Source organism: Leguminivora glycinivorella, chromosome 15 (assembly GCF_023078275.1).
Source record: "Leguminivora glycinivorella isolate SPB_JAAS2020 chromosome 15, LegGlyc_1.1, whole genome shotgun sequence".
Taxonomy (NCBI): Eukaryota; Metazoa; Arthropoda; class Insecta; order Lepidoptera; family Tortricidae; genus Leguminivora; species Leguminivora glycinivorella.
In genome coordinates, this window is record NC_062985.1 from 7,779,707 (window position 1) to 7,915,747 (window position 136,041).

At 36.5% G+C, this 136,041-nt stretch overlaps 1 protein-coding gene across 1 annotated transcript; it reads right to left on the bottom strand.

The window, feature by feature from the left end:
- Positions 1–22,257: 22,257 nt before the first annotated feature.
- Positions 22,258–49,835, bottom strand: LOC125234259 (zinc finger protein basonuclin-2). The gene is given in 3 exon segments (XM_048140470.1): positions 22,258–24,391; positions 24,394–26,355; positions 49,717–49,835. Coding segments are annotated over 3 exon segments (3,150 nt in total). The 5' UTR covers positions 49,726–49,835; the 3' UTR covers positions 22,258–23,212.
- Between the last annotated feature and the right edge of the window lie 86,206 nt (positions 49,836–136,041).

Below are 136,041 nucleotides of genomic sequence, written 5' to 3' on the forward strand. Positions count from 1 at the left end.
GCGGTGTCGCACATGGTTAATCTAGTCTCCCAGCACTTAGATGCTAACAACCCCTGTCTTGGTGTATTTCTAGACTTGGCCAAGGCTTTTGACACCGTCTCCATTCCTATTCTTCTCAGGAAATTGGAACTCTGTGGTATTAGAGGAATTACATTGGAGTGGTTTAGATCCTACCTCTCAGATCGGACTCAACGCGTATCGGTCGATCAGCATATTAGTAGTCCCTTAACAATAACTTACGGCGTCCCCCAGGGTAGCATACTAGGTCCAGCTCTGTTCATCATTTATGTTAATGATTTAGCCAACGCCAACCTACAGAACGCTGATATTTTTTGTTATGCTGACGACACAGCCATTATATTCCATGGGAACACTTGGGAGCAGACCTTCCAGTATGCCGAAAGTGGACTAAAACTGGTCTCTAGATGGTTGCAGGACAATCTATTGACTCTTAATCTGACCAAAACAAAATACATTTGTTTTCATAAGACAAAAGCCTCGGCTCCGGCTCAGTGTCTTGGAATTAAAGTACACAGCTGCGTAAACCTAGATCCACGATCTATTTCATGTTCCTGTGTTAACATCAGCCGAACCCCCCATATCAAATACCTCGGAGTGGTCATAGACGAGAAACTTGATTTCAGAGAGCATGTCAACACAACAGCAAACCGGGTCCGAAAACTAATTTATGTTTTCAGAAATTTACGCAATGCTGCGGGGATAGATTTACTGCGATCAGTATATGTAAGCATATGCCAATCCCTGCTGACTTATTGTATTTCCACCTGGGGAGGGGCTTGTAAAACCAACATGATAACTCTCGAAAGAGCCCAAAGAGCAGTCTTGAAGACTATACTAAAGAAAGGTATCAGGTATCCAACTATTAATGTATACAGAGACATGAACGTCCTCAACGTGCGTGCATTATTCATTCTGCGTGCTACCCTAAAGACGCACACAGAGGTTCTGAGGTCTCCCATTTATACTACACTGCTTGAAAAGCGAATCTTTAAAGTCCCCTTGCCTCAGTCGGTATCCGTGTTTGCCAAAAGATTTAGCTCGCACCTACATCCGTTTATCTACAATAAAGTAAGCAGCAAGGTAAACATTAAAACCCTCACTGTCAAAGAACTGAAAACTACGCTTCATGAATGGCTAGGCAATTTAACGTACAACGAAACCGAAAGCCTTCTGAAAGGAAATTAGTCTGGTTCTAACGCTCTCACTCACATGCACAGACACACACACACACACACACACACTCACACACACACGCACATACACGCACACAGGCGCGCGCGCACGCGCACACACACACACACACACACACACACACACACACACACACACACACACACACACACACACACACACACACACACACACACACACACACACACACACACACACACACACACACACACACACACACACACACACACACACACACACACACACACACACACACACACACACACACACACACACACACACACACACACACACACACACACACACACACACACACACTCATAAACGCGAATTCACACCCACACTTGTCCTGTAATAAATACCTAAACTAAATAGTTAGTTTTTAGTTTTAACTTAGAACTTAGATATTATATAAGTCAATCTATTCTCTTTTTGTAGCAATTCGCGCCTGTAATGGTAACTCGGTTGTAATTTGATTTCCTACGGGACAGGCATTGCCTAGTGTAGGAATCACGCCAACTATTGGTAAGGCACAAAGGGTTTGCTTTTCAAATTCAAAGTTCTGTAATTAAAGTCTGTGTATATTGTATATGAATTTGTAAAGTTGAATAAATATGTTTTATGTTATGTTTTATGTTTTATTATGTTATTATTATATTATTATTCAGGAAATCTATTCATAAGGACAATTCAGTATATTTAATTCAGTAGTATATAAAAATGTGAGATCTATCAGGCTATTTATCTTAAATCAAAGTATATATATGATTAGAATTTACAAGATTTAGATTTAGGGTTACCATACATGTTTTACAGATAGAGCATAGAGCAACAATTCATTTTTATTATACTTATTTCTAGGGGACAAGTCATGCACTGTACCTACTTACTATTATTTAATTATTACTTAATTATTACAAGTCAGTATGTGTGTGTGTGTGTGTGTGTGTGTGTGTGTGTGTGTGTGTGTGTGTGTGTGTGTGTGTGTGTGTGTGTGTGTGTGTGTGTGTGTGTGTGTGTGTGTGTGTGTGTGTGTGTGTGTGTGTGTGTGTGTGTGTGTGTGTGTGTGTGTGTGTGTGTGTGTGTGTGTGTGTGTGTGTGTGTTTGTGTACTGTGTGAGCACAAACACAGCATGCATGGGTGCGTGCAGACATATGAGTGCGATTAAACTATGAAATAATCTGCAGGATGCTTTCAGCTTCTCTTTGTTCAATGTCGTGTAACCATTCTTTCAGCCTACTTTTTGCTTTCCTGACGTTTATATCTTTAATTTCGCACCTTTTTACGACCGCATTGTACAGAAAGGGATGAGCAAACTCCGCAAACCGTCGGGCAAAAGCAGTACGAACTTTGGCTACTGGGATTTTAAAGGTTCTTGCTTTCAGCATGTCGTTATACCCCTCAGACTGTCGGACTTCTTTATGCACTTTACATGTGGTTTCCAATATAAACAATTTGCGGACACTTAAAACTTCTGCTTCTTTGTACAAAAGGTTGGTTGAGAAGTGCCGAGGCTTCTTAAGCATAACTTTAAGTAGTGAACGCTGCGCTCTTTCAAGCTTTATGAGGACTGTTATACCGGCAGCTCCCCAGACGGTTATACAATAAGTAATTATGCTTTGGCATATGGCTGTGTAGATGGACCGAAGAAGTTTTGGATCAGCAACAACCCTAATAAAACATTTTTTTCCATTTTTTATTTTTGCACTTTGTTGGCGTGATTGATATACATATTGGTACCAAATTTCAGCTTTCTAGTGCTTACGGTTACTGAGATTATCCGCGGACGGACGGACGGACGGACGGACGGACAGACAGACATGGCGAAACTATAAGGGTTCCTAGTTGACTACGGAACCCTAATAAACAAACCGGAGCCGACAAATTTGACAGATCCATGTCCAGGGGATGTTTTTTTTAAGGCCAGAGTGAAGAACGAAATTATACGTGGCTACTAACTTTGAAGAGCTTTGAAATTCTATTTAACATTATTGCAACTCTGATAAGAGTTGACCCTTCATACCAATAGTTATTGAATTTTTACGCATTCGACTCTAACCTAGCTGTAGGTACATAACAATATTCAGCAGTTGTTCTGGCCGATCACTAATGGGCGAAAAGTTAGCCCAATTGAGACTGATTGCCAAAGTATGAGGACTAGGCTATTTGGAACCTTACTTTTACATCATAATGATGGAATACAAGTTAATGAATAATAGATATTGATTTTTTTTTGTTTTACGCTCAGTCTATTTTTTGAAGTGAAACTGCGACTTCCAACTGACAGCGTTAAACGTTTTTTTTTTTTACTCGTATTTCATGACCATAGATACAAGTCCTTCAGTCGCATTCTTAGAGTTAACAATCACGAAACAGATATAAACGTTAAACAGTTAAGCTCAGTGTTATCAATATGGCAATATTCGAAATTTGAAATACCCCTTCCTATTTTCATTTCCAAATTACGAAGTTTCACTTCTTCCGCGCGGAGGGACTCCACGCACTATTTTTTTTTGTTTCCTCTTCTTTATTTCTTGTAAAAAATATACTCTTTCCATGTGTTTTAACGTTCGTTTTATACTCAAACTTAACTACTCACATCTCCAAGGTATTTGACGTGAAGTTAAAGCAGACATCACAACCTAGCTCTTAGATCCGCATTAAATTGCCATTGCTCAGCGGGAGCCACGACTAAAAACAACTATGTACAACTCTTATCTCACTCAACTTTACCATTCTAGACAGAACTTTATACATCAAACCTAAGGATGAATTTCAATTGAGAGGGATGAATGGGATAGCAGTTTGAATGGGTTACCAATGTGTTCCATTACTGGGAACCGGATTAACCCTTTCAGCTAGCTAGTTGGATTAGTACTAGGCTATTCGAAACTTTAATTAACGGAATGGGTCTCTAGTGAAATGTAATCTGTGAGGGATGGCGCCAACTGCCCTGGATCGTTTCGTTTAGGAAGACGCGTGCGGTAGTACGTAGTGGCATAATAATAAAGGTTAGATTTCAATAACGCGGTTTCCAATTTTGTGCGAAGTCTTGATGGAACAGAGGCCAAAAAAATAATTGTGGATAGTGAATGCCAATACAAGTATTTATAATATTAATTGAAATAGATATCATACACGAAAGACAAAACGACAAGGGCCACTGGGAGACGAGGTGGCCTACGGCGGGCGGGTGGTCTAGTGGTGAAGACGTTAGCCGCGTAAGCTGAAGACCCGGGATCGATTCCCGGTTCGACCACCAGTGGGCCTTGTCGTTTTTTCTTTCGTGTATGATATCTATTTCAATTTATAATTCATATATAGTAGTGTGACTACTTGAAAAAAGAACAAATAAAAAAAATCATTTGATTTGTTCCCTAGTTGTACTTATAATATATTTAAGTCAGATTTCTGTATTAAAATATACGATTGCTGATAATCCTTAAACTCCATTCTTGGGAGACAACAACCTGGCAGTTATTTGGCGTTAATTTTTTTTTTAATTTTAAGGGTTTACCCAAACCTATCGAAGCGGTTTCGGCTCTAGCAAATCGTTTGTTAGTATAAAGACGCTTAGGTACGCGTCGGAAAGCTAAACGCATGCGTACGCGTGTTCATACTAACGAGCGATTTTTGGTCGGCATGGCACGCGGGCGTAGGCATTCATAGGTTTGGGGAGGCCCTAACTTCTAGACCGTTACCGTCCTGCAAACTGTTAGTCAGTGGGCTTTAGGTCGTTTTCACATTATCCGATCCGATATCGGATGTCGGAAGGATTTCAATAGAAAAAATCCAAGATGGCGCCTGTAATGTATGGGATATCAGTCCGACATCTGATATCGGATCGGATAATGTAAAAACGCACTTACGACCGGCCGCCACCATACCTACATACAAATAAAGCCCCAGGGTTAACCCTTACGTATCATTTTACGACGTTACCCTAAACCTCATCCACTCCATACCCTCACATTTGCATTCCATTTCATTTTCTCGGACACTTCACTTCCCTTTTACTGTCGTTTTATTTTCCCCAAGATTAGTTTGTTTTCGGGGTTTATTTTCACTTACTTAATGCACGGCCACAAAAAAGGACTCTTTGGTAGTTACTGTCTTTTACTTAAGTGTAGGGTTACCTCTCGAAGGGTAAAGGTACCTTAGTTTTATGAGTGGATCTCTGAAAGGGGTGAGTATGTTTATGGTGGCACTGACTTTTAGATTTTTAGATTAATGGTATGAAGGTGCCTTAATAGAATAAACTTGCTATTTTTTATAAACTGAGCTGAATATGTTATTCCCGAAGAATTACCTATGTTTTTGAATAGGTAAGTAGGTACTCGTACTTACATCCATACTATAATACTCGTATCATAAATGGGAAAGTGTGCGTGTCTGTTTGTTTTTCCGCCTTTCACGGCAAAACAGAGCGATAAATTGACGAGATTTTTTAAGTGGAGATAGTTGAAGGGATAGGCTACTTTTTGTCTCTTTCTAACGCGAGCGAAGCCGAGGGCAAAAACTGGTATTTTATATTTTGAATTTAAGTAACACTTATTAGTAAAAAAAAACTACTACACAATATCTGTTTATCTACTTTATTTACGACACCTACGCGACTAAATTGTTTCAAAAAATAAATTACATCACATCAATATAGTTAAATATAAATGCACCAAAAGTTTTAATGAATAAACTTTACTTACTCTTTCAGTATTAACCGTACCCCACAATACCATGCCATATTTTAGTTTCAACGACGCATTACCGACATACCCATAGACAATGCCAAATCTTTTTCATCCCATTTGTCACCTCGGTGTCCGGGCGTGAACCCCTCGTCTCAATCAATACTCCCGCGCAGCCGCGCTGGCTGCGACCTCTCGCAATTAAAAAAAAAACTCTAATGTCTCTAATGTTTGGAAAACAATTAGGTATGGGGTTTGTTTTGGAAATGAACTTGAAGGATTGAAGGTGCCAGGTTTAGAGATAGAAGTAGGTTAGTAATAGCAGCTATTAATAGGCATTTTATCTAAGATTTGTTAGTTTTTTGCGTCTAGTTATAGCACAGTAGGTACACCACTAGGTATCATAAAGTAGAAGAGATCATTAAAGTTTTACAGAACAAAGGTAAACCTAAATAATGCTATAAGAATACTATTGGAATTTATTATCCATATTTACACATATTTGTAACAGGGCCTTAACTTAAGTACACCTACCTAGTAGTGAAATACTATTCAACGCAAGGTTAAGTTCCTGCAATGCAAAAGTTAATTAATCTCTCATTTAGTTTTTTTTTTAAATTACGAGTAGGTAAATAAAGCGTCAAATTACCTAATAATAAAAATGAGACCTCGCAATAAACTTTTCAGCAGCAGGATCAATTAAAAGTTCGACGCTCAAAACTCTAGCACTCGCGTCCGCATTTTTAAAACTAAAAATAAATTCTCTATGAGTTTCAAAACAGCCAGTAGCAGCATTCCTAATTTGAATTTAGAGCACGCGCGGGCTGGGCGTGGCGCGGACCAATCGTGGATGTCACTGCATGCGACATGGTGACAGTTTCGGCCAATCACAGAAGAGAACGCGTAGGTGCGGTGACATATTTTCCGACCAATGGGCGGGAGTACGCCCACGACTATTATTCTGTTTGTGCCTAGAACTGAAACAATTGATACTTGGAGGCAGTTTTAAACTTTATACTTAGAAAGTCGGATTTAGAAAAGTTCATTTTAATATTTTCTATAGCGCGAGCGTTGAGTGCATTATTTTGTGGTTTAGGTTTGCCCCGCTTATCTTTGAAAATTTTGAAAAAGATAAGTGTTAATTAAAATACGGTGTAAAAAATCGACTGAATTTCCTCTTGGGTATTTTGTATTTTAGTCATAGCGTAAACAATGTTATAGTTTTTTTAGCAATCGTTTTTTTAAAACGTTTATCCAATATTTTTAGTAGATAGGTAGGTACTTTCAGGTTTAGGTTTGTCAAAAATTTAAAGTAATAATAATTTAAACACATTGAATATCCATCTTCCAAAGTGCGTATATTTTGCTTTATATTTTACTTTCAAGGATAAACCAAGTCACTCAACCAATGAAAAATATCGCTCACGTCATTGGTCGATGTCAATTAAAGTTGACAATTTGTGCCGCATGAAGCAAGACCGAGACATGAAATGGAACTAGGACAAAGCGAGACGGCACGAGTTACGTTAACTACGTTGTAGACGTAGATTTCAATTGTTCCTTCAATGGCGTTAGGTAAAGTTTGACTAGAAATATATGATTATTGTCAAGAGGGCGCTGTTATTCTTATTATGTAGGTATGTGGTGACGGTTCAGTGTAGTATGAAAAGAAATAGGTCTTATGAAATTCCTCAATATAGTAGGTAGGTATGGCTGGGGTAGGTATGTTTGATATTTATCTGTTGATTGACGTAAGAAAATGTTGCGGATTCAAAAGAATGAAACAGGTAATAAAATCGATTTCGAATCGTGATCAAAAGTGACCATTTATACAAAATTGGCGCTAACCCTTTGCGTGTATTCCCCACAGAAGCGTGCCCAACTCAAGCTTCTGGCGACCGATTCTTAATTCAAATAAATGGTTAACGAATTTCGATTCCAATTTTGAAATCGCTCCTGACGTTCGTGAGGGAATTCTGACATGTTTATTGGCAGTAATATTTTATTTTGTTTTTATTAATTTTATTTAATAGTATAATAAAGATGATGTCAGTTACAGAGCAGTTAAGCAGGTGCTCAATTGGACATGAAATGCATTTTGAATTTATGTTTGTTTCTTTTATAGATATGAAAAATGAAAATGAAAATGAAAAATATTTATTTTAGATAAGTAGGTATAAAACTAAACTTAAGTATGTATTACATTTGTACGGACTACAGTTTATGTTAATATCTACTTATCGTGTTACCTTTTCACCTAGGTATACCTAGGTATAATATTTATCCTATACATTTCAAATCGATCTCTGTCAAAATTTGGGATGTGTTTCGAGTTTCAATACTTTCCGTATAATAGTTGAATACCTAATTTTTGATGAATTCAGTATTTAGGTACCTAGGTAAGTACATATATTTTTCTTTCCTAATTCAATTCCGAATGAGTCACAATTTGGAACACTGGAATGCAACCAATTTAAATCAAAACTTTCCCACGTATTCCCAAAAAGAAACAGGAGTCGCAAGGTATTTCGATAATTCGAAAAATTTGAATAATCGCCAAATTCGAATTTGGAATTCAGAAACCGTCGATCACGCATTCTGTAACGAAAAGAAAGTTATTTAAATAAGATTAAAATGTAGTCACGAATGAAAGTTCTCACACTGTCAAAGGATAATTAGGAGTTTATTGTAATAATGTTATATTCATGAATCAAAATTTCTTGCATGATCTGAATTCTTTCAGCTTCTTCTAGCTACCTTTTGATTGTCCATAAATGGGAAGCTTAACCAAGGTATCCTTAGACAAAGATCTTCAGTTTGTATTTATTGCATGTCCACAGAAAATAAACCGGGTTCAAAACATTTAGGTGTCGACCGACGAAAAAACGACCTGACCCCTTACGTGCCACACGTCAACGAATCAGATGCTGGGTGAAAAACGAAAATGCTATATTGAAATACGAATTAGGTATATATTATATTGAAAATATAGTGATATCGATCACTCGTTTTGAAATCTAGGTATTAGCCTAGTGTTTGAGATAATTATTTGAAGGAAAAAAAAAACGCACGGTCTTTAAAAAAACACTCTGTATCTACATAATATCGACCTAGCGTGATCGGTGCAATATGAGATAATTTAGAACTTCTCAGAAGGTTAGTAGATTAGAGAACAGTACGCCATAGACAAAAACATTGCCAACATGCGCTTATGCTGACCTTGAACTACTTAACCTGTGTTACTGAGCGTCGGGTTCCGTAAAACCATGAAGTTAGAAGCTGCCTACCAGAAACTGTAAAGGATTTTCCTCCTACTTTTGTTGAGAGGTAAGTATTTTAATTGTCTTGAATTGACTTTTTCCTTAAGCCATTCCTGCTGTGTGCTACGCTAGAAACGCCAGACACAATTGCGAGACATCTATAGACCCCACGTAGGCCACGTGGTACTTAGGTACCTACCCACCTATAGTAGGTACCGTAAAGTTAAGTTAAGTAGGTAAGGTCCTTATTAATGAAGCCAATGAAGGTCTAACTAAAATGACGGTCGTTTGCAAAAAACGTATTACATAACGGAACTCTATCAGTTCCATAGATTGCTTACGTTGATCTAACGTTTCGGTTCATTTCTGCAAAGGAATGTTGTTTTTTAAAGTCCTTAGGTGTAAGGTGTAAATATAGAATATATGAGCAATGTTATACGAATTCCTTCTACTTATAAATAATATCACACAAATATTCCCACGAATCCCTAAAACCAATGGCCGTTACAGCGTATCGCGTGCGATATGGCGACCGGCGGCGGTGCTTCCAAATTCAAAATTCGAATTGTCCGTTTTCGATTGTCCCGAGGGCAGCTTGCAAACTTTTAGAAATGTCGTATGTGGCCTGAAATAGTATGGCATTTAAGACCTTTTGAAAGAATCGGAGACAATGATGGGCGTGTAGAAATACAGAGATAAATGCGACGTGCTTTATGGTCGACGGATCGGTCCGAATCGTGCGGATTCCACGTGTTTTTTTGATCGCACGCAATATTAAATATTTTGGGATTATAATATTTAGTATATTATGCGTTGTTGTGACTGTGCTATTAGACAAGTTTTCAGGAAAGTAGCCCGTAATGTCCTTACGATACCGTTTATTAGGGTTCCGTACCTCAAAGAGGAAAAACGGAACCCTTATAGGATCACTCGCGTGTCTGTCTGTCCCTCTGTCACAGCCGATTTCTCCGAAACTACTAGACCGATTTACTTGAAATTTGGCACACGTATGTAAACAAGTGGCCCAAAGACGGACATGTAATATAATTAAATGAAATTAAACGAAATTTAATCATAGGGGCCACTTTTGGGGGTAAAATTGAAAATTAAAAATCAAAGTTATTAGAACTATATTGTGCTACATATCAAATGAAAGAGCATTTTATAAGCATCTCAAATATATTTTTTTTATAGTTTTTATTTTGGTAATTTAGAAGTAATTTAAGAAAATAAGCAAAAAATGACCATTCCCCCCCTTATCTCCGAAACTACTTAGCGTAAAATTTTCAAAAAAATACACGAGATAGCTCTCTACCTGTAGATTACAGGAAAACCTATTGGAAATCTACAGTCAAGCGTAAGTCGGAGTTAAGAGAAAAAACTCAAATTGAGATTTTTCACTCACTGCCGCTGCAAGTACTTACTAAATGTTTTGAAATTTTGTGAGCGCCATGGACAGGTAGAAAGAAATTCATTTCTGTTTAGAAATTGTTAAAAATTTTAAGCATTTGCCAAAATGACTTAAGTTCCTACTAAAAAAGAGGCGCTTACGACTGTTTAGAACTGCACTGACCATAATATTGCCCTAATAGGTCCAAAAAATGGTGTATATATACGAAAACAAAAAAATTGTGCCACCGACAACCAAAATCTGAAGTCTATTTGCTCTATCTCTTATAGTTTCCAAAATATACGCAAAATCTTTAAAGTACAAATCACATGTCATCACATGTCGTCAGGCGCTCATGACCTTTTTGTATGGAAATGTTGAAATCCGACTCGCACTTTACCGATTTTCATAGAAAGTTGTGTTTTATTATAGTTTTGAAGGAGGTTTCTTGTTTTTAACCACCAACGCAAAAATATTATAATAATAATAGGTTTGACGCTTGACATGTCTGTCTGGCATCATAGCTCCCGAACGAATCAATCGATTTTGATTTAGTTTTTAATGTTTAAGGTGAATTCGTCGAGAGTTTTTTTTTTGTACCACGTAGGTGGCAAACATGCATACGGTCCGCCTGATGGAAAGCGGTGACTGTTACATATGGACGCCTGCCACTCAAGGAGTGGCACATGTGCGTTGCCGACTCGACTCATTAGAAACTTGTACAAACCTGTACTTAGAAGGGGCCTGGGTGCCGACGACTCAAAGGACCGAAGGAAGGAGGGGGAAGGAAAGGGAAGGAAAGAAGGAGTACCGCACCCTCGTTGAGCTCTGGCTGCCTTACTCACCGGCAGGAACACAACAATGAGTAAAGTCTAGTGCTACTTGATTGCGGTCTTTTGTAAAGCGGAGGTATTAGACTCTGCTCTACCTTAGAGTATATTCAATTTAGTATTAGAGTTATCAGTCAAGAAATTTAAATGCAGCGCCATCTATTATTAGTTTCGACAACTTTTCATGTGACTTTCCATGCCTAAAGGTTCGCACAAGTCTCAAGTCGCGTAAATTACTTAGTAAATACAATAATACTCATTAGAGTACCTATACTTCTAGTCAAAGACATATATAACTCCGTATAGACAGATAAAGTCTAAGAATAAAACGTACTTACCTCAGTACCACACAGAAGAAGGGCTCAGCTAGATGGCGCTAATATTATTAATTAACACGCTTTTATTAGGTCGTCGTGTATGTAACTAACTATGTAATGGAATCTACGGAGGCTAATTTAACCATCTTCCAAGGATCGTAGCGTAATGATAATTGGCAGCTGTATGTAGTTCTGATGACAGTACAATAATATGGTACTGTTGAACTGATCTGATGATGGAGCCGGAAGATATGAACTGGAACTACATGATGGAACATCGTATCATAACTGTTTTTGGGTTTCTTAGGAAAGTCTTGTAATGAACTTTGACTACGATTAGGTTTCAAGGTCTGATGATGGAGCCGGAAGATATGAACTGGAACTACATGATGGAACATCGCATCATAGCAGTTTTTGGGTTTCTTAGAAAAGTCTTGAAATGAACTTTGTCTACGATAAGGTTTCAAGGTCTGATGATGAAGCCGGAAGATATGAACTGGAACTACATGATGTAACATCGTATCATAGCTGTTTTTGCGTTTCTTAGAAAAGTCTTGTAATGAACTTTGACTACGATTAGGTTTCAAGGTCTGATGATGGAGCCGGAAGATATGAACTGGAACTACATGATGGAACATCGTATCATAGCAGTTTTTGGGTTTCTTAGAAAAGTCTTGAAATGAACTTTGTCTACGATAAGGTTTCAAGGTCTGATGATGAAGCCGGAAGATATGAACTGGAACTACATGATGTAACATTGTATCATAGCTGTTTTTGCGTTTCTTAGAAAAGTCTTGTAATGAACTTTGACTACGATTAGGTTTCAAGGTCTGATGATGGAGCCGGAAGATATGAACTGGAACTACTAAAAAGATCAACGTAGTATTTAAAATAAGTTGGGATAGGGTTTTCTTGAGACCCTTAAGAGCAAGTAAAGGGGGGCTCAGGGGCGATCGAAGCCCCCCACAAAAAAGACTGATCAACGTAGTATTTAAAATAAGTTGGGTTAAGGTTTTCTTGTGACCCTCCAGAGGAAATAAAGGGGGGCTCAGGGGGCGAAGCCCCCCGCAAAAAAGATAGATCAACGTAGTATTTTAAATAAGTTGGGTTAGGGTTTTCTTGTGACCGTTTAGAGTAAATAAAGGGGGGGGCTCGGGGGGCTAAGCCCCCCGCAAAAAAGAAAGATCAACGTAGTATTTAAAATAAGTTGGGATAGGGTTTTCTTGTGACCCTTAAGAGCAAGTAAAGAGGGGCTCGGGGGCGAAGCTCCCCACAAAAAAAAGATCAACATAGTATTTAAAATAAGTTGGGATAGGGTTTTCTTGAGACCCTTAAGAGGAAATAAAGGGGAGCTCGGGGGGCGAAGCCCTCCGCATAAAATAAACATCAACGTAGTATTTAAAGTAAGTTGGGATAGGGTTTTCTTGTGACCCTGAAGAGCATGAATAAGGGGGGCTCGAGGGCGAAGCCCCCCGCATAAAAGAAAGATCAACGTAGTATTTAAAATAAGTTGGGATAGGGTTTTCTTGAGACCCTCAAGAGCATATAAAGGAGGGCTCGGGGGGCGAAGCCCCCCGCATAAAAGAAAGATCAACATAGTAGAGAATGCCTTAAAGCATGAGTCCGCCTTTTGTACTGCAAGATTTTCTTTTATCACTGCTTCCAGTAGTTCCACAGGTGGTAAATGATCTTTATTACTAGATTCACCTACTTTTATCAATTTTAAAGCACTAGTGGATAAAATGCGTTTTTACCCGCTGGTATTAAAGGACAAAACACGTGTTTCCGAGCTAGGGAGGGGAAAAATTCAATGTTGGCTGCTCGCGTGCGGTCCGTTTGTTAATGTAGGTAAGAATTTAGAATAGCGTCATTTTGTGAACATCAAAGGAGTGAGCCTTCTGTACTTGTACTATTATACATAATTATATTCTGTGACAAAACTAAGAACATGTGTTCCAAGTACAACATTCGAAATGCCGGAAAGTTAGTAGGTATCGACCGTAAATTGGCGAAATCCAATTTACGGTCAAATTAACACATGTGATGGACCCTGCCGTCTATAATAAATTGCCGCAATATGTGGTTGAAGCGCCTAGTGTGTCGAACTTTAAGTACCTATCGCTTAAAAAATTGGCTGGTCAAGCACCCGTTCTACACTTATGACAATTTTTTTATTACCTAATTAGAAAAATATTTTTGTGCATTTTTTATGTGAATATTGCCTAACTTTTTGTAATTTAAATCTTCTGTCTATTTATTCTCTAAGTATTATTGTTGTATGAATATTATTTTTTTAAATCAAATCTTGACGTGTAAAATGGCGTTGAATGAATAAATGAATATGAGTATGAGTAGTATGGTTATTTTAACCATTGAAAGTTTGTACGGAACCCTCGGTGGGCGAGTCCGACTCGCACTTGGCCGGTTTTTCATCAATAGAGCACATGTCAAAATGACCAAATTGCAAAGCAAGTCTATACTATATAGTAGGAAACCAATTTATCGATTTAAAAACTATACTTACTCAGTAAAAACATGTATGTAATGTACCTTAGGTATAATACTTATATAAAAAACGCTTATTAATTAAACTAAGTACACATTTAATAATTATGAATCTGTTCTTAACGTTTTGCCAAACTAGACTGTCAGTTATTTACCTTCTTGTCGTTTTAAAATATTTTTCAACTTATTAAGTCTAAAAGTGTAACGTTCCATTTTAATCTAAAATTGTCAAAATGTTTACTTTTGTCGAATTGTCCAAGTGATCCAAGTCCATCGATGTCCAAATTGCACCCGAAGTTGGAAGATAAAATTGGCACCCCAACTAGGTTGCAACCGCACTAATAAGCTGGCTGGCTGGCTCCCTTAGAAGCCGCGGTCTAATGACGCCTGCAAAAAAAATCTAGAGAGCGCCATTTCGAACTTTTTAAATTCAAATTCGGAAGTTTATTAAGGTGTGTGCACATGTAGGTACTTAGGGCTCTGGATATTCGTTACTACCCGCCGATCCGTGCGCCCGGCCCCTTAGCCCCGGCGGTGCTAAGCGTCCGAACTACCCGAACCCGCCGAAGTCCGTTCCCGTGTAGTGCCGTTCGCGCGTGTAGTGCCGAATCGGCGTTCGGGGCCGGACGGCCGGACGCACGGACTTCGGCACCGTTCGGGTATTGAACACACGAGGCGGCCGGCGGACCGATCGACTTATTGCCGTGCCGGTTTGCATTTAAAAAATAAGTGAATTTTAAAATTTATGTTAATATAGCGAACGAATACGAATTGGTTTTATACATACTCGTTTTATTACAATCAATAACGTGTTAACTATATTTTTTGCACTTAGTTAAGAGTAGGTACTTACCAAAAAGATGTCTAGGAGAAGTACCATGAAATTCTCTACGATATTTCCATTTAAAGTATATTACTAACAGTCGATAGTGCTATCCCTACTCATCCCACTAGTAGTTAAACACAAATATTATGCGGGGGACTTAAGCATAACTACTAGTGGGATGAGTAGGGATAGCACTATCGACTGTTAGTAATATACTTTAAATGGAAATATCGTAGAGAATTTCATGGTACTTCTCCTAGACATCTTTTTGGTAAGTACCTACTCTTATTTAATAGTTTTCGTGAAAATTTAAAAACGCTAAAAATGGGAGATAATAGTGGGGGGAAGAGATTGACTCCTCGGCGTGTTTCTACTTCTATTTATTCTTATGAACGTCAAAGCTATGTGCATACCAAGTTTCATGCTTTCTGACATCATACTAATTTAGGCCACTGAAAACGCGTGGCCTATACAGAGTGGGGCCTGTAACAAAGGCGAATAATTGAACTCTAGGCTATTCTCCTTATACTGATCAACATTTGTTCGGCGACTTTTAAAAATAACTTGTATTTAGATTTTTATCACCCTTGAAAGTTTTTTCTAAGAGGTAATGTATTGCGAATTCTATTAAGTCTAAAGTGTGACAGACAACGTCAATGACAACAATAATGGCGTACATTGAAGCTAATATTTATTTTGTATGAAAAATTAAAAATTTAAAGACTTCATAATTTTTAAAAGTCACTGAACAAATGTTGATCAGTATAAGGAGAATAGCCTACAGTTTAATTCTTCGCCTTTGTTACAGGCCGCACTCTGTATAATAATGCATATAATGTAAAACATGGAAAAAATCGAGTAGTTAAAATTTGTCCCCCAGTCACAATTGCTCCGCTGTCCCTTCCTCATTTTAGTTATTAAGGTTTTATAATTTTTGGTTCTTTAAACTGATTTTCATATTCGCTTGAACCAAGAACGCGAACGATCATCAAGCATCACTATACGTCGAGAACGGATCGGACCCGCGGGTTTTTAGAGTCCGTCGATCCGGACACACGGACTACACGGGTACCCGGACCTTAATTACACGGTCCCTAATTACCCGTTCCAAACGGGCCAGAAATCCGGATTCGTGTAACACGGGAACGGATACCCGGCAACGGGTACACGAAACACGGACGCGACCGGGAGCCCTCTACTTAGGGGCACTTGTGAACTTGCGTTTTATCTTTACTATGTAATAGGTATTAAATTTGCATTGTGAGTTAAAATAATAATACTTAAATGTTAAACATCATTCGTTACGAAGTAAAATTTTAATAGTTTTTACTACCTATTTCGTGATAAAGTTTATTCTTTCACCCACTAGAGTCGAATTTTATATTTGGGATAGCAGATAAGTAAAACACTTTATGTAGAGGTATTAAGTATTAGGTTTTATTTATACCAATTTTGTATACTCGCTTTATGAAGTACCCATACACTCCATGAACACACCCTAACGCCGGTTGCGTGACGATACTTTTTAAACCTAGAACGCTCGTTCTTTTTGCGAATTAGAAATGTTCTCTCTTCAAAACAAATTGCTGACAAGCGGGACGTTTGAATTCTTATTTTGAATACTTGACCACGCTATCGCAGCCGCCGCTTATACGAAACGGTACCCTATTATGTTTGAAATAAGTATTATTGTAGGTGGTTAGTGATCTTGGTAGTAGTGTTGTGAATTTAATTCGTTGTGCGTTTTGGATGCAAATCTCGCTGATGAGAGTTGATTATGTAAATGAACGGAGAGACTTGTGCGTATTGTTGTGGCTGAAGGTAGCTGTTTTGTGTGCGTTTTTTATTGTCTGTGTTTATGCTCAGGTATGAATAACGCTTGTTCATCACACCCGCACTTTAAATGTGCTATTGCACGCAGGCGGAGTGTGAGTTATAGAAAAATCGTTCTCCCAAGGGAATAATGAAATTTCTTGTACCGTACTGAACTTTTTTACATCTGTTTACATATTTTTTACATTGCGAGTGTGATGAAAAACATTGTGTATAACAAGCCGTCGCGATTTAACTTACTCTCGTTAGTAATATTCAAGTTACTCCCCTTGTTGCACAATGTAGGTACTACGTAACGTGTTCAGTTTATTATTTCATACTACCTATTGGTAGCGATGTTTTAGAGTTTGGCAAGTAAAAATATAAAATGGCTCAAGATGTTGCTCTCTCACATTTGAGGGGGTTATTTCTAATATTTACAAACTATCAAGTTAACCATGGGTTTTTTAACTATGTCTAGTGGTATTAACTTGGCTAATAACTAGCAGGATTAAATAAAAAAGTATAACTTGAAGAAATAAGCAACTTTACGAGTTTTCTTGGCCTGATTGTCAAACTTTAGTGCTTCACTCAAACGTCCGTTCCGCATTTTCGCGAGTGCTCTGTAAATTTAGCAGAATGAGTTTAGACCAAAAAATGGTCCCAAAATTTTCTATTAATGCATTATTGCTGTACAAGTGCTTGAGACGCAACTATAGGTAAGAGTGAGTGGCAAATATCTACATCTCTTTCTTGCATATACTTCTGTCGCAAAAATTGCAGCAATAACTTGCACGTCTAAACTCAGCTTTACGCTGCTCCGAGTTTCTTAGAAGTTTTTACATCAACCCTTTTCAAAAATTACCCTATCGGCCCTATCCATTGCGCTGGACTAGTTTTAAGTAAATGTAATTTATCAACTAAATACCTAGCCTGATCATTGTTTTTATGTCCTAAGTCGCCAGGTGACTCACACAATTATCAACACCCTCCGAGTAAACAGAATCAATTTAAATCCAGCAATAATGTTCGATAATCGAATTTAAACATTAACGAAGCGCAGGCACGCGATGTCACACTACGTGACGTGGCGTGAGTGTCACGAAATGTCACGCGTCACGCGGCACTCGACTGATACCTAATAGATACTACCAAAGACCTATATAACTTCGTAAAGACCGATAAAGTCTAAGAAAAAAACGTACCCCAAAACCATACAGAAAAAGGTACGGTGAGCTAGATGGCGATACACCTTTGGGGTACGCTCGGCTAGATGGCGCTAATTTTAATATTTGAAATTTTAAAACATATCAAGCTTATATGGGCCAAATTGTCAAAACTGAGGTTCAAAAGTTTTAAGCTTGTGTCGAGAGATGGCAGTCTATGCACTGTGATTACACATTTTACTTTGACAGTCATTCTCTATAATACTCGATCCTCTTTGGTACTACATAGTACATGTAGTATAGGTAGGTATATATCTACGAGTACATGGAACAATCATTAACAAGAAGTTAATAGCATTTGGATTCATACTATGCACTGAACCGCCGGTGGCCTAGCGGTAAGAGCGTGCGACTTTCAATCCCTCTGGGTTCGATCCCCGGCTCGTATGAACTTATTCGTAACTTATGTGCGAAATGTCATTTGATATTTGCCACTCGCTTTTCGGTAAAGGAAAACATCGTGAGGAAACCGGACTAATCCCAATAAGGCCTTAGTTACCCTTCAGGTTGGAAGGTCAGATGGCAGTCTAGTGCCTACGCCAAATCTTGGGATTAGTTGTTAAAGCGGACCCCAGGCTCCCATGAGCCGTGGAAAATGCCGGGATAACGCAAGGAGGATGATGATGATTTGGATTCATACTATACTAGCATATTAGACATTTTTAGACATTTGATTATACCTATACTTTTTTGCACTAGGTTCTATGTATAACGGCAGAGCGGTGATCACGTGGTACTTTGCAGGCAGTGCGGCAGTAATGTAGTTCTGTATCTAATTTGAAAATCAATCGAGCTGCCCGATTTTTACGGACTAGATATAAGTTATTGATTTTGTTTTGCGTTATTGACAGATATTTACTCCTTCCGGTGTGGTGACGGGTTAAAATTTCACCACCCCCTTTCTCCCGTGGGTGTCGTAGAAGTCGACTGTGAGATATGGGTTAAATTGCGGCGTGGGCGAAAGGCTGGTAACCTGTCATTGCAATGTCATAATTTAGTTTTCTTTCAACCCCTTAATTGCCAAGAGTGGTTTCAACTTGAGTAGTTTCAACTTGAGTACCCCATTATGGGATACAGGTGTGATTGTATGTATGTACTTACTTCTTTGATTTCGATAACGAGTCCAAATATAAATTATTAAAGCGTTGAAAGCCTCGTGTTCCTTTTAAGATAAACACTATAGTCTAATATAATTTAGCCTATTGCAGGATATCGTTGCTATGATATAGTTGCTATATAAGGTTACTGCGACCAGTCTAACAGGTGTTAATTTGAACACGATACCAAATACGTGTATCCAGCAGATATCTACAGTATCATTAATGAAACTACCTATATTGTGTCTCTGGTATTTGATACCAGTTAGGTACTACGTCATAGACAAAGACGAAATTATCTACCTGTGTGGTAAGAACCAGAGTCGAACGAAGCTAACTCTGCAAGGCATTTGCAATTACAAAATATCTTCATGTCATCACTGTGTGTTGAAATTATATATTTTTTTAATCACAATTGTTTCGCTTAACTACAAACTCGGGTAAATCCATTCTGCTTTTATCATGTATAAATAAATAATCTAAAAAGAATGAACCTTATAGCAGAATGGATTTACACGAATTTGAAGTTAAGCGACACAATTTTAATTGTGATTTTATAAAAAATAAAATAAAATAAAAAAGTCATTTATTGTCGCAAATAATTTTATGGTACAATTACTTAAGTATTTATTTCTATCATGCAACTAAGAGTAAGCTACGCTATGATACAGTACAATCATGTCTATATTCTATATTAGCTATGATCACAACTTTGAGGACTAAAATAACTAAGTAACTACCAACAGTTAAATACTAGGTGCGACAATAGGCTCGAGACTCAGCTTGTGCCGCGAGTCTAGTGACTGCACAGCGCTGTTTTTCAGCCCGTACCTACTCGTATTTCTTTGAGTGTATGAAAAAAGAATTGCTAGCTATCAGGGGTAATGACTTCTAACCCGCGTTAACATTTGAATAGCTGCTCACAGGAGTTAAAATAACAATTTATAATAGGTACTAATAGCAATTTTATGCCATATCTGTTATTGATGTAGAAGAAATAACGATCGCTGCGGCATCGGGTCGATTCAGCCCGTTGCAGTGTTCTTACTTGAAATGTTAACTAAATGTTGCAGCGAAAGGGTTAATAATACTAATAATTAATCACAAAATTAAAATTTTAGGAAATAAGGACTTATCTTTATTTATTTATCTATTTTATTTGAGAAGTTTTTTTAACCCATTCATGGCCAAGGACTGTCGAGCGTACACATCACGCCGGGCCACCATACAAACCGTTTTTAGCTAAAACGCGTGACTCAGCTCATGGGCCTCTGGCCTGGCGCGAACGCAAAATAAATTGCCGCTTATGAGTCCGGCCAGTTGAACAATCTTATGCAACATTTTTACTAACCAACTGTTTTCTGTTCATATTTAAAATAAATATATTTACTAATTTGTTGCTATTTGTAAGAATGAACATTTTATAATCTGACCAGAAATATATGATTGTCGAGAGGATGCTGTTATTCTCATGTAATAAATTAATTATACGGTTCAGAAAAGTATTTAAAAAATACCTATTTATAATGAAATTCCGCAACTTAGCGCGTGATTATGTATATTTCTAGTCATCCATAGCCAAGGTCACAAAAATCACAAAATACGAAATCACTGAAGAGCACTGGGACGAGTATAAAGTCGCCAACGAATAAATCGTGACTAAATAGAATTTCCCATATTACTCTAAAATACATCCTAATAAAGGGGATGGGAAAAATAATTTCTTGAGTTTTTGACAAAAATACCACGTGAAGGATGAGACGACCGCTTAATCCGCCGCCGCTCAGGTGCATTCATTATTTATTGGCCAAGTGTCACCGATAATCTTACATGTGGCCTGTCATGATCTTTGCTTTGGTAAACGTCATTATAATAGAAACAATAGAGCACTTAAAAACTGTTATAAACACCACGCAAATGTTTAGAAAAAAACTTGTCTTGTAAATATTTGTCACACCCTTTTATGATAATACAATAATTACTATTTAGTTTGTGACTGTTTAAGCTGCCCTGTTTTTGTAATGAAACAAAAAAATATAGCATGGTAATAATTATGTTTGGCTCTTAGAAATGTTGCTTGCTGCCATCCAAAAAGTAATCCGTTGTAAAATGGTACAATTTGCAACGAATTTCGTCATGAAATGAGCTTTAAAACAATGCAATAATGTTTATTATTGCGTGCTATGAAAATATGTGTAGATTTTACAAGTAGCGCCAGGCCACGGTGACCCATACCTTGAGTCGGGTCTATAACTTCAGGCATATATGTATTATTTATATTTTTGAAATGTGGATTCATCCATTTGCTTGGAACACGTATGTATCTCGAATTTCATAATATTTACTATATTACACTTATAGTAAACCAAACTTGAATATTCTCGACCCCATTTCACTAAAAAAAAACATGTTTAGAATTTTTTTTCATTATTACCTTATGTTCAACTCACTTTCCTCACTTACGTACCTACTCCAATACCTCTCGTATACTTAGGAGGAACTAGCACATAAGATGAAACGACTCAACATCTTTTCAAGTTCATATCTTTGTTTTCGTATATTGTACCTACCTATTTTTATGCCTATAATTTTTCAAATAAATTAGGTATTGTAACAACTTTCATATCTCTCTATACAATTTATAACCTCAATACGAACCTATTTAGAGAGAATACGGTACGGTTGTCATAATACTCAAGTTATTTGAAATCCTATAATAAACTTAGAGCATTCAGACGGGAAACGACATCTGTCATTTTCTCTACGAAAAAGTCTATAAATTTTGTGGGTAACGTACAAAATACCACACCAGAAAATCCTCAGTCCATACAATAAGCGTGACCAATTGACCATTGGTAGATGTTTTGGTAGAGGGGTAAACTTAAGAGGGGTTAAGACTCCCGTCTGTATGTGTATACTTTAACCCTTAAATGCATAGTGATCTATATATGCATCATGCATTTTGCACTCTATTGACAGCATGCCAAAATTCAAATTTGAATGAATCTTTGTCAAGGTCATGCATTTAAGGGTTAAGGTGGTTAGGGGTAAGAGAGTAGGAAATAAAATTATAGTTATTTCAAAACATTTTATTGCATAGTATCGTTTGGCAAAAGGAAGTATAACATGCTTAGTACTAATATTTACATTTCTCGACCATCGGCTTTAATACTTTTTGGTTCTATACAAAAGTTAAACAATCTTACATTTTAATAATATATAATATTGAAGAAACTGCGAATAATTATGGATTTACAAAGCCAAAATGATAAATAAAAACTTTCCAGATGTTTGTGTAATTTTTCAATGATATTATAATTTTCCTTGACATGTAAGAAGTCATCGATTAAAATTAAGGTATTTTTCGGATTGACAAATAAATGCAGTATTTAATGCCAAAGGAGGTGTTAAAATCCGAATGTTACATTAACTTTAAATTAATGAGATAACAGAGATAAGTATTATTAACGGTAGTAAGTATATTCATTCACATGATCAGATAGGTTCCTACATTATACATTTTTGGATCTCAACGGTGGTTTAATAAACCAATGACTGAACATTGCAATCTAATATTAAGGGAGTATTATTTAGCACCATTAAAATATATATGATAAACCTGATATGGTGTACAAATAATAATGTAAGAATATCTGATAAAATCACGAAGTCTTATATTTGTACCTTATATTTTACAATTAATATTAAACTTACAAGTAACAGCCATAATTTTATACATTTATTACAATTATTTCAGCTATTTACATGAATTATTGCACAATTATTACTATGGAATGTTTAAATTTAAATTACCTCGAAACTTACTTATAGCTAATTATCATACTATTTATTTACGACTTTTGAGAGGGTAATGCAGGTAAGAGTGATAAAGCTTTACATTCGAAGAATGAGAATTAAAAGGTACTGGCATTCACCATCCTAACTACACAACTAAACTTAGACCATTACTTACTATTTGGTAATTCTATAAAAAATCACAAATGCACTGGAGAATCGACTCAAACAGTCGATAGAATCGATATCTATTCGCGTCACGATGGATTCACATGGATGCCTCGACCGTTCTGCACTCGCAGGTGGGACTCACTGTGGCAGTTCCTTTTAGTCCTTGAGAAGAAAGCAGCATTGCAGCCACTCACGGAACACCGATGCAGCGATTGCGCGTGGACGCTCTCACAATGAGCTTTCAAACTGGACAAGTCTTTGAACGACTCTCCGCAACCCCGACATGGATAGCATCCATCTTTGTTCGGTCGTGGCGCCTCATCTTCAACACAATAGTTCAACTTCCCCATTAAAGGGGGCGAGAAATTCTGTGGACCGAAGCCATTCAAGCTAGGAGGCAGGAACCCCAAAGGAATTGGAGGGAAATTTGGCAACATGCCAAATGGTGTGAAAAGGAATGGGTGTTGAGAAAACATGTCTCGATTGTTTAGATACGCTTCGGGCAATTGTAAAGGTGGGTATGGTGCGCCAAAAGGCATGTGATTAAAGTGGTTCTTTAACTTGTCCGATTCTTTAGCGTGGTAGTATTTGTGAGATTCGATGTATGGCACGCCGGGTTCCTCGTCTGAATATTTGGCTATGAGGTCAATTTGTTCTCTGGTTTTTTCTAACGTTCTTAAAGGCGATTCATCTCCGATCCTCAACGAGTCTGTACTTAATAATTTTCGGTGAAGTTGGACATTAGCGCTGTGACGATCTCTACTTCTTTTGGCCGGAAAACATGCTCTGCAACCTTCAACGCTGCATTTGTGCATAACTTTTAAATGAGAGTTCTGGTAGTGAGACTTAACAACATAGACATTTGGGAACAATTTGCCGCAGACGACGCATTTTCGTGGATTTTCTGGTTCTAGTGGGATGTCAGTTGAGCTTATGAAGAATCCTTTCTCAAAGTGCCCGAATATTTGTCCTTGAATATCTTCGGGCGTGCAATCGTAGCTGGATACTGACGATGAAGGTGAGCGGTCGGAGTAATCGACAGATTCATTCATTGACAAGTTGTATGGGCCATTCGAGCTATGATTATCATTTCGTTTAGCCAAGCTATGGAAATCACCTTTTGAAAGACTTTCTAACCTTTTAAGGGCATTTTCAGAGGAGAACTGGTCGCTTTCAGGAACCTTGTCAATCGTTTTTTCGTTCGCTACTTTATCACTAGATTCTTCTTTGACACGTAAATCTTGAGCATTAAAGTCATTTTCAGATGGTTCTTCTTTGCACAGGAGGGTTCTGATTTGATTCTAACTTCTTCTGATCGTTGCTTCTGATGATTTAGATCACTATTAGAGTTGTTTTCCGTTTTAACTCTCTTCAAATCAAGTACATCTTCTTGGGGATGATCGTCAGACGGCTGACTATTTTTATCTTCTGAAACTTCATTATGGAGTCGAGTAGGATTTAGGTTTTTCCTTTTTCTCTTAGATATTTCTGGGCTAGCGGTTTCTTTCGTCCTTTCATGACCATCATTGTTTTCTCCGACGCTTCTTTGATCATAATCAGTCTCTGAATCCTCAACAGAACCAGTAGATTTATTGATATTAGAATAGTAGTCACTGGTATCCATATGATCACCATCTTCGTCATCGTCATCACCTGCTACTACAACTATGCCATCATCCTCGTCAGATTCTCCTTGACCATCTTGATCTTTGTTTTCTGCTGAGTCATAATCTCTACGTAGTAGATTCCTTTGATCTAGGTGACCAAAGTTCATATTAGGATTGTTCTTATATTCCATAGGGAGATTAGCAAACTGTCTCATATTTGCGGGATGGTTAAGTATTGGGTAGGAGCCAAATGGATGCATCGGGTTCATAACAGATGGCAAACCAAGCCCTGCACTATGTGGTGATAGCAAAACTGGATGGACTTGTGAACTTCTACCATCATGTGGGGAAATTTTTCTTCTTAAATGGGGAGAGTGTAACTTCGGGTTGGGGTTTGCACTATGACGGTTCCTTGAACGTCGCGAACTGAACATCATACTGCAGCCTTCAACAGTGCATTTGTGCATTTCACGTAGATGGACTGCAGAAAAGTGGATCTTCAAAGCCCCTTTATCACAAAACGTTTTCAAGCAAACGTTACATTGGACACGCTTTTTGCCAGTTGTGGGGTTGATAAAATGTGTACCCAAATTCAAAGGAATCTGTGATGCACCCCATTGTCTTTTTGGTGGGCTTATGCATTTTCCTATCATCATATTTCTTGAATTTTGTGCTACCTCAGCGTATGAATCTTTACTTAGATTTAGTACATTTTCATCTTCTGATCTGGCTCCGTCTGGACTGCTTTTGCCTGCAGCATGATTTGATTCTTTTTCTGAAGGCTCGACCGGCTTAGCCGACATATGCGGAAGGAGAGCTTGTAAGGATGCCAAGCCCATAGGATTTTGACTAAGAGCGGCAACAACAGCGGCTGGATGGCTGAAACTTGACGGCATTGTCATAGGTGGCATAGGTAGATTGCCAGGCAGCTGGAAGTTGAAGAACTGATTTGTCATCATATCTACAGAAGACTTCTCGGCTGATCCCACATCGAATCTATGTTTTCTTGTATCTTCTTTATCATTAGCCTTTTGTTTTCGAAAGTCGAAAGGTTGCATGTTTTGTAAATGGCTTAAAGGAGAAGAATTTCTAGGACTAGGGTTAGAGAGAGGACTGGATGAGGTAGAAAGGTGGGCACTTTGATTCGGCGACATTTCAGCTGAAGATGCTCTTGGCAGCGGTGAGTGGTTTTGCGGGGTAGACCTACTCTCGCTAGGTGACAGTGTCTCTCTCTTGACTTCTAAATGTTTCTCTTCATACTTCCTTCTTTCTTTCTCATGAATATTCTTCAAATATTCGAATCGTTGTTTAGCTTCCATCATTTGCTGGAAGTACTTCAATGAGTCTTCGTCGTGTATACTCTTAGCGGAATGCTCCATCAGTTTTCTGAACTCAGCTTCTATTTTTACTTGTTCCATGGCTCTGGAGTCTGAGTAGTCTTTGTCTTTCATCTGTTCGTAGTCGTGGCTAGCTGGTGGCGATGGGAGGCCGTTCTTCTTGTAGATGGGGAGGAGGGAAGTCTTGTGGAGTGCGCGGGCCTCTTGCAGCTTGAGGATTTGTTGTAGAGCGATGTTGTGCTCGGGGCGGCCGCTCCATCGCTCCGCACTGCTCGACTGAGATTCCTGTAACAAGGAAAAAATATATTAATATCAAGATTTTACTGCTCGGGGTCTACAACAATCTGAAAGTCACTTTAGAAAAGGATGAAAAACAGTGCATTTTAAGTTATTCGTAACCACAAATTGACTTAAAAGACATCCTATATCTCCATATTTAAAAGCCTCTAATCAGACTCAAAAGCTCTTAGCATAATACCATATTCCATATAATAAGAAAACAAACGTTTAATTTGTACTTTACAAATGCAGCAGATTATCGTGGCGTATCCTAACCACGGGTTGTTGAAACTCTTCAAAATAACAATCAGTAAGGAAACCACACCTTGCGTTTTCAAAGGCTAATATCAAATTAATTCCAAGAACGGAGAGCAATTGAGTAAAATTGTGTAAAATGACGGTTTGGAGTCTCGGGAATAGAAAAGTGGCGGTGTCGCGTGTTGGGAACGATTTAATCCGAAACTAAATTACTATTCATTTGGTAAGCATTCGGGCCGGCGATGTCAAAGTTAACTTCAACTTAATTTGACGCTCTAAGTTTAGTTTAATGGATTGAGAATTGCTTTGAATGTTTTAATAACTAACATAATTTGTTACTATTTATTTTTAAATATTAAAAATTTTAAGAGTTTCTATTTAAATCGATTATTTGTTACCTAAATAACTTTATGTTTACCAATGTGACAAATAATAAATGTAACGTAAAGTCACCATTTTAAATATAATTTCACATCATGGGCTGATTAGGAGTCGATACCTAGAGATTTAGACTCAAAATTTTAAAAACACCAAAACATCTCATGTCACCCAGTTTAACTTTTTATTTGTTCAACTCAAAGCCAACACCAACAACATCATATAATATCACAAGCACATAATTTTATAATATGAGAGTAATAACGAAAATCGCCGTGGGACAGACAACTAAACACATGCTACGGAAATGAGCTTGCGACTACTTAATATTATTCTAACTGTAACATTAATGCCTTGGAGGTTTCAATATAGAACATCAGGGTTTACAGGAAGCGTTATGTGCACTTATGGTCCATTATGTCCAGCACAGGATACTTCGCTTAGTATCGTTTTTCATCTCTTTTTAATGATTAATAAAAGTACATGAAAAAATATTCCTATATTATAAAAACGCTTAATTTTTAATTTGGAATATGCATCTAAAAATAACAAACGAGGAAATTTAGGTTCGCTAATTTAAATTTTCGCAAAACCAACCCCCTCAATTAACCAGCGATCAAGTCTCGTGCCACCGGCCCCCGTTTCCGTGACTACTCGATTGTCGCCATCCAAAATCGTTTGTCACTCGATTATACCGTGTAAGCGACGGGGTTGCCATGTCATTACCCCGTTCTAGGGAAAAACACCCAGTACACATCAAACCTCACTTCACTCATCGTCGTACCATTCGATTTACAACCTTATTTTGTATAAAAGAGTAAACATTTTGAAATGACAGTCTTTTGTGAGATACGAGCTTGGCTTAATAAGTTGGAAATTAAACTGCCGTTTACCCTGAGGGGCAATTTCACCAAAACGGGGCAATTATACAAAAAAATATTCCGATTCAAATGCCAACAAAACGGATAAACACAAGATAATAAAGTGTCGTTTAGGAAAAACATAGTTCTAAGAATGAGATAAGCCGAGACAAATTATAGAGCGTTTTGAAAGCAATTTCGTTTTTGTAAGGAGAGATGTCTTTTTTGTTTTTTCTAATGCATGTGGCCAGTATTTTTGTCATTAGTCTGGTATTAGAATCTTTTTAAATTTATATTTATAATGTGAGACTAAACGACATAGATAATTTTAAAAGAATTCCAAGTAATGAATTATGGATAAGTAGAAATGCAGCTGTTTCTCAGAAAAAAGTTGTGTGTTATTTACGACGACACGACTATATTTTAAATAAATATTTCTTAGCCCTTTCAAAGTACCACCTTGTTGATAAGATGAATGAATGAATGAATAAAGCTTTATTATATTCCATACAGATAATTTTACATAATAATTTGAATTTTTTATTTTTATTTTTTAACTAACATGCTTTATTTTACATAACAAAAATTTCGTTAATAAAATTTATTGATAAGTATTAATTATTTTTTTTTTTTTTGAGAATGTAATTCGAATATAAATTAGTAACACATTTGAATGCAGCATGCAATATATGTTTTATATTATATGTGATATTTCAATTGGGTATGTATTTTGTTAAATATTAAAATTTTAATTTTAATTGTTCTTAGCCCTTTCAAAGTACCACCTTGTTGATAAGATACATATTTTTAAATATTAAAGACAATTTTAGAGATTTCTAAAATAAATACGGCTAAAAAAAAACAAAAGCCGCTTGTAGAATGCCGACTGCATTTTGTTGCAAATGTCAAAACTGATATTGCTGCTTATATCTTACATTTACGACAGCACTACAGCAGACAGCCCAAATGACAAACGTTACTACTGCCAAACTTTTGGTGTACCCTGTATCCGAATCTTAACATTTTCAAGAGCTAATATTAAACATGCATTTTACGCTAATAAAGATAAAGTACAAGATATCCACGTTTTTCCTCACTGCTAAACTCGGCCCATAAAATAAATGTCCTAAAATTAGCTAAAGCTAAAGCTTATATTATCTCAGCGGGCCATATTTTAGCGGAGCCGTGTCCTTATTAAAATGATGTGGCTATTTTATCGAGGTGTGTCATTAACCAATCACATTATTTTGATGCTTTAATTAAATCACATTTTATACGCTTTTGAACAATATTTTTTAAATAAATTTAGAACCTAAGTGGGTTTTAGCGGCGAACTGATTTTGAACTTTTTAAAATAAAATTAAAACATGGATGTACGTATAACATTAGCTTGTGTAGTCAATAACGGTTATTTAATTTAAGTTTTCAAGATGTTAGAATTCGAATACAGGACAATATTACTGGTGTCTGTATTTTGACAATATACCTCTAGGTAATACGTAATTGTTTATCTTGCCTCTCATATGAGTAAAATATAGCTCATAATAACCATGTAACTTGTGTCCCGAACCTAACAAAGAAACCGACCTCTTTACAAAGTCACACGAACTTAACCTGCACTGAAAACTGGACGTAACTTCCAAACTTAAATCAAAGTTCAATAACCCCGCTCAGACTAATACTACATTAACTCTTATATCTTTCACATACAGTTCAATATTCAAAGGATAAATTCGCGGAATATCTCAGTGCATCTGACCAACGCCTACCGGCAATGGACAAGCGGACATATATCACGACATTTTTTTCATCGCCGCGCTGTTCGAAATTCAACTGAGTTCCATCGGAGTACGCTTCGGAACGTGTTCGGAACCGCTCGGGTGTTTTTTTTTATTTTACCCGCTGTCGTGACATGCCATATTGTTCCAGCCATGATACATGGTGTAGGTAAACTGGTTCGCGTACAGTCCGCAACCATTTCGCTTCTGATTGATTTACACGCAATTTTGAAACGGGCTCATTAAGGTTGCGCCTCTAGTTTTTAACTACCTCAGTGGGACCTACATTGGTAAGTTTGAAGTCAAAAAATGGTTTAAAAAATCTGCGAAAAATGTACATATTTAAGAAAAAATAAATGAATTCATTATCTAATGTCCAAATCAGCAATTCCCGTCAACTTTGTACAAAAATTAAGGGAAAAGTTAAATTTGTTTTTATTAATTCCTATTTTGTTACCAAGATTTTGTTGATGAATTGAGATTTTATTAAGTTTTATTTCGTCATTAAGGTTCTCTAGTATTTATATTTTCTTAATAATAACAATTATTATATCTTTGAAAGTCGAAATTACTAAATGTTGTAACAAAATAGGATCATTATCTAATGAATTCTGAAATATGGAATATAATGTTGGAATAAATTTATATATAAAAAAATCTGGATTCAGATTTATGAAAATGCGAAAGTAGTGATACGTTCGCTTCGGCATCGGATCTATTCAACCCGATGAAGGTTGATTGCGTTGTTAACTAATTGCCGTAGCGAAAGTGTTAAGTAATGCAAAATCTTATTTATTTCAAATAATTTACCTATTCTATTTTTTTTAAATCGATCGGTCTCATGATTAATACTAGAAAATTCAAAAATGGATAGTTTCAAAATATATAAAAGTTTACTTGCTATCTGATTTTTTTATTGTTTCATCCATGAAAGCTCGCGCTTCGACTGTACACCCAGTTACCCTAGCTTCCCCTACCTAATAATTACACTCACATACAACTAGATAAACGCATCTATTTTTTCTCGCAGTTTATCACAAGATGGCGGGATGATCGCTGAACTTTAAACATGTTTACTTTCAAAAAGTCTTATCTTCCTTAAGAATCGTAGACTCTAGACCGTTTTCGAATAAAGTAATCTTTGTCACGCCTAGGTAATGATATAGGTAGGTTATGGTTTATGGCATATTATTTATATTATTAGTTCATAAGGACATCTGTCAATGTCGATAATGTTAAAGCGGACGAGATCATTTTGATGCGATTACTGATAATTTATTAATAAGTAGTATGTACGTTTTTTAGTCGCTGACTATGTAAGTTTTCGAGAAATAAATAAGACATTAAGTATCCAGGCGTAGCTTGGCAAAATACTTTTTAGTAAGTAATGTTGCGTTATTGAAAAAATAATAAAGAATCGAATAGCACAAGACGTATAATAAAAAAAAACTCAAAATCTCTAACATTACTAACTAATCCGCGAATAAAATGGAGGGTCCTATATAATATACTAGCTTTTTGCCCGCGGCGTCGCAAAAATACGGGATAATTCGTCGCTCCGTTTTGCCGTGAAAGACGGACAAACAAACAGACACACACACTTTCCCATTTAAAATATATGTTTGGATAATAGATTAGCAAATGCTCTAGATTTTGAAGAACATAGATTTCAGGAAAGTAACGCCTGATCACATCGATTATAAAAAAACTGTTGAAATTCTTATGAGTATTTTCGCAGAAGAATAGAACGGTGCTATTATGATGTAGATTTTTCATTTCGATCCGATTCGCCTCAGTCTGTTCTGTATATACATACATACATACAATCACGCCTGTATCCCATAAAGGGGTAGGCAGAACACATGAAACTACTAAAGCTTCAGTGCCACTCTTGGCAAATAAGGGGTTGAAAGAAAACGAAACTGTGGCATTGCAGTGACAGGTTGCCAGCCTCTCGCCTACGCCGCAACTTTAACCCATATCCCATAGTCGCCTTCTACGACACCCACGAGAAGAAATGGGGTGGTGAAATTCTTAACTCGTCACCACACAGGCCATGTTCTGTATATTTCTTACATTATTATCGTAATCCGAAAAAGAGTATATTAGTATATTAATCTACTGATAGACTAACATAACTTGTTTGCCAGCCTATAAACACGCAGTACAACCACTTAGCAATATTGCGACATAATTGGTAAATTTTACGACCAGTTTAAGAACATAACTGATGGTTATGTATTAAGACTCCATGTAGTATTAGCGTGGATATATTATAAGCAATTAGCTGGGAAAACATTGCAGTGTAAGGTAGGTATATGAAATGTTTACGGTCGCATACAAAATGCAAGTTGCAAGTAGAATTTGAGGGGACGGCTAGATTTTACAAACATACTGTTATTTTTGCCGGTCTGGCTCAGTCGGTAGTGACCCTGCCTGCTAAGCCGCGGTCCTGGGTTCGAATCCCGGTAAGGGCATTTATTTGTGTGATGAGCACAGATATTTGTTCCTGAGTCATGGATGTTTTTTATGTATATAAGTATGTATTTATCTATTTAAGTATGTATATCGTCGCTTAGCACCCATAGTACAAGCTTTGCTTAGTTTGGGGCTAAGTTGATCTGTGTAAGGTGTCTCCAATATTTATATATATATTTTTTTTTAATACATTCTTACCTATGAAGTTTGGAATATTCTAAAAATATAAAGCTTTTCTACGTTTACAAACATATTTTTATTATGTAAAACAAACGGGTGCGCCAAAGTTCATATAAAATTGTTATATAGATTATTGGTAGTCCGAAAATGTTTCTCATACAATTTTACATTATAACGATCATTATTTATAACAATTTTATGTTAATAACTATCGTAACTTCGAATGACTTATGTTCATAATGTCATTCATCATAAATACGTTTTATACTAATGTTTATGTTTATATACTTATTGATCATAACGATTGCGAGTAATATAATTTATCGTTATATTATTGTTAACAGAACAGACATCACATGTGACAGTCCAGTTAGGTGCGACGACGAGCGTAGCGAGGAGGAGCGTGTTAGGTTGACCGTGAGCGAACCAGAAACGAATTTTTAATGTAAATTGTATATGTCACTGTAAAAGCTTCAAGCGCGCTTCTATAAATGGCACAAGTTTTTCATAGAACTTCCCCAAAACTTTTTAAATAATTTTATGATGAATGATTTTCTTAAACACAAAATTATGAATGTTATTAAATATTTGTATAGAATTTATGATTAAAAATTTTCGACTAAATGATAATTATTAACAGTGATAGTAGTACTATTGATAATAATGAAACAAAATTATGATAAGTAAAATTATGAGAAATGATCATTCGGAGCACAAATCGGTATAAACAATAATTTTATAACAAATAATTTTATATGAGCCAATATGGACCCAAAACAAACAGGCAAGCACCAATTTATTGATTATCATACTTGAAATATTTTGATTAAAAAATAAATAAAAGAACTACAAATCTTCAACACTCTAAAGAACTGTTATGAAATTGCTATATTTTATCATTTTTACAGTACTTTAATAATTTAGTACAAGTTTTAAACTAGCCCCAAATATTCAATTCAACAAAAATACTAGGGTAAGGGATACAATAACCGATCATATCGAAATTAAATAATTTCTCTGTATAGGTAAATAATATGTCACAATTTCCAAACACACTTCTATACAAAATAAAACATACACAAATACAGTAAGTACCAACAGTCTCTGTATCATTGTTTCATGCATTAATATCCTAAATATCGACACAGTACTGACAGATTGTATCAATATTTGTCATTCTTTCCACAATGGCGCATCATGGCATCGTGGGTGGTCGTTTTGTGTACGTCTAGTAATTTAATTAACATCAACGAATCATTCACTGTATGTAGAAAGCAGACGAATTTTCTAGAACAATATTAGCTTACACTGAGTGTTTTCGTGATTACATTTTCATTTGAACTGTGTGATTTTCTTAACGTTTTTTGTACACAATAGCAAAACGCATGTGAATAATAATTGTACTACCATTTTTTGGTCATATGAATCGAATTCTGTATCATTTTTGTTTCTCACGATATACTTTGCGTCACAGATAAAAATAAAATTTCTCCGATTTAGTCAGTTTAATAAAAGTTACTGTATTAGAAGTGAATTTATTTTACTTAAACCTTTTTTAATCAATTTAAACCACCATAAAACCATATAAACACACGGCGGTACATCCTCCACGATAAATTGCACAAGTAATGAAACATTTTTAGCAGATTAACTGCGTCTTCACTTTTTAAAACCGTCGCATAATAACCTGTGATACAATTTAGATGCCACGTGAAATGATGGGTCGCTTAACGTAATAATACGTTGAACACCATATCGGGTTGGACACAGTATCGGGATAATCTCGGCTTACGGCGCGTTATGGGTATTAAATAATAATTGGATAAGGTCAATCGATCGGAGATTTGAGACGGGATGATTGGGTTTTTTAGGTACGTACTTAAACTTGTTCGGAGTAAGGTGAAAGATGATCGGGATAACCTAACATATACAGAGTGGGGCCTGTAACAAAAGCAAAAAAATTAAACTGTAGGCTATTCTCCTTATACTGATCAACATTTGTTCAGCGACTTTTAAAAATAACTTGTATTTTGATTTTTATCACCCTTGAAAGTTTTTTCTAAGAGGTAATGTATTGCGAATTCTGTTAAGTCTAAAGTGTGACAGACAACGTCAATGACAACAATAATGCCGTACATTGAAGCTAATATTTATTTTGTATGAAAAATTGAAAATTTAAAGACTTCATAATTTTTAAAAGTCACTGAACAAATGTTGGTCAGTTTAAGGAGTATAGCCTACAGTTTAATTTTTTGCTTTTGTTACAGGCCCCACCCTGTAGAAGGTAAGTACCTACATACACATAGTCACAGGTCAGAGTGCTCTCTCCATATATGAATAAGAAGTCATTAAATTGTAATACTACCTAAGTATATCATAAACTTTAAGAAAACGTAGTAGAGCAAGACTAAGTTGACAGCAATTTTTCAGATGTAAAGTAAACGTCATCATTTCATAGAAGTTTGACGTTTAAAATAGCACTAAGATATTCACCCTGTACCTAGTATAAAGATATTTTCCCCTCACTAGCTCGGAAACACGTGTTTTGTCCTTTAATACCAGCGGGTAAAAACGCATTTTATCCACTAGTGGGTAAAGTAATTTGACTTTGAATAAATTCAAATTAACTGCTTTAAAATTGATAAAAGTAGGTGAATCTACTAATAAAGATGATTTACCACCTGTGGAACTACTGGGAGCAGTGATTAAACGCATTTTTTGCGTTGTGGTTTCCTCGCTTTAGTGAGGGGAAAAGTTTTGTGTTACACTCGGGTGCAAATGTATTTTACTTCTCGTGTGTTAAAAAACTCGCAAGTTCAGGATTCTATTCTCGAACCACTCGCTTCGCTCGTGGTTCAACTACATAATCCTTTCACTTACTCGTTTTTCAATTCCACACTCGGCGTTAAAATACAACTTTGCCCCCTTGTATAACAAATAACTATTATCAACTTTTAAACTTAATTACTTAACTAAGGCGTTTTCTTAAACCTCCATCGCAGAACTCTGGTATTTTTGAGTAAGGGTACATACAGATATATAGGGAGAACATAAATATAAAGAAAAGTAAAGAGAAATGCTTAATCTACAAACCTTAACATCATCATCTTCCCACCACCGTTTCACAAACGACGATAGGTTTTTCAAACTATTATAATCCTCACACATATTGCCAATATTCACTAACTTCACAATTATCGCTAATCCAATAAACACTGAACAAGCTTCCGCGTAAAGTCTTTAACCTTTGCGATCTGGATCTCGACTAATCCTTTGACATGAAGTTCTACACCATGACACCTCAAAGTCCCCCGGTCAGGGAGTGGGGGCATGACTTACCTGAAACTCACTGATAACAATGAGCAAAACCTGAGCTTACTGATAAGAGATTCTATTGTGTTAAATCCCATTGCAGAACCCTAATGCTTTTGTTTGGCTAAAAGGATAAAATAGAATAAGCTCAGTTGTCAACTGTAAGGGATTAGTAGATTGTTTGTTATTTTTGAATGGTATTTGAAATGCCGACATGTAGATGTCAGTTCTAAGAATCTGTGGAGTTGTAAACTGTGTGCGACTTTTTGGGGTATAAGGGCGAAATGGTTGTGGGTCATAAAAATATAATTATGTACATAAGGAAAAGACATCTGTTACATGTGTTACTTTGTGGATATGTATGAATGCTAGTTTAGATATGTATCACTACAAATCCAATGATATTTAATAATGATTAACTTATTTATCTATTCTAAACGAAATTTTAGTAGGTATACTGATATAATAAAATAAATAACGGACGACCTTTCAGTTTTAGTAAGTAGTGAGAAGTCATAGTAAGTAATGACTCATTGAATTCGGTATATTAATAAAATTATAAAAAATAACAAAACTATGGTAGTACCTAATCATTAAGTAGGTAATTGAATGAATTCTTAACACGTTTAGTCATAAATGTCTATGATGATGACCCATATTTTTATCTTATATGTTGCGCGTGTTTTTAGAAGCTAATAAGTTTAGTTATATATAGATAGATAAGATAACATAATTATTTTATAATTTCTGCAGTTAAATTGGGAAAATATCCCGTTAATCCAAATTTACACTGACACCAGAATGATATTTTTTATAATTTTAGTTACCGTGCGTTTCGCTTGTACTTGTACAGTACTTACAAATGCATGTGTATGTATCGGCACAGGCTTGATGCATGATAAATAAATAGCATGGTAATATATTATTATTACCTATTCATTTACCTAAGTATATCATAAGTACCTAACTCCGGCGACAAAACAAAAACACAAAACTAACACAAAGTTATCGCCACTTGCGTTCAAAACCATAAACAACATAATTTCAAGAAGCAGTCCTTTCCAAACTATTATCTCGTCTCAGGTGCTGATAACAATACCGCGAACACCTTTTGAAGTCACCGTATATGTGCGACACAGACTCGGATACAGTCGTTGGCGAGGTCAACAATGGGCGGTCGTACCCTACAAGCTATTGTGTGGCTCGCGGAACTGCCTGGGTCATTTGTTTTTTAAGGAAATTTACAATGTTATTGTGGACCACGCGTGGTGTTAAAATGTGGAATAATTTTGGGAAACGAGTTTCAACATGTAGGTAGAAAGTTCCTATATTTTCCTGGTATGTTTACCTGCATACACGTTTGAATAACCCACGTCATGACTTAGGCAAGAAGACATCTAATATACTTAAATGCTGTTTACAAATCTACTGCAGATACATACTTGGTACTTAAATAATTTTTTAATACAGTTGCTCAAAAAGTGCCCGTTTTTTGGCTGTTTAGCGTGCGAGAAGTTGTATTTTACGAACTAGTGCGTAAAAAGTATATACGTTCCATTTTACGACTACTTACCGAGTTGTTTTCATATTAGTCTAGTTTACTAAGACAGAATAAAACTATAAACATACTATTAAGTGATTAATATTTAAAACGTTAATATTTCATATGTAATTGTTTACTTTTAGTCATACTAAACATAATTTATAAAATGGTTTATACTTTGAAAAATCGGTCATAATGAGTCGTGTAAACAGAACATGATTGGAACGAAACGCGTCTTCTACTGTCAAAGTAGAGGCGTCTACCATGTTTTAACTTAATGCACGTTCAAAAAACCTCAATATGTTACGCGATTTGTCATAATTATTTTACGTTATTTGCAATACGTCGGGGCATAAATGGATCGATTAAATTAAAATGTAGTTGTACATTAAACAATCGTCCCAAAACGTAAATGTTTATGTTTTTATGGCACCCAAAGAAATAAATTATGTTAGATGAATAGCAAACTCGAAAATATGCACGCAAGTTTAAAAGCTTCAAAAATACGCCTTTGAATTGTCAAATAATCCGTCAATGTCCATGGGAAAATTGATAGTTCGGATTGTTTTATTTAGTTGTAAGTAAGTAGTAGTGTTTTTTCGCAACTGTATTAAAAAACGTCGTTCGTCACACGTGCGAGAATGTTATTCTTCACTCGTCCCGAGATTTGCCACTCGCGTGCCGCTCGTGGCAAAATGTCTCGGGACTCGTGAAGTAATGACATACTTCTCGCACTTATAACGAAATGTACTATTATTGACATTTAGTATAAATATTATTCTGAATTACGAAATAGGTACCTATATGTAGGTCATCAGCACGAAAAGCAGCAGCAAAAAAGTCGAAAGTTAAGTTGCAAAAAATGTTAAAAACTACTATTATTGGTACAATAAAAAGGGTGAAAAATTAGTCACTGACATAGTAGGTAACTACTAACTAAATAAAAGTTAGCTAAACATTAGCTAGCCTTTAAGGTTAGTCTTAGTTTTTTTATATAATTATGCGATTCAGCGAGGAAATGCTGCCAGCATCTTGGGCACTATGCCTCAGGGGCCCTCTTTAGACTTAGATTTTTAGTTTTATTATTATTCTTTTTTATTGCCTAGTTTATAATATTTATTGTACCAAATTTTTTTTGTAAATATGTTCATGTAAATAAAGATTGTTTGTTCATAGCGGCTCATAAATATGTAGTATCAGTCAGTCATAATTTTATAAGTGTAATTTGTATTTAATAAGGTTTATTATTTAAATAAATTTTGTTCAATTAAAAGTAGAATGCTTTAACAATATGTAAGATAGGTAGTAGGTGCAGCTGCCTACTGTATGTCGATCAGTTTTTTTTTTATAGCTAAGTAATATTTAGGTAACACTTGGCTTTATAATTTACATGCCTTTAGTTGATAAAGACATAGGTACATTGTGTAGGAGACAGCAACGTCAAAAGGTCATCTAAATCCCTTGAAACGTATAATTCAGTACAACTTGCAACATATGTTTCTTTTCTATTAAACGCATCACACCGTACCTATTCAGAGGAGTATTTTAAATGTGTTATCACTAAAATATTTGCAAATTTGCAATATTAGCACGTTTGATGCATGTACATATAACATTATTATCCGACTGTAGGTACCTTTTTATGTATTTATATTTATAATTATCTAGATTGATTATTAGTTCCGTGTCATCTTCATTCAGAACTAAAATAGTGTTTCATTTCTCTTGTTCGAGAATAAAATTAACACATTATCATTACCGGATTAAGATGAAAATTATTCATAATTATGTGAGATAGAAATGAATATAAACTTAGTGGAAAAAGGAACTCCTAAGTTCTTTCCTACCAACAACCTATTGTTAGGAAACGAGTAGGTAATCAATAGGGAATAGACATAGACAGTTTCATACCGCTACATATCCTAACATGTGGTCTTTTACCACACATACACAAAAGCAACACCAAATGTACCAAAAGCTTCCAGCGTACAGCCCACAACCCAAGTTTCTATCAGTCCACGCATCACTTAGCCCGTCAGTCGGCGCAGGCGCATCAGATACGCGCGCCGCGGGCAACTCGGCAATAATATAACTTTGCACCTAATAATTTTGCCGGCCAATTATAATTTTGCCTCGCGATTATAATTTTATAATTTTCCTCGTTTATAATTTATGGGCGGAGGCGTGTCACTGCAAGGTGATTGATTGTTTTGATGATTGATTAGTTTGTTTTTTAGGTGGATTTAAATTTTAAATGGCGACGCGACGGTTGGTTACGCGTTTTGTGTGCAAATGCAAATTTTATTCAAAAGTGTGTGTTTAGTGAACAACAAAATAAAAATAGATGTTGCTAGAAATAAATAGTTTAGGAATAATGACATATTCATTAACGCATAGGTGCGAATTAATTAGAACCTACTATAAGTAGGTATCCGTTATTCTTCTAGGACACAAAATATGTAACAATATTTATGTTAAATAAGTACCAAGAAAATCCAAAGCAAACTAAAATATTCACTCAAACGAACTTTAACAAATATTTGTTCCAGAAGCAATTCATAGACGGCGCTAGTAGTACAAATATGAACGCAACCATTGCATTGATGATTCCGAGTCCTTACTGAATTTAATTATAATAAATTATAGGATAAAGATAAACAGTTATTTTTTTCACTGGTTAAGCTACAGTCATTGTAACTGTAAGCATTTGTAAGATGCTAAGTTTTTCAATTAGAACTTCATTGTTTATTAAAAATAATGTGTCAAATGTATGTCAATGACACTCTCTTTTGGCACATTGTGCCTAACACGTTAATGTGTAAAGTCTTAGTCATAGTGTGATGACCTGCAGTCTTCGAGCTTACACAGATTATTAACATAATTTTAACAGGTGAGCCTAAGTAAGGTAATGTCAATATACATTAAATAGGAGTACGATATTGGCACATTTACCATACTTCATTAATATATAAAGTAGATAAGGCGGAGCCATATAATATTTGTTTACCATTTTCTGAGTACCCAACTACATACCAGCAACTCAAGGTTTCTTAAGTTTACTATAGGGACAACTTTGTTTAAAAATATTCCGATTGGTAATATTTATTTTGGTACATTTTTTTATGAATTTATTTTTCTTTTTAATTAGCCATTTATAATTTATACCTAACGCTTATTTTAGACTTGTAAGCAACAAGAACAAAGCCCAAAGTCTTGTTTTAAATAAACAAACTAAAAACAACCAAAAGTGCCCTGACCTGTCCATTCGCGGAATCAAATTAAGTCTCACCAAAACAATTCAATTTTTATAATCTATTTATTGAAGCCATTTAATTAATTTCAATCTGAAACGGTTTTGATTGGATCTTAATGTCAACTACTCGTAAAACTATTCTTAGAAGCGGACATTATTGCCTGAGGGCTGTTGCTTTGCCAAAATCGGCGTGAGACGCAACACTGGTAGGTATTTAATAAACTTTTGATAATAGGTAGGTTCTTTGGCTAATAAATAAATCACACGTGCGTTACTGATGGCTCTTTAAATTTCGTAATTGTTTACATACATCCTAAGAATTAGTGCAAAATTGGTAGCGTTACCGGGATTTAATGTTCCCAACCCAATCCATACTAGGACAGTTATGTAGGTGTCAATGCAGTGGCTGGATAGAAGCCGATTCCCACCGGCCTGCCTAAAATTGAGCAAAAAGTAAACTTACCTAATGCAAAGGTAGGTACTTTACTAGTAACCAATTTTAGGCAAGCCTGTGGGAATCAGATTGTATGGATCAGCCGCCACTGGTAGGTATATGTGATTTGATAAAATTTTTGACCTTTCGCGTCTTTAGGTTGTATAAACATTTAAACAATGTATGGGTGACCACTTTTTTATGGCTGTATACAGGAGCAGTAAATAGGACTATGATATTGACGACGAGCGATAAATGAGTGACAAAAATCGATGAATCGTGTTTTTGTCACTTAAGTATTATATCATGCGTTTATTTCACACTTACCTACTTGTTAAACCGTGACAAGTAGGTATAGTGACAAAATGTTAAAACGCTCAGTGACGAATCGACACGTAATAAAATTGAGTGAAGAGTGATAGAGAGATAAGAGAGACACAAAGCGTCTCGTTGTCGAAGTGATAGCGATTGTTACCTAGGCTAGGCTGGCAGGTGTAGTGTGACCGTGGCTAATGTAAGTTTCATATCTATGGGTTTAGTGAAAATTATAAATGATTTTTTGTCACTCCACCATCAAACTACAAACCAAAGAATATATTTTATATATTCTAGCTATCTTGAAGTTGCACGAATAAAAGAGATTTTTGTTTCATTTATCCGTTTGTAGACAACGAACTTTACCTAAGATATTATTATTATAATCCACAAACTCCCGTTTTCAAATTGTATGCTAGCCCGGACAGCAATCTCCCTAATGTGCTGTGCAGAAACTATGCATTTGCCTGATGACTTGCGATTTATTTCAATAATCCCTCCATGCTTGGGATATTATGGCGATAGCACGATCCTTCCTGGGGACAGGCTTATTGGAGTTAGGATAGAGATAGACCAATATTTGAATAATCTATGGATCGTTTTAATATCAAGTTCTAAAAGGGTATATTGAGTTTTGAGTAACGTTTTAAAAACGTCACGGAAAATGGAGGTAAAATACAGTCGGTCAATTTAAATTTAAATCCTAAATCACTCTATCTGAGCGGTTCTTAAACTTATTTTCTCATGGAACCCTTTTGGAAAGCAAAATATCTGAACGAACCCTTAAATTAAATAAATAAAAAAAAATTGTTTTAGCAAGGTTTTATGGAAGAGAGTTGAAATCGCATATCAGTCAATCAAAATTCACACGGAGCCCCCAGAGAGGTTTTGCGGTGCCCTAGGGCTCCGCGGAGCACACTTTGAGTATGGCTGCTCTATCTTATTGACACAGTGCTTTATTTGCCATATAATTCTCATGGACGTTTATTGTGAAAAGGTTCTACAGCGGCCTAGGATTCAAATTAAATGTTCGTCCATCGGTATTTAGGTATGCAATGTACTAAATTAGCGGCTATTTTTTTGTTCTTCCTATTTAAAAGGAAAATATTGGGTTGGTAAGAAAGTAATGAGCGAATCATAACCAATATTGTAATTTTTATTTAATTTATTATTTTAATCATTTATCAAAAATATAATGGCCTTCGTTATCTACTACTTGTCTCCATCGTTCTGGTAAAGAATGAATAGCATCGGCGAAGAAGTTCTTAGGTTTAGATTCAAAAAACTCAGCTATGTACTGTCGTAGATGGGCTTGATCATCGAACTTTTTTTCATTCAAGGCATTGCTTAGCGATCTGAACAATGCGTAATCCGTAGGTGCCAAGTAGGAGAGTACGGTGGATGAGGTATCACTTTCCAACCTAGCTCCAATAGCTTTAGCCGAGTCACTTTTGCAATGTGTGGGCGAGCATTGTCGTGTAAGAAAAAAACTTTAGCATGCTGTGGACGATTCTGACAGATTTTTTGGTTTAAATTTTCAAGCTGATTACAGTATACTGATGCGGTAACAGTCATTCCACTTGGTAGGAGTTCCCAGTGAATAATACCATGAATATCCCACCAAACGGACAGCATAACTTTTTTCGGGTGAGGCTCTGTTTTTGGTGCCTCTATTCCTTTTTCGTTTGGAGCTAGCCACTGACGTTTGCGTGTGTGATATATATATAAGACCCATTTTTCATCTCCAGTGATAAGATGGTCCAACCAGTTGAATGTGCGGCGAAAAGACAGAAGTTGTATGCAGATATCGGCACGGCGGTTTAGTTGATCTCTATCAAGTTCGTGCGGTATCCAAACACTGTATTTGTAGTTTTTTCCCAACTCGTGTAAATGTGTTTCTATGGTGACATGAGAGCAGCCTAACTCGGTAGCAAGAGTACGACTCGTTAGCCTCGGTTCTCCTTCAATTAAGGTTTTTAATTTGGCTACATCAATCTTCACCGGTCGACCAGACTTAGGTTGATCTGATAATGAAAAGTCGCCACTACGAAACCGCTGGAACCATCGTTTCGCCGTGGCCTCAGACACAACTTCAGGAGCAACACGCTGACATATATTACGCACTGCTTCGGCGGCTGAATGGCCAGACTGAAATTCATATAGTAAGCAATGCCTTACATGCACTTTTAATTCGTCCATTTTCTTCCTTATATTAGCTCGGCGACAGCTAGTGAATGACTGACGAGAAACTGTGCGACTCGCCCTTTATATACTTTCGACCATAGAAGATTCTAGAACTCTCTCAAAAATTTTATGTGGAATTCAATCGATCGCTCATTACTTTCTTACCAACCCAATACTATTTAACACAGCCTCAAACAATACTACTTCCATTCGATTAATCCATGATTAAACACTAATTTAGTGGTGTTTTGTCAGAACATAAAGTATGCATGACTTTATTTATAATATAGTTATTACAGAATACAGTCACGGACATCCTAGTATGTTTTCTTTTATTTTATAGATAGGCTAGCTAATGGACAAATGTCTGTAAAGGTCAAATTGATAACAATATGTACCTACCTATTTATATTTACTGGTATAGCGTTATATACGTGTATACATACCTCTTTTTCAATATAAATAACTAGCTTTTGCCCGCAGCTTCGCTCGCGTTAAATTCGACAATTGTGGAATACAAACTTCTACTCCCCATTTTAGGGAAGTGGAGAGTTAGAAAGAGACAAAAAATAGCCTATGTCTCTCTCCATCCCTTCAACTATCTCCACTTAAAAAATCACGTCAATTCGTCGCTCCGTTTTGCCGTGAAAGACGGACAAACAAACAGCCACACACACTATCATCCATTCCATTTTATAATATTAGGTAGTATGTAATGTATGTCCTTTTCTGTGTGTACCACCTTAATCAAATATTGGACTTTACATTCGATAACATTTCAAAATGGATCGAATGTACGTCAATGTCAAAAATTACGATTTTTTTTTATAAAAAAATAATTTAAATAAAACTTATTTCAAGCCTATGAAGAAGATGTTACGATAATTATGTTTTCATTTCGCAGTGACATATTAGAAGGTACCTACTTCTTGTTTTAATACGGCACGTTATTATAATCATTGAATATGAATTATCATTGAATATTTTGATTTGTGTTTTGTATGTAGTTACATACGTATTAAAAACGTTCAGTATAATATAGCAATATAAATTATAATTTGAGAAAATATGCCTACACTGAGTGATCAAAAAAAGGCATTGCAGCTTCGTCAATCATTATTTTAATTTCATCGAAACCGATTGCACGTTACTGAATGAAAAGCGGAAAACAAACTTTAACTCATTGATAACAATTACAAAAACATTAATAACACTAAAAAACCTTTCAGCAATGCTATCAGAAAGATCGGGAATAAATTATACCCCGATTCAAAAACAAATTGTGCTCGTCGCGCCTCCGGCGTGGCAACTTCCAAAACGAATACCTTATCATATCGACAGCGACAAAAGTGACAAATCGACAAAATAAACACGGCATGACTGAAAGTATATTTCAGTAATAGAATATACCTAATTACCTACAGAGAATAACTCAGTCGATTATTTTTACTATATACACCTGTATACACCTGTTTAGAAACAAATGTTTGCGTTGCCAAACGAAATGTCGCGCGTCGCGCCTCCGCGGTTCCGGCGTTGCAAATGCTTTCTTTGACGAAAGTGACAAATCGACAAAAAAATTTGGGTATGAGTCCGAGAGTGACTATATTCCAAACATCTCAGATAAGTAGCAAAACCAAAATCGGAAAAACAGTAACGCAATCGATAACATGAGAAAGATGAGTCGGGGAACTCGGGGATAAATTACATATCGATTGTCGCGCCTCCGGCGTTGTAAGTTCGGAATGAATGGCTTGGAACTGCAGTGACAAATTTAACTTTTTGACAAGCAGGAACAACTGCAATTACTATTCGTAGGTGAGATAGGGACGCACCAATGGGATAAAGTTTATCACGCTAGGCTAGTGTGTTACGCCCGCAAGACATGTCGGTTAGGTTCGAACTTTCATCTATACAATGTCTTTGTTTGAAGTGAGATGGACACTGGTCTTATTTTACGGTTACGTGATAATAATAAAGAAAATGTTACTTTATTTCGCGCACAAGACACCTAATATTACCTACAGGTAGGACAATAGGTCACCTAGAACAGGGTCAGAACAAACTGTACCGTGTTAAAGCCTGCGGCATACCGGGTTCCGGATGCCGGAACTAATGTCACGCTCACGTTGCTGACACCGGTATTCATAGCATAAACTACCTAAATTAACTCCTCTCTGCTCTGTTGTTATATCGCTAGGTATCGTACTGAAGTGACAACATTTTATACACGGCTTAAAAATGCCTTACGGCTCAGCCACGACATTGGTCTAAGCGCGGCAGCGGTGAGCGGCGGCCATACATTGGAGCGAGACACAGCGATGGGACTTTTCATTCGCACGTATGGCTGCCGCTCACCGCTGTCGCGCTTAGACCAATGTCGTGGCTGGGCCGTTATGGAGCGGAATATTTGAATGAACCTGCAGTGTTCTTCTCAATTTTCTACCTTTAGTCCGTTTTTACATTACCCGATCCGATATCGGATGTCGGAATGATTTCAATGGAAAAAATTCAAGATGGCGCCTGTAATGTATGATATATCGGTCCGACATCCGATATCCGATCGGATAATGTGAAAACGGACTTAGGCTGTTGATTGTCTAGCTGTAAGTGACGTTAAATATAATGAGATAACTAAGCTAAGTAGCTTTGGGAGTGAGTGCAAGTAAAACACGACGCTTGTCACTCGACAACTATTATTTATACATGTTTAACTATTGCGCGACAAGAGTGTTAGTATAAAATACTCGACAAGCAGCATTTATAGTTTAGGTTGTCAAGCTCTAGCGTTTGACATTCTAGTTACCGCAGCCGGCCTAGCCGAAATGACAATAGTTGATGCTAGACGCCGAGCGATACGCAGTCTGGCTCTGTCGCGCTAATACGGAAGAGAGATAGAGGTAGATAGCTACGAAAACCATATTATCGTAAGCGTCTGTGCATTTAGCTATGTGTCCAGGTTATGCGCGGTGCCTAGTAACGCAATCTAGAAGTACTTAAGGTGTCAAAACAGCGGCGCGCCTACTTAGTACAGTACATATTACTATGTATAAACGAGAAAACGTTAGATATTTGTCTATTATTCTAGGTAAGAGTTCGGCAACTCACGGTTTGCATGCTACATAACATAGATTGTTGAGAGTGCAAATGAGGCCCTGAAAATAAAATGACCGATAAATTTAATACTTGAACGTTCTTATACCGCCGAGAACGTTACCTGCGAATATTTCTTTCCTTAAACTGGGTATTTGACTGTAGGCGGTCCTTTTTTTATAAGTTTGCCTACCCTTGAGCTAGGCGTCGTCTGCATTAGTTAGGTGTTTTATGTGACAATTAGGTGACCCTTGATAGGTTTTCCCAAATAAGGCAAATACGGTTCCCAACCCCTTATACGCGTGCGCGCATGAATTCATAGGACAGAAATTAGCGAAGATTATCTTTAGTTGTTAAAAATATAAATTTCTTAAAAATACCTTAACCTATAAAGTTTACGAAGTGCCTAACTAAGACAGTATACACCACGACATCACCTGCGGCAGTTCTCAACCTGATATCCGCGTGCGCGCATGAATTCGTGATTTACGTTTACGACCAGAAGGCACCCTGTTGAAAAAGTGGAAGTGAGTGGTGTGATTGTTTCAGTCAGAGTTGAAAATAGGTGAAATCCAGGTTTAAATATTTATTTAACACCTTTTCATATAAACTTCGATGCTTGGGTAGCCAAGCATTCTACGAATGCAGTTGTAAATGTTCATGTTTCATTTACTGCAGCTGATCAGCTGCAGCTGATGATTAGATCATTTGTATCACCCAAAATATTTAATATGTTGTCCCATGTAGTAACACGGGGAACAATAGTCGCTATCCCTTGTTTGGTAAAAAGGCAGGTACAGTCAACCAATTGGAACCCTAGGCCACTCTACAACCATGTCAAAATGACAAGCAGTAAGAGATATCTTACAATCTGATTTATAACGTCACTGTGACATAGTTCTACAGTGGCCTAGGGTTCCAATTGGTTAACTGTACTTTAAATATTAGTCCATCCCACGTTAAATTATTATAGATCGTCTGTACATATCACAATAATTCTTAACACTGTACAAAAATGTGTAATTAATTGACAGCGCAACTCTGTTTACCCAAATAACGAAGAAAATTGTCGCCACAGGGCATCAGAATGCAATGCGTAAGTGAATTCATAATGTTATATAATTTCCCCTTATTTAGCCACTTTAAAACGTCGTATTTCAAAATACTGGCGTTGTGGTAAACAAAAATATTGATTTTGAGAGCGGCTTGAAATAGCTAGTGTCTTTGATACGGTGACAAAAATAAGACTATTGTGCTATCGAAATTGAGATAAGTGATAAAAATACCGCGACAATGACAAATTATTGGGTAATTTTATCACTGTCACGTTACCCACCCATTTCGTTAGGTCCCGTAAGGTCTACGTTTACTATTCCTTAGACATGTAGCTACCATGTAACTCGTTTACTCCGTAGGGACTGAAACGCAACTGCTACTGTCGCACTAATATAGAAGAGTGATCAAGAAACATCTCCATAAAATACTTTGGAATTTTGTTGTCACACTTGTGTTTGTCATCTTGGAAGTCCAGCTTGGTAAACCAGCTTGGAAGTCCTGCGATTTGTAGATTTTCAGAAGTTTCTGAAAACTTATTCAGTAGCTTGACTCTATATTTTAATAGCATATCAACGTATGTATTACGTTAAAATATTTCCAGGTACATGAATGTTTTATACAAGCATTCCTTTGATCTTTAGTTACGTCCATTCTTTAGCCACATATCAAAGTCAGTCGATGTGTTCTTAAGTATTTTAGCGGCCACCAATCAAAGTCCATCAATTTATTATAAGCCTGTTATTCTGGGCTGTTTACTTTCCGGGCCTGGTTCGGCTCACACTGATAGATGGATCAACCTGCCAGTGGAGTTGCGGTAAAATGTGGACTGTTAAGAAAATGTTCATGTTCAGTCAGTAACAAAAGTTGAGTCAGACTACGCATTTGCAGTATCTAGTTTTATTCTATGATATATTTCTGAAGGTTTATGGTGTTCCCACACTGGCTGTTATAAATGTTATAATAACATAGTGTGACAGGGTTAGCGCGATTGCGTTGACATTAATGTCCTTGTCATACAATGTTATAGCATACCTAACATTCATAACAGCCAGTGTGGCACCATAAACAATAAGAATCCCTATTTCCGAAGTACTATAGGTACCTTACCTACGTTACTACTAGTTAGGTAAGTTCATCCCTTTATTTACCACATATCTTATATTTTACAATAATTGGAGACACGCGTCTAATACTAACTATTCAACTAGCTGGTGACACTTCGTCAATGTCAAGATAATGTAATCACACATGCACATGATTATACCAAATAACCTGTAAGCGGAATATTTTCTATGTAGCTTTCAAATCGGTACGTCCTATTGATATGACAAGTTTATATCCAAAATTATATCTAATCCAAATGTATTAGATATGTTTAAATTTTAATGTTAGGATCTAAAATTAAATGCTTCTTACTTTAATTTATATAACGTAAAGAGTAGATCTTCAAAAAAGGGATATTCCTGAAAAAGTATAGGGGAGTCATATTCGAATTTAGTCGGATACCATTTGGACTGAATACTGCACCCGACGGGTCAAACGATCCTTCACTACTTCTGTTATTACACTTATTAGACAGTTAGTTTTATTTAAATGTACACAAAGTAGATCTATATTAAATCTGTTAAATGTTTTACTTATATACCTACAACTAAAAAAGACTATTTATAACATAACTAGTGTCGTACATAAGAGACACGCACAATCACACACAATGGTAAAGTTGCATAAGTCGCAATTTTCATATTTTGAGTAAGATATTTTTTGTGAATTAGATCAATTATTATTTCCAATAAATTCTGTTAAAAATATAATCTTCTTATTAATGACAGATAAATAGAAGATAATATACATGTTATGTATATACGAATTAATGATAATTTTAAATAGACCAACAATAGATTATTAAAATTAATTGTACTTCACAATTAAATACTGAAACCATTAACTCAATGATCATTAATGAAATTACATTTCAATTGCATGTGGCACCTACGCGTATCACTGATGAAATAATAACTGTTGATTAGTTGCACAACTTAATGATTTGGACTAAGAAATATTGTTAATATACATTGCTTTGTTTTGTAGGTTAGGTTATTTGTCTTAAATATAGACAACCTCTCATTTGAGTTAGAACTAAAATATCAATAATAAAATTGTTTTGAGTATCTTATAAGATGACACTGATAATTATTATTCGTCTTCCTGAAAGAAAAAGTAAAAAAAAAAATAAGTCAACTAACCTGAATCATGAATGCTTCTTACAATCACAAACAAACATAAATTGCACACAGCGTCACTTCACCGTTCATCACAATATCCTTACACATGTATCTCGACACACGACCGCCTGTCAGCCAGAGCGACCGGACACTGGGCTTCAGAGGCCGCAGAGCGGGACGCAAGATCGCGGGGGGACACGCATGCTGAAGGATGCCGAAGGAGCAGATGCGACAGGACTCCGGAGAAAAGAGACGACTAGTACGTGACATTTGAAAACTGTGTCTTTACATCACATTTCCAGTACACAAACCAATCTGATCTGTATGCCAAAGCATTAAGATTAGTTTTGAGTTGTGATAGTTGGGAGTTAAGACGTTTTGAGTGTAACATTCAAATGTCCTCTAATGTGTCGCGCGTTTCGGCGCTAGCTTTAAAACTAAATAGAGTAGGGCCGAGTATCGCGCGCTAACGGCCGGCGCTTCGGCCATCTGGTGGCAAAACCGTGTATGTCACGTTGTGTCGCTTCTGAAGCGAGTGCGAGAGAGACAGAGGGTGGGGGTGTCACCACGATCGCTTTTTAGGGACTTAGCCGGATGAGAACAAACAGAGGCAGCGCTGCGAATTTTGTTACGTTGCGCAAATGTGAAATTTGCGCTAGCGATGTAGATGTTTAATGGCTGTCTGTCGAGTGTACAGTGTAGAGTAATTACGCTGGCAAGATTTGGCAAATGGATTTGTTTATCTTAAGGTTCAGGTCGTTCATTAATCTCGTCAACGAGCATTATATGAATTGTGTTTATAACCTAAAATAGGTACGAGTACGAAGGTTAGTCAATGAAACGGTAACATAAAATAGCGTTAATTTGATTAAATTATACGCAATTATAAACCGGTGCGGTCAGAATTGCGTTTTCATACCAAAGCGTACATCGTTAACCATCGACAATTAACGAAACACGCACTATACAAAAGTATGTTTGTAAAAAAACTGAATACAATTCACAAAGCCTAAGCTTATTATACCGTCTGCTTAACCTATTTATAATATCACTGTCCCTCTGTCACTTGTCGTCACATCAACATTGAAGCACAAAATTGGACAAAAAATGACTTTTTCCCGAATATTACGTTCACAATGCGGTAGCGCCACCGAACAATTAACGGACAATAGGAAAGTGACATTTTTGGGTTGTCGTACTTTTGGCTACAGGGGTGGTATTGTCAGATCTGAAAATCCTGTTGTTTTTTTTTCAATGTCACTGGCCACCCACATAGAGGCAGAGCGTGAAACGAGCTAAAGGATTAGCTGCCGGCATTCGATTTATGAATTTTGCGCTACCTTTGAAATGGATTTATTTTGAATTTCGAATTATGATTGACTGGGAATGCTTGTCTGAAAATAAATTGAGTAGTTGTACTTAAGGTAACTATGTAAACTTTACTTTTGATCTCTTAATTGACAACGTTTCAAAATTTTCAATGTCCCTAAATCGAAAACCATTTCGAGATATACGCTTGTAGATCACATAAATCATTTTTTTAATTTTTTTTCCGCATTTTTAGTATAAAAAATCTTAAAAATAGTTTAAAGGGGAAGAAGTGACGTCAAATAGCTGATTTAGAGCTGCCACTATATCAAAAAAAAAAATCCAGTTGGGATGCCGCTTGAGTTTGACAGTGAAACTTGTCACAGTTCGTAGCAAAGATATTAAAAAATCCATGGCTTAGTCTATGATTCGTAGTCATTCACTAGTGGTTGTCAGTGACGCTTGACAGTCAGACGTACCGGACTGTTTAAGCTGACTCTTAAAACTTTTTTTTTAGGAATGATTTTGTCGTTTTCTTAGGTGTATGAAACAACACATGTGACGTCACGAAGCTGTGTCTTGACGTTTGTAACTTACGCTCTTTCTGCTCGAAGCAGTAATAAAAAGGGAATTTCTCATTAAAATAGCAGTTTTTGGAAAAATAAAAAAATACGTGTATCTTTTAGTATTGAGTTCTTTCAAACCAAACAATAAAAAGTAGTACTCAAAAATATGAAATGTTGTCAATTACTTCGTTTCTGTTGATTTTGGCTTAGTGGTCCAAAACTAATATCAAAAACCGGCCAAGAGCGTGTCGGGCCACGCTCAGTGTAGGGTTCCGTAGTTTTTCGTATTTTTCTCAAAAACTACTGAACCTATCAAGTTCAAAACAATTTTCCTAGAAAGTCTTTATAAAGTTCTACTTTTGTGATTTTTTTTCATATTTTTTAAACATATGGTTCAAAAGTTAGAGGGGGGGGGACGCACTTTTTTTCCTTTAGGAGCGATTATTTCCGAAAATATGAATATTATCAAAAAACGATCTTAGTAAACCCTTATTCATTTTTAAATACCTATCCAACAATATATCACACGTTGGGGTTGGAATGAAAAAAATATCAGCCCCCATTTTACATGTAGGGGGGGTACCCTAATAAAACATTTTTTTCCATTTTTTATTTTTGCACTTTGTTGGCGTGATTGATATACATATTGGTACCAAATTTCAGCTTTCTAGTGCTAACGGTTACTGAGATTATCCGCGGACGGACGGACGGACGGACGGACGGACGGACGGACGGACAGACAGACATGGCGAAACTATAAGGGTTCCTAGTTGACTACGGAACCCTAAAAATGAGTTAATACTTACTCGTATTACCTAATACTACCGCAAAACGTCGGATATATTTCAAAAATTGCAATCTTTGGAATTTTTTTGTTTATAGGCAAAAGTTATTTTATTGGTATTGTTCTTTTTTTCCTACTTTGGTCTATTTTTTACGATTTACGTTACGAGTACCAACTAAACTAATTATAATAATTTCATAATAGCTATGAAGATTTCATTAAAGTACGTTTAACAGAAGATTTGGTTGTTTTAAATTTTAAAACGATGACATCCGTTGTTTCCGGTTATTAAGTGCTACGGTCGGCACAACAATGTTTTATACACCTGCTTCGTAAAGAAATTGTGGTACTTAAGCTTTCAATGTGATTGGTAATTTTATTTTTATATTACCTACTTGCTAATTTAATTTCATTAGCGTTTTTCTTTCGCATATGCACACATATGCTTTGAAAATAAACTACAAAAAGGAAAACCTCAATTTGTACTTACGCAAAAGGTACTTAACTTAATATACCTACATTGGTTAAGTAAAGAATGAAGGAAAAAATCGATTACAATATTTTTATTGACAAATATTTAATTTAATAATTCACGTGAAACTTTTATTTTAATTAAGTACATAAACAATATGGGAACTTATTAAGTATGTACATACCTACAGTTTTTTTATCTATGTAAATAAAAAAAATGGTAAGTACCTAAATACATAAGGAAGATAAAAATTGTCTTTCCTAGTAACATAAATGCCTAAAACATCTAAAATCGTTCCAATATATCATCAGCCAGTATGTTGTAGTCATTAATCTTGCATTTTTTTAAATTTTTGCGGTTTTTGCTGTCTGTACAATAATGTGGTTTTAATAGCGAACAAGTGCCGCTTAGGGACATGTTATTTATTACACAGTTGCTATTGTTTTTCTGATTTTGACTGATGTGCTCTAACGTACTCGGTTCATCGTGTGTCATTTGTTTTTTGTTCGTTTATTTGATTTTTGTGGTTAGGAGTGTTTACAGTTTGAGTGATGAGTAAATACCGAGAAATAAATTGATCAATTATAAAACTCAATTAATCTTGCTCTATTTATTTTTAATTAAGATAATTACCACAAACTTAGCAATACAAACAATACACACTATACATAATTATTTAAAAGGTACCTACAATACTTATTTATTAATCAACACAAATGTGGTTTTCTAAACTTTGTTTCATTCAAAGTGAATGATACTGCAAATATTAGGTACCTAATACCTATTGAAAAACAAGTATTTATAGGTAGGTAGTTAACTGTAAGTAGTTAGGTACCTTAGGTACCTTCCTCATGGTTTCATTTGAATATTAAAACAACTAAAAACTCTGTTTATATTGAGTCTCTTTTGGTCAGATCCATAAATAAGACTTTAATAACAAAACTACAGTAATGGGTTTGTATTTAATTAAAAATAAATAAAATATCCGTCCATTCGTATCGCAACATCTGCGTTCTAAACGCATCAAATTAGCCGACCTATTCCGTGATCGCACGACATTGACAACGGCCCAATAAAACGCATAATACACCCCCGACAGAAAAAACAACGTCACCTGTCGTGTCATTTGGCCCCAATAAACTGCCGCCAAAGAAAGCACGAAATTAGAAAAAGAATCGAATCTACGTAAACTGACCGAAGTTGTCTTATGACAGTTTACCCTCGCGCGTGACAGCGACACAGTGACACCTTATAACTTAGACTATAAAGTTCGATTTTGTCTGCGCTTTTATTTTTTAAACTTTTTTTTCTATACCCGTTTTGACTGACGAGAATTTACGATGTGAAACTTTACTGAGCGAAATAAAATTCTGGTCGGACTTCATTAGTTGTGTTTTTGTGACAATGGTCGCATTGTGATATTTGTGATCTAATAATAGTGTTTTTAGATGTCCCTTTTGGCTTTGATAATGCCTTCCGATATTTTACGACTTCGCTGACGTTTGTGAGTGCCGAATAAATGGCGGGTAAAAAAAAGTGGGCCATTTGTTTTGTTTATGAAGGTTGGCAAAAAGTTTTAATAGAAGTTTTTTTACACCGACTTGTAGAAATTGTAGACGATTCGTCTCCAGCGTTAGGATTCAATTTACTTTATAAGTAATGAATTTTGTATTTAAGTATATTTTGTAAGCATTGTAGTTTTTCCTATTCATCATTATCTCCATTAGGTACTGTACTGTCCTCCTTTGATATATTATATCAAAGGAGGAATTCTGTAATAAATAAAACAACTATTTCTCCGTACGGCACTGTCCGACCTCACACACTTGGTGCCATCTTGACAGCAACTGAGTGTTGCCAGCACACCGCCATTTATTGGAATACCACATCTCTTCCTTTTTAACAAATTTTAAATTAAAACAATGTATGGACCATTTATGAAATTACCAAGAGTGCATCGCGCACTAATCAGCACTAATAAGCTTCAACCCAAATTCAATAAATGCATGTAGCAACAACAACAGTTTTGAATCACAGATACCTACACATTTTATAAACTTCTAATTTTATACAATCAACAATGTCTACTACTATACACAAATACAAATAGGGTTACAGTTTCCAGATAGGTTTGAAATGATTATCCTTTGCAAATATTTTTTATATTAAGTGAGTAACAATCTGATCACATCACATTATAATTATACCTACTCCGTAGTTAGTTCTTATACTAACACAAGTGCATGACTTTAGAGCTAGAAATATCAACCACTAGTTAGTAGCATAACATACTACGATTCCTGGAGTCTTAAGAGTAACCCTAAAGAGTCAAGATAAACTACATACAAGGTGTACTATATCTATTAATATTATTAAGCGCAAGATACTAACACTTAAGTAGATACTGTACAATGACTGTCCACTTCCAGTAAATATTTGGTTTGGAAATAACGATCTGCTGTAGGAATCCCCGATGACATTTACCCGTTTCCTCTCCTTTTCTTTAAATGAATTAAATTTTATAACAATCTTTACTTGCTACCTCTTGGGTTCATATACAATTATACATAAAACAGTTATTGATTAATTTCCATTTAAATTTTATACAATATTTAGTAGGTACTCCCACATCATACATTGAATCACTCTGTAGATAACTAATATCAGTAGTTAACGTCTTTTATAAACATACCTATGACATACGAAGATTGTTGATGAAATTAACCATTGAACACCACAAATTCAAGCTTTTTAGTAACCAAAATTTTACATTGCTATTTGCTAGCCTAATACAATGTTTCATGAATGCAGTATAGGTGTAGTTTACTTTCTATATTTCATTAATCCACTGTACATCTATGTACCTACATTAAAATGCAGGTGAATAAACGAGGTATGTAAGTCAGTACATAATGCCCAGTGAAGGCATACCGCAATCTTAACTAATAATCTGGCCAATACTTTTAAAATATAATTATGATTAATCATTAATATGAATAAATCTACATACAATGTTTTCTAAATTGTTAGTAGTTACAATGAATTATGAGTCAATTATAATCAATTTCATATCAAAAAATAACACAATGAATTGTCTTAACGATAGTCAAAAACATACCATAAAATTTATCAACAGTTAGTTAGTAGTCCCGGTTACTACTAAGTATCATTAACTTAAAATTTGTTGGTAGAGAATGCATCCTAGCATTAAGTCCACCATTGGCACATTTGTGTTGTGTAAGAAAGTTGTTTTACCTAGTTTGCATCCAACATCACAGTCACATCGAGTTTGGCTAAACTATAAAGTACTAGAGACTTAATATTCTAGTATGTAAAATAACTCTCAAATAACTACTATCTTTAGGTATACAATACAAGCAAGCAGTACTTATTAAACATTAAACAATATGCATAGTAAAACATATTACTCTTTGGTCACCATGTAACTATACTGACTTCACTTTAATTTTATTCATATTAAACATATAGTGACTTCACTTTTCAGATATGGACCTAACATGGATTAGTTTATGTAAAAAAATTAAGTCATAATTAATAACCATTATTTTCAAGTACTTATGAATGTTTGTGGCCAATAGGCAAAAGACAGAGTTCTAACTTTATACATGAGCTTTTGTTATGAGATCTACTGTATCAAATGTATTCCACAAAAGGAATCACTTTACTAATAACAGTAACAGTATGTATATGAAACTTTTACAGCAACTCTCATAATGATGTGACACATATATCAAAATACTTGTAATTTACATTTTATTATATTTGTTTAACATTGGTATGAGTTACATAAAATGTATAATATTTAATTACCTGTTTCTGAAACACAGACCAAAATATTTATTTGCTTGACTGAGACTCTGTTCGCTAACTTTTAAACTAAATAATAGTGCACAGACCTTTCACCACAGTAGGTATAGAGTGTTAGCGAACTAGAGCACAAGTCTCTGTCTCCAAAGTGGCTGACATGGCTGATTAGGATATGAACAGTTTTCAGCCATATTCCACCATATATTAGGTATGTGACCTGTTTGGAAGAGACCTGTAAGATAAATAGAACTAGTATGAATATCTCAGTGGATAAAAACAGTTTGTTTTGTAACCCCCAACAGATTTGTAGCCTAGCTCAGATTTAATATGAGGACACTGATAGGGTAATACTTTGTCATGGTGTAAGGCATCTAACCGAATACCTGCCTTGAAATATAACACTTTGGAAAATGGGTATTCATTTCTGTCCTGTAGGAAAATATATTACTGGGCATAATAACCAAAAATACGACAGTAAGAGTGTCATTTTATTGTAATGTAGTGTCAGACATAGTTTTCGGCTTTACTACCAGGCTGTTTTACAAATACCACTCACCATTCTGTTTTTCATAGTGTTTTACTTACAAACCTTATTTCTGTAGATATTTAGGAATGTACTTTATAATTTCCAGTCATACCTTCCTTTTCTTATTGCTTACATTCAGTCAAGCAACATGCTGAAATGCATTTTTAATCTTACATCCACCATCCACATCCATATTATTTCTCAGTACCTACTTCTGGAAACTAGTGTTACACCAGTGGTGTAAGCCAAAGCAATCTGAAAACTTGTACAAATTGTTAATTCATGTTTCACACAAAACTTTTATATTAATAAGCTTTTATTATTATTGTTGTATATTCCCTTTGCTTGTCAGACCTGTCTATCCAGAACATGTGTCACCACTCAGCGATAACTTGCTCAGGATTTGTCATGCTAAACATTGTACAGCATGCATGGATCACCTGTCCACATTTGCTTTATTTCTTAACTTGAAATATCCACATTTAACTAGACCAACACCATTGTTTCCATTTCATTTGTAATGCTATTACATGGCTATTACTATTTTTGATCTGTCAAAATGACAGATACACTAGCACAGAATAGATAATATCATAGATGGTAGAAACCCTAGATGACAGGAATGTGATATTGTCATGGCATCACTTACCTATATGGTACAATTACACAATAGGCTACTTTCTTTCTAGTCAATGTATAAAGCATGAGCTAATGTTATTTAGACCTTGCTTAAACCTACTATCTGTATTTTCTGTTACTGGATAATAGTAACTCAGTATTAGAACCCTTTAGTATAGAACAAAAGAAGATGAAATGTCATAAAAACTCTTGTCTCCTACTTTCTATGGACTGTTTAGAGTTATCAAAATTCAAGTACTCTTATTTTATGAGTAAATGAGTACTCATAAGTTGTGCATATACTGATGATAGTCAGAGCAATGTTAACCCAAAGAGCTGAGTTCAACCAAGGCAAACAGATTCTCACCACTGCACCAGTAATATTTCACCACTGATTTATTTATTTATTTATTAAAAATATGTTTACATGACCTTACAGTATAACCAATACGTCACGAAACTCAGATAATAAAAAGAAAGAATGATAAGTACAAAAAAGAGGTCAAGAAAAAAAACAATCAATTCATTTGGCGATGACGTCACAGCGTGGCTCCGTTGCGTTGTTTATATGTTTCTAACATCTTACCTGACCTGAAGCCATTTCCTTAATTTTAAGGATTTTCCTGTCTTTTCATCTTATCCGGCCCGAAGCCGTTTCCTAAATTTTAAGGATTTTCCCGACTTTTAAAGGGATTTATGATGTACTTGACATCTTATCCGGCCCGAAGCCGTTTCCTTAATTTTAAGGATTTTCCCGACTTTTAAAGGGATTTATGATGTACTTGACATCTTATCCGGCCCGAAGCCGTTTCCTTAATTTTAAGGATTTTCCCGTCTTTTAAAGGGATTTATGATGTACTTGACATCTTGTCCGGCCCGAAGCCGTTTCCTTAATTTTAAGGATTTTCACAATTTGTCCAGCCCGCTGGAGGCTTCCAGTCATTTCTGACTTTTTATTGTTTTCACAATTTTCCCAACATTTGAGGGATATGCAATTTCTGCTATGCTTATAATAACATTATATACTTTTATACAACGTGTTTCCGGTATCACTCAAAACCTCAGACACCCCAACTGATTTTTAGTTTTTTAAACTCATCTAGAGTATTTATCTTTTAATCTGGTGGTTACTTTTTTTTATTTGAATTTTTAATTTTCTGTACAGCTCTACTTGACTTTTAGCTCTACACTCAATAAAATAATTGCTAACTACCATCATAAACCATAAAACTATTTATTTGTGTACGTTACTGCAACAACATAAGGTTTACCAATAGACAGCTAAGATTTCACTTTAAAACACTTTAAAGCTTTGTCACAGTAAACTTCAAATTGGACAAGTAATCAGAGTAAGCAAATTTAAACCCAATATTCAAAATGACAAGGTTGAAATTAGGTATGAGTTCAATTTGTTATGACTTATGATAAAAATTAAGATTAAATTGACAAACAACGTCAAACTCGTAGCGAAAAAGCCTAAATACTGAAAAAGGTAAACAACCTCTAGCAATGCGATATACTTACACAATGTTGTATTACGAGTACAATAGAATGGGCACGTAAAAATAACTAATAATGCTAATTTAAATAAAAATATTACCCCCATCAAGATATAGCTCAATCGATTCTACTCTCGATTCTAAACAAACTGTTTTCAGGTTTTTAGTGTTAAGTGAAACACGGTGTATAATTTTTTAGAACATCTTGTAGGTATTACAGTTTTGAAATTATGTCAATTCCATACATTGATTTGTAAACTGGAATACTGTATAGTGAGAAGATAAATAATAGAACGTTATCTATCCTTTCCCTTTATAAAAATTGAAAAACATAAACCTTAAGTTCCAATACAACTTTGTACTTTACAAAGTATATACAATTAATTTTGTTTATTTACTCAGCAATGTATCTATTTCACTCCACTGTTTTATGCCTGTAAAATCTTAACATTTGTCATCTGACCAATAGTTGAATTGCACACAAATGCAATTTTCCAGGTCCATTTCAATGGAGCCAATTTAGTAACAAACAAACAGAACTTCAAGTTCTGTAAATCACTAATTTATTTCTTTTCTTTCACATGACTTAATTGTTTTGTACTTACTCAACTTATTTGCTCAATCGAAATAGTTCTTGGATGATAATTACTTACCTATTTCGTTTTACATCGCCGGCTGTTTGCATTTGCAACAAAACCGTAATGGCGGCAAATTTTATTTCAGAAATAACTTGCACGCATTCTATTGCGAATATTTAAATATTCACTTACGTTTTCATCCTCGTCGCCACTTGTACTGTCCTCCTTTGATATATTATATCAAAGGAGGAATTCTGTAATAAATAAAACAACTATTTCTCCGTACGGCACTGTCCGACCTCACACACTTGGTGCCATCTTGACAGCAACTGAGTGTTGCCAGCACACCGCCATTTATTGGAATACCACAGGTACCAATTTATATGTAATTAAATTCAATATCATATTCTAAAAATCTGAATTGCCTCTTATTTTAGCGCAGTACGTTGATAGAAAAGTTAAAAAAAGTCGTAGTATCCGTATCAGTCGTGGTCGTGGCTTCCAATGATCAAAATAAGGATTAAGCAGGATAAAATGTTCCAGGTTATTTGCAGGGTCAATCAATCAATCAATTATTTATTTAGAAATGAAAGCATAATTATACCTAATTATAAGTTACCATTTAGGTAATTATAAGTTACCATGAAATGGTCCCGACTCAGCACAAAAGGTACCATACCTATGTAAAATATTTCTGAAATGTACCTATACTTTATTTGATACCTAGGTACCTATTATTTATTTACTATTAGCCACAGGTCGAAGTGACGCAACGCAACGCTCTTACACCGATAACGTCAACTACCCGCAATTGAATGTAGATAGCACAATTGAATTGAACCAATTTAATAGCGGTTACTTTAATAACGGTTAATTAGTTTAACAGCTTTTTTAAGTGCGGTGATGGGGTGATGGATGTATAGATTGATAACGAAATGTGGCAAAAGATATCTGAGTATAGGGGTTTCTACTGCAATTAGGTTGAGCCAAGTAGAGCTGAGGTTTAAACTATTGAATCGAATAATATTAACGAAAATGTATTTACATACCATATGCAAATTGAGAAGTAGATACCTTAGTAACTTAGTATCTACTTCAATATTTGTGAGTACATATGAACCTAAATAGCTTATTTTCAGTGGCTAGTGGCTAATGACTACTCTTGAAAATTTTCATTTTCATCCTTTCACATTAGTACTACATAGGTATCTTCAAAGTAGAGAAACACACATTGGTTGATTAAGTTGATATATCCAGCACATTCCTAAAAAGTTTACGAAATCCGTGTGGTGTCGGGTTACAAATTTCACCACCCTCTTTCTTCCTGTGGGTGTCGTAGAATATCGACTGTGGGATATGGGTTAAATTGTGGCGTAGACGAGAGGCTGGCAACCTATCACTCCAATGTCACAGTTTCGTTTTCTTTCAACCCCTTATTTGCCAAGAGGTTTGCAGTTAATTCGTTTCTGTGACAATAAAGTTCAATTTCAATTTTACAGAGTGGCAGTAGTGGCACTGAAAATTTAGTAGTTTCATGTGCTCTGCCTATCCCTTTATGGGATACGGGCGTGATTGTAGGTATGTTTGTACGTATTTATACGCAAATCTGTACAGCAGGTTATCTGTACATAACCCTCCACCACTCAGTTAAGAACAATCACACAAAGCGACGCACAGTTGCATCTGCGGTAACGGTCTGATTGAAATCACAGCGATCAGAAATCACACTCTTTGTCTGCGGCTGCTAAGCGGTGTGATTGGAAATCAATCGTGATTACGACGGAGATGGCGAGTCGTCTAGACGTGAACGCAGTAAGCAATTGTTGGCTTAGTAAGTACATATTGCCACTGTATCGGCAGCGTCTTTGTTTTCATTAGCAACGATTATTCCGATACATATTTTTTTGCAGTTCACTGTGATGTATTGGACTTATAGTTATGTCTTTATTACTTATCAATCATCATGCATTGCTCTAAACTACCTGTACGTATCAAAGACGGACCGATTTTTCAGCTTCCCTACTGTTGTATGTGTGAGTGACGTGTTCGAATAGAGAACACATATTTAAAATTAGTAACACAAACAAAACAAACGCCTATTCGAACACGTCACTCACACATATAACAGGTGACTTTCTTAAGTTTTTCACCTATACAACTTTAAAGCAGGGAAGCTGTAATGTGCTCGCTAGTATTAATAACGGACCTTCTTTCGTTCTCGTTATGAAACAATAGTACATTACATCAGAGGCCGGGAATTTTCACGCCGAGGCATGTATAGTGCTTTTCTCAAACATACAATGAAATTAAAAAAAAAATGCTCTAAAGGACAATATTTTATTAAAAAAGTTACTTTGCAGGCCTAGGCCTAAAAAATAATATGAAATCCCTTTACAGTCCTCTCGAGTTGTTGCGCCCAAAAAGCGATACTTCCCAGCCCATTTTAAGGAACGTAAAGACAATATTTCATTGCATGTTTGAGAAAAATATTAATTATTACAGCACATTGTCACCACAATCACGATAAATCTTCATTAGGCACCCATTGAAAATTATTATATTTACGGCCATATAAATAAAAAGCTAATTAACAAAGCCACATAAACAAGGTATCGACAATGTCGTAGCTCTTAAAACCAAATGGCGTATTTCAGTATAGAATAGTCGTTACTTACAACCTTTCGCTTTTGAGATAGAATATCAAACAGGTCCCTTTGTCAAACTCGGGCGTAAGGCTCAGATCCATAATGCACTTTTTGATATGATCATCGTTATGAATTCCATATATGTTGGTGGATAAACAATTTACGATGCATTATTACTTTTTTTTTTCATTTAATCGAGACCATTCTTGTAGATATGAGAGCCTACGAGGATCATGAACATCTATTTTGGCTCAGTTATCCATAATGAATCTTAGGTTCGTAAGAACCCGACTCCGATACGAGAGTGTGCTTCCTGTTCCGATGCTGTATTGCTTTTTTCCAATTTCCAGAGAAAACATACAGTTTGTTTTGTCAAAATTGGTATTTGCGGTACGCCCTTCTGTGAATCGAAGTTATGTATAAACCAAAAGCTGCACTACAGAAATCAAATGAATCTCATATTTATTATATACTTACGTGTGTGAATAGTATATTATGAATTGGTATGGTAATAAAAGTGAAACCGGCGTAAGGTGAAAGTGACACATCTATTTTTATAGCAATCTATGGTGAATTTTCACTGACAGGTGGTTTACCCCCTGAAAAAAGAGGCCCGATAGTACAACACACAATGTCACATGTATTGAGCATTTCATTCCTACTTCTTTATAGAATAAAAATAATCCAAAATCTATTCTTACACATCAGAATGGGCATTTTCAGAATTTAATAATAAATAATTAGCGAAAGTTATTAACAAAAATTAACTCGCTGTCAGATTTGTGACGACAATTAAGCATAAAATCTGTCTAAAAATTTACTTTTTTCACATTTTGAATTTAGATTATCGCTTAAAGTTTATGTAATTAACACAAAAACAATATTTTTAGGTATAGAAATTTCTTGCTTAATTATCGTCACAAAACTGACAGTGAGTTAATTTTTGTTAACAACTTACGCTAATTAGGGGTCCCAAATTCTGAAAATGCTCGAATACAAAACGTGTCCACAACGTCATTATTTGGTCATGTATAATCCCTACGTCCATATCGGTCACATTACGATAAATTGCAGGGACAGTGGCGTGACCAGGCCGCATAAATAAGGAAGTTATGGGCTTAGAGACACGCAGAGATCGTAAGTTCTGGAACATACACCGGACGACGTATATTAGCTGTCCTTTATGTCTTTTGATATAGTAAATACAGAATATTGAAAAAGTTACACGAAATTAAAGTACTTATAACAAAATAACTTAAATTAGTTTTACAGCTGAATCACATAACACCAATCAGCTCTATGCGCTAGTTATTTTACGGTATCAACATTCTACACCTGGGTAAGCTGCTTATATAATGGGGGATGTCTGAAAATTTTAAAATCGCCTGATATTTTTTCTGGTGATAGGAATAAGCATTTCTATTAACAGAAAAAGGTTACAGATTTTTTGGTAGCACCATACATTTTATAAAAATAAAAACGTGTTGCTCGACTGCGCGTACGACCCACTTCGGCAGTTATGAGATTTGTCTTAGTCTTTAAAAAAATTCCATTTTGAATCTGTGCTGGCCATAGACACTGACAGTTGATTGTCAGCTTGACATTTTTCTCGGAGAATTCATAACCATATCTGGTGAACTATTTATTACTGTTTTCGACTCATTTTCTCTCCCTGGCCTCTGATTTTGCCTCCTTCTACGACTACCTTCGCTCTCGAACCCCGGACGTTGATTTTACTGGCTTAAAACGACGACCTTTGATATTAACCTCTGGACCTGATTCTGCTTGCATTAACGAAGACGTTTGCTTTTAAACACTGGACCTGATCCTGCTGAACTGTTTACGATCCGTTTTGCCTCCCTGACTTCTGATTTTGCTTTATATAAGGACGATCATCGCTTTTAAGTTCCGGACACTATTTGTTATAATGAATACAAGTACATAAACACGATATAAGGATCCCAAAACATGCTTTATACCAACTTGTTCTAAAACCAACCAGAAAAACTCAGATTTAAAATTGTTCATATTAAGAAAGGAGCTGAAGGAAAGTTGGTGTCAATAGGTTGGCAGGAACTGCCCAACCAGAGTGCGATTTTGCTGTGAAGACCACCTGAGTGTAAGATACCGTGTCTTGTTTACCAACCTTAAAATGTAGTTACACGCTGGCAATAATATCATAAAAAAGAAAGCCATAAATATCTGACACGGTGGCATTTTATAAAATGTGTATTTTTTGGATAGACCAATAGGAAAAATATGGTAAAATACATTTTTTTTTATAATTTGCAATGTCCTATAATAAAATATAATTGATTTATTTTATTGTGTTGTTTTATTTTACTTCTTAGTTGTAGGTGTGTGTCATGTGTGTCGAGTTACTGTCAAGTTACTATAAAATTCAGTCGGCTATGGCTTTCCATATTCTTCTATGGCCCTCCATACTGTTAAAGCGTGATTAACGATTAACAGCACTATAGTAGATTGTGTTACGAGGGAGCAAAATTGCATATTTATAGCGAGGCTATAAATTGAATTGTGAACAAAGTGAAGTATTCTATATGTAATTGAATACTGAGTGTAGCTATTGGGATTCGAAAAGAAAGGGTTATTTTCTTCCCTGCACTTTTCCTCTTTGCTATTAGGGACCAAAGTGATACTTTTCCCTTCAAGGACACATTTTTTTTACATGGTTACATAACATACCATTTTTTATGTTCATATAACATATCATTATATATAAATTTCCTAAAAGTTGATGTTAATATGTGTAGCAAATTTAATTCCACCTTGTGTCTTAACACTTGAATCCCTCACTACGCTCAGGATTAAATTTAAGAATACCTTGCTACACTCAAGATATATATCTCATTTTTCTCCCTTGTTGCACAATCTACTATTGCTACCATTTGACACTTTTTTTTTCATATCATATAAGCAAAATACTAAAATATGAATCAGGTCTGTTGTAAAAATATTATGCACTTAATCGACACAATTTTTTTTATACATAATATTAAAATATGTTACAACATAAAAATGTTCTCATAGCAATATAGGTATTAAGATTTATAAGATTATAAGTATTAAGATTTTTAGTTATTAAGAACTATATTTGCAGTGCCCTTACAGGGTTCATAGCTGTGCTATACCTACTGAAATGTACCAACTTATGTACCTATGATAGCATTTAGCAATAAAGAATTACTGATTACTGATTATTACTTATGTGCAAACACTTTCCGTGGCGTTAATATTTTATACAGGCCAGACAAAGTTATTGAACAGAAAAGTGTCACTTAATTCCCTCCTAACAGGGCCGAAAAGTACCCTTTCTGAATGGGTGATGTGAAAAGCAGTAGGCGTCACACCGCAAACTCATTTCCTTTTTGAGCACTAACTACTTAAAGCAGACAATAAACCAACAATCTAAAGTTATTTGTTTAGGGCACAGGTCCTTCTCTAGTTCTCATCTGTAGGCAGGTGCGCTTATGAATCACTACTAGGAGTTAGCCTGTTTTCACATTACCCGATCCAATATCGGATGTCGGAAGGATTTCAATGGAAAAAATCCAAGACGACGCCTGTAATGTATGGGATATCGGTCCAACATCTGGTATTAGATCGAATAATGTGAAAACGTACTTATGGGTGCTAAAATGAGTAATAATGTTAATATAGATCAAGACAAATTTATGTTTATTACACTCTAATAACATGTAGTTGCACTTTTCAAAATTAATGGGATACACATTCTCTGTCCAAAATATCTCTGCATCTTTCATCAATTTCTTCTTCACAGGCATTGTGTTTGTCGCTGTTCCACATTTTGGCAAATTAGATGAACTAGCTCTTACAAAATCGCTAGTACCTATCCACGTTTTCCCAATTCAATGGGCTTAAAAATTGTAATCAGGTCCGGGGTTCAACGCAAAGGCCGTCGGCAGCAAGCAGGGCAAGCACACGTCTTCGTTAATGCAAGTAGAATCAGGTCCAGGGTTTAAAATCAAAGGTCGTCGTTTTAAGCCAGTAAAATCACGGTCCGGGGTTCGAGAGCGAAGGTAGTCGTAGAAGGAGGCAAAATCAGAGGCCAGGGAGAGAAAATGAGTCGAAAACAGTAATAAATAGTTCACCAAATATGGTTATGAATTCTCCGAGAAAAATGTCAAGCTGACAATCAACTGTCAGTGTCTGTGGCCAGCACAGATTCAAAATGGAATTTTTTTAAAGACTAAGACAAATCTCATAACTGCCGAAGTGGGTCGTACGCGCAGTCGAGCAACACGTTTTTATTTTTATAAAATGTATGGTGCTACCAAAAAATCTGTAACTTTTTTCTGTAAATAGAAATGCTTATTCCTATCACCAGAAAAAATATCAGGCGATTTTAAAATTTTCAGACATCCCCCATTATTAGAATACCTAGTAAAGTAGCTAGTTATACCTACTTCGGTATTTCAGCAAATCAGCACAGACACAGACCAACTAGGAACATCGTCTCATGTATGTTTTTTCTTGACGAAAGTAATATTTGTTCCTCCTCGGTTCCTCATGATCATGACTGAGGGTCGCGACTGTCGCAAACCGCGATCACATGACATCGATATTTGAAAATAAATTACCTATTTCCGGATTAAGAATTCTGTGTGCGTAGCCGAATGCACAAACGCTTACGATAATATCTCTAGCGTATTGGCGCGATAGAGCCAGCCTACCTTTCTGCGGCGTTTCGGTGGCGTTTCACATCGCAGAAATGCCATTCGGCTACGGGGCCTGGTCAGTGTGCGTAGCCGAATGCACAAACGCTGACGATAATATCTCTTACGTAGCTATCTATCTCTATCGCTCTTGCGTATTGGCGCGACCGAGTTTCGTTTCGCATCGCAGAAATGCCACTCGGCTACGTGGCCTGGGTTTAATACCCATGTATGTATATATGTGCGCTAATCGTGAATATTTAAAATATTATTTAAAGCTCGGCACCCTGTTTAAGATTTGCAAGACCTTACATACATACATACATTCATACAATCACGCCTGTGTCCCATAAAGGGGTAGGCAGAGCAAATGAAACTACTAAAGTTTCAGTGCCACTCTTGGCAAATAAGGGGTTGAAAGAAAACGAAACTGTGGCATTGCAGTGACAGGTTGCCAGCCTCTCGCCTACGCCACAATTTAACCCATAGCCCATAGTCGCCTTCTACGACACCCACGGGAAGACCTTGTTGTATTTAACCGACATTTTTAGATATTTAAAAAAGGCCTTTACATTTTATTCCTGATATATAGAGAGAGGAAACATTAACGTATTCATTAGGCTCGAAATGGCATGTAACTTGCCAATAATCGAAAATAGCTTCATTACATGCTTCATTATGATTATTATTCAAAAGCCGCGGACATGTTTATGCAGTTATTCGACGTTAAATTAATGTTGCACCTTTTCTTAATGTGTATTTGCATGACACTTACTGCTTAATTATTTAAGACGCTACAGGAGGGGTCAATTCTCCATACAAACGCTCTCGACTATTTCCTCCCTGGTTTTTGAAGATAGACCAATGATTTTTTCAACACAGATTATTATTATTTTTATCTGTGTGATATTCTTATTTTTAAAGACGCTAGATCTCATCAAATATTTCCAAACGCGGCGTTATTGATTATGGCGCAAAAAAGGTGTGATAATCAAAATTGGTGACAATTGTCCAAAAAAACTAAACGGTCCGAGACAGATTATTTCATTGTTGTTCAGATTCTCAAATTTCGTTACGATTGATTAAGTTTTGAAGGAGGAAGCAGTCGAGAGCGGAACCTCGATTTTAAATTTATTCGCAATATCTTTTAACTGAGTTGTTCTTAATGGACAATTTTAACACTAGTATATTAAACTAAAATTCCAAAATTGAAATCCTTTCCATTTTAGCATTTTCGTTCCTATAGCGTCTTAATGTTGTCCCTAGCATGCATACGGTGCATAGGTGCAGTCAACCAATTTGAATCCTAGGCCACTGTAGAACCCTTACACAGTAAACGTCAATGTAATTTCTATGGCAAATAGAACACGGTGTCAAGAAGACACGGTTCTAAAGTGGCTCGGGATTCATAGACTGTATCTAAAAGGAATTTACTTAGTTTATGGTTGATTTTTTTATTTAGTAGAATTAAGTAAATTACTTACACACACACAAGTATTGCAACTATTGCAAATACGGTAAGTAATTAATTGTTAAAAATTCAAAAATTTCAAAAGCTCTACAAACTTTTCCGCAAATATTGCGAATGTTCGTTTAAATTAATATTTGTTAACTAAAAATAACACTTAGTTTTTTTTAATATTTGGATGGATCCGATTTGGTTTGATATTTGTTTTAAAAATTTAGTGAGTTGAAAAACTCCATTCTAGATGAAATAAATACGAAAGTTTTACTCGGGGTACAAAATGGATTCATATCTAGAAGGTACACAGAACTTAATTTAGATAGAAGAAACAAATTCATATATTTGTATAGGGGCCGAGCGTGTCAAATTTTGTACTGAAGTTGATTCTTGCCTGTAATTTTAAATATGTCTCAGGCTCTTGATTGTTCATAATTTTTGTGTTGTTGCAATTGAATATCACGTAACGAGGCATTGTTTATGTTTTAGTTAACTTCAACTTACAAAAATTGACGCCCGAAAGCTGCAAGCTGCGAGTAAAGACGGACAACTCAGTGGATTTCACTGAGTTCATTTGACACGCTAAGTAGATACGTTTGCTTGATCTATGGTATATATGACATCTGTGAGAAGGTATAATTTTCTGCTTTGGAAAATTCCACAAATTTTCGTATGCCAAAATTAAGATTTTTTACAATAAGGCCCATTTGCACCAACCACATAACTCACGGTTAGTGGGCTGTCATCTGTCAAATTCCACATAAAATGGTGGGTTAACCCTCGGCCCTAAGTGTAGGTAGCTATAAATTCGAGACCTTAATTCTCTGGCCAATATACATTATACTCGTATAGACGATAGGTCCCTAACTCCCCATCACTGGGATAATTCCATCCTTAAATCCATCTCCTGACATCCCTAATAAAAAACTTAAAGCCGGCAACCCTATTCGGTCGTAGGGTTGTCACCAGCGGGCGGTCGCCGCGTGTCGCCGCTTTGATGCGCCGCGCCATCTATCTTGTATGACAAACGGTGCTGTAGCGTTATTGGTTGAAGCGAAATTAGATACACGACACACGTTAGAGGAAAGTTTATTATTGTTTATCCTTGAGAGGGTATAGAGGTAAAAGAGTATGAATAAGATGAAATGTAGTTAAGCTTTTTTTCATATTTGACATGAAATGTAGGATGTTATATTTGTCTTATGTTTGTGAAAAAAGCTTCCATTCTGGCTCACACTATTGGTGCCGAATTCGCTCGCGTCGGCGTTGTCATTTTATTGCTTCGCTAATGTCGCTATCGCTGCTACATTTTGTGGCGTACCTATTACCACGGTGTTTTCAGTCAAAGGAAATATTAAATCCGATGTACTTAGGATATGTTTAGGAAAATCAACGATAGAGGGCGTGAAAAACTATTATATGTCGTAGTGTAGGTTGTTCGCTAGATGTCACTGTTACGTTACCCCCGCAAACTGGGTGACGACTTGTTGTCGTAAAATGTATAAGTATTTTTTGATATCCAAATTTTTCGCTAGATGTCGCTGTACCAGCTTTAAACTAGCGAACGACATTCTATGGTGAATTATATATGTAATTATATTGTAAATGTTATCAATGTCACCTTTTTTGGCAAATAAGTTGGTCTAGAAATAGTTATTTATATGGACTGGTTGGGTTACTAATGTATTACCGAAAGTTATTTGCCAGATTTTCACATCCTAAACAATCTATCCCAAAAATTTAAAAGGCAACTCATCATTTCCCAACTTATCATGTGCCATATACATATTTGCCAGAATAATGATATCCAAATAAATATTTAGACATTTCCTTTCTTTGGCAATGTTCATTTTACCAAACTTTAATTACTCAAAATAATTAATTGCCAACGAATATTATCCCAAAAGAAAAGAAGACAAATCTAACATTTAGTAAAACATTTCTTGGGCATTTTTTATTTTAACAAATCTCGTTCACTCAAAATGAGCAGTTGACAAAAATAGAAAAAACAGTCAGGCTCTAGTGACAAGTCGGACTCCGCGTCTGCTCCGGCGCTGCGGGTAAAGCTACTTTCTTAGCAACATTTTGTGTGGGGGTCGCAGTTCCAACCTAACCTAAACCTACTTTCTTAGCAACATTTTGTGTGGGGGTCGCAGTTCTAATAACCTAACCTAAACCTACTTTCTTAGCAACAGTTTTGTTTGGGGGTCGCAGTTCCAACCTAACCTAAACCTACTTTCTTAGCAAAGTTTTGTGTGGGGGTCGCAGTTCTAACCTTACCTAAACCTACTTTCTTAGCAACAGTTTTGTGTGGGGGTCGCAGTTCTAACCTTACCTAAACCTACTTTCTTAGCAACAGTTTTGTGTGGGGGTCGCAGTTCTAACCTAACCTAAACCTACTTTCTTAGCAACAGTTTTGTGTGCGGGTCGCAGTTCTAACCTAACCTAAACCTACTTTCTTAGCAACAGTTTTGTGTGGGGGTCGCAGTTCTAACCTAACCTAAACCTACTATCTTAGCAACAGCTTTGTGTGGGGGTCGCAGTTCCAACCTAACCTAAACCTACTTTCTTAGCAACAGTTTTGTGTGGGGGTCGCAATTCTAACCTAACCTAAACCTACATTCTTGGCAACAGTTTTGTGTGGGGGTCGCAGTTCTAACCTAACCTAAACCTACTTTCTTAGCAACAGTTCTGTGTGGGGGTCGCAGTTCTAACCTAACCTAAACCTACTTTCTTAGCAACAGTTTTGAGTGAGGGTCGCAATTCCAATCTAACCTAAACCTACTTTCTTAGCAACAGTTTTGTGTGGGGGTCGCAGTTCCAACCTAATCTAAACCTATACTTTCTTAGCAACAGTTTTTTGTGGGGGTCACAATTCCAATCCAACCTAACCTAAACCTACTTTTAGGTTTTTGGCTATTTTTCAGTTTTTAAAGATTATTTGACTCGTCATAATTATGGTATTTTCGTCAAAAGTGTTTACAGTGGGAAGCAAACGTGAATCTGTTTGGGAAATGAAATTCGGTAAATGAAAACAATCATGTTAAAACTCTTGTCAAAAAGTGGTTTTGCATGGTGTGTTTTTATAGAAACATTTTTTTACTAAACAAATTATTTGACAAAATAATTTTGTCCAGTAATTAATTTGACGAAAGTAAAGTTGAGCAAACTGTTCTAGTCTAAGTGAAACATTTGCGAAATTAAAAGTTGGGGTTATAAAAGTTGCATAACAAGGACTGGTTGGTATAAAATCTCGCCATAAATATGTGGCGTTCCATGTTTAAAAGGTCCACATCCTTTATGTGCTATAAGGAAGCTTTAGGCATGGAAAGTCACATGGAAAGTTGTCGTTACTTAATAATAGATGGTGCTGCATTCGAAAATCTTGACTGATAACTCTATACCATACTATTCAATATACTTTACGGTACCTAGTACCTACTACCAAGTTGGTTAAAACTCTTTTATCATTAAGCAGTTAAAAATTAAATACCCTGACTACTCGCATACCTATGGTGTTCTGCCTTTGCTCCGAACTTACTTACTCCGAATTTCATTTGCCAACCAGTTTATTGCAGATGATTTATTTAGCAACCCATTTATAGCTAATTTTTATGTAGCAAAGTTTTATTTGGCCGAATTATATTAAGGCCGATTATGATTATGACATTAAAACTATGGCATAACTATGACTTATAAAAAAATCACTAGGGCAAAAAATGATTACACGAATAACATTTTGTCAAAACAACAGTTACCTTTTCATACAGAAGGCAACATTTGGCATCCCACTCTTATCGGTTACCATAAAGACGAAATTTGCTTGTATCTTTATACAAACTGACAAAGCGTCTTTTTAGTAATCGATAAAATGGGACGTCGCACTATACATGCCCACATTTTATCACCCTTAAAAAATATTTTGCCTTTTAATGCGTTTTCACATTATCCGATTCGATATCGGATATAGGATGTATGTCAAAGGCAAATGTCAAAGATGGCGCCTTTAGTATATGGGATATCGGTCCTACACCTAAGAATAATTTTGATAAGAATTATGTCATAGAGTCCAGTTAGGTGCGACGACGAGCGAAGCGAGGAGGAGCGTGTTAGGTAGACAGTGACGAACAACCAGAACTGACTGGTTTTTCTATCTTGCTTGGCTCGCGATACAGTCCCATTTAATAAATAAAATTGCTTGATAACAATTATTTCACAGAGTCCAGTAAGGTGCGACGACGAGCGAAGCGAGGAGGAGCGTGTTAGGTAGACAGTGACAAACAAACAGAACCGATTTTTTTGTCCACCTGTGTTTTTGTTAACAAAAATCCATATATGCAATAAAAACATACCTGTACAAGATTTGCCCCAAGTGAAAATTGCATCCTTGTAATATTATTCCATCAAAATTTGATCGAATACTTTGTATGGCAGCTTTCTCAAAGTCTAACACGCATATTTTTGGCATCAGATTAATACCATGTTCATTTCCATATTCGATTAATAAATCAAACATTAAATCGTAAGAACGTTAGTCTTTGTTAGTGCATAAACAAAAAATAACGGGAACGTCTTCTTATTCTCAATAAAAATATTTCCATGGATGGAAAATAATGCAATTCATTTAGGCCCCTTGTCATACATATTAGTAAGTATCCTCTTTTTTTCGATAACGTTACGTTTCACAAGTTAAAGTGATACCATACCCAAAAAATACGTTTGGTAAATAATAATTAACAATATGTATGTTATACTTAATAAATCAGTAACAACATGATGCCATACCCAAAAAACACGTTTGGTAAACACTAATTAACAATATGTATGTTATACTTAATAAACCACTAAAAACTTGAAAATGTGTATTATAAAAAGTGCCTTTAAAAAAAAAGCAAAAGGTGCAGTTGCCAACTTTTTAGTTGGGAAATGAAACGATTCCTTAAGGTTTGATTGGAACGTGAATATTCGGCGAAATGAATGCGAAAAATTGTTTGCGATGTGACATTCGGAAATAAAATTTTCGGAGATGATTTAGATAACCCATACCTATACGTGAATAAATACAAGTGACTTGTTCTTCTGTCAAGTTTAAATTGTAATTCTGCCGGTCAATCAAGTACGGACAGAAACACAAACTGCTTCTACTCGATCTTTAGTCTGCAATGAGTAGGTACATTGTCAACCCTATTGCGGACCATTCTAGGGTTGTCACCTATATTTAATCTGTTTTCAACTAAGAATTTTGCTTTGATATAAATCTGTAGTGCGGTTCTACGCTATGGACTATGTGAGTTGTGCAATAAAGAGTATTGTATTGTATGGATGTTATTTTTATAATCATCAAAATACAAATAGGTGCATGTGAATATTTTACCAGAGTTGCGTAAAATAAGCAAATATACTCTGTTGTCACTGTACAGTGACAAATATAAAACTTGTGTACACATATAAAACTTTTTAAACAATAAGTTGTACTGAATATATAGATTAAAAATCCAAATTAAGAATATCTATAAGATAGTATTCTAAATTTAATTTTGTTACGTATCAGTAACGTGACCCTAATTTAAATGTCGCCGGCTGGTATTCATGAATCGCACTTTTTTATTTGTCATATATTTTGGCAACCCTACGCTAGGGCTGTCACTTGCCGCAGGAGGGCTTTGAGGCGGCGTGCGGAATGTCATTAGTTCGTTGTGCGCGCGACGTGCGACAGGCGACGATCGGCGGGCGGTCGTCCACGCTAAGACTGCAACGTAGCCAAATGCACAAACGCTCACGATAATATCGTTTTCGTAGATATCTATCATGTCACTCTTTATTATAGTTGCGACAGAGCCAGACTGCGTTGCGATCGACCTCTAGCGTCAACGATTGGCATTCAGCTAACCGGCAGGTCAATCAGAGATGTTATGCGTATGGATATGGAGGGATGTATTAAGAGCGTTTTTCATCGTCCGATCCGATATCGGATGTAAGGCCGATATTTTAAATAATGAAGGCGCCATCTTTTATAATTATCTGGCGTCGGATAATGAGAAAGTGCTCTAAAAATTATAGAAGCACGTAAAAAGATCGTTTTGTAGTTTTGGAATTGGCAATAAAAATAATTAACGATTTTGTGAAACAGATGTCTAGTTTGTTTGGCGGTGTTTTTTAAAGTTTTAGTTTTATGACAGTTTATTTAATTTGTTTTTAAAATAAATTATATTTTAATTGCACCACATTTGTCGTTTCACAATTTAAAGGTTCCTACACCCTACTTTTTAGGGTTCCGTAGCCAAAATGGCAAAAACGGAACCCTTATAGTTTCGTCATGTCCGTCTGTCCGTCTGTCCGTCTGTCCGTCTGTCCGTCTGTCACAGCCGATTTACTCGGAAACTATAAGTACTACAGTGATGAAATTTGATGGGAATATGTGTTGTATGAACCGCTACAAAATTATGACACTAAATAGTAAAAAAAAGAATTGGGGGTGGGGCCCCCATACATGTAACTGAGGGATGAAAATTTTTTTTTCGATGTACATACCCGTGTGGGGTATCAATGGAAAGGTCTTTTAAAATGATATAAAGTTTTCTAAAAACATTTTTCTTAAAGTGAACGGTTTTTGAGATATCAGCTCTCAAAGTCGTAAAAAGTATGTCCCCCCCCCCTCTATTTTTATAACTACGGGGTATAAAATTCTAAAAAAAATAGAGGTGATGCATGCTAATTAACTCTTTCAACGATTTTTGGTTTGATCAAAGTATCTCTTATAGTTTTTGAGATAGGTTGATTTAACTGTAATTTTGGTTAAGTTATTGGTTTATTATATTTGCTGCTACGGAACCCTTTGTGCGCGAGCCCGACTCGCACTTGGCCGGTTTTTATATTTATATAATAAAAATTACTTACATACATGCCTACTAGTAGCACACGTTATACAATTTTAATTTCAACCCTAGTGGTCCGCTCATGATAGGGTTGTCACAAAACCACAGGAGACCGCTTTGAGGCGCCGCACGGAATGTCACGAACGACCACAACTCGACACCCCTGCCGGACTATAATAGTATTTAGTATCTTGACATAGAGTATATGTAGACTGTAAGTTTAAGTTGGTTTTACTGTGGAGTCTTGATTGGTGACAGGACAGTCGTGCCAAAACTATAGTAGTCTATAGTCTTTTGATATAAAGTCTGTGTAGAGTGTAAAAATAAGTTGAGTTCTGTGGAGCCGTGACGTGTGACAGATCGCCCGATTTGCGGTATGGTCAAGCGATTTGTAAAAAAAAAATATTTTGTATAATGTGGTCTCTTTTGATAAAAAAATGATATTCTCATAAGGTGCTAGAGGATTATCGAGTAAAGCTATAATCTAGTTCACTTAGGGCCACTTGCACCAACAAACACGGAAGGTTAACCCTCGGGTTAACGCACCATTTTATATGGAATTTGACAGTTGACAACCCACTAACCCTGAGTTAAGTGGTTGGTGCAAGTGGGTCTTAGTAGCTTTAAATTGAATTAAATAAAAATATGTTTTAGAAGTTAAAGCCTAAGTCTTCTAATATATAATATAAAAATTAGTAAACAACATAAGTCCTCTCAAAACCTGTTATTAGATACCTTTTTTAATTGGCTGTAGGAAAAAATGCAGTTATCAATTAGTTATAGGTAGTCATACTTTCGTATGGATTTCGCCAGTCAGAAGTCTGTGTTCTTCAAACTAGGTATCAGACAAATTATAATTCAGAAATCAGTAAATTTAAATGACTAGAAAAGGCAGCTTATTTTAAGTAATACAGAATAAACCGCTAACATGTTTTTGAACCATCTTCACCCTTAACTTTTGTACAAATGACTTCCAAAAATTCCATACAAGCATACAAGCACGAGACACGACACACGTGTTCTTTTTTGATCACGATCCGTTTAGCCGTTATCAAGAACACTGACAACCAAAATACTCGAAACCTACATCAACTGCAGCGGCGCCCGCGCCGACGCGATGATGAGTAATTATTGCCAGATGGGACATTGTCATCATGGGCTGTTCTGTACAAACGCATTGTATTTCGTGTCCTGCGACTTTTTTTTCAGAATTTAAAGCATTCAATCAGTTTTCTGTGCATAGTTATGCATGTTACCTCAGAAAAAGATCATTTTACCCTTAGCAAATTTGCAGAAAATTCGCGTTTGTACAGGACAATGGTAGACTTTTTGCTGCTCCAATTATGAGTGACTCCTGTTTCTGAGGTCCCAAGCATACCGGCCTAGCCACCGCTATGTCAGCTGATCGAACCAACGCGACGTCGGTGCAACTGCGCAGCGACAACTTTTTACATGAATGCCCAAAAATATAGAGACAGAGCTTCAGTGGCATTCTTACTAATTTACTGGTTGAAAGATGTCGAAATTGTGATAAGTATTGCAGTGACATGAACTTAGCAATCGTCGGTCACATCACAATAATTGCCATGGCCACCCACGGGAGGAAAAGGGTGGTGAAACTCATACCCTGTCACCACACGGAGCCTTTTTTCGTAGCGATGATTATTATATGCCGCATAATAGACGAGCGTTGGAGCCTTTCTTGATACTTCCCTGAATGAGAGCCATGTCCAATCTCCGTCCGTCTCCTTCTTTCTTTGCTTTGGGCTATTTCTAAGTATGATGAGATGAGATGAAATGTATAAGAGGTTGAATTTTAATTTAACTTGATTGGCCAAATGTCTGGTTCACGTAGTCTTATTTTTAAAGTTAAGTTAAATCGACTCAGATTATTTATAAACGCATTGGACTAAATTGATGTTATCGGGTTGAATTTTAACCTAGCGTCTCGTACTGAACACATCGGGAGATGCCTTAACGGATGCAAAATTAAACCGAAAACTTAACAGTGCACAAATACTATTTCATTCCGAGCATCGCCTCTACAACCTTCAACGATTACTCTCTGAACATCAGACAGATGCCGTGTCGACACATCCCGTGTTGGTTTAGCGGCCCACCGCTCCCCGCGGCGCCCTTTTTATACCTTTCTTTTTCCACCGTGACCACAAAGGACGGCGACTTTTGTTCCCTTGTCTCTCTCGTTAATGACTTCTACAATATTAATTGTGTACAGATAAAAAGCGATTGAGAAATGGTGATCGTTATACGATTTGTTAGTAAGGGTGGATCGGCCATATGGGATTGGATTGATCGATATTTGGATCGTTTAGTCGACAAAGGTGCGCAGTGTCATTGAGTAATGATTTAGGGGCGATTAACGATCGACGTAGGCGGTAGACTTGATAGACAATGTAGTTTAATTGAAAAATGGATTTAATTAATATCAATTGACAATGCCATACTTATATTTAATATCTCTACTAACTTTTCTACTACGAGTTCTGGATCAAGCCTGCTCAAATCTACCTCTTTTGCACTCAAATCACTGAGCCGATAAAGATACCTATTACGAGTAGTTATACATATTTATCAATCACTATTTTCACAGTCATCACACACTAAAGTCGTGGAAAGAATCTAGTATGTTAGTAGGTACTACTCTCTTAACTATTAATAATATAGTTCAATAGTAAGATTCACTTAGTGATATCAGTGCACAACCATGGCAATGGAGAGCATAACTCAATACTGATAGAACATAAGCATGTAACAAGGGCAGTAACAGCGCGAAAATCTGATGTTCCCCGGGTTAGTAATTATTTTGGAGATAGAACTCAAAGGAAAATAATTCCGTATTTAATGAATAGTCTACCCGAGACCATAAAACAAAAGAAAAATAAAAATAATTTTAAAAGCGCCTTGAAACTGTACTTGTTGCAAACACTTGAGTGACAACTGCATACATGCAAGTGCCACTTAAGTGAACAGTTAGATTAAAATAAAATATAAGTATAAACATGAGATACAAAGAGACTCATACCTGCAGTCAAACTGATGTATATACAGTTTTGCAGGAACTTGCTTAGATTTAAGACCTGTACTGTGGGTATTAATAATAAATAAAGAATAATAATAAAAATAAAAAAAATATCATACTATAACTGATTTATTAAGAATTTAGTTGCCTTTACCTTACGATACGTTAACCAAGTTCTAGCTTCGATCACCTTACGATTATTCAATTAACAAGGTAATCAGTAATCAGTAGGTATGTTTATTGCTTTCACAAGAAGTGCGCAGAGCACACCCACATGGTTCCACATAAACATCCTTGCTCCAATCTTTTCAGGGTCCACCTAAGCACCGGATCTCAATCTCAGATGGCATTACTTAGCCACACCGTCCCAAATTAAAGCGTGAACGTCCTGTTCACCTCGTTTAGAACTTACCACCTTCTCCAAACCTTAAACAGCGGCGCCACCATCTATGTGTCCAATAAAATTGGTTTACCACAAATTAGTTCCAATTTTTTCCACCAGTGGCTTTAAGTTTGTAGTGTCATAAGTGCTGTGGGTAATTTCCTCAGGATGATATATGACTAGCGCCGCGACCCGTCCCCGCCTGTAATGGCTGGGCGGGGCCCCTTGTATTTTAGGACGTCCCATCGGTGAAATAAATTAAATAACCTCATGTCTAATAATTAAGTTCGGGTGGAATTTTGATTAATCGTGAGACTGTCGTTAGGTTTAGCTGATGGTGATAAGCCGGTTTTGATTATGAAATGTTAATAAGATATTGTTAAGGCTGAATATGATCAGAATGTTTGCAATTTTTTATGCCCACCGCAAAAAAAAAAACAATCAGAGTTGAAGGTCAGCACTCAGCAGTCAGAAATGTAGTAGTAGCAGTAGTAACTCTTTATTGTACAAAAACACATTAAAAATAACATAAATTTAGATGCGAAGATTGCGAAGTATGTACAAAGGCGAAATCAGTAAATACCTAGGTATATCTATTATCTACTTGTAGTATACTGTGTCTATATTAAGATAACTAACTCTAATATTTGGTACGATGCCTATAATTTCAAAAAAATTAGCAGCTGCAAAGCTATTCAGTGTTTCAGTATGATTCTCTTAATCTAAAGAGTTGCTCTTCATTATTATAGGACATTCTTACACAGATCGACTGAGGCCCACGGTAAGCTCAAGAAGGCTTGTGTTGTGAGTACTCAGACAACGATATATATAATATATAAATACTTATATACATAGAAAACATCCATGACTCAGGAACAATTAATATCTGTGCTCATCACACAAATAAATGTGTCGCTGAACTTAAAACCTGGGTAAATCCATTCTACTTAAGGTTGAATATATAAAAATTATAATATGATCTGAATTATAATCAACCTTATAGCAGAATGGATTTACCCAGTTTTGAAGTTAAGCGACACAAATGCCCTTACCGGGATTCGAACCCGGGACCGCGGCGTAGCAGGCAGGGTCACTACCGACTGCGCCAGACCGGTCGTCAATAACCATTGGTGCACCGTTGTCACAATGGTGGACATACTCCCTCCGCCTATCTGACATGGTCTATCCTTCTACAATTAAATATTGCCCTAATACCAAGTATTCAAAATACGTCGAACTCATTAGTAAGTTCACCAACGACGTAGTGCCCTAAAAAGCCAGCTGACAGGACATCGGTCCATTGTCTTTGGGTCGGCAGATAACCCTGTCAAACTGCAGTGACGCGATAATGTTCACAGATGCCGCGATTTGACGCGTTCCTTGAATTGATAGCTTGTGACGTGTGATCGTGTATAATTATAGTCTGATCAAAAGTAGAAAGTGACAAGATCGTATTGTCGTCCCGTTTTTTCACACATATTGATTTGAAAGGGATGGGACACTACAATGTTGCCACTATTTAATTTCAACTCTTTTTGGTCAGACTGTACCCATCATCATCATCCTCCTTGCGTTATCCCGGCATTTACCACGGCTCATTTGAGCTTGGAGTTCGCTTTGACAACTAATCCCAAGATTTTAGTAGCTAGTTTTACGAAAGTGACGAGCAAAAAGCGACTGGCATATATATCAAATGACATTTTCGCACATAGGTAAGTTCCGAAAAACTCATTGGTACGAGCCGGGGTTCGAAACCATGACCTCCGGATTGAAAGTAGCAATATGATATTATGTCTGTGATTTTGTAGTTTTGAATGTTTTGATAATTTCCGCCTATGGATGAACCGCGGTAGAGATTGCAGCTAGATGTCGCAAAAAGTACATGGATAGGAGTAGCGTACCCAACAATTATCGCAGATATCGGGGGCACGGCAGTGCTCCCGCCAAGCCGAACGAAAACGTAGATAAGTAATTTTCTGTCTAATTAGTACTACTTAAGTACCGGCGTCCTTGTACAAGTACAAATTAAGTTCGATTTTTGAATTCTAATAAATAAAAGAAACTTATTTAATTCATGCCGTAATTTGTATGCCGTAAGGCGCCACATAGTGAAACTGAACTGAAATGTAATGTAACAACTTATGTACACCTATGTTGGACAAATAAATGATTCTGTATTCTGTATTCAATTTAGAAAAAATGGTCTGGGTCTTGACCAGGCAAAATACGGCATGGATTGGATAAAACTGGCGTTACTTCAATCAAAAACGTTATCTGTGAGTGAAACTAATATATCCGACGATTTTAGGTACTCCTACTTGTTGTAGTTCTCTCTAATAAAAGGGTAAGGGGTATAAAATTTAACTTCTGATACTTGATTACTTAGGCGTGATCTGATACTTGATTACTTAGGCGTGATTCTTTTTTACTGAACATTAGGAGAAAGAACCCGCCTTTTGGCTGCTGCAGTAGGCTTTTTTTACTAAAATGTAAACCAAAAATGATAATGCCCAGTAGGCCTAGCACATGATGGCCGCGGGAGTATGTCGCCGCGAGATAGACTACCCGTCCTTATGTCATTAATACAGTTAGAAGAAGACGTGGCATCTATCTCGCGGCGACATACTCCCGCGGCCATCATGTGCTAGGCCTACAGAAACTAATCGACACCGAAAAAATGATAGTATGAAAATGAGGCTTAGTTTCATCCAATAGTCTACGTCTTTTTCGGTCAGTTGATATGCGTTTTCAAAAAGAAGACCCCTGTTCTGCTTCATATTATCAGCTACAGCTGTTAAACTTTCCAATAATTCATAGTTTATAGATACCTAACTATTAGCTTTTGCCCGCGGCTACGCTCGCGTTAGAAAGAGACGAAAAGTAGCGTATGACACTCTCCATCCCTTCAACTAACTATCTCTACATAAAAAATCACGTCAATTCGTCGCTCCGTTTTGCCGTGAAAGACGGACAAACAAACAGACACACACACTTTCCCATTTATAATATTAATATGGATAACTTCTTGGCTTTTTTCCTACTCGTAAAATGTGGGAACTACATACTGTTTAAGCCAAAAATACATCATAACCTCAAAGCATCAGCCACAAAAATGTCATTCCAAGCCCCATAATTACCTAATTGGTCACAGGCTTGTTTATGACGGTGAAACAAAACAATAATTAGCCATAACTCGGAGACCGATCCGCGCACAATCAGCCATTGCCACTAGGGTCGCCAGATCTGTCAGGATCAAGGATTTATACGGATTTGTCAGGATTTAGACCGCTTGTAACTTGTAACTATCACAAAATAACTGGTGTCACTTTACTCATCAATTCCGAAATTGGCTTTTTGTTTCTTTTCACTTATTTCCAGATTGACCTCAATAAAAGTTTAGTAAAAGTCAATCAACTTGAAAATAACTTTTAAATAACTCAAACTACGTATTAAAACAAATCGGCATAGAAAACTCACAACTTTCTTCTAAAGCTTACTTTAGAACAAAATTCTAAAAATATTAGACGGTCAGGGCCAGGGGCCTGATATTAAAATTACAAGTGTCTACTTTCGTCACCCAAAAGTCGATGGAAAATGGCGAAAAACTATTTTTGAAAAACAAACGATATAAACTGGGAATCTAGAGAGTCCAGGTCAGTTAATGTACGAGTACCTACCTAAGTGTAAATATCTCCTAAGTAGTTAATGAAAATTTTATTATCTACTCATGTTAAACAATCCACACGAAATCGAACACAATTGAAAAAAATAGTCTCCGGTTTATAAAGCAGACCTTAGAACAAAGGTCCAAAAATAAGCGGCCTCTGGTAACCCTGATTACGACTCACAGGGGGCGTGAGTGTAGCCTCAGATTTATTGTTAATGGTGTCCCGAAGATAATTAAAATGCTTGATGTTCTGCTGAACAGACGCTGGGAACGGGGGGTATTATCTGTGGGGATCTGTGCATATCGCACCTTGGGTAAATTGGGTTTTGGTTTTATACGTAGTGTATTGTCAATGGAGGTTTAGTTTTTTAGGTATCTGAATCATACATTGTTTTAGTTACGATATCTGGGAAAACAATACAGAAAATTAGAAGCGAAATAATACGTCAAAAAACCAAACTTACAGATGCTCTTCAACAATGTCTTCATCTAAAATGGCACTGGGCAGGTCATGTATGGGGACAAAAGATGGACCCTAGAAGCAACAAAATGGACCGGACCCGTAGGACGGAGGCGCCCAGGAAAACCACAAAAAAAGTGGATAGACGATATCCCCGCTGTTGCAGGAAAAGATGAGAGAGGCTCCGGAAAGCCCAAGACAGGGATGAGTGGAGGAAAAACGAGGAGGCTTTTACCCAGCAGATGGGATCTACAGTCAGTCTAAAAAGAAAGAAAAAATAACACACAACCAGACTGTAGAAGAAACGAAGCTAAAATAAATAAATAAATCTGGGAAAACATTAACAAATTCGAAAAGACGCATATCCTAAAGACTAGCTATTAGATCGATCTTTTGCATCGAAAACCTTTCTTACTTTAGTACTTAGTAAACTTGTATATATGCCGATGCACTTTAGTTGTGTTTGTCTACCATCTCCTATTTTCCTCTCTCAGTTATTCTAAGGTTAGCTGGAAGAGATCCCTTAAAGGGATAATCTCGCCTTTGTACATAAGCATTATATAATTATTCACTGTAGTTGTAAATTGTTCTGTATAATAAAGTGTTTACTACTACTACTACTACTTAGCTACGAAACTTCTAATTTCGATTAAATTTACACAGAATTACATTCACTCATGCCTGTTTCTCAAAGGGGTAGGTAGAGATCATGGATGTCCATTTTTGATTCACTCACATTCATAAACGTTCCTCATACATGTTCGTCGGTTTCGAGTAGGTACTGAAACTAGGCGAACAAAATTTTCGCCACTTTTGGTAGTTTCTTATAATGATATGTATCAATAATATATACTAAACATAATACGCCCGATTTTTTTTTTACTTTCTGAAAGTTGGATTTTTAGGTTTGTATGAGATTCTCAAAATTCCAAACCTAATGCGAAGGTTGAAGATGTTGACTTAAAAAGCTGAAAATTTACACAAAGGCTTCATAGACTAAGGGCCATTGATTGATAAAATAACAGAACTATTAGGTTTGCTAATTCCAGAACAGTGTTTTTTGGTCCACCCTGACGTAGGTACGTTTGAAGTTTCGACCTGACAAATAAGAACTGGGTACTTTGCAACTAGTGCGGGAAAAAACACTATATGTACTGAAAATAACTATTAACTGAGATCCCTTAGTGTTTATTATTTAGTATTATAGTGATAGTATAATAGTAGCCGTTTAAGGTTATATTACCCATTCTTTTGTTGGAAACAATCACTAACAACTGATTATGAAACCCAATAGTTTCTAGAACTCAGTTTCTCCTTTATGAACATCATAAACGGTCAGCGTCAGTTTTAATTAAGTTTCCGTAATAACTATCTGACCACGGAGACATAGTATAAAAGAGAGTACTATCGTACAGTATGGCCACTCCCGCTCCCCGCTAAAAGTGCCGCCCACCCCACTCGGTTACCTCACAGTTACCGTCTGTCAAAAACGGGAACAGTCGACCTGTCATATCTCACTCATACAAGGATAGTTTCACCTACACGAGCTTAGAATGTGTGCTAGGAACGCGCCTCTTTCATATATTTTATCGCCAGTGTCCGAGGTGTGACGGAGCAAGACTAGGGTTTGCAATCCGGATATTCGAATATCCGAATTATTCGAATATCCGCCAATATTTTTATCCGAAAATATTCGAATAATCCAAGTGAAATTATCCGGATAAACGGATAATTTCTATAAACACTATTTTTTATTTATAAGTAATATATTTAATAGATAGACGTCACTGAAACCAATTTCGATCAATTCTTAATACGGACAATGTTATTGCTAACAAGTTAACACCTATTTATCTTCAAAATCAAACTAATATTTACAAAACAAAGAAAGCATTCGTGGACAAGAAGTAAGCAGAATGCCTCACCCCACGCACTCAGTTCTTATCAAATATTCGATTAATTGGATGATTTAAAAAAACAGAAAAACGTTCAAGTATTATTTTTTAATATGAAAACGTTACCCCAATCTACTTTCATTACTGCTAATAGCTAACGTGAAGTTATCTGTAAAACCGTACTTAATAAGGGAGATTTATACCTAGATTTCCTGGTCCCTTGTTTTTTTGAAATTGAAATTTAGCGCCTCACTCCGAATTTAGCTGTTATCAGTTCCATGGCAATTTAGTACGCCAGAATTCCCTCCACTTCACTAAGAAATATAAGGCATTTTCCTTTTAAGTCCTTAGTTACATTCATACACAAAAATCGGTCTAATTACTACTTATACTTTGAAATCTTAGTCGATCTACTGATCAGCTTGGAAACTAAAACCCATCAAATTGCTGCCGAGCAATTTGAGGCGTTTTGGATTTGAATATTTAAATAAGTTCGCCTTTGTACCTCCTCCTTCTTCATTTTTTTAAATTTTATGTGTTGTATATATTATGTTGGTGGTACAATACTTATTTATCGCCTCTCCCCTTCCATTGGTACTTTGGTACCAGCCACTGTGCAACTAAGGTCTAAAATGATCCACACCTGGATAGGAAGTGTCTTCGACTAATTGGTCGTCTCTTTTTTTGGTTATTCTGTTTTGAACGAGTACCTATGCTCAGTTGCTCATTCCTGTTCTAAGACCCTAACCAGGACGCTTTTGTTTAGAGCCTATTACGAAAAGAGTTTTCAACTTTTTATATTTAGTATCCGATCCGGTCCAAGATGGCATCTGGTACGGGCGTAGGCATTTATGCAAATGACTAGTGACTACAGTGGTAGTATCAGCATGGGCAATTATGCCACTGTCTTTTAAGCCGAGACATACGCAATAATTACCTGTGTACATAAGGATATAGTTAGACAAACCCAAGGAACGAATATCTATACACCGTGTTTCACTTAACACTAAAAACCTGAAAACAGTTTGTTCAGAATCGAGAGTAGAATCGATTGAGCTATATCTTGATGGGGGTAATATTTTTATTTAAATTAGTATTATTAGTTATTTTTTACGTGCCCATTCTATTGTACTCGTAATACAACATTGTGTATATCGCATTGCTAGAGGTTGTTTACCTTTTTTCAGTATTTAGGGGTATTAATACTGGCCGGTTACTTGGACGATTATTTTTTCCGCTACTAGTTTGACGTTGTTTGTCAGTTAAATCTTAATGTTTATCATAAGTCATAACAAATTGAACTCGTACCTAATTACAACCTTGTCATTTTGAATATTGAGTTTATTTGTGCTTACTGCGATTACCTGTCCAATTTGAAGTTTACTGTGACAAAGCTTTAAAGTGTTTTACAGTGACATCTTAGATGTCTATTGGTAAACCTTATGTCGTTGCAGTAACGTACACAAATAAATAGTCTTATGGTTTATGATGGTAGTTAGCAATTATTTTATTGAGTGTAGAGCTAAAAGTCAAGTAGAGCTGTACAGAAAATTAAAAATTCAATTAAAAAAAAAGTAACGATCAGATTAAAAGATGAATACTCTAGATGAGTTTAAAAAAATAAAAATCAGTTGGGGTGTCTGAGGTTTTGAGTGATACCGGAAACACCGTGTATACTCAGCGACAGTCAGGCGGCACTCAAAGCCTTCACATCGCCCAGAGGTGACTCTTGACTGGTATTAAACGGCATCCAAGCTCTTAACAAGCTTGGAAGGCAAAACAAGATGCAACTGGTATGGATACCGGGGCACGAAGGCTTCATTGGCAATGAAAATGCTGATGAACTTGCCAAGGCCAGGTCTGGTCATGAAGGACCATACAAAGGCTAATCACCAAAAAGAGTGGGATGCCCTGGTAGGTCTGAAGCATTCAAAGCTCTTTATGCGGAGGGTAGAATCTGGATGGAGCAAAAAGCTAGGAAAGCTAGGCAAAAGACAACTCTAAATTATAACGGGGGTGTTCACAGGCCATTACGGGATCAAAGGAATGTTGGCCAAGATGGGACACGCTGACTACACAGATTGTCGCATGTGCGGCGAAGAGGAAGAGACCGTCAGACATCTAATGTGTGAATGTCACGCCCTCGCCAGACAAAGAATGAAGAACTTTGGAGCAGGCTACCTATTACCAAAGGACATCAGAGAGCTACCCATGAGCCTCGTCATCCGATACGTGGAGATGGTCGAGAAGCTCCAGAATAGCTGAAGGATCTTAAGATCTTAGGGGGTAATTGCACAAAAGATCCCGATGGGTCGAAGTGTATCCGGAAGGGCCCCGCAGATTTAAGATAGGATGAGTATCCGATCCGATCGAGCGAAGGACCGACTCCTATACATTCTCGAAATTATTCAAGGCGCCATCTTTGATTTTTGTCTTTGACATCCTTCCTATATCCGATATCGGAACGGATAATATGACAACGCTGTATCGCCTATAACCATCATCATATCCAATGATGTTGTCTCACGTTCCACTCTACACAAGCCATCCTCTCTACCATCCATTTCCAAGGTAAAGGTGTTGTCAGAAAAACTTCTCGTTATACCTAACACCTAACTAATCACTACTACTAACTGTCTTATATTGACAGCTCACTATCTGTTTGCAAGATTCTAGTCATAGAACTAAAGATAGAGAGCTAGGTGTGTTTTAATTTCTACAGTTTGCTGATTTACGCAAAAAATAAATAAAAATGTAGGTAAATTTCGCATTATGGCGCTCATATATCTCAGCCGTTATCAATTCCACGCTTATACGCACCTGTAACATTAATTTTGTTCCATTTAATAAATTATCCGAATTATTCGAATATTCGAATAATAAAAATTGTATTATCCGAATTATTCGAATATTAAAAATCCGTCGGATAATGCAAACTCTAAGCAAGACGTAGAGGACATAGGTACAGTCAGCAGCATAAGTTACGTAACGGGCAAGGTGCTTACAATGACCCTAACACGCTCTTATGGTCTTAAAAATAAGATCGTGTCAAGTTCATTTTGAACACCTTGCCCGCTACGGAACTTCTGCTGCTGACTGTACGAGTAAGTCTGCAGAGAAAATTCAAAAATTTACCCATCGTGCAATCATGTTTTTATGAAAACCTTTGTATAAAAACCATACTTAATATAACTGTTAAGCGAATGGTATGTCGTTGTTTGTGCCTACATAAAGGATCTACATATTAAAGGTGACGAGTGAATAAAGTGCGGACGAAGCAAACACACGTAAGAAGTTTACACGTAAGTACTTATACATAGATACTTATATATTTTCATATTTTATATTTTCATCTTCATCATCTTCCTTGCGTTATCCCCGCATTTGCCACGGCTCATGGGAGCCTGGGGTCCGCTTTGACAACTAATTCCAAGATTTGGCGTAATAGGCACTAGTAGGCATTATTTTATATTTAACCAACAAAATATTTACCCAACATTTTACAACCTACAAACCACTACCAATCGAACAAACAATCACACAATTTCCACATTATTCTAATACAGTGACTCTTGTTTGCATTAACATAAATCGCGGTAGGCGGCACCAGCGCCCCTGGCGGCGAAATGTGGCAGCTCAGCAGAACATAAATAAGCCCGATCGACGCCGGCGCTGCTATTATGACTTATTTCATTTCGGACCAATAACAATGAGTTTTGCGCATTGAAATCCTTTATGGTGTGCTGTGCTGTCCTAACTAGTAAAGCTACGTATTTTAATTATAATGCACTGTCCTTCAAATGTCCAGGCAGATGCCTACGCAACTTAGCGGTGACACCTCAGGTGAGAGGCACCTCAACTTAGAGGTGAAAACGAAACGCCGCGAAAGGTAGTCTGGCTCTGTCGCGCCAATACGCAAGAGCGATAGAGATAAATATCTACGAGCGTTTCGTTTCGTGAGCGTTTCGTGAGCGTTTGTGCCATTCGGCTACGCACCCAGGCCTACCGTGGAAATTGGTAATCGAATTTTCATAAACTAATGAAACAAGACATGGAATTAGGTTAGATTAAGATCATAATATATAATATGTAATGAACTATTCATAAGAGCTTGTAATTAGGCCTACATGAATAAAGAGATGAATGGATCTGAATGCTGGGCGACAAAGGTGGAGGATGAAAGGAGAGTGCACGTAGCGGAAATGAGAATGTTGAGATGGATGTGTGGAGTGATCAGAATGGATCGGATCAGGAATGAGTATATTAGGGGAAGTTTGAAAGTTGCGTCTATAACGGAAAAGATGAGGAGTGGCAGGCTGGCGTGGTACGGTCATGTAATGAGGAGGGATGAGTGTCATATAGGCAAAAGAATGTTGGAGATGAATGTTGATGGATGGAGAGGGAGGGGTAAACCCAAACAACGATGGATGGATTGTGTGAAAGAGGACATGAGAAAGAAAGATGTGAGTGTAGAGATGACGAGAGATAGGGGAGAATGGAAGAGGAAGACATGTTGTACCGACCCCACATAACATGGGACAAGGGTAGGAGGAAGAAGAAGACTAACTTAACTTAACTCATAACTAAGAGTCGTAATAATTATAAGGCAGATATATATATTTATTTATGTATATATAATGTTACGTATGTATATTTATGTGTATTTGTAAGTAGGTATCTATATTATTTTAAGTATGTATATTTTTTTAATATATATAATAGTAAGCTGTATGATATATATAATCATTTATGGTTATTTAGTAGGTATTCCATTTCTCGTCATTGCGACATTTCCTGCACCTATTAAGCTCTTATAGATCTCTGTTTGGCCCAAAGGTTAGCTGGTAGAGAATGCCTTCTGGCATTAAGTTCGCCTTTTGTACATTTTTTTTACTGTGCAATAAAGTTTAAATAAATAAATAAATAAAAAAGAAGAATAAAGATATTATTGAGTTTGAGTTTGACCAAGGACCTATGTCAAAAATGCTATATGGATCGAATATGGCTTTACATACAAAAGTGAAATATCTTCACACAAAAACGTCACTTTTTTCAAGCCAATATGAAGTGTAACAAAATCGTAATGTGTATTTTACTAAGCTTAGAGATTGAGCATCCACTTTAGTTTTTATTTTCAGTGTTATCTGTGGGTATAGTACAAGGCAGTCATTGTGGCGGCGGGGAAACCCGATAGCACGCGACATCGCCGACGAGAGTAGAACAGGGTAAAATGGTCTTCCTGTTACTTATACGTAATTTTTTATGAAAAAAATCGCATAATTATTTGTTTTACGTAGCCACCTCACAGATGGTTACCTCAAGTATGTATAAATTAAGGATGTTTTAAAATTATTAATAATTTCTTTTTTATTCATTTAAATAGTCCAGGAAGGCGATTTTTGAATCTCGCATACGGAATTTTGTCACTGAAATACCGGTTGAAAACGGTGACTTGCTTATTATTTTCAGTGTCAATTTTCTGAATTCGAATGGGTGAGACTCAAAAATCGGCCCGCAGATCATGTAAGGTCGACAGTCTGGATGAAACTGACTTAGTTAAGAGTCTTACGACTATGATTATTGATGACTGAGCAGTGAGAAGATATGACTTTAGGGGCCACGATTCCTGGCATTTATGAATAAACAATTAAAGGCTTTATTTTCTTTGTTTATTCCATCAGTCGCCCCATTGTTCTCCCTTTTCAGCTCAAGGCCCATTGCACCTCCTATCTACATACTTGCGTGTGGAATTACACCATATTTTTACAATGATCCTAGTATGTAACTTAATATTTTAACATAATTGATATGGCTTTCTACGATCTAAGATCTGTATGGTTCACTAAGTTAACTTCTTTATATCTAAAATTTAACTAATAATTCGGATTAACCTAACGAGATTACCTTACAGCGGCTACAGCCAAGCGTTAAAACTATTCCACCCGATGTCCCGTTTTCCCCAGCTTCCCCTTAAAGCACAAGGCCCCGTTGTGCACTAATCACTTTCACGTGCCGTTGTCCCGCACTGTCCCTCCACTGTTCCAGTGCACTTCCTATCTGATTGCATGTGGACTTGCACCATAATGTACAGTTAGCATCAAAAGTAGCGGCAAACAACGCTTCAGAAGTAACTACCATTCTTTAACCACTAAACAAAAAGAAATGTGAGTTTCTGTTTATGCGTGGAAAGGACTTATTCAGATTTATCGATAATTAGAAAAGTAATTGAGAATGTCGGATACTTTTGGTACGCTATTTCGCTACTATTGATGCTCTGACTGTACAACATACATACATACAGACTACAGCGAAGTACAGCATACGAGTAGTCTATTTGTATACAAAGTACTTAGAGTACCTGTTTGTAGATCCTTTTAATATCGTCCAAGAATAATATTGAATGGGTATTCCCTTCCATAGGCCTTTAACTTTTGCCATACTAATTTATCATTTTATACGTAAGTAGAGGGTGATGTCTATTACCTAATAGACAGACGAAAATTTTGCGCCTTGATTTCACGTTCATGACAAGAAGGATTTGATTTACACAAATAAATTACACGAATATTTCAAATGTGGACGATTGATGTGTTTATTATTAAAAATCCGTGGCCAAACTCACGGAAATGCGGGCACAAGCTATAACACACGATAATTGTACCCAATACCGTCCACTTTACTTCCTAATTAGGAAATTTTAGAAAAAAGAACGCCCACTTTGTTCCTGCATTGGACAGCAATATTAGCGGCACTTGGCAATGCAATTCCAATAAGTTGCTAATTGTTCCCGACACCATCCAGTTTAAGAAGACCTTAACTTCAGACCAATTTTAAAACTATAAAAGGTCTTTTATAAGCGGAGCATTCGTAACGCCAAATCATCGGGTTACTTTTTAAAGCTCCGATCTCGACCGCTCGCATTGTTCGAAAAAAGACTTAATAGATGCAGTCGAGTGGATTTGATTTTCCAATGAAATATTAGATAAATTGCTACTTTTGGTAAGTAAGATGTGAAAATTTTGTGAAACCCTTGGTAATTGCGAGACAATGGTATGGTGTTGGTTTTTGACGATGGCGTGTTAAGGGTGGGACAATGAGGCCACGCGTGTTCGCGCATAAAGAACCTCTGTGGTTGAGTGTGAAAAGGTTGGCAATGAAGGTAATGAATGCAACTAAGTTACTCGAAATGTAACTCGAAATTAAAATTACAAAATATTTCTCGAAAAAAAAATGCTACACCGAAATTCGTTTTTCCCTTTTTTGGTGGGGTTTGTTTTGCTGCAAATAAATAATACATCGAGGGAGCAAATATCTGTTTTCATCACACAAATAAGTGGCCTTATGGGGATCCGAACCCATAACCATCGATCGGCTTAGGTGACAGGGTCACTAGATCACTATCGACTGCGCCAGATCGGTCTTTTATTAGATAAAGTATTAGGTACATAATAGGTAATACATAATATGTTGAATATTCTTTTCTAGAGATTCAGTGGACAAGAAAGTAATTTATTATTGAAAGAAGAGGATATAATTATGGATATGTATTTATTTGAGCAAGTATCTAATATAATATTGTATTAGAAAGTATTAATTTCCTCAAGCTTAATGAGATGAATGATGAATACTATACTGATTAATCATTTATAGATAATATTTAATAAAATTATTTAAAAAGATACATTTTCTAACACCGAAGTACTTACCTACTTAAATAATCATTAAAATAGCAATTTGCTGGTATGAAATCTATTTCCGTTGATACAGGATGATACAGGATGCTTTATTACAAATAGGTACTTATCACAAATGATCAGACTGTCATAATATATACCTATTGTAGTTTGTAGTACCTACAATTATTTGGGATGTAGGGACTAAGTGCAACAAAGCAAATTAAAAATAAATTTGACCCAAAACCATTAAAAATATGAAATATTCATGACCAAAGACTCTCTTACTAAACACAACTAATAACTCAAATCAAAATCTTTACATTACCAACCCCAATTTGCTAACAGGAAGCGAATACTCAAATTTTGCGCAAACACTCAAGTAACTTATAGAAGAATAATGGAAAGCACTCGAAAAACCCCCAATTTCCAAACAGCCCTCAAAAAAGTTAAACGGAGCAAAAAATAATACGCAAAATGAACAACAGGGCCTATTGAATACTTCATAAAATTATGATTGACATGTTTCTTAATATGACATCGTTTGGAGCGGTGATATTTTTTTGTCGCCTCGTCTCTACTAAACGTTCTAGCTCGCTTCATTTGCCACAACCTCAAAGACCCTTACAATTCCAATAAAACTTGATCCATTCGACTTACAGTTCGTTTTGAAACTGACTAGCAATTGAATTTAAGTCGTTGTTATTTGTGAGAGCATTAGAAAGAAGATATTAAGTGCTCTGTAATCCAATTTCATGTTCTTTGTCAAAGTTAGGATGTGGATTATGTTTCTGTAGAGCTACCATGTTTGTTATACATGTGATTATGTACCCTTTGTCCCTTTGTCCCTTTTAGGTACCTATGTAAAGCAAAGGACACCGCGGAGGATGTGATTTTTTGTCGTTTGTCTGTTATACACATGTAAGTATATTGTATGGATGTCGTTTATTCCACATGGATGCATTTGAGAATTTTGTGCAAGGGTGGTTAGAAAATAGATGGTAACTGCGTCTGTCTCATATCTAAGTAAAAAAAAAACAATTTATTTCTATCTACCTAAATAGATGTTGCATATTTTGTAGTAATATTATTTTCACTACAGTTTAATTTTTTGCTTGTGTTTAAAGGCCCACCCGGTAGGTATATCATAAGTCATACCATGAGGAAACAGCGCTGACCACGAATAAAATTAAATTCTATAATTATTTATTAAATTATAATTAATAGTCAATCCTGTTTCTAAAGGCTAAGATTGTTTGTCTCCTCTTCGACATGATATTAACGATATGTTTGTAGTCCAGTGGGCCTATTATGCCTGCAATTTTATCACTCATCTATGTGGTAAAAGTATCCGTGACGTTTTGGCAAATATGTCAGTGTGAGAGTGACAGATGTTTTATCCACGTGGATTAGTGATTAAATTGGAAGCATAATAGCCCTGCAGTTTGTATCCAGTCAGTAATTTATAGAGATCACCTCCATTTTTCTAAAATTTCGCGTCTAAACATTCCTTTCCCACCATAAGCCTAGTGCAAGAAGTAGTGCATGCACATACAAGCACTGGGCGAGCAGCGTCGTGTCATGTGCGGGTTCCCATGGCATTCCGAGTAAAGGACCCGGGACAAGCGCCATTATTGTCATAGAGTACCCACTGCAGACTGGACAGGTCATTACTGTATCTATACAAGTTGTTAACAAAGATGAAAAAAAAAACAAGTGCAAGTTGTTTTTAGTTTGAATCATGTTTTGATTATTAACTATTTATGCGGTAACAGTTATTTTAGTAACTCTTTCCCCCTATGAAGCTTATAGACTGTTGTGCAAACATCGGCCTTTTTTAAATTCACACATTTCTAGCTCTCCCAACATAAGCCTAGTGCAAGAAGTAGTGCATGCACATACAAGCACTGGACGAGCAGCGTCGTGTCATGTGCGGGTTTGCCATGGCATTTTGAGTAAAGGACCCGGGAAAAGCGCCATTATTCCGCAGAGTAGCCACTATAGACTGATTATTCTGTATGGCTAGCACATGATTGGCGCTAGACATCTCGCCGCGACATAGACAGTATAGACATTAGACACCCGTCTTTATGTAATTAATAAAAACAGAAAAATAACCGTGATCTATGTCGAGGCGAGTACCTACTGACTCACCAATCACTAGCCCTTCTGGTAGTTTAAAATCCACAATTTAAATTAAACCTATTTTAGGATAGTTAAAATATTTACTACGAAAATAAATATAAATATTTTAAACAATATCTGGGCGACCGAGCTTCGCTCGGTTCTATTTTAATATATCACGTCTTTAGATAAAAAAAAACTCTTATAAATACAAAAACAAAAAAAAAAAAGACAAAAAACAAAAACTTAATTTCTGACCGGGATTCGAAACCCTGACACCTACGATCTATCTGCGTACATTAGACCGACCTCGTGCGACTGAGCTAAGCGGAATCGATGCGCGCGCGGCGAAATTAAGGACCATATTTTATGTTTACAAATGCGAAAGAAAAACTCATGAAAACTCGAAAATTCGCGTTTTCCGGGATCTAAGGCTACGCTAGATCGATTTTTCACCCCCGAAAACCCCCACAAAACAAATTTCAGCGAAATCGTTAGAGCGGTTTCCGAGATCGTCGGTATATATAAATAAATAAATAAATAAATAAATAAATATACAAGAATTGCTCGTTTAATAGTATAAGATTTATTTATTTATATTAAAATTAAATAAATTGCTGACCCAAAATCTAAACTACAATTTCACTTAAATAAATGTGCTAATTACTGTGCAAGGTGTAGAAAATAAATGCTAGTGTACATAATATTACATATTTTGATCCTTGAAAATTATTTTTACAGTTATAGAGGTATTATAAATGCAAAGATAAACTAATGTACTAAGTCTTTTTTCATCAGTTGAAAAAACATCACCCCTTTTCACTTAACTAATTGAATCCAATATGTGTTTTTCACTTTTAGGTTTTCATCACTTGCATCCAAGAGTCACTTTCTACCTACTTACCCCTCTGTCACTACCATCCTCCCGATTCGCGGCGCACGTAAATACACAAAGAGAGCAATCGCGAAAGACAAAAGAAAGAAAGGCAAGATAAGAGGTAGCTGTCAGGGCAGTCACGAGCGGTGCACTATGAAGCCACGGTAGGTACTTATGCCGGTAATTATGGACATGGGAATGACGGGATGGTAATGATGTTTTTCGGAATTTTACGCGTGTGATTTTTTACTGAGACTTATTTATCCACTGCATGTATCGATCTAATGTTCAGTAAACTGCTTTCAAGATTGATGACAGTATATGAATTTTCATTCAGCTACTATGGGTTGTGATGTGGATTTATTTTGTAATTTTTATGCATTTGATTTTATTTTCCACATATGTACATCATACATGGCAATGAAGCTTAAGTTGTATTGAGTCATCTTACAATCTGGTTACATTTCATTCAGGTAGATTGATTTTGGACATTAATTGTAGGTTACAAGTACAACTCCTATATAAGTATTTTTTATCAAAGCAATCAGAAGAAACCATATGTTGCACAATAATTATAATGAAGCCAAAATGTTCCAAACAGTTGTTGAACACCGTTGTTGTTCTTTTTGTTACTACATATTTATAGGTAATTAAATATTGTGCGGACACCTTACACATTGTATCAACGTAGTCGCAGTAGAATGTTACCACTCGAGAAGAAACGTTTTAGCCAATACTTAGGTACCTATCCACTTATTTAAATAAAATAAATAAATAAATATTGGGGGACATCTTACACAGATCAACTTAGCCCCAAACTAAGCAAAGCTTGTACTATAGGTGCTAAGCGACGATATACATACTTAAATAGATAAATACATACTTATATACATAGAAAACATCCATGACTCAGGAACAAATATCTGTGCTCATCACACAAATAAATGCCCTTACCGGGATTCGAACCTGGGACCGCGGCTCAGCAGGCAGGGTCACTACCGACTGAGCCAGACCGGTCGTCATTTATTTATTTAATCTTTATTGTACCTCCAAAGAGAGAAAAACTTGTAGTACAAAAGGCGGACTTAATGCCAGACAGCATTCTCTGTAAACCTTTAGGCAAAGCAGAGATATTGTGGGCGGTGATACTACTAAAACTTTACAAAGGTACCTACATAAGAAGTTACACTAAAGGGTACAAGAAGTTGAACTTAACTATAATTATAAAAAAAGTGTCAAGTCAATTCGATCAATAAATTGGTAACCCTTCCTTCTCCAATTACTTTTAGGTAAAAAAATATTGCCTATGTTTACCTCATCTTGCCCCAATTACTTAACGGTGTTTCTTTACTACTAACCAACCTCTGACCTTTGGTCCAACATGTAAAGACTTAAATTTCTCACTCTCTCACTCAGTCTTAAATTTCTTTCCCAAAAAAAGACTAGGTACCTAATAGTTATGAAGTGCTTATCGCTCACATGATAAACGTGACCATATAGTTGTCTTAAGTTCATTTTCGAGTCTTTCGCAACCCGGACCATTTAAAAACAGTATCAACTCGATTTTCTTTTTATTTTACACCAAGACATTAACTATAAGTGGAAGTCAGGTGCTAGGGACGGTCTAGTCACGATTCTCTGACCGACGCCAACGAATACACTATACTATCCCCACAATACCCACAAACTAAAAGTAACCTTAAAGTTTTGAAGGTAAACCTTAGTCTTGGATGATAAAACTAAATGAATTTTTCAAAAATCTTCAAATGAATCTCGATTCAAGATATTTATAGCTTTAGGTCTGTTTTTAATTGTAGTTTATAGTTAATGTGACTACGATCGTAATAAGTGGATGTGTTGAAAAATTATCGGTACAATCGGAGGCAAAGACGCGTGACTTTTTTGCTTATGTATTGGGTTTGAAAGTTCAATTATAGAATTAATGGAATGGACAAACTGGTAGTTTTGAAACTGATAATATTAATTATGGTAAAAGCAGGGTTTGAGCACGTATGAGTTTTATTACCGGTAACCTTATGGGACCACTATATTTGACGAATACGTTACCTACCGTTAAATATTATAGGTACATATGAAATGAACATTTTATCCAACGCAACTAATACCTTTTTAGGGTTCCGTAGTCAACTAGGAACCCTTATAGTTTCGCCATGTCTGTCTGTCCGTCCGTCCGTCCGTCCGTCCGTCCGTCCGTCCGTCCGTCCGTCCGTCCGTCCGTCCGTCCGTCCGTCCGTCCGTCCGTCCGTCCGTCCGCGGATAATCTCAGTAACCGTAAGCACTAGAAAGCTGAAATTTGGTACCAATATGTATATCAATCACGCCAACAAAGTGCAAAAATTAAAAATGGAAAAACATGTTTTATTAGGGTACCCCCCCTACATGTAAAGTGAGGGCTGATATTTTTTTTCATTCCAACCCCAACGTGTGATATATTGTTGGATAGGTATTTAAAAATGAATAAGGGTTTACTAAGATCGTTTTTTGATAATATTAATATTTTCGGAAATAATCGCTCCTAAAGGAAAAAAAAGTGCGTCCCCCCCCCTCTAACTTTTGAACCATATGTTTAAAAAATAAGAAAAAAATCACAAAAGTAGAACTTTATAAAGACTTTCTAGGAAAATTGTTTTGAACTTGATAGGTTCAGTAGTTTTTGAAAAAAATACGAAAAACTACGGAACCCTACACTGAGCGTGGCCCGACACGCTCTTGGCCGGTTTTTTTCTTGTAATTTCTGTTCTTCGTTAGATTTTTTATTTTCAGAAACTCGTCGTTGGTAACATACTTATTTAATTAAAGATATGAGTTTTGCTTGCAACGTACTTAAACCAAGATTGACATTGAAATTAGTGATTATAGATGTGGTCTAACATCAAAACTGGTACTTCCAGCTAACAGCCAATCTGCGACGTCGTGCGAGCTACATCACGCGCGCTGCGCCGGCGCATCACTATGTCATCTGTTTTCGGACGCTTTTGACAACACATTACTTACCAAGTTATTAAGGATTAGGGTTGTCAAATGGTAGAATATAATACCATGACTAAGTTCAGGACATTATACAAAGCTTTTGAGACTTCCTAGACAATAATTTGTTCTTTAATATAACGCCAAATGTTAGCTGTAGACACGATATGAAGTTTTGTTGGAAGACATAAGTATATTGTATTATGTACATAAGTACGCAAACGGGCATTTTCGCGAAAAAAGATTCTAAAACTTTTTTTTGTAAAATAGGTAAATTTATAGTTTTTCCTCACGAGTTCTTCCATCCTACTAGGCAGAAAAAAGCGTCCCAAATTAAACTTTTCCACTTTGTTACCATTTTTCAAACACTTTGTACAGCGGTTACAAAGTGGGAAGTATGGAAAATAATAGAAAATCTTGGGACCATTTTTTTGTCTCTTATTTTTGTCCTAGATCGAAAGGGCTCGTGATTCTGAGTAGGAAAAACATAAAATTTACCTGCCTTAGAAAAAATATTTTTGGTGATTCTTCTCGCGAAAATGACCGAACCATATCGCGTCAGGGTCTCCCCACCAGCGTATCACCAGGGTATCGACGCCGAATGGGCTTTCGCCGACCAAAATCGTTCGTTAGTTCGAACATGCCTAACGCCGTGTCTTGCGTGGGCGACGGTCGCGCGACCGTCGCGCGACCATCGCCGTCGCGTCTCATACTTCCATATCGATAAGGTTTGATGTCGTATGCGTCGCATCGCCGTCGCCCACGCAAGCCACGGCGTAAGTTTAGCGACGACGACGCGTAGCGATTTTTGATCGGCTAGAGCCGAATTCCGCGTCGATAGGTTTGGGGAAACCCGAAGAGTTATTTGACATCATTATAGATAAGTCAAACATTTTCTTTATGTAACGATATGAAGTTTTGTTAGAAAAAACGTCACTTTTGACATATCCGATCCATATTGTTTTTAGGTATGAGCATATTTTTGTCATAGATCAAAGATCGAATTGGGTTGTAACTTCGTATTAGGTAATCCTAATGAAAAGAAATTGCGATTCGCTACAGGTGTCGAGTCTCAAGTGTACGAATAAATTGAAACGTGACACGCTAATATAAAAGTTAACGTTTAATATATATTAACAAACAGACTGACTGACAAGGTAATTAAAAATACAAACAAACATAAGCTACTCCTCTGATTTATATATCGAAAGGACAAAGTTCACAGCTGATATATGGATAGGTTGCAAATCTATTATTTCATAGGTAACGTAATACAGTTATATTTGAAAGCTTTTTATTATATTTAATAAACTTTGTAACTATGATTTTATTTTATTTCTAGAAGGAGAGTTACAACATACTAGTATTCTCAGATTTCTGAAGGTTGCTCGTACTAGTTAGTTACATATATAAGAAAAAGATCGTCAAATAAAGCTAGGTATTCTATAATGATTTGGTTATATATAGGATTTCATTAAATATCTACAATTTGCGTTCATAATTTTAAGTCTTTCTAACATCGAATTGAAATCATCAACACCGTACCCGTCATTACCGTCAAAAAATGATCATCAGTGATGACTTTATAGTAGGTACGGTTTCTAGGAACTATTTCATTTTCATTGCTGTAAATGCAGTAATATATTACGAAATTAATCTACATAATTATGTACCTAAGTATATGTAAAATGTTATAGAATAACTGGACACTTTTGTTGTCTATGTGCGTAGCCGAATGCACAAACTCACGAAACGCTCACGATAATATCTCTTCCGTAGCAATCTATTTCTATCGCTCTTGCATATTGGCGCGACAGAGCCAGACTACATTTCTGCGGTGTTTCGGTGGCGCTTGGCGTCCCCGAAATGCCATTCGGCTACGCCCCCTGATTAGTAACTTTTAGATGATAACCTCTCCCAAGATATCCGCATACCCGCAGAAAAAAAGCGCAGCAACGCACTACTTTCTCAGCCTCTGCAACAAGTTAATCAAAACCCTCATTATCTCGCATCTCGAAGACAGTAGGCTTTAGCAAGCTCGCCTATCACCTGTCACTGTCATTCTTGACACTTAAATTGAGATTACGACACCCAAAAACGTTGGTTGTGCAACGGTGGTAAGATTGCTCACTGATGACACGTAGCATCACATCTGTGTAGATGAGTGAGTGACCCTGAGGATGATTTTTAATTGCAATAGGTACTAATCATTTTAAGAACAAGCCTTTACGTGCAAAATCCGTATAACCACACATTTTTTTTAATACTACGTCGGTGGCAAACAAGCATATGGTCCGCCTGATGGAAAGCAGTCACCGTAGCCTATGGGCGCCTGCATCTGAAGTGGTGTCACATGCGCGTTACCAACCCATTAGAACTTGTACAAAAATTACAGCAAAAAGGAGTGTACAAGTTCTAAGGAGGGTTCGGGTTGCCGACGATTCGAAGGACAATAGACGGAACAGTTCCGTAGGACACTTAATATAATAGAATATATTCTTAAACAACCTGACTAAGTTCGACGATGGCAAACCCAAGAAGATTGATGTGTGCCTCGACGGAGAGATATGTCAGACTGAGGTTTTTTTATATAGAATCCAAGGTGTATGTGAATTTTCTTCTCTTCTTTTAGTTTGTTCAGAGCGTTTTTAAATTTAAATTGAGAACTAAAACGTGTGTTACATAACGGTGATAAGATCACCGATGAGACGTTGGATTGATGAGCGTGAGTGAATTGTTTTGTCAAGGATTTTTAATTACCTTGCTTATTATCATATTTTAAGAACAACTCAACAAATCTGCCTGATCACACAACTCTTGTGTTGCACTCTAAAATGATTTATAATGATTATCAGGGCATGCCATTAAGCAATAATGAAGGGGAATGGGATACTTGCCGCGGCGGAGGACGAAACATGTATCTTAATCTCAGAGATTAATAGTAGATAAATAAATCCCCGTCTTTGGTGGAACTTGAATGACTTGAATTCATGACAAATACAAAGACAGTGAATGTTCTTCCGTCTAAGACACCGAATCCAACACAGCGAATAAATTCACCTTATGGACCTATCTAAACCCGTTCATATCATGATTTGCATAGGTGTGTGTGCTAGATATAAAATTACATACATACATACAGTCACGCCTGTATCCCATAAAGGGGTAGGCAGAGCACATGAAACTACTAAAGTCTCAGTGCCACTCTTGGCAATTAAGGGGTTGAAAGAAAACGAAAATTGTGACATTGCAGTGACAGGTTGCCAGCCTTTCGCCTACGCCACAATTAATTAGAATTAATTTATAAATATGAATCGTTAAGTATGCAATGTCAACGACTACACACATCTAAAATCAATTTATAGACCACTCACGACACGCTTCCAACTGAAGAAGACAGATCGAATGCAATTTAAAAACTGGTATTAAATTGGTACATTGGTACATATTAAAATTAAAATAGTCTATAATCACAACGATCGGTACATAAAATTTAATTAGATAGCAGTCGGCCAGGCGGCGCTGGGATCGATGTCACGACGCCATGTTTAGGGCGACTGCACCCGGGTTGGTGATTGATTATTTGATGTAAATGTAAATGAAAAAATAATTACCTATAATTTTTAACCTTTCTACCTATATTTTGTTTTTTATCATGCAGAAATGTCTGCGAGCGATATTACATTTTTTTTCCTTTAATTTAAAAATATGTAATATCTTTTCTACCTATATAAAAAGCTTTTTAAAAGCTCAAGTATAATTTAAAACAAAGTGAGTTTTTTATTTTTGCCGATGACAATGTAGTAGGTCCACTTATGTGGCAGATCTTGGAACAGTTTCAACTTCAAGTTCAACTTCAAAAAAAAAAAATAATTCAAAATGAAAAACTGGGTCTATACTTAACTGGTCTACTTCCAACTGTCAAATGTTAAATATACAGCATGTGAATTCCATACGGGCGAATAATGTATCCAGATATAGTATCTAAGCATACAAATCATATAATCATTTTATTAAAAAGTGTTATTAATTAAGAGTAATTAAATCTGACCAAGCAGCAATGTACGCCGTCCATATTAACTTGACATGACATAAACGTCATGTCGTAATGACATTTAGGTAGGTACGCTAATTGATGTGGACGTAATACATTGCGTGCTAAAAATTATTATGTATGAAAAAAAATATCTCATCTATTCAATAAAAAAAACATGGTCCTTAGGTCCAATAATAATCGTTATTCAAATATTCGCCCGTACGGAATACACACGCTGTATAAATGTAATGAAAAACAAAAAAACATTTTTCCCTTTATTGTCTCCTAATATTTTTAACATAGTTTTGGTATTGCGGTTGCTATCAGGCGTTTTCCTCCTTTATGAAAAAAACATGTTATTTTTTCGCAACATTCTTTAGGTAGGTACATCAGCCGGCGTATCATGCTTCAAATTTTATCAATTATCTATGAGGATAAAGTATTCGTCACGCTTTGGCAAGTATGGCAGTGTGAGAGTTACAGATGTCTTATCCACTTGGATAAATAAGTGGTAAGTAAAATTGGAAGCATAATACGCCGACTAGTTTACGTTTACAAACTCTCTAGTAACAACTATGCAGCCGGCCTTATTTAGACGGACACTATTCGTAATTAGATGGACGCTATTCATCATGAGAACAGGTCCTGATGGAGTTCAAAGGTCGCGATACGCTTACACTGTTCTCGGGAAAGTCGCCATAATTGATCATCGCTGATTGGTCGCCGTGACGAGTTGTAACGACCAGTCAAATGATGCGAGGATAATAAAAATAAACTGTCACTTTAACTTTGCCGCGTCATGTTGTCATTTGTTTTTGGAAGTGACTACCATGTAAAATATGTCTGCCTTTTATTATACAGGAATATCAAATAGCAGGCGTATCAAACTGTTAACTAAAAGTGAATAATGATACCCAATAGCGGCAATAGATTTTTTTAATGAGATATTTGAAAATTAAATCACAAATATTGGAATACACTTTCCGGTAGTGAAATATTCTAAAATTGAATTTTACAGAGGTTGTCCCGCAGTCTACTTTTGTCTGTCCCATCTTCTTCTTCAAAATTTTACAACTCCTCTTTTACCTTCAAAGCTGTTCGACTCTGGAACTCTCTACCTCCGGGCATTAGACGGGCTCAATCTCTTTCTGTTTTAAAAAAAAATGCTTAAAGAACATTATCTATCTCTCCCTTAGTGATCGTATTGCTATATTTACTCTGTGGTTGGTATGATTGCTGTATATTTTTGGTTTGATACTATATATCTGGCTTGTTGTATATTACTATTTAAGTATGTTTATGTAAGTCTATTTATATTCTCTTATATGTGTATGTTTATTCAATTTGTGTGTTGGACATTAGAATAATTATGATTTTTTTTTATTTCGAAGCACCTACTCTTTTTGATTATGTTTAGATCGCTCTTTAGCGATAAGACCGCCTGCTCTCTGCCTCTATTTATAATCATTTGTTTTGTCTCCACTGTATCTTTTGCTGAGGTGTGCCAATAAAGAGTATTCTATCATTTCTATCTATATATCTATAGAATACATATAAATGATAGAATAGATCATAGGCGAGTACAGCCTTTACGGCTTGGTGCGGTATGTTTTTTTTTTAATTCGAACATAAAAATATCAAAAACATATAATAATTTACAAGCCCAAATAGTATAATATAAACAGAACCAATATCTCAGAAATGACACAGCACGATAGCTTCGCGCGTTATTTTTTCTTGTTCAAACTAACTATTAGGTGCCATTGCGCATCGTTGTGACTCAAAACCGAAAGGTACCTAATAAGGTTTTTTTTTGAGAAGTAATGCAAGCTAATGTAAGATTCCTGGCTATATAAGCATTTTTCAATAAGAACAGTCCCAACATATTTTTTTTCATTAGTTATCTCACAGACAAAATGACCTAAGTTAGCAATTATTTTCGCACGTTGGAGGTAAGTCCGAACATGTACTTTTAAAATTGTATTGAAGGCTGAAAAGATATTTCCTCATTATCGAAGTATGTTCCGCATGTTTTATGCTATGACAAAGTGTAGTTGCATCATCAATCATATTAATGGTAAATATCGATGAACAATATAGGTACCTATGACATCAAAAGACTCACAATTTGTTCAGCTAAATATCTATAATGCAGATTTTCTTACAGATGGACTCTACCTATAGATAAAATACAAAATTAAACCAAAAAAACTGAGCTAAAAGTAAATAATACAAATACATGACTAAATAGTTCACTCGGTATGATACTGAAGATGAGTTCAAGGTTCTTATGTCCTTTTCAATACAGTTGTATGGACAGGGAATAAGTCACGTACAATACAGTAATGGTGTATGAGGACAATTTGTGAGATTGGCTTGTTATTCTACTGATGATGTTTCTCGATGTCGAGTAGCTATTACTGCTGTCTAAAAAAATAGTGGACGTCATTATTTTTCTGATTGTGTGCTTACCGATCTAAATAATTATAGAATTTGATGATCTTTCAGTAAATAATTATTATCATATGACATCTATGCGAATCAAAAATTTGACTTTTTAATCTGCTTATTTTACGATTTATTCTTGAAATATGCATAAACGTAGCTCTTATTTAAAATTACTAAGTATTTATACGCAAACCTACTTCTTGTAAGCTTAGGTATTTATCAGATTGCTTCGGATCGCATTAATATTTTGTAAAATAAAAAAAAGTAACCGACATTTTTAACTCGTCATCTGCCTTAACAACTTATCAGATACCTACAGCACACTTGTCTTAACTGATTACCATGGAACCGACGTAGCATTGTAGGGTTAAACCAACAAAGACCCTGTCAATGTCCGTAACGCTACCCAACGGACGCCTGTCAAAGAACAGTGAAACTTCTCAGCATGTATTCAAATATCCTACTCTATGTCATTCGATACTGACGTCTTTATTAAGCAGTATAAAACGTCCTATATTAATATCGCTGAAAAGAAAGAAACAATCTTATCCTGCAGACGATATAGCATTCGATCGAATGCCGGATTAATAGTTTGAATTTTTTTAAGAATTCGTCAATGTGACTATCATTCTATGATTGAACTTAGCGCCGACGCTTAATCTAAAAGCAACTTTTTGAATTGGAGAATATAAAGTATAATTTGGTGCGTAGAATAAGTTAACCCTTGAAAAGCAGAAGTGTTCCAAAAGGCGCTTGACGGCGTCACAATGTTTCAGCCCGGTCAAGTGTGATGATCTTCGTTAGTTTGTTATACATCTGTGACAAGATAATGCGGGTTTAGTTTCTTGAGTCTTAACATTTCGTGTTTGAGCTGCTTATAACACTTAGCGCTGAGTCAAGTTTTAATTTGAGCCCATCGCTTTTTAATTTAAAACCGACAGTACTGACATAAACTCCGTCTCTTCGGAACCAAAGTACATAGATGACGCAACAACCGATAACCTTATCGAAATTAGGCCGGACACATCTGCCGTATACCTAATGACTTGATGTGTGCCAAGGAAACTTATAAGTACTTAATAGACTTAGAATATCTCCATTTGCATGGCTTTTTAAAGCCTAAATGTGTTTAGCTCTAATAATTATGTATTTAACACCATTGTATACCATATTTAATGGCAAATAAATCATTTCATTTCATTTCATACTATGTAAGGCAAGGAAACTTAATAGACACCAAAATCCTGATATAATATTTGCTTATATCGTTATGAAATATTTTAAATTATTTGTAGTGGCATTAAAAACCTGGTTAGTCATTTTTCCCAAGTTGTGTCATTTGACAAAATAGAAAATGAGTTTAATTTATTCCACACGGTTGGAAGGTCGTCGGCAGGTCGTATACGGCAGTCGTTTTCATAAATGAAAACCTAGTTCTTACATCATTTTTGTAACTGGAATCAAATAAATAGCTCTATGTCTATAAGTTTTATAAAATCACACGAGCAAACATCGGAATTCATAAGCGCAACAACAATGACGAATTTTCCCCATTCCCATAGTTATTGTAACAGAAAGGAAATTCAAAATTTCTTTTGAAAGTGTATCAAAATGGATACCTGTTAATACGAAAGAGTGTCAGGATTGTGCCAGTTTTGATTGACAATCGGACGATGTATTGATGAAGGTCTTAGGTATTTCCATACAATGTAGTACCTACTGAATTTCTTCCTCGGCACGTCGTGGCTGAACAGAATCGAAATCAATTTCTAAGCCGTGATGCAATCGACACTTACACGCTACCAATATGAGAGGCGAAAATTGGTTGAAGCCAGATAGAGGCAGGGCTATACTTAGTAATAGCACACACGGCTGTGAAGGATATCAGGGTAAGAAAAAAAGACGTGATGTTATTACATAATTAATAAAGTAAGCAAGTGATAAAGGTAACGATTATGGCCAAACTTAGTAATTTGTGTGTAGTAAATCAATAAAAAAAACTACTTAGATTCAAGTTAGGTAAATAGTTATTTGGAAAATAACTTACTCGTTTATGAGACCTTCAGATAAAGAAGTTTATATATTTACTAGGACAACTAATTTGGTAAGATATCCCATGAACTCGAAAAATGGGTACCTATTACCTACTTACCAGAACCTTACGAATTCATGATAAATGTCAAAAATTTACTTATTAACACATTTTATTGAGATAATCACCTGTAATAAAATTGGATAAGCGTGAGGTTTTGAAGTTTATATGTACAATAAAGACTAAGTGTAGTATTTGTGAGACTTAATTACGAATGCTAGTGGACCGCAGGTAGAGTAGTTTACCCAAACTTAAAGTCCGTGTGTTCCGCTTGTTAGTCCACACCTCAAGCATTACTCGTGAAACGATATTGCCATATCATCAGCACCCAGTTATTTGCTCTCGAATCGTGTGAGAAAAACGTTACCGACGCATCGAACCTGCAATTTGGGCCCAGGCGGAATGTCAAACGTTTCTCAACTCTAGTTACCTAGCGACACATACCGCCATCAAAAAACCCTTGTGTTCTAAACAGAAGAGTTTGCAATCCCTTGACGAGAAAACCGATAAAAGACTCGTATGTTTTTTTATGGAATGCGACGTGACTGTCATTTGTTTGGTTTTTGTGTTAGATGATTATTTCAAATTTGGTATCAAATAGATACTTACATGTACGTGTTGTTTATACGTCGGGGCATGACAAACTAGTTTGAGCACTCAATGTGGCTATCATCAATAGATTCTCAAAGACATTCATTCGAGTTTTGACCGTCGGTATAAATAACTTCACGGCTCTGCTAAGCGTGAATAGTATCGTTATGGGCACTTATCGACGTGGTAGGTACTTAGTTCGTCGACAGGTAATTTGATACATTTTGGCAGATATATTCTATGGAGATATATTAGAATGACTACAAATTGTAGAGTTAAAATGGAGACCTAACATCGATAAAATTCACAAAAAAAGATAGTGTAATTTCGAAAGTCACATAGAATCACCGTTACTTCCATCATATCAAGATTCCCCTTTCGTAATTACCCGAGCATTTCTGTGATTCGAAATTTCCCCAATGCACCCTACGTACTATAAGAAAATTGTTAGTGCAAACAATAAAAAATATTAAGATGTAAAACTTGATATCACGTTTTTAACTTCCGGGAACACATGTAAAATTTATCTACGATTACATTGTCGGTGTTTCAAATGTCAATTTTTCCTCAGACAAGACTATAAAATTGCCCGGTGATTTACTGAAATAGGCTCCACACATCTAACACAATCGTGCAACAATCCCCGCAGATTGCACCAATCATAAATGGAATGCACTATCAAATGCATTCGCCTGCATTGTCACTGAACAATTCCAGCGAAATATATGTTATAGACTCTTTGATGTGAAACAGATATGCATTAAAAGTATATTTTTAAGTATGACGTGAAAAACACAAGCTAAACATAATTATAAAATACTTTTTTAAATAACATTAATACAGGGTACCCCAAGGATATAACATAGGTCCCACGTTATTCCTACTGTACAGATTGGCTCAGATTACGTGCGTATTGTCTCAATTACAATTTGTCTGCTAGATTGCTAAAAATAAAGAAGTGGATAGCAATAAGGACGCAGTAGCCAGCGGTAGTCGCGAGTCCATTCTGCGTGACATTGTGGTGCTCAAACTTACTTATTTTTTACCTATTTATTTCATTAAGAAATTAACTATTGATAAGCTTTTGAAGAAAATATGTAGTTGATTATTCGAAACAGTTCTTTAATATTATGAAGACCATATAATTTAGTTATTTTAGGGGTACAAGAAACGGCTACTTTTCAAAGATAATCGATTTTGCTTTTGCTCTAATATAAATGTGGTAATTCAAACGATAATTGTCTAAATTCATTAAGGTCAGGAAGTCACTGCTTCTTTTATGGCTAATTATAATATCGATAAATATAGGGTCATGCAGTTACTTAACTATAATATGCAGTGCGACATAAAACTTTTAACATTTTAAAAAGCTGCATACCCACTGCTGCATGAAGGACCTTTAATGTTTCTTATGACATGCTTTTCTTCAGATAGTCAATTACATTGCGTGTTCCATTACCGATTAACTGAATTAAGTGCGCTTGATTACGCATTCCATTTACAAAGTAGCTGTACTAATATCGTAGAAATCAAGGCAAAATGTTTTAAAAACGGCGTATTTTTTAAAGTTTTATTAAAGTTTTAGCAGCTGCTGATATTGTCTCATCTTGCACATAAAGTACGGGCTGAACGAACGTCAATGGAAAACGTGAGTACAGTTAATGACAGTGTGTATTATGGATTACGGAATGACGTAGACACTAGGCACATATCAAAAGGATATTCTTTTGGATACATGATATTGATGTTATGATTTAAGTACGAGATTTATATTAAAGGTGAATTTTTGAAAACCTCTCATAATGATAATATTTACCAATATTATATATACTATAAAAATAAAGGACAACGAGCATTTGAGATTAGTTCTCTATCGGTGAAGAGTTGAAGACAAACATCGTTTAACGGGATTACTGCTGTGAGTGAAATTTCACATAGCTGCCTTTGTCATTTGATATCACCTAGTTGTTTGTTGGTGAAGAAAACTGGACGATGACACCTAATTTCATCTCAGGGTTAAAATGTCAGATGGCAGTCGGGGACTAAAATATTAGTTATACTTGCTATGAACTGCTTCTGAACACTGCCATTCCGATAATTTATTTTCAAAAATGTATGCTTTTTCTTCCAACACGTTTGTGCGTGACGGTACCCTGCCGTGTGGACGCGACGCGAGCATGTCCGCGTAATGACATTCCGTACGTGCGCCAATCGGAGGCGACGTGCGCAAACAGCGGCCACCGGACAGCGAAGGGTTAAGAGGACTTGCTCTTGGCTAGCATCTATGATAATCACAAGTCTATATAATACAACTACAAAGAAAGAGACAAAAAGTAGCCTATGTCACTCTCCATCCCTTCAACTATCTCCACTTAAATAAATTTATAGTTTAAAAAACTCTAGAAAAACACGCTTTTATAAATGCACGTAAAAGCCAAAAATAAATTATGGATCGTTCAAGTTGTCTCTATTGCTGGGATGAAGAGTAAACTATGTGCTTTTAATTATAATATTTGATTGTAAAAGCGTGGGGCGCTGCAGTCGTGCTGCAAGTCCAGTTAGCGCGCCAATCTGTGTAAACTGCTTCTCGTAATATAACTTAACTTGATTTCTCAGCAAGTTATACAAAAAGTTTTTCCTGTTACAGCGCCCCACGCTTTTACAATCAAATATTATAATTAAAAGCACATAGTTTACTCTTCATCCCAGCAATAGAGACAACTTGAACGATCCATAATTTATTTTTGGCTTTTACGTGCATTTATAAAAGCGTGTTTTTCTAGAGTTTTTTAAACTATAAATTTATTTTATACTTTTTAGTCGTTAATAATGAAATATATTTAAAATTTAAACAAAAATATTATTTCAAGTAGGCGAATTTCGCAAGCCATTTGTGGCTTAACACGTATTGCTATTGCTTAATAAGAATTAATACCACCTGATGTATAGGTACCAAGTTTATCGCAATAAAGTCATTCATTTAAAAATTTTTTCATAGTGCTGCGCTAATTTGAAGATTAATGCAATACAGAACTTAAGGATTTCATCTTACAGAGTAGGAAAAAGACAAAAGGTTGAATTTTCTCAGTCGCTTTCTAGTATATTTGCGTGGGGTTGAACCTGGTTATGGAACGTGGACGCGACAGTTTGCTAAGCAACTAAAAGACTAATAGTGGCTCTGGGATCTGTAGACCTTCGCGACGTGCTTAGCAGTGGCGTGGCGTGAAATTTTTCGTTGATAAAGCCCTTACTTTTGCCCCCCTTACTTTTGCTCTTAAGGGTCACAAGAAAGCCCTAACCCAACTTATTTTAAATATTACATTGATCTTTCTTTTACGCGGGGGGCTTCGCCCCCCGAGCCTCCCTTACTTTGCTCTTAAGGGTCACAAGAAAACCCTAACCCAACTTATTTTAAATATTACGTTGATCTTTCTTTATGCGGGGGGCTTCGCCCCCCGAGCCCCCCTTTTGTTTATATACTCTTGAGGGTCACAAGAAAACCCCAAACCAACTTATTTTGAATACTACGTTGTTTTTTTTTTGCGGGGGGCTTCGCCCCCCGAATCCCCGTTAGTTCTGTTCTTAAGGGTCACAAGAAAACCCTAACCCAAACGATGATCCTTTTTTTTGCGGGGGCTTCGCCCCCCGAGCCCCCCTTTCTTTGCTCTTAAGGGTCGCAAGAAAACCCTAACCCAAATTATTTTAAATATTACGTTGATCTTTCTTTTATGCGGGGGGCTTCGCCCCCCGAGCCCCCCTTACTTTTGCACTTAAGGGTCACAAGAAAACCCTAACCTAATTTATTTTAAATATTACGTTGATCTTTTTTTATGCGGGGGGCTTTGCCCCCCGAGCCCCCCTTACTTTTGCTCTTACGGGTCACAATCCCTACCCCAACTTATTTTAAATATTACATTGATTTTTCTTTTATGCGGGGGCTTCGCCGCCCAAGCCCCCCTTTCTTTGCTCTTAAAGGTCACAAGAAAACCCTAACCCAACTTATTTTAAATATTACGTTGATCTTTCTTTTATGCGGGGGGCGTCACCCCCTGAGCCCCCCTTACTTTTGCACTTAAGGGACACAAGAAAACCCTAACCCAACTTATTTTAAATACTACGTTGATCTTTATTTTATGCGGGGGGCTTCGCCCCCCGAGCCCCCCTTTTGTTTATATACTCTTGAGGGTCACAAGAAAACCCTAAACCAACTTATTTTGAATACTACGTTGATATTTTTTTTTGCGGGGGGCTTCGCCCCCGAACCCCCCTTAGTTTTGTTCTTAAGGGTCACAAGAAAACCCTAACCCAACTTATTTTACATACTACGATGATCCTTTTTTTTTTGCGGGGGGCTTCGCCCCCCGAGCCCCCCTTTATTTGCTCGTAAGGGTCACAAGAAAACCCTAACTCAACTTATTTTAAATATTACGTTGATCTTTCTTTTATGAAGGGGGCTTCGCCCCCCGAGCCCCCCTTACTTTTGCTCTTAAGGGTCACAAGAAAACCCTAGCCCAACTTATTTTACATACTTTGTTGATCCTTTTTTTTGCGGGGGCTTCGCCCCCCGAGCCCCCCTTTATTTGCTCGTAAGGGTCACAAGAAAACCTTTACCCAACTTATTTTAAATATTACATTGATCTTTCTTTTATGCGGGGGGCTTCGCCCCCCGAGCCCCTCTTACTTTTGCTCTTAAGGGTCACAAAAAACCCTAGCCCAACTTATTTTACACACTACGTTGATTTTTTGCGGGGGGCTTCGCCCCCGCCCCCAATTTTGCTTTTGTTATCAATTGTTCTTTTGTAAGCATGTGGACGCTAGCTCGCGACCTGGGCTACATATTTAAGGGTCACAAAAAAGACCCTTACCTGACTTAGTTTAGATACTTATTCGGTCTTTCCTTTTTCCGCTCATAAGGGTCGTAAGAAAACCCTAACCTAACTTAGGCCTCGCTTCGCTTCGGTCAATAATAGGTTTATTGTAACGTAACGTTCAAAGTTCATTACGTGGCCTTTCTCACAAGCGCAAACACAACTATGATACGATATGCCATCATGGAATGCCAGTGCCAATCTTCGGGCTTCATTATCAGACCTTGAAACCTAGTCGTGGTCAAAGTTCATTATAAGACTTTTCTAAGAAACCAGAAAACAGCTATGATACGAAGTTCCATCATGTAGTTCCAGTTCATATCTTCCGGCTCCATCATCAGACCTTGAAACCTAATCGTAGTCAAAGTTCATTACAATACTTTTCTAAGAAACCCAAAAACAGCTATGATACGATGTTCCATCATGTAGTTCCAGTTCATATCTTCCGGCTCCATCATCAGACCTTAAAACCTAATCGTAGTCAAAGTTCATTACAAGACTTTTCTAAGAAACCCAAAAACAGCTATGATACGATGTTCCATCATGTAGTTCCAGTTCATATCTTCCGGCTCCATCATCAGATCAGTTCAACAGTATCATAATTGTTGTATTGTCATCAGAACTACATACAGCTGCCAATTTTCATTACGCTACGATCCTTGGAAGATGGTTAAATTAGCCTCCGCAGATTCCATTACATAGTTAGTTACATACACGACGACCTAATAAAAGCGTGTTAAAAATCACGTCAATTCGTCGCTCCGTTTTGCCCTGAAAGACGGACAAACAAACAGACACACGCACTTTCCCATTTATAATATTAGCATGGATTCTATCAATCGCTTCAATCAGCAAGCGGATCAAACTGATAATTAGGCAATTGTTTCAAAACTTGACTAAAAAAATTAAGGTCTAACTTCATATCTGGGGTCAAATGTCAGATGGCGGTAGTTGTATTATATTTCTTGACATTCCGTACGTGCACCAATCGGAGCCGACGTGCGCAAATAGCGGCCACCAGACAGCGAGGGTTAAGAGGACTCGCTCAACTAGCTTTGTGTCTATGGTAAAACGGCAGTTTGATACTCAGGAAATGACAAAACTTAAGGCATATACTCGTACCATGGTTGAGTTCAGGAAAAACTCAGAATAAATATATTCTGAGTTTTGCCTGAACTCACCATGGTACGAGTACCTCTATATGCCTTAAGTTTGTCATTTTCTGTTTGGTACACCCCAAACTTCCGCTGACAAAATACTGGATCCACCTGTAATGTAAGAAATCTTTGAGGTCCACCAAGAATAATGGTGTCTCTAGGGAACGTCGTCTAAGAACCCTCCCTTCGTTTTTTCCTTAATGGAAAGCAGGAATAGTTAGGGAGCAGGGGCCTGATGGCACTGTTGGTAGATTTGAGGCCTCAAGCATGCGCGGATACAGGGGGGGGGGGGTCATGAAGGTCACCCCTCTTGGAGCCACACAAAAATTCAAAAACCGCAATTTAAGCGACAGAAACAAAGTTATAATTGTGTCCGTTTGGGTCACTATGGTATCTAGATTCAGTTATCCCCCTAATAGAGTTTTAACGTGTTTTAGCTTTTAGACGAAGAATATGGATGGCATCTAAATAATAATACTTTAACATAAAATGGACGGCTCGAAAAAATTTAATGAATTTTTGAACATTTCTCATAAATCAAGGGTGAACAGGAATCTTCTGGGAGTTCTCACTGCATCGTAGGCCACGTCTTTGCCTTTGACTACTCTGTGGTCAAGAGCAGGCCCATTCATAATAATAAAAAAATATAACGATGATACTTCCCCTTAACAGCTAAATGTTCGACCCATGTCCATACGCAGCAAATTCGCTGAAAACGTAATGCGAGGTCGAACGGGAGTCCGACACAAGACCTTTGTGATTTGCGTTCAGATGGAATACGCCGAGGAATGCGGGTAAAAGGGTTTGGGTTAACCCTTTTAGGGACGATGAAAGGGTTAAGTGAACACGTAGGTAAGGTCTAAAGCTCGTTTACGATAATCATCGATTTTATAAGATATTAAAATACCTCCAACCTTTCTTTGGGGTGCCCATGGGCGGCAGTGAACGCTTATCGTCAGGCAACCGGTCTCCTCGTTTGCCTCCTATATTATTAAAAAAAATCATCGATTCATGGGAGATTATGATTATTTATGATTTATGAAATATGTTTCCTTATTGTTATAGAGTATTTTATTTAAAACTGATTTGGATATTGTGGATGCAATGTCTAAAGTTATAAATACCTATATCAAACGGATCAACCCAAACGATTTTTAAAGAAATTTTATGTTCCTTTTGGCTAGAGAAAAATTATGAATGAGAGCGAGTAAATGGGGACTTACAAACTCGTCATTGGAACCATAAAGCTCTTTCAGCTTTTTAGGTAAATATAAATTACCTACCCCTTTTCCTAACACTTTTTCATGATCTACCTCAATCTGGTAGCATTTTCATCTCTTGATTTTGAGTAGAAATAACATTTTAAAAAATAAGAATTTTGTAATATAAGCAACTTTAAACACAATGGTCTAGTACTTAGCTACTTTTTATATAAACGAAGATAATTATTACTTAAGATTGATCTAGGTACTCCTTATAATATAAGTATATTTAGATTACGAAGAAAACACTATACTAGCGGAAAACGTAAATCTGCCTAGTTTTAATGACAACTAGCATCATGACAGATGATATAAAGTCGTTAGCAATTAAATTGTTCTTGGTGTAATCTAACGCAATCAAATTATTATACTTACGAGATTTCTCATCACCTAAGATCATAAAGGCAGTTTATAACAATCATCTTCTATTTGACTGATTGAAAATGAAAGCCGTACTGAAATTGAGAATTGAGGGTTAGACCAAGCGATTTCCAGAGATTTGAATAGCCTAGAGAGTATTACAACTGTTAGACTTATATCGACCGGGATATAGACCTTACCTTTACCTTTTTCATTTTATTGAGGTCCTGATATTTCGACGCAGTTGCATGCATCATGATCACGGGAAACTGAAGACGGGTGGATGTAGATAGCGCGCGATCTACCCTCATTCTACGCAACTTTGACATCCACCCGCCATACCTATTCAGTTTCCCGTGATCAGGATGCATGCAACTGCGTCGAAATATCGGGACCTCAATAAAATCCTCAATTCCCTTAAAGGGATAAGCTCGCCTTTGTACATAACCGTTATAATTACCCTCTGTACATGTAATTTGTTCTGTACAATAAAGTGTTTACTACTACTACTACTGCTAAAAATCAAAAATTTAATCACGGTCTATATCCCGGTCAATATAATATAAGTCTAACGAAACTAACCGTGAATCATTTAAAACTCATATTACAACTGTTATTTTAAACGTAAACTTGTTATTCATTTGTGAAATTTACTAACTTATTAAACATATAACCGGGTCACTCACATGTTAATACACGCATTTACTAACATTGTCTATAAAATTGGCACGGTCTGTGCTATCAAAACCGAATCCAACTTAGCGTGGCGTGGCTCTTGTTTTTTTTTTTGGCTCTAAATAGATAGACTCTACGAGTTCCAATATTTATAAATTCTAAAGCGCCAGTAGCATCCTCTATAATATGTTTACAATCTGTCCAATGATTGCAGTGATTGCAATGATTGCTCACGTCTTCACTCGTGACAAGTCTGATTGCGTCGTGATTGCTGCGGACGTGGACAAATCATTGGTTAAGGACAAATGTGATGCGTGTATTTATAGGAGTATGGGTCATGTGTGTGGAATTGTGGATAAACATATTATTGACATGGTTTTGATGACAGCATTAAGTATCTACAGGTAGAAAATAAATGAATGGGTATATTGTCGAGCTATTGCAGAAATAGGATTTATATGGCCTTGCAACTTTAGCCGCAAATCAAAACAACTCAAATAAAACATTTTATTCAGTAACGCGCAAATAAAACAACGATCGCCAACATCAAACAATTGTCAACAAAGCTAATCTACATCCCCACTAATCCCCAAACAAGCGGTATGCGACATATCAAAACGCAGCCGTGCTCAATCCGAAACTCACGCACATGACTTCACTGATGCAATTACACAGGCCTCCTCAATATGCAGGGCTAAATATTTGCTAACTGATTAAAAGTCAAAGCCAAAGTGGAAGCTGTCATGCCTCGAGCTACCGAAACAATTGCCAGTCTAAATCATTACATCGAAACCGAAAAGGCTTAAGTCTTTAGATCTTTGGTTAATGGATAGGACGTTGTGGAAGTGAGGTGTTGAAATAATGTTAGGATAGATGATCGCGCGTCAGTGATCACAGGCGGATATTAAAATTTGCGAATTGGTACGGTTATTGGGTAATGTTTGGGCACCTTTATTATGTAAGGTATATGTAGTTGTAGATGCCTATACATAAGCAAGTATCATAGTGAGTCTACAGGAAATATATTGCAATATCAGTTTGCGAAATTGAAAAATGACAATAAATTGATATACAAACATGTAACATTGACTAACAACTATTCTGGTCGATGTTTAGGTGTATTATAGTTAAGAACCTAAATTTCTTAGATACTCTTGATGTAACTGTTGCAAAAAATTCCGCGGAAATGTTTTCTAATAACATTTCCATTAAATCAAATCCCTTTCAAGATGACAATGAAGGTACCTAATTTAAAATAAATATTGATCAAATGCTTAAAGAGACTGAAGAAGGCGCCATTTGCCAGCTAGGGGGGCTAATTTGTTTACTTTTCAAGTCTAATAAAGATGGCAACGAGGAAGTTGAGATTGAGGGAGATATTAAAGATATTTCGGAAGCAAATATTTTATTTTGAAGTGATGGTCGTGCAAAAGGGGGTTAATGTTAATAAGTACCTAAAAGTAAAACACTTGCACATAAAACAGTGGAATATAGTGCTTAAAACAGAGAATTTGTGACGTTATCTGGGCAAAAGGGACCTTATGGCCCTTACGTCCAGCGGTGTCGTATTTGTATACGAACATCGGTCATAACGCCATAAGCGCCATCGACAATAAGGTCCCTTTACCCTGATAACGTCACAATTATACTCTTCAAAGCCTTTCTTCCTGCTAAACTTTAAGCAACTAAGAGAGTTAAATTCAAAGTACTAAGGTACCCCAATTTCTGATGATTTCAATTCAACAGGTCCATTCGCATAGGTCCAAAAAAGTCACGGCTTAACTTTAGAATGCCTCCAGATTTGTGTTAAAGCAAAAATAAAATTGCTGTAACATATTCTCGCAATAGACAGACAGGCTTCAGCCGACGTAGCCTAATGGCAATCGTCGACGCCAGATGCCGACAGAAATGCAGTCTAGCTCTGTCGCGCCAATACGCAAGAGCGATAGAGATAGATTAGTTACGAAACATAATATAATATTAACGTGCGCGTTTGTGCCTTTGGCTACGTACCCTAGCTGGTTTCTGTACGAACGCCGTGAAAGTTTTTTTACACCCAAAATGTTAGAAAAAAACCGGCCAAGAGCGTGTCGGGCCACGCTCAGTGTAGGGTTCCGTAGTTTTCCGTATTTTTCTCAAAAACTACTGAACCTATCAAGTTCAAAACAATTTTCCTAGAGTGTCTTTATAAAGTTCTACTTCTGTGATTTTTTTCATATTTTTTAAACATATGGTTCAAAAGTTAGAGGGGGGGGACGCACTTTTTTTTCCTTTAGGAGCGATTATTTCCGAAAATATTAATATTATCAAAAAACGATCTTAGTAAACCCTTATTCATTTTTAAATACCTATCCAACAATATATCACACGTTGGGGTTGGAATGAAAAAAAATATCAGCCCCTACTTTACATGTAGGGGGGGCACCCTAATAAATTTTTTTTTCCATTTTTTATTTTTGCACTTTGTTGGCGTGATTGATATACATATTGGTACCAAATTTCAGCTTTCTAGTGCTAACGGTTACTGAGATTATCCGCGGACGGACGGACGGACGGACGGACGGACGGACGGACAGACAGACATGGCGAAACTATAAGGGTTCCTAGTTGACTACGGAACCCTAATGATAAGACAACAATATTTTTTAGTACCTCGTCAATCGATGTTAACCTTCGTGTAGAGGGTGGGGCGGCAGATGTGTCGCATCGCAGTCGATAGAGGGTTGATCGCCGATCGCTGTGGGTGCGAAGTCGATAATAAATGCATGCAGTTTACATGGAGGCGTCCTTTCCTTTCACAGCAGACTTCAAAACGACATTTAAATTGAGTTATTTGGTTCTCATTCGCTGACGTGAATGATGATGTTAATTCGATATGTAAATTATATACTGGAATATGCTTCTTGCTGAAATGGTAAATTATAACTGGCCACAACGAGCAAATATTTTCATTTAGTGTGCTTTGCATATAGATACCTAATACTATTGGTTATTAGGTATCTATCCTAATACTATTGGTTCTATGAGCTGCAGGCGGGCAAGCATACTATCACGTCACTCTCTGTAGGTGCGAATAGAACGCACTGGTTAACGTGATAAGCTATCACGCTAATAGTATGCTAGGCCCACAGATCTGGAGAGATTCGCTTGAAAGTGAATAAATAAATAAATATAAATAAATATTGGGGACACCTTACACAGATCAACTTAGCCCCAAACTAAGCAATGCTTGTACTATGCGTGCTAAGCGACGATATGGATACTTAAATAGATAAATATGTACATAGAAAACATCCATGACTCAGGAACAAATATCTGTGCTCATCACACGAATAAATGCCCTTACCGGGATTCGAACCCAGGACCGCGGCTTAACAGGCAGGGTCACTACCATTGCAGCTGAGCCAGACCGGTCGTCAAATCAAAATCAAACTCGTCTGTAACCAAATCTATATTTTATTAAACGTTCGTAAAAAAACTGTATAGGTAATAACCACAGAACGTAATAACCGTCTTATGGTACTCCCTCTACATTTTAAGCAAAGCAATGTTACAGTATCGTTTAACCGTTTTGGAGGGTGGGCCGGCAGATGTGCCCATAGAAGGTCGCTGATTGTATAGTGTGGGCGAGAACTCGATAATGCATGTTGTTTAAACGTTCAAATAGTTATTATGGCTTGTCCAATGGGTAACAAAAAAGTCATCCCTTTTTTAAAGTATTCATATTCAACCTACTAGTTACCAAGTATCATCGCGCGCACACTCAACATCTTTTTCTTGTGAAAATATGTGAGTGTGCACGGAAAAAAGTCCCACTTTGTCGATTGCTATAAAGCCGCTTTGTCATGTTCATATAAAGATACAAGTTCGCCTTAATGGTAACCGACAAAGTGGGACGTTTTACTAAACACACACATATATTATTAGCATTCGATATCGTCCCAAAAATACCACGTTGTATATCCAAAATCTCGCTGACCTAAACTAGTACCTATCAATTTAGTCTTAACTAGAACACCGAGGTCCTCCTTACTAATACACGATCAGAAGGCCTGCCGCAAACACTTACATACAAAACTACAAAAGGCAAAAAACATACAAAATGAATACATTAAAATCCTACGTGAAATTACAAGCTTTTATTTTTAACTTGCCTTGTTAGTATGTTAGTTTGGGTCAAAATGTAGAAGCTAAATTTGACCCACTTCCCGGTTTCCGATTGAGCTGAAATTTAGCATAGATTAGATATGTAAATCACGTGACAATGCAGTATTATGGTATCATGGAGCTGATCTGATGATGAAGCAGAAACCTGTGGTCATAGGCACTCTGTTATGAAACGTCCTATCCCCATCGAGTAAGGGGTTTTTAAAAACGTCTCGGAGAGCAGTAGACGACTTTTGAAGGAAAAGTCGGCGATAAAAGCTTGTGCCAAAAATGACATTTTTGCAAAAAAAACTTATTAACCTTCTGTTGCGATGCGTGGATTCGTGGGCAGATTTTCTTAGCATTTTATTATTCTCCTACCTTGGTGCCCTCTGTCTGACATTACAAATACTAAGTAAGTCCCTACCGTCACATTGAAGACTTTCTCATTTAGCGAACTTTACATTTTAAGCTCGTATAAGCTGATTAGTCCGGCCGATCGGAATTTATGATTTTATTACGCTTTTACTGTTTGCCGAGCAACAAATAATTATTAATGATAGGCTTTAAAGCAAATTGTGCGAGGGAGTTGTTAAATTTTAATGTCTAATAATGTTTTATAATACTTTGACATGGCTTTGGAGGCTTCGATGGAATTAATTATCAATAGCGGCAGTTTTATAGAAGCTTATTTGTTTGTTAAAAGATTTGGCTTTCCGTGGCATAAGTAAGTATACTTACTCATTTACTTTTTAGTAGGTATTCTTTATTCTACAAAAAACATTGTGTTTTCCCATATGTAGCATGTAGGTACTTCTCTATGTATATCTTTGTCTCTCAGTGCACATCATCTTTAATCTAAAAATATTCAGTATAAGAAACTTATGAATATTATAAGTCTAATTAAACAAATTCAGTTGATAATAAGAATAACTCTCTTATAATTCAAGTACCTACCGTTTAGCAGTGTTCGTATGTGTCATATATGTACAATATGTATGTACATACATTTTTAACACAGGTACGTACTAAGGTTCACTGCTAGGGACCAATACAATTACTCCACCAAACCAAATCCGCTACTTAAAAATCGAAAAAAGAACAACAATGCCAACAAAACAAAAGAATGGCGAAAAGGCCAATCATTAAATACCGGCCAGGAACAATGAACCAATTACATCGGCTAGCGTGTACTAATCCCGCGACTCGTAAAAAAGAAAAAAAGAAAAAAAAAGTGCAATCCCGGGGGATCTATGGTAAGAGATTTGGCGAGGGGACGTTCAGAAGTGATACTTTGTCTTTTTAAACGGCCGTTGTTGAAAGACGGAATTATTTTTGGGGGAGTGAGCTGTTGCTTTTGGGATTTTAATAAGATCGTTATGTTTTTCATTTCTGTGCGTGTTTGGGGAGTTGTTTTATTAAGATATTTAAGCGCAAGTGTAAAGTAATTTAATTTTATTAAGTTAAGACAAGTTGTCACTATTTAATTTTATATTTACAACGAGGGAACTCCATTTCGAGAATTACTGTTTCGTCCTATGGTTATCTGTAGAAAATGCCTGAGGGCATTGAGTTCGCCAACAGTACGTGTATCTATTAATTATGCTTACTAAAGTTTAAATACTTAAATCGATATTCAACATGAAACTTTCACCACATTTTAAGGAAAATGTAGATCATATGGATTTTATGAATCAGAATGAAATGGTACGACGTATTGATTGACTTCAAATTTTATATCATCGTCTTTGTTATCTAACATCAAGCAAGTACCACCAAAATTAAATGCAAATGATTATTTAATGTAATAGTCGCTTTTATTTTGAATTAGGTGTTCTAAAACGAAACAAAAATCAATGATATATTTAGAATACCTATAATTATCATTGTGTCAAGTATAATAAGTGTTTGCATGCATGCAATAAACAATTTAATTTACCTTAAACCAAAACATGAAACTCACGAAAAACCCTTCTCAAAATGACCACGAAACATTTCCACGGCATTACGTACAATCACGTCAAAAATCGCTTAAATGCTCAACAAGCAGTTGATAAATTAACAAGATTGTCCCCTCGAAAAAAAGGTCCGGGAAAAAATAGGGGAGACCGGATTACTTGCCCCCGGCGTATCTTGATGTGACAGATTAGCCTGTAATTTCCTCTAAATTGATATCTTGAGAGGAACACGCTTTTTTCCGGGTTTTCCTGTTATGCCCCCGGATTGCCAGTCACCTAGGGAAGTGACGTGGATTGCGCGAAGTTTGTAGGATTTTTGGGGTCGTTTACAAATTCCAAGGTTTTTAGTTTGATATAAATCGTTTTTGAGGAAAACGATTTATACATATGTCGAGAACTATTTAGACAAAGATTTACTACGTAGTTTATAAAATAAAATATCTATTATTGTTTATGCATGTTTGAAACGACTGATTTAATTAAATTTGTAGCATATTTATAGTAATTTAGGAAGTCCCTGAGCCTACTTTTGTCAAGATTTCTGTCGACTAAAAGCTAAAACGGGAATGTTAGACTATGGTCACCTATGAACACCATCAGCTTAAAGGCATCGTATTCCACTTCACAATGCTTAGTAATAGAAAAATACGGCTTATTATTTACTGCAGTAAGTGCGGACATTCGATTTCGTAAATGTTCAATAGTATCTCCACTACTAACCGAATGGAACCGATTGAAACGAGTGGTCATTACCACTACATTTAAAATTACTAGCCGTGCTATTTCGTATTTTTTTTTCGCCGTTTTCCCCAGACTGGCGAAATTCGAATGGCGAATTCTAACATTCGAAATTCAAAAAGTGGTTCCCAGGTGTCTGAACTTCGTACAAAGATTGACGCTGGGGTCAGTTGTCGCGTACAGAACACTAAAGTCTCAGGGCAACTTGCACCAACAAAAATGGAGGGTTAACCCGAGAGTTAAACCACCATTTTATATGGAATTTGACAGATGACAGCCCACTAACCCTAAGTTAAGTGGTTGGTGCAAGTGGGCCTTAATAAATGTACACACGTCTTATGATATATCTGTATCGTTTAATCTCGACATTCTACGTATCTAATTGGTAAATCGCATTCGCAAGCATTGCTTCATATGACAAAACGCATCTAAAGCGTAACGATGACGCAACGACCCATCTGCATGTCTCGCAGCAATTTGAGCAGCACTTCATCAAACTAGCAATAAATTACACGTTCACTACATTCACTTATATAATCCTCGTAAGGACAGGACATACATCCACCAAAAATGAGGCTAGCACAATTCGTGCTAGTACACCGCTGTCAGTAGTACCTGGGGTTAAAGGTTCAGTTCAGTCCGCATTGCTACGAGTATTTATTAATTGCCTACATTTATTAAGGATTGACACATCTTGGCTTGCCTTTGCTACACTCTCTTAAACAATATAATTATGTAGTAGCTATTTGATTTTTGACAACCGCAAACAAATCAGTAGAAAGAGACAACACATTTCGACACTGAAGCACTGTTATTATTTGGTTTACAATGAATTAATTATCTTGTACTTTTAATTCAATTTGCTTATTCTGTACAGCTGTGAACGAATACGAGCCAGGCCTATCTATGCCGACGAATTCATCAACCAATCGCGTTGTAACATATCTCCGAGACACTAAACGAGTTCAGTCGCAATTATATGAATTGCCCTATCCATTCTTTTGAAATCATTAGTTCACTACTAATTTTGTTCACGCAACCGCCTGCCAGTATAACTTGAACTTCTTCTAGTTTCAGTCTAAGGCGTTTACTTAATGTATCTTAAGGCTTTAGGCGCTTACATTGCTACATAACATAAGTTTCTATATTGGGGCATAAATTGGGGCGCCATTTTCTTCATAACTATCACATTAATATTGTGGTGCGTATACGCTTAAACATGGGAAAAATATCTTGAGGAAAATATTTAGTTTAATTTTATTTAAATTCTATTTTCAAGTCGCATTGAATTGAATCGTCTCCAAAAATAGCGTAAGCGCCAACCGCCATAAGCTACATTTCATCGTAAAACGAAACAGTCTTAGCTATTTTAAACGAATACCTACGCAAATGTTGAGTTCTTTAGTTAGTGGTAAAGTATTGGAAGTGACGCTCTGATTATCATGTGTGTCGGATCCTTTGGTGTTGGTGATTTTGTGTGGTAAAGGCACGAGTTATTGTCTACATGTACCTAATTTAAATGAGTTATGTTTGTATTACATTGTGTACTGGTTGGTAATTAGTTTGATTTAGGGCTTGTATTGAAGGAAAACTGGTTCAAAGTATTGAAAATATTTAACATCTTTTTTTTTTATTATGAATACGAACAGGTAGACGTTTGACCACGATCACACCTGATGGTAAGTGATGATGCGGTCTACACGGTGGAGCACGCTTACCTATGTTTTTTTTAGATAGGTAGGTAGAAGTATTGACAAAAACGTACCTACTACGGTGCCTAATACGGTGTTTGACATTTTTTTACTCACTGTCACAGCTGTTTGTACGTCACTTCATACTTTTGATACTCGCTACCCACGACTAGTGGTAAACTAATGAACTCTCAATAAACCAAAGCCAAATGTGTAAGCCAACCACACTTCCCCTTATAACACACTTAACCATATTGACCTTTTTACTTTTTACAAATTATTACAAATCATTTATTCAGCTAATAGGCCACAGGGGCACTTTTACACGTCAATATACAAGTTGAACTGAAATTACAATTGATAATACTTATTCTAAGTTCTAACTAAAGTATTACTACTACAATGATTAGAGATGTATAAGGTCTCTAAATGTCGATATTCAACTAAAAACTACACATAATAATATAGAAAAGGCGATATGGGAGAGCAAGCAGCTACACGGGCGGTTCTACAAGGCCCTCACGGGACCCGATGTAGACCTGCTCGCATCGGTGAACTGGTTACGATTCGGGGACCTCTTCGGAGAAACCGAGGGTTTTGCCTGTGCAATTGCGGACGAAGTTATGATGACGAACAACTACCGGAAATATATCCTGAAGGACGGTACGGTCGACATTTGTCGGGCATGCCGCCGTCCCGGAGAGTCACTCAGGCATATCATTTCCGGTTGTTCTCATCTTGCTAACGGCGAGTACTTGCACAGACATAATCTCGTAGCCAGGATTATTCACCAGCAACTTGCTCTTCAATACGGCCTTGTGGACCGCGAAGTACCGTACTACAAGTACTTACCTGCGCCAGTTCTTGAAAATGGTCGTGCCACGCTCTATTGGGATCGATCTATTATCACTGACAGGACTATTGTAGCCAATAAGCCTGACATTGTGATAATAGATCGACTGCAACGCCGGGCAGTGCTCGTTGACATCACCATCCCCCATGATGAGAATCTCGTGAAAGCCGAGAAGGACAAGTCCAGTAAGTACCTAGACTTGGCTCACGAGATAACCGCCATGTGGGATGTTGATTCAACGATCATTGTTCCGATAGTCGTTTCAGCGAACGGTCTCATAGCGAAGAGTCTCGACCAACATCTTAAGAGACTCTCGCTAGGTGGCTGGATCAAGGGCCAGATGCAGAAGGCGGTGATCTTGGACACGGCGCGGATAGTCCGACGGTTCCTCTCTCTGCAGCCCTAACCACCGGCAGCTTGGGCCCTGCCCCGCTGCTGGCGGCACCCTAGGTTAGGTTTTTTATAATGTGTTTATATGTTTTTTATATTGTTTTGTATGTGTTTTTGTATTTTACTTTTATATCCATATTATAAACAGCCTAGCCTAAGATAGAAAATAAATACTGGGAATAGAAAAGTACAAATACAAAAAAGAAATCTAAAATTACTTTATAGATGCAAATGACTCTAAATGTCACAACTAAAGATAACATGTATACTTAATCTAATTATCCTTAGAGATGTATAGGGTCTCCAAGAGTCAAAATCGTATAGGTAATCAAAATATTAACTAAAAGAAAAGAAACAAACGAGAACCGAACAAAAAATCTTTGACTCATATTTAGCTCTTAAAGAAGGACCCATAGCAAAAGATGTGTATGACTACCTAAACCCAACCCTAAGTTTCTCACTGAAATCGCGAAGCTTCTGGTTGAGGTAACGGTGACCAAAGAGCTGGCGACTTCCTCGCTCAACGTATCAGCATTGCGATAAAGCGAGGAGATGTCGCCAGCATCCTTGGTACAATGCCTCAAGGGCCTGTTAGATATTTATTAGCTAGCTTTGAACTTTAGTCTTATTTTCTTATATTAATTAAATAAATATGTTCATGGGAATTAAAACTTCACACCTTATTTATGATAATAAGGGCCACTTGCACCAACGAAAACGAAGGGTTAACCGACCATTTTGTATGGAATTTGACAGATGACAGCCCCTGTAACCCTGAGTTAAGTGGTTGGTGCAAGCTATTAATAATATCTCACGTTATATTACTACATAATTATATCAATTGATGCTTACTTATTCATATTTTGAAAGCTAAGTGAGATTCCATTTCACTGCCCCAAACAGAACCCAAAAACCTTCACCCACACTATGCGTACAAAAAAGCTGAAACTAAAAATTCAATTTCAGAAAACCGTCGTGTTTCCGTGACAGCTGACACCGGAAACGCGAAAAGTGAAAAAAGTATCAACCGGAAGTGACGGGGAGTTGTGTTGGCACCCCTGGCTATCAATCAAGGCTTTTGTTTGGTAACAAAGTGACAATGACGGGAGGAAACTTTTTATTTCCCGGATTATATCTTTATTATGTGTGAATTTTTATGCTTTTATGGAAAATTATTTGGGATATTGTATAACGGTTTTTGGATTTTCGTTTACTGGGTTTGTTTTAAAAGATGTTACTAAAACAGTAATTTTAGGCCTAAACGTAAAATACAAAATATGTCCGGTCCATCGAGGTATTACAACAAAAGTTCAGTGGCCATATCATGGTCGTGTTTTTGTCACTATCATGCGTCACTATCGCACTTACAATACTTACATGCGGTTAGAACGTGACAGACATGGTGACAAATGATAGGCATTAGACGGCAGTCCATCTTACCCCTGCAGGGTTTTTAGTCTCCAACGCGTTGTTCTTTCAATCAATCAACAGTTCATTTAATTAATAAAAGTAATAGTACTTATAGCTAGGTATGTATTTATGCTTATGCGCATGTTTTATACACATTTTAAATCACCATATACTTACTAACGAGCATATTATAAATTATAGCACCAATCACAGTAAACAAACGACACAATATACGAACTAATTGCCCGCTACCGATACGAATACTATAAATCGCGACGGTCGTCATAAATACGTTGCGTAGGCGACGACGGGTATAGAATGCCATACAGTACAAACAGGTTGAGCTCAGTGGCAGCGATTAGTGGGTAGAAGAACGGCAGAGACACTGAATTTTCTGGATAAATAAACGCACATGTTTGGCGCTTACTATTGATACAGCGCCCTTAAAACCGCTAAGCGACGCCAAACGCCGCAGAAATGCAATCTATCTCTATCGCTCTTGCGTATTGGCGCGACAGAGCTAGACTGCATTTCTGCGGCGTCTGGCGTCGTCGATTCGTGTTGTGGTATAGTTACGCGACGTCTGCCCTCAGCGTCAATGTCTAAACGTCACCATCGTCGAAAAAAAAATTCACATCAGTATACCTCTATGTACCTACTTAAGCAATCTGACGACGACGCGGCAATGTGATACTCGTATTGTAGGTAAGCGGTAGATGGTGGATAGAGGACCCTAGAATCTACGTGAACTATTAATTTCGTCAAAATTGTCTGTAATTATTAGGTATATATATATCTAGGTAATTACTGATTCACACTAGGTACGCTATGTTACATTGAAAGAGACGTCTAAGATCATATCCGTACAGAATAATTATTGCATTTCTTCGCTGTTACTAGCACCAAACCTGAACTCATAGCTTATCAGATACGTTATTCACAAAATATTTTGTTACATATTATACCTTATGACCAGTATAAATACCATATTCGTATAACAGCAAACCGATCACCCTGCAGGTCTTGTTAAAATGGTTGATAGCATACTCAGCTAAGCATGAGCTTCCTCAATCACTATTATATACTTAGCTCTGTGTCCTGACAAGCTACTCCTGACCCGTGTTAGACCAACAATTGTCATATTTATGGCCCCGTAACTTATCATCAGCTTCCCCATGCCAGGTACAGTTAGTTGTGCAAGTTGCAAAGACTGATTGTTTAACTGTGGCTTCTCTTTGTTTTGCAGGTATACTTGAACAGGCCTACTTGAACATTTCGACAGTGGTAGATATGTATTTGTTTTAAATTATCTTTCTTCGTATTCTTCTCAGATTTTTTTTATTCCACGTCGGTGGCAAACAGGTATACAGCCCGCCTGATGGAAAGCGGTCACCGTAACCTGACCTGGACGCCTGCACCTCAAGGGGTGCCACAATTTTCACATGCACGTTGCCTACCCATTAGAAACTTGTACACTCCTTTTTGAAGAACCCCATACTGTAGTTCATCGGGAATACCTCGACAGGGAGCTCATTCCAGAGCCGGAGCGTTTCTTTCCAAATTGTAATGAAAACTGATCAATCTATCACAGAACTTTCCAAATGGTGAAACTAATTCCGGATCCGAATTGCCGACCTATTTTGCGCTGTAATGATCTCCCCAAACATACTGACGCCAAATCGCTTTTCGCCGACCAAAAATCGCTCGTTAGTATGAACTGCGTACAGCTGCGTTAAGCGACGATGACGCCCAATACCTCTGCCACACACACTCGACGAGCGTCGTGGGAAGTAGCGAGGGAAGTAAGCAGAGGCATAGTGTGGCCGCGCTACTCGTCATGCCGCCCGTCATGCTCCTCGTCATGCCCACCGCTCCCTATTTTGTCGGTTTTTTGGCGCGAGTCAAAGGGCCGGCAACAACCTAGTGCGATTATCGCGCAAGTAGGACAGTGAGTGGCAGAAGAGGGCAACACCGCGGCAGCGCGAGGAACAGCGCGAGGGGCAGCGCGAGGCGTGAGGTATAGTGTGGCAGAGGTACAAGCTTCTTCATACTAAAGGGCGATTTTTATCGGCTAGAGCGGATTCCGCCTCGATAGGTTTGGGGAAACCTTAGTTGTACCCGCGTCGTTTATTAAAAATGAAGTATAATAAACAGAATACGATAGAACAGAAGCGAGGGGAAGCGGTTCCTCGGCAATGGGACACTAAATCAGGCTAGTAAAACAAAAATATTTCAACACCACAATACGTACGAACTGGTGACCCTGCTTTACCACATCAGTGGATACCTACCTACCTACTATTTTAAGACTAATATAGAATAGTATAGCAACAGGTTAAAGTGTAACGTCACTCGTAGACACGATTCGGCATCGGTAAAAGTTGTTTACGGGTTCCGGATGAGGCGCGGGCGCAGCTTCGTGTCTAGCATTTTGTTGGTAAGTTATAGGCGATTAGCGTTTTTCAACATTTTTATCACCAGCCGGGATATACAAAATTGATAAAGTAGGTGCCGTCGTCATCTGATAATAGTTAGCGATTTGATAATTATCAAAGCGTTAATTAAGCGTTACACAATTGCGTGTTCCGATATATGTGAGCACCTAGCCCGCTTTGATGTACTATCAGCTGCAAAAGTGCATGGAGAAATGATGAATGAATTCATTTATAAATCCGCTATGCACTTTTTTAGCTGATAATACCTATCTGATGGCGACTGTGCGACTGCACACATTTCACTAGTCACATCATAGACTTTTCTTTCTTTGTAAAATAACAGATTAAGCTTTACTTGGTAATACGAAACCAGAAATTTATTAATATGAAGTACTAAACTAATAATTAATAACACTTTAATTTCAACATGTTTTAAAGAACTTTAGAGTTTACGGCAATTGTCTTCATAAAAATCATAAAGCTCGTCCTAGTCATGCCTTCTTAAACGTTGACGTTGGTGGAATCATCGACAACATCGGTAGAGCCATAACACAAGTTTGGGATTTGCGACATTCTATAACTCTTCCTCCTGTCCGTAAATTAACCTTACATATTCTTTTTACAGACACTTTATTCCAAAGTTAATCCATAATATTTCGATCTTTCTTGGTCTGTATAACCAAAATAATTGAGAGGGGAACGGACAGATTTTGAATGTAATTAATACAGAACGATCCAAATTTTACGAATATAATTTAGACGTATCTGTAATTTATTAGGCATTATGAAGATTCCGCTATCACCTAAGTTTTACACCGCACAACAAATGTGACACCTTGACAGACAAGCTACCAAATACATTTAATGGAGCCATCGCGGCCCATCATCGTATTTATCTTTACTAACAACCCAATAACCATATTCTTAACTATATTTGAAAAGCGGTAAGCGACATAATGTGTAGTAGCTTAGAAGGATACAATACAACAATATCTCATTTATAGATGATCGTTGTCAACAACTAATATGACTAAATCTACCAGTCTTACCGCTTGAATACCGCTGCGCGCTGCCTCCGCCGAATTCCTTGCAGGGCCAGATTTTCCACAAGGTCCGGGCTTTTATTGTAAATGCCTAGGTCTCGTATACCTGGTTAGTTATTTTATTACCAGTCGGCCTAGACAAGGCTATCGCTACGACAATGAAACGCTTTTTGCCTCTCTGTTACTCTTCCATGTAAGTATTTTATTATTTTATTTATTTATCCTATAATATTTATACGTAATGCGTTTCCATACAGTTTTATTTACAACCTTGTGTACGTACAATTTGATTTATAACGTCACTATGAAGTTCTACAGTGGCCTAGGGTTCCAATTGGTCGACTGTACTTACTTAAAATTATGCATTGTGAATTTGGGTAGGTATATGGAGAAGCACCTAGTTAAGTATGGCACTTGGATTTCTACAAAATTCTAATGATTATATTGTTATCAGAGATCAGTGACTTGATGTACAAACTTAAAAAATGTTAATCGCAAGCATGAACACACTAAAGTTCAACTTTTCAACTGGCTATGTTAAAAGCTAGACGGGGACCACATTTTCTAAGCCCATTTAAATCAATAACTGGCGTTTGAGCTGTTTTTCTACTAATAGTTGGTCGATTTTGGGCTAAGCCGGAAATAACACTTCGATGCTATTTATGATCGGACTAGCTGGCGGTCTAAATTGAGTTTTAGATGTTTGATCTTAACCGTAAAGGATTATACTTAATTTATGTGGTAGTGTATATGAGTGATTGATTTGTCGGCGTCGGAGAATTAAGGTTTTGAAGTAACAGAAAAACTTAAACGAGTTCCTCTAAATGTAGTCATCATACTCCTTGAGTTATCCCGGTATGCATTCGCCACGGCTCGTGAGAGCCTGTAGTCCGCTTTGACAACTACTTGTAATGTAGTGTTCTTGTGAAAAGTAGGTGTTCAATGTTCAAGGCATCTTCTTCTTCTTAAGGAGCTGTTGTAATAACAATCTGAACTATCGACACAGCTGATGCGACACCAGCTCTCCAAAGTTGCCATGTCCTTTTTGGAACCATCGACACATTTAAGTCATAATTTCGTCTTCCTTCGCAGCCTTGCTGTATTACCAACTTTTACCTACTTTAGACTTTTATGAACTTGGTATTATTTAAACCCCGACGCAAAAACAACGGGTTGTTATAAGTTTGACGTGTCTGCTGTCTGTCTGTGACATCGTTATCGTAGCTTTCGAACGGATGAACCGATTTGTTTGAAAGCTGAATTAGTCGGGAGTGTTCTTAGTCATGTTTTATGAAAATCAGTCCACTATGGCGGGGGTTTTTTGAGGATTAAAATTTTGAGGTTCAAAGAACAAGCTCATGCATAAAAAAATGTAAATATTTCTCACGCAGAGCGTTAAACATTGTGATGTGAAACAAGCGGTTAAATTTATTAATACATTATATCAATCTAAGCAAGGTATTATAACTTATTTCATGATGAAAGAGGTCATGATATCATCTTTAAATTTTTTTTCAGTACAGATGGTGTTTTTTTACGCACTAGTGCGAGAAGTGGTTCATTATTATGGCAGGTCGAAACTTCGGAGGCTCATCTGTACTGAAAAACGTCGTACGACGTACGAATTTCCTTTTCGCACGTACACGTGCGAAAAGGAAATTCGTAACTCGTGTCGATTTAAAACACTCCCTTCGGTCGTGTTTTAATTTATCGCCACTCATTTCGAACTTCCTTTTTTACGCACTTGTATCGTAATGTACTATTTTAGGTTGGGGAAATTTTGAGGTTAGGTTATTTTTACAAGATGTACTAAGTTAAGCATTTAATTATCAAAGCTAATTTTACGATAATTAGTCGATAAAATACGACCTGCATCCTTATAATATTATATAATAATATTAGGTATGGTTTTACCGACATGATAAAATTACCGCCACTATGTGATCCATTGCCTTTATCAGGCTGTCAAGTCACTAAGTATATGTATCATAATATTCATAATCCTATAATAAAATAGGTGTAAGAATAACTGGAAAGACAAATATTATCTAGAAGATACATTGATATTTATCTAGGATTTTTTTTCCACTTGGTCTAAAAAAATGTGTAGGTTTTTTGCCTATTTGCTATTGATTTAGAAGGATTTTTTTATTGTATGTAGCTAACTACAGTCTCTAACAGAAGTCAATACGAATCTAATGAGGAATTCACGGGTAAAGTCGGCTTCACAAAGGCTCAACTTTTCTATTTACCACAACCCAAGCTACATTACCACGACAAAGTACGAGGCAAAACAAAGAGCGTTTATGCAACACACGTCACATATGCTCCCGGGGACTTGTGGGCCGAAAGCGCAACTATCTTTAAACTATTTGCCTTTATAAACAACTAAAATAAACCATATCTTTATGGTATTAAAGTATGTAGCATCCGCATTAAAACTGCTTCTTTGCATCAGATACTGTCTTGATCGTAATACTACTATATTTAAAACTTAACGACTCAGGAGATCGAGTACATTTTCATTTGAAGCTAATATCTTTAAACCATTTAAAGAAGATCCTGACTCAAATGATAATAAGACTTATTTAGAAGAATGTAAGTTTGTAGAAGACAGTAAAAGTAAAGTTGTAAGACTAAGTATAAAGAGCATTGCTCTGAAGCATGTCAACGTATGGGTGCGCGATCATATCGCTAGGTGCTGTATTGTGCAGGTCTAAGATATGTCTGCACTTTTGGACTTTACTACGTTGTGTTAGAGGATAAATGTATAGATATTTTTGATGCAGATTTCATAGCTGGCTACAGCTCATCATGTGCCGTGCTGTCTAATATTACATAATTGAATATTATATTATTCTTCCTCATGAATTGTAGGTATTGTAATTTATAATCCTATTGTACCTATAGGTACAATAGTTATATCTGCTAAAGAGACGACAATCGACATTAAACCCTGCAATAATTAAACTCCTGAAGGTAAAATTCGGATTTTTTTTATGCGATAGGAGACAAACGACCAGACATGTCACCTGGTGGTAAAAGATGAATGCCACCATGGACACCCGAAACACCAGAAAGGCGGTGCGTTGCCGGCCTTTAAGATAGAAGTATGATCTTTTCTTCTAAGTTTGGTTTGGAGGTTGCTCTTTTCTTTAAAGTTTGGTTTTATTGGTCCAAAAATACCGCTGATCATCCCACAGTATGTCATCTACAGGTTCACTGCTGTCGCAGAGCAGTGTTGGCACCACTGTGGTTAATGTTACACGGTGGAGAAATACTTTAGTCAAGATCACTCTATATACATATCAGAAACGCACATTTCCAACATTGGCCTTTCAGTCACCAGCGCCCTGATATCCAAATAAGTTTTACCAGATCATCAAACGGAACTGGTGGTCCATACCGCCATCATCGTTCACAATATTTACACTATATTACTTCCTTAATAAGATAATGACTAATCTTTACTTGCCTTTATGTAAAATCCGTCCTTTTTCTACTGGAAGCCGTTTTAAGATCGATCCTTGCGGTGTAAGCACACTGTATGGGTGATATTCCAAATGGTAACTTGATAGCCAAGCTCGCGCGCTCCATTGTATCTAGTACTTTCTACTTACCTATGACCTTTTCCAGGCTTCAAACTACATCTTTCCATATCAAACTTCATTCAAGTTGGTTTAAGGTTTAACCATCATTTTCATCAACATTTTAACCTTTAACCTTCCTCGCAGAATCAAAGAATTGGTCGACGAACTTCCACAACTCGCCAAATTGATTCCTTTTTGATGGTTGCTAGACGTTCAGTCGTGCTTCCAACGATGGTCATTTTTGCAAAATTGCATCTTGGAATCTTTGCCTACATCCTCTCTATATCCATTGAGGTCAATTTACTGGGTGTCCCAGGATTTGTAAATACCAGGACTTGTAAACAAAAGTTTAATCGCTCATTTTTGGTAGCGATCGTGTGGCGATCGAATCATCTCGTCTCTTGTTGCACTTATATGGGAGTCATGTTATGTAAAGAGACATAAAGAGTTTGTTGTGGAAGCGAGAGATTGTGACCGTGGCCGACCGTTTTTCTAGGAGTTTTTAACTGTATCTAGACTCTGGTCCGACCAAGACTCGCGTCCATATTGTAACATGGTCAGTTGACAACATGAAGCGACCACGTGTAAACAGCGTTTATTATCGAGGCCATAAAACGCGCGTTTACCGCGCGGGTGGTCCTTCATGTGAACAAATAGATGGGAATGGTGTGACGGTTCCAATTATTATATACAAACAGATTATTAATAACTTTAGATGTAAAGGCTGAACAGACGCTGCTTCTTTCGTGTAACGTTTCATCGATACATACAAGTTGTCAAGTTTTAAAATGCTTCCGTAAAATCTGGATAAATAATAAATTTTTAAATCTCAAATGATATAAGTAGATGCACGAGGTTATATTGGGTTATATTTTTCAATACGCCGATTCAATATTTTCAACGTTGACTAGATCTTTCTACCGATATATGTAGGTATGCAAGTATGTCTTTGTCATGTTTGAAAGAAGCTCTTGGACATATTAATATTAAATTTTATTTATGAATCTTATTATACAACCGACCTAAGCATTTACCCATTATAACTTTTGAACACTTAATTTCACGTTGAATTTATAATAATGTAGAGAACATATAATAAGTAGGTACAATTAAGATGAAGTTGGGACAGTCATAAAGAAAACAAAACTTGTGAAAGTTTAATTAAACCAGCGAGCGATTAATCCATTACATCATCCTGGAAATACATCGTATTTTCACACGAAGAAAATAACACAGTAGCCTACATCAATCTCAAATCCATAAACTTCGGCAGACTCTGATCTCTTCTGCCCTAAATCCAAGTTGTCACACTAACGAGCTCCCCTAAATAGCTCTTGTCATCGGTTGCGAGACTTGCGCGAGCACATGGATCATGACACCAGTGACCAGTGTGGTTGACCTCATACAACTCTTTAAGAGCCACACTAAACTAGTGTACTCACTACCCACTAGTGTCGATGTCTGGACAAGTCTTACAGCAGAATTTTTTGAGCGCAGGCGTCTATATAATCCTTAGCGCGGACTAGACGCCTGCGCTCAAAAAATGTCTATTGTCTAACGTGAAGTGACATTAAAATTTTGAAAAAAAACCCGACCGCGACTAGTGGTCCGATTTTCATGAAATGTGGCTAAGAACACT